At 41.0% G+C, this 144,179-nt stretch overlaps 2 protein-coding genes and 1 long non-coding RNA gene across 4 annotated transcripts; 2 read left to right on the top strand and 1 right to left on the bottom strand.

The window, feature by feature from the left end:
- Positions 1 to 43,407: 43,407 nt before the first annotated feature.
- arglu1a (arginine and glutamate rich 1a) lies at positions 43,408 to 62,256 on the top strand. 2 transcript variants are annotated; one of them, XM_034185875.1, is made up of 5 exons: positions 43,408 to 43,952; positions 47,672 to 47,905; positions 50,880 to 51,105; positions 56,847 to 56,930; positions 60,976 to 62,256. In XM_034185875.1, exons 1-5 carry the CDS (start codon positions 43,633 to 43,635, stop codon positions 61,138 to 61,140), a joined length of 1,029 nt encoding a protein of 342 aa, XP_034041766.1. In that variant the 5' UTR covers positions 43,408 to 43,632; the 3' UTR covers positions 61,141 to 62,256. The 2 variants fall into 2 exon arrangements, with proteins under 2 accessions (XP_034041766.1, XP_034041767.1); XM_034185876.1 differs by lacking the exon at positions 47,672 to 47,905 and having other exon boundaries at positions 43,413 to 43,952.
- Positions 62,257 to 65,106: 2,850 nt separating this feature from the next.
- On the top strand, positions 65,107 to 140,765 carry efnb2a (ephrin-B2a). The gene is made up of 5 exons (XM_034185877.1): positions 65,107 to 65,916; positions 95,862 to 96,145; positions 129,675 to 129,767; positions 136,107 to 136,220; positions 138,616 to 140,765. Exons 1-5 carry the CDS (start codon positions 65,804 to 65,806, stop codon positions 139,023 to 139,025), a joined length of 1,014 nt encoding a protein of 337 aa, XP_034041768.1. The 5' UTR covers positions 65,107 to 65,803; the 3' UTR covers positions 139,026 to 140,765.
- Positions 100,970 to 118,423, bottom strand: LOC117524146. The gene is made up of 3 exons (XR_004564727.1): positions 118,280 to 118,423; positions 103,531 to 103,533; positions 100,970 to 100,985 (listed from the first exon to the last, which is right to left on the bottom strand). It is a non-coding gene; the product is annotated as an uncharacterized LOC117524146 (long non-coding RNA).
- Positions 140,766 to 144,179: the final 3,414 nt, after the last annotated feature.

The raw sequence follows: 144,179 nt of genomic DNA, 5'->3' as shown, positions 1-144,179 counted from the left end.
CTGCATTGTTTAGCCAGTTGGCCAGAAGTCTGAGCACATCAGTTACAGCTGCAGTCACTGCATTCATCAGCGCCGGCTACAGTTTTGCTCCCGTTGCTGTTGGTGTGAATTAAAAATTCGTCGATACCCTCTAATTTCGCAGTGATGTGTTCAGTCATCTTAATTCACATAATGTCTCAGCACTTAATTTCACCTGATAATTGTTGCTCTGAGAGTGATATTGAGTTTTTGCTCATTTAGGTTAGAAGGACGGGGAACCTCAGGGGTGCTGAAGAAGATAAGCAGACCAGAAGTTGCAGATGAAGATGAAGACAAGTGCTTAATCAGATCAACTTCCACGCTGGGCAGTACTTCAAACCCGACCCCTGACCTCCCCATTTGGCCTGTCAAAATCACCTGTCCCCTTCTCTCTCTCCTCTCATTCAGTCCTTTCGAGAAAGATGATCCTGAGCTGACCATTGCTTGTCACATATATGTGGTGGTTACAGCCAAGTTCCCTCAGTCCTTTGTTGTAGAGGTCATCTCTGAGGCTCCTCTCTCACTTAATTACATCTCTTAAAAAAAGAGGGACATGGCTGTCACACGCAAGATGGACCCTGAGCCCTTCACTGGCTTTGACACAAACAAATCGTCTGAAGGAAGACATTAGACATATGGTGCTCGCAGTGAATGGGGAGCTGTTTTAAGGGTTAGTGACTTTGAATTGAGTGAGTCGATGAGATGGTTGTTCTTCAGTAATGGTCAGTCAGGGGATGGACATCTGGTCTGGTTCAAAATATTCAAAACTTAAAGAACAAAACAGAAGGCCAAAGAAAGATGGCATTTTGACCAGGCCTCCAAACCAGGATTTTACTTCAGCTGGTTTGTTACAAACACAATCTGTATTTTACGATTATCCTTCCTGAACCAGTTACAATCAAATGAAATACTGATTAATAATTTTCACTATTGAAGATTTGAAGATTAAAATGTTTATTGATATACATTAGATTTTACTCTATATTCTATCGTCATTGCAACAGTTAAGAAGTTATGCAAGGCATTCCAAAACTTGAGAATTCCAGCGTTCCACTTTGAAATATGAAAATCTCTTGGGTCCCAACCAAACCATTAATCACAATTTTGATTGAGACATGGGGCTAAGATGCAGTACAGAGGCCTACAAAAGTATTGGAACACTTAGTATTTTACACATTTTAATTTGTTTATGCCATTTCAAATACAAAAAAAAAAAAAAAAAAAAAATACAAAAAATAAAAATTTCTAAAATGATGTTCATTAAACTGAAGGCAAATCTCTGCAACTTGATATAAAGTAATTAAAAACATAAAAGCCAAGATGATGGATTGCATACGTAATGGAACGCTTTTGGTATAATACCTGTAAATAATCATTTTTATTGCCAGTTTTCTTCAGACAAGTCAGGTGATGGATACATGAACATTTCCAAGTCACTGAATATGTCTTGGACTTTATTTCCATCAATTATGAAGAAATAAAAACAGTATGGCACTCTATGGTAAATCTGTGTGGAGTAGACAGTTCTCAAAAACTGAGTGACTGTGCAAGAAGGAGAAGAGTGAGGAAAGACACCAAGACACCCAGATAACCCAGAAGAAGTTATAGGCTTCCGTGGCTGTGATTGGAGAAATTGTGCATAGGGCATGGTTTGCATTTTGTATCCCCAGTATACAGCTTCGTGATGAAGAGGAGGAGGCCATAGGTGTGACTGAGAGTGTCAAAGTGTGAATGTGTTTGTCTACATCTATGTAACGGTCCTGTGACCGACTGGTGGCCTGTCCAGGGTGTACTCCGCCTCTTGCGCAATGACTGTTGGAATAGCCAATGGACTGTATACATTAACACAGTCTTACAGCAGTTCATGATGGCATCACGTAATGTGATTTAATCTATTCGATTGACATGTAGCTGATTTTCATGACAGTATCATGATCTAATTTCGTGATGGTATCACAATCCACCAGATCATAAACTGCTGTGACACTGGGCTGTTTTGCAGATCCAATGAGGGGTAGACTGAAATTTGTGACCCCATCACAAAAATCTACTGCACTTCATGATGGTATCACAGCTGCATTGCTTGAGACTGCATTGTACATATACTGTGCAAAGTACTGATTCTGGCTACGTCACAATGAATGCATTAATGGATAAAGAGGTGGAGCGTGGGTGGCTCAGTGTGTGACGAAAGAAGCCTGAGCACACCCTATCTTCGAGTCCGAACCAGTTATCAAGCTAACCTTGATTTGGGTGTTTATTAAATCATATGTTTGGGGACTGCACAGTAGTTGTAGTTATGGTTTAATTTGGTGTGGACATTAAAAGTTATGAGCCTCTAATTTTGTCAGAAATGGTGCATCAAAGGGATCTAACAGATTACGCTTCCGATAGCTGCTAACATGCTAACGCCTTGTGCATACAACATACGACTCAGCATGAATATTGCAGCTGGGATGTCTTAAAAGATCCCTTAGAATGTTTCACCACACAATAAGCCGTATTATTCGAGGTGTTTGGAATAAAATACCCCAAACGACAGACAGACAGCATAGCAATCTCATGGAGCGGACAATGAGTTACGGACATAGTGAGAGTCAGGACTGACTCAGTTGGTGTCATTCAAAGTGACCACATCCCCGATTATACATAACTTTATGGCTTAAAATGTATTAAACTAAGAAGTTTTAAAAAATGTATCACCCCCATACACTTTTCAAGGAGGAGGAAACTACATATTGACACCTTTATGGTCATGGGCGCAGTTTCGTGGGGGATAGGGGGGACATGTCAACTCCACCTTTTCAAGCAGGGGGGACAGAATATGGTATGTCCCCCCCCACCTTCTGACATATATGGGTGATTCTTAGACTACGGGCACTTATTATGTCCTTTGATCATATTGTATGAAAAACAGAAAAAAGGGGAAATTTCACACTTTTATAGTTATCTTTACAATGAAAGTGTGTTAAGAAATCTGTTCTCGTAGTCTATGATGACTTTTTCACCTTTTTTCAGCATCATTATATGCAAATATTGCCGTTTTGTGCTTGTCCCACACCCAGACTTTTGATCTTCAATGATAAAAATGAATGGTAAAGAAACGTTTTTTTCTAATGTTTTAAAATATCTCTGAATAAAATATCAGTAAAATAATCAAAACATAATTGGGGTATTCAATGTCATACAACTGTTGTGATTTTTTTAAACAAAATGTAGTTGTCCCACACTATTGCCGTAATTTCCACCACAACACTGTAATGTCCCTTTAAACAGTTTGTATGAGAGATTGTTTGTGTAGTTTCTATGGAGATAAACAGTGACATCAGAGCACATGTATATAGCACCAAATCACAACAAACAGTTGCCCCAAGGCGCTTTATATTGTAAGGCAATGGTGTGGTGGAAATTACATTTACAAGGCCAATAGTGCCCGTAGTTAAAGAATCACCCATATGTGTGTACTTGAAACATGCTATGCCAGTCTTATGTGCAAACCATGTCAGTCTTATGTGCAAAACCATGTCAGAATAGTATCTTTGTTTCTGCAAGTTTATATTTTTAGCAGCATTGACTTGTTTATAACACCTGTTTCTTGTTTGTCACAGTCGGAATTTTCTGGGACTACATTTGCCCAGATTTGAAACCAAAAATAGTTGCTTCAAGGGACTAGTGTCTACACATAAGTATCAATGGACCATATGTGTTATGTGCCGACGCGGGTTGAGGAGCGGACCTGCGTCTCACTGAACCCAGCGCTAAATAACCAGAAAGCGGTTCCAAAAACAAAACAATTTTATTTTTCCCCTCTTGTGCAATAATTGTGTACAACATAAAATATGGTTTGTCTGGCGGAGTGAAGGACGGCGCGCTCTCCAGCGCCCAAAGGGATCGAAGCCCGACGCTTCTGGACTCAATTTCACTGCCAAACACCCCCCAGGTGGACACGACAAACTGACTCTGTGAAGGATAGAAGAGGTGAGGTAAGTCAACAGCTACAACTAATATCCCTCAAAGGCACACACTATCAGCAACACATTCAGGTCTGAATTTAAGCTTTCTGTAAATGAGCAGCTTCTCACAACAGGTGGAGGATCATCAGTCCGTACGCCACAGCCGTGAGAAGCGAGCTGCACAATTCTCATCAATGTTCAAATATACTGCATAACAAAATACCAAATTACTATTAACACTTATTCAGACAATCAATCACCTCTGATGTGTGCTGACAGCATGTGTCCCTCACCCGTCCTCCTTCACAGGCACGATGTGTCAAACCCAGGCGCGGTCCTCAGCGTCTCACAAACGAACGTCACAAGGTCGAGTTCCCGGCAATTCTGCTTGAACCACTCATGGCTTAAATGCAGAACGCCATCTCATTATCTGCTTCAGCTGAAAGTCTTTAAGTTTGCACGTGAGCATCATCCACAGGTGCTGCGAGTCAGTAGGCCTACACGTAAACATCCTCCACAGGTGCAGCTAATTATGCTGATGAGGGTGAAGGACTCTTCTGCCAGCACCTTCTCCACAGACAAAAAAAACAGTTTGCATACCACCTGGAGAGCAAAGAAAAGAAAACAACACCAAAATGTCCAGCCAAACCCCCCAACACACAACAATATGCTAATTTACTAAATTCTGAAAGTTAGAAAAGGAAATCAGAAAAGCTATCTGGGACCTCAGAAAGCCCATCTGCAATTATTGCTTGATCTCCAAAATCAGTCTATGCAAGCGAAATTATGTTCAGTATGTTGAGTGTTGTCATTAGTGCCACTTTGAAAATTAAATTCATGGTAAGTAATTTATCCTAGACATATGATTTGTTTTTTTCAAACTTATACAAAAACAAATCTTGAGGGAAAAAAATACAGTATGCGATAGTTAATAATTATTAAGAGCCTGTTCTTTTATATTTATGAATACATTTTACCACATTGCAGTTGTTTTTTTAATGAAAACTCAACCTATCATTCTTTTTGAGTTCTACACATGTGGCGATACCTTATTTACACCAGGATGTTAATAAAATCAATGCTGGCTATTCACAGAAAAAGTATAGTAGAGAAGCTTGAATCTTCGACTGGACTGGGTTGCTTGACGCGAGGACGTTTCGCTTCAAATCGCAGAAGCTTCCTCAGCTAAAATTCTTGCTCTGGTGGTCTGACTTCTGTCTTGACTCTTGTAGAGAAGAATAATCAAGAAGTCACAAATGCTGGAGTTTTAAACCTAACCAGACCCTTCCTACCCTCTACTATGGAAACCACCTGGACAACTGAGAGCCTACACAGAAACAACGCAGAAAAAGTACTTATATCCACAGTTTCAAATTGCATAAGTCAAATGGTGTCCACTTTATGGTCTTCTCAAAACATTAAAATTACTGTTCTGGATGCTCAGAATGCATCTGAGCTTATCTAGAAATCGTTGACTTTTGGGGGCCTAAAGCGGCCCCCAGACCCCCGGCCTATGGGCTTCGGCCCTGCAGGCCTCACACTTTGCCCCCCACAATTTCTAGTTCTAAATTGCGCCCTTGTTTATGGTGTCAAATCTCACGCGTAATCCCATTCTTGCTGGGGAGGCCGAGATTTCATTGTCAGTGTAAACAAGTGTTTGCAGCAACTTGTTTGCAACATTGCTTCATTAGGGAGGTGAGGTCAACCAAAATATGTATTTAGGTGTTTAACTAAGATAATTGTGAGTCTTTAATGTGAATTTTATTTAAAAAAAAAAAAAAGCGTGTTGCTGTTAGGATTGTGTGTCAGGAACCTGTTTTTTTCCGGTATCCTTAAGAAATGATTCGATCCATCGACATCAATAGCCTTTTTGCTTAACGATTCCCTCATCCGTCCTTCAGAGTGGCCGTTGATTTTGGGGGTGTTTGTCAGGAAAATGATAATTTCTCTACATTGATTACAGACCCTGCAGCGGGTCTGTATAATAAACCGTTTCTGCAGCGCAGCTTTGCTTTGAACCTTGAACCAATGAAGCAGTGCTTCGATCTTTGATCTGCTGCTTCGTTGGTTCTTTGTTTTATTTCACTTTAACTTAATTTTTCCCCACTAAAACCCTAAAGAGCATATGTCTGTGAGTAATATTTACCTTTTTTATGTTAAACTGACTTGTTATGGTCTTCTGAAACAGTTGATAGGTGTTTTTTTAACTTAAAAACTGGACCGATGCTAACATGTTAGCATGTCTATGGCATTTTCAATGTTAAAGGTAGCATTAAGCTGAGACATTATCAAGCCTCCCTCCCCAGCGCGCAAAGGATTCTGGGATACTCTAACACCGTGAATTGAGAACAATGTCGATTTTTGTACCAGACTGTAAAAATGTTTATTTGTAATCTAAATTTGGACATTTTAACATGGACTTGAATGTGAAGTCACTGCAGCAGACTATTCTTTGCCATAAGTGTGCCTCTACGTGTAAAAAAACAAACAAAAAAACACAGTACCCTTTGAAACCACTGAGAATGATGGCTTTAACACTGAAGTCCTGAACCCTACAAGACTCCCTCCAACTCCCCATTAGGTTAACCAAACCAACCGCCATCCCTTTTCTCTTCAGCCCCAATCTTTTCATTCCCCCATATCTCCTCCTCTGCCAGCCTCTTCCTTAGTTTCTCTCTGCTCTTCGCCTCTCCCATATCCAGCCTGAGGTGAAAGAGCCACTCTCATTCAGGGCAGTGGAAGAGGAAAGCTTGCTTTCAGGTTCCCCCTTCTCAATGGCTCTTTATACCAGGACCCCTGGGCCATCAACATGACAATGTGCCGGAGCTTTCTAAAAGAGATCCTGTGTTTAAGTGTTTTCCCCTCTGAACAGCTACCACGGCGCAGCGGCAGGGGACCTGAAAGGTGACCCTGGAAAAAGACGGACAACTTTGATCATACAATATGAAAGGGAAGACCATTTTTATTAAGTTGAGATGAAGGAAGTGGGATTTCTTTACCTTCATTTTCTTTAAGGTTTTAACCTGTAATAATTAGAAACTGCAATATGACCATGTGGCACATGTGTCTGAGCTTGTGCCTCACTATTGAGGGCCCCATCAACCGAAAAAGGCCAAAGGGTTGCCTATGGATCATCTGGCTACAGCAGATAGATAACTATTTTTTGAAGGCAGGGATGACCGGTTGCCTGCCTGGATGGTTGCAGCACACACCTTTGCAACATGTCCTCAGATCCACTGAACCATGGAGCCACCCTGGGTCTTAGATTGGCAATCATTTAGGCAGACAACTAGTCCACCCTCACCTCAAGAAAGTAACCTTCTATCTGCCATAGTCAGACGCAATATAAATGTCCCTTTGACCTTCTTGAGTCGCTGGAGTGCTCAACACTATATGCTGGATCTTGCACAGAGAAACGTGTCACATGTCCAAAATGTCAGAGCTGACATTCTCTTACAATGCAAATGATGCTTCTCATTAGAGTCTACCTAAGAAAGCCCTAATTTGGCACAAAGTAATTCCCAAAGTACCAAAAAATCCTCCATAGAGACCTCGTACCAAATACATTCACCCATAATGTCCAAATCTCACAATCATACAGTAAGACAGGAGACACATGACCCTAAAGACTTGGACCTATGATCTCCTGCAAAGATACTGGCCTCTCCAAACACTTCTATTCAGCGACTTCATGACTCCATAAGCTTTTCCTAGGCATCTCTTGATCTCAAGGACCCAAAAACGGTTCTATGAATGAAATGGATCATAGCAAAATATTCAGTGGATCCAGAAAGTATTCACAGCACTTTGCTTTTTCCACATTTTATTATGTTACAGCCTTAGTCCAAAATGGAGCAAATTCCTTTTTTATGACAAAATTCAACACACAAATCCCCATAATGGCAATGTGAAAAGGCTTTATTGAAAAAAAATAAAATAAAAAAAAAAAATAAAAACTAAGAAATCACATGTACATAAGTATCCTTTGCCATGAAGCTCAAAATTGAGCTGAGGTGCATCATGTTTTCACTGATCATCCTTGAGATGTTTCTACAGCTTAATTGTAGGGATAAATTCAGTTGACTGGACATGATGTGGAAAGTCACACACCTGTCTATACATAAGGTCCCACAGTTGACAGAACATGTCAGAGCACAAACCAAACATGAAGTCAAAGGTAGTGCCTGTAGACCACCGAGACAGGAATGTCTTAAATCACAAATCTGGAGAAGGGTACAGAAACATTTCTTTTGCTTTGAAGGTCCCAATGAGCACAGTGGCCCTGTCACGTGCCCGTGGCTCAGAGGACAGTGACAAGGAGGAGACACAAACGAGAGGATTAGAAAAATAGAAGTATTTATTTACAATAGTTTAAGTCAATAAATTAAAAGGTGCAAAAATGTGCAGCTGTGCAAAAGGCGCTCTGTTACCGGTCGGCGCAGTGAGACGTCGTAGAAAGAGAGAGGGAGAGAACCAAATTAATTAGTTGGGCCCACTTAAATAAGAGACAGGGACACCGGGTCCAGGTGCCCCTGATTATGGGCCCGCCCCGCTACAAGAACCCTCCCCCTTCAAAAGGGAAGTCCACCTAAGGACTTTCCAAACCAATTGCAAACAGCACAATTTTTTCTTTTTTGTTAGTAGTACTACATTATATTTTTTTGTTGCACCAAATATTTACAGCTTACCTATATTCAGCTATACATTTTTTTTCTTTACAAACTACTTTAAAATCTGATAGGACTAAGTTTTTTCTTCCATTTTCCATTATCAAACAAGAGAAGTTCTACCATTTGCAAGGAATCAAATTAGACTTAGCTATACAAGGCTAAAGATGACACCAATTGGTAAAGTCACAAGCTTAGCACACATGTCCTCTGCTGCACCTCCAGAGTTCCGGCGCCTGAAACTGAGGAGAGGCAGAAGAGAGACAGGCACAAAAATTAAGGCAACTTTGCTTTTTCCTTTTTTAAACTGGCGCACGTGACAAAGCATCAGCCAACAAGTTATCAGAACCTTTAATATGACGAATGTCTAAACTGAACGCCTGTAGAAACAGCGCCCATCGAATTAGACGTTGATTTGGACTTTTCAGAGTACTTAAGAACGTGAGTGGATTATGGTCTGTATAAATGATCAAAGGACCATCATCACAATTCACATAAATCTCAAAGGATATCGTGTTGCTTGGCACATCACTGTTAACAAATAGGAGGAGCCAGACTTTGAGGGAGGAAGCGGACCCACAAAATCTATGATAATGTGCTCAAACGGCTTGCTTATGGCTGGAATAGGACACAGGGGTGCAGGCTTAAGTATTTGGTTTGGCTTTGCAGTAAACTGACAAACGTGACAAGTTTTAATGTATTTTGACACATCACATTTTAACGTGGGCCAGAAAAAAATAATGCAGCACTCTATCACACTTCACACCTAAGTGACCAGAGTCATCATGGGCAACTCTGAGCACATCATCACGAAACATCTCAGGAACAACAATCTGAAAAATGGGCTCACCAACGAAGTCACCATGACATGGGACCCACTTGCGCACCAACAGACCCTCCTGCATGAAGTACCCATGAGCAGCACTCTGTACCTTGTCACCTGGAAGAACATTTTCAAACAAAATTGAAAGAGTTGGATCAGACTTTTGATGCGGACTCCATTCCTTCACAGAGACAGATGCGGGGAGCTCGGGCAACAAGACTGAGCTCTCAAGCACATCCGACTCAGACGCACGAAATTGAGCACGCGTCACGACACAAGGCGGAAACACCTCTGGACGCTGCTCTTCAAGCAGAGATGATGAGTGTGGCTCAGGGGTCACCACGGGCAAAGGAGACCTCGGCCACACCGCACTACCAACCAAATCATTGCCTAAAATCAATGAAACCCCAGGAAGCGGCAGAGCAGGGCGCACGCCTACAATCACCAGACCATTAATAAACCCACATTCTAACATAATTGTGTGCCTCGGCACGGAGACCACACCCAGCTCCATCCCATGCATAAGGACAGAGTCACCCGTTTGTGTAGCAGAGGAGAATGGAAGCACAGAAGCCACTATAAATGAGTGTTTAGCCCCTGTGTCACGCAGCATCTTAATATGAACATGCTGCTCACTCCCCACAATGAACACATACACATCATAGATGAAAGGAGCAAAAGCTTTATCGAACTTTTTCCTGGACTTATTGTGTGAAGCTAACAGAGCAGGAGCTGAAGGTACGTACATTTTACGCCTGCTTTTAGACTTGAGCACAGGACACTGAGACTTCCAGTGACCCGTTGCCTGACAGTAATTACACCTGCTAGAGTGCCCTCTGAATGAAGCAGAGCAACCCTGCGCAAAGGTCTGCGAGTAGGAGCGACTTTCACTGACTATAGGCTTGGTCCTAAATGGAAAAATTTCACCCATAGCCCCTTGTGAGTCAGGACAAAATCATCTGCCAGCTCCGCTGCCTTCAGAGCGATGCTGGGTTTCTGTTCAGTAACATAAGTAGCTACATGCTGAGGAATACAGTTCTTAAACTGCTGCAAGATCATCAACTCTGACAAACCCTCAGAAGTGTCAATATTCAAAGCAGAACACCAACGATTAAATTGACAGGTTAAATCTCTAATGAATTCCACGTGAGTTTGACGTTCATTTTTCTCAAAATTCCTGAATTTCTGGCGATAAGCTTCTGGGACTAATTCATAGGATTTCAGAACCGCAGCCTTTATTTTGGCATAATCCAGACACTCTGCAGCGCTCAACACAGAATAAGCCTCCTGGGCACCTTCCAGAAGGATAACCACCTCTGCAGCAAACCACCAATGGTAGAGTGTCCAGATGGAACCCACTCGTTAGCAAAAGGCACATGGCAGCCCACTTGATGTTTGCCAGGTACCCGAAGGACTCTGACCATGAGAAACAAAATTCTCTGAAATTAGACAAACATTGAACTCTTTGGTGTGAATGCCAGGCATCATGTTTGGAGGAAACCAGGCACCATCCCTACAGTGAAGCATGTTGGTGACAGCATCATGCTGTGGGGATGTTTTTCAGTGGCAGGAACTGGGAGACTAGTCAGGATTGAGGGAATGATGAATGCAGCAATGTACAGAGACATCAGGGATGAAAACCTGCTCCAGAGCGCTCTGGACCTCAGACTGGGGCAATGGTTCATCTTTCAGCAGGACAATGACCCTAAGCACACATCCAAGATATCAAAGGAGTGGCTTCAGAACAAGTCTATGAATGTCCTTGAGTGGCCCGGCAGGAGCCCAGACCTGAATCTGATTAAACATCTCTAGAAAGATCTGAAAATGGCTGTGCACCAACTCCATTTGGGTCCCCATCCAATCCGATGGAACTTGAGAGGTGCTGCAAAGAGGAATGGCCAAAACTACCCAAAGATAGATGCACCAAGCTTGTGGCATCATATTCAAGAAGACTTGAGGCTGTAATTGCTGCCAAAAGTGCATCAACAAAGTATTGAGCAAAGGGGGTGAATATGTGTGTACATGTGATTTCTTAGTTTTTATTTTTAATAAATTTGTAAAAATAAAAATAAAAAAACCAAACTTGTCATTATGGGGTGTTGTGAGTAGAATTTTGAGGGAAAAAATAAATTTACTCCATTTTGGAATAAGTCTGCAACATATGAAAATGTGCAAAAAGTGTGAATACTTTCTAGATATACTGTAACTCATTAATGAATCATTTAATTAATTAACATAAAATATGTTCTGAAAGTCATGGAAAATCATACCACCTGCTTTTCCTGCTTTACAATTTCCATTGCTTGAAGCAAAAGACTCTGTTTTCTGTGACTTGCTGTGCTTTATTTTAATGACGCACAAATTCATCACATGGAGAGGAGTCAGCTTGAACAAGAGAGAAAAGTGTGTTTTTTCACTCAGGTAACATGAGAGATGCTTAAATGGCCTTTTGATTAATATTTTTGGAGGCGAGAGGAAAAGAGATTCTGTGGCTGAAATATAGCTGAAAAAGTGAAATGGAGAATCCTGTGGTAAATGAATGACATGATCTACCAAGTATGGTGGCCACAACAGGTCACAACACTTCAAATCATGCAGAAATCATGGCTTCCAAACATGTAAAGCAGATTGTACCAAGTCAGGTATGTTGGGTGGTCAATCGAGGGCTCTTCACAGAAATTTAGAGCATGATGGTGCTGGAGGTCGGGCGTGGGTGTGGGTTTGTGGGTTTGTGGGAGTTGGAGAAGCTGCAGCATTGTGCCTTTTTCAAATGAAAGCCATTTCCTGCATCTTCAGCTTTAAATCTTATCTAAAATTACAAAACTAAGGCTTTGTCTACACATAAATAGATACAGCATGATCTTTTTATTTGTCTTATTCAAAAAGGGGAACAGTTTTCATCTGTTCATCAACAGGGTGCAGAGCAGATTTATCAATGCAGCTTTTGTGGAAAAGTTGCACTCCACGACCCAATTTTTCACAGGCTGCCTTCACATGCATGCGCAGCCCCTCCACTGACTGAAGACTTCACCGACCGCCAGTGCTTACAGTCCTGGAAAGCTGTGAAAATCGTAACAACATAAAAAAATATATATAATTTCCTGGGAAAACAGAAAGGGGATACCCTACATCCTTCCAGTTTAATCCCGAATAACAAATAGGTGTACGTTTGGAAGCATCATAGTAACGTCTTGATCCATCTTTGTCAATCTTTGGCAAATTTGGTATACGTAGTACTTACAGTCATCATCGGCACCAGATTTGAAATCGGGATCCAATTTTTGAACTGTTCGAAAATTTCCTCCTGATTCTTGAAATCATTGGTACAGATCGACCGATATGGTTTTTTTCAGGGCAGATACCAATACCAATTATCATCAAAGTCTGGAGGCCGAGGCCGATATTTGCCTGTAGTATAAATTGTCAAAAAAGTGTCAAAATTTATTATAACACACTCTTAATGCAAAACTTTCTTTCAAATGTTTTGCAGCATATGTTTAATTCACAGACCCTTTCAACATGACCTTCACACAAAAAGTACAAGGAGCTATGAATAACATTATTATGACGTTGAACAAATAAATAAATACAGCCGGTGTCGCAGACTGAACAGTCCCCCTAAATATCGCTCCACCCTGCCTTCACTGTGCATGCATCATTAGCCGCGGTTCACTGATTATCACATCATTTTTGTTTAAAACTGCGCTTCATTCATCATCTATCTCAGCGACAGATATCTGAAGCTTTTGTACAACAATCATTTCCACATAAATTCAGCATTATTTCATCATAAAAGGCAGCGGAAGCGATAAGAGCACTGCATGCGCAGTCCTCCCTGCCTCCACTGCACATGTGTCATTTTGGAGCTCAGCAGCTTGTCTGAGACAGAGTCTCTTCACCCAAAGTGATCAGATGGATTAATGGGATTATTAACCATCAGATAACAAGGTAAAACCTCTTAAATCATTCCAAAGTCAGCTTTAAACAGAAACAAGGCTGTTTTAAGCAGAAACGAGGCGATACTCCGTGACGCTTTGAGATGACAGACGGGGAGTGAACGCATCAGCTATCAGCTCATGTAGCTGCGGCTCTCTGATCGCTTCCTCCATCATTTTTTTATGGTGAAATGGTGAAATGCTGAATTTATGTGGAAATGATTGTTGTACAAAAGCTTCAGATATCTGTCACTGAGATAGATGATGACTGGAGTGCAGTTTGAAGCAGAAACAACGTGATAATCGGTGAACCGCGGCTAATGATGCATGCGCAGTGATGGCAGGGCGGACTGATATTTAGGGGGGGACCGATTTTTAGGAGGGGCTGTTCAGTCGGCAACACCGGCACAGCTCCAGTCTGCACACTGCTATCTTCTTCTATGTCAGTCTGTGGGACAGCAGTCTTGAAGCTGCTTGCTGCTTTTTAACAAGTGTTTAGTGCAAAGGTCTGCTGTTTACAAAGGATCATGTGATCCTTTGTAAACAAAGGATCATGTGATCCTTTGTAAACAGTAAACAGTTTGTACAGTTTGTAAACAGTTCCAATGAAAACTATTAACTTTTCATGTGGAAATGAGTGAAGACCCCCTCCTCTCTCTCTCCCTCTGTATCCCTCTCTCTCTCTCTCTCTCTCTCTCTCTCCGCTACCCTCGCTGACACCGTCTTTGCAGCTTTCTTCTTCGAGCAAACGTCGAGCTTTTTGGAAATGCAAAGCCTTTGAACTGTAAAATAAACCGTTAATTTCTGACTGTAACAACAGCTACGGACACAGGAGGAGCTCTGGATTATTTAATGAAGGATTTTGATGGTGTTTTATTTTTCTTTCAGTCAGGTGCACAAAGACACTGTTTTCAGCTGTGCTCTGCTCCACTCTGAGCTGCTGTTACACACAACTCAGTCTCACGGCAAGTCGTGATTCAGGAGTACGAAATATACATTAATCTATTGGTTCATGATATTGTCACAAAAAGCGCCTCATTTTCATCACGGCAGCACGAATTCCTTCTAATTCATTCCGTGATGGCTACACGAAATTAAAAGTGGAGCGGGGGAGGTCAGGGTTGGTTATGGTTAGGTTTGGGGGGAAGGAGTAGGGTTAGGTTATGGTTAAGATTGGGGTTGGGGGTAGAAGTAGGGTTAGTGATAGTCAGTTAAAAAAAAAACATCAAGAAAATTTGACTCATTTCGTGACGGGAGCATGAAGAAAAAAAAAATGTGACACTGGGCTGGTTACACAGCACTGTGGCCTCACAGAAAGCTCTTTTTAAAAAATGTAGGCTTGAAGCCAGAACTTTGCAACCAGTTCATATCAGCGTATCAGCCGGTATAAATGGCCGATACCGATATCCACAAACATACTGACTGTCGGCGTTGATAATCGGTCTAAACCTAAGTACACTGTAACTTCGGTGGATTCATTGTCTTAATGGCTTCAGTCATGTTCACATTTCTTTAAACGGGCTATTCATCATGACTACAGCATGAAACTTGCTCGACCGTGTTTGATTGGTGCAGTTTTCAAATTTGAACAACTCGATCATGTCTGGCCGAGGGCGCGGTCAGCGCTAATTAACAACTCGGAAAGTCTGATGCGGAAATTCTGCAAACTTTCATGGGCTTTTTTTTCCTCAAATATTTACTGCCCACTCCCCCCCCCCACCCCGAAAATCCCCCTAATGAAAATACTTTTAATAGATAATTGGGATGTGTTGGGACGTCATCAGGATCCACGCATCAGACTTACAGAGTGGTGAAATAGCGCCGACCCCAAGGGCGCAACTCTTTTCTTTCATTTTTGGCCAGGTTGCCAGGTCAGTGCGTTATAAGCCAACTAGTTGTCACGTCTGCACTTTATAAGCCAGCCTGTTAGGAGGCAAGCCAGATTCAGCCGTTTCGTCCCATTTTTGCACTTTTTGGGTCGTGGCCAATCTCCCTGTTCGGGAGAGAGCCCTGTCAACCAACTGGAAGCTACAGTCACTCACAGCAGCCACAGCTACCACCGACAAAAACAAATGTACAGAACGGCACCACTGACAGTTCTGGTTATGATCTGTGCAGACCAACGTAGCAAGATAGTGAACAGACTTTCACAAAATCCTAGATTGACTAAAAATGAATGACTCCATTATTATTGTACAAAAAATAAAATATTTGTGTTCCACAATTAATGCTCCAGACTGCACAACTTGATGTGAACAAATTTATTTTTACTAAAATTAGATGCTGAAGGCTGTGTGTAATTTTAAAAAAATAAAATAAAAAAATAGACAAGGAAAAAAGCTCTTTTGAAGTCAGAGCACTTTCATTTGTAGCTTGAGTGGCATGACCTTTTTAAAGCTGATTTACTGGTTTTTTGAATTATGTGTTTTTAAATATAGCAATGCCAGTTTATTTCAAGCACAGCACTCAGGGGAGAGTTTCATAATGGCCTCATTTTGCCAGAACTGGATGGCAATCTTTGGTGCAGGATTGTGTCATTGTCAAGATGTTTTATTTCTGCTTTTGGTGAATTATCTGATGTTCTTGTCACTATGTACGTATACCTGCTGAGATAAAAGCAATACTTTAGCCCTTGATAGCACTTGAAAACAACATTTAAAAATGGACATAGTTAGGGATGAATATAGGTTGGATGAGGACAAAAATGTGAAGCCTTGATAAAGTAAGCAGCATATTAAGTTATAAAAATGCCAACTGGTTTTAACCACCTGTTGTCTTTGTCAGGGCGAGGACAACATTCTACCCCACCAGATCTGATGTTCTTCATAATCAAAGACAGTAACATCATTCGATCATCATCTAACATCTTTGACGTGTGTGCAGAATTTTTCCAAATACAAACCCACAACAAAATATAGTATATCACAGCTAGTGACATCACAAGGGAATCGTTATTCATGGTAAGAAAATACAAAAATTGAAATTTCATGGATAAAAGCCAACTGTTGACATATACTTGTATGTGCATAACATCAAATTTTTAATTTAAGTGATCATTTATAAAGCAAGCAGCAACCTCCGGTGCTGAAAAATGAAGCCTATGCAGAAGTGCCGGCTCTTGCAGTTTTTTGAGTGGCCACTTGAGGCTGGCTTCAAAAACAAGTCATTCCAACAGATTGTATTATAGACTGGACAAAACCCTCCATGACGTCACCTACAGATTTCTGAAGAGCCATTTTGAAGTTCAAAAAGTGCTGTTCTGGATGTCGCCATGTTGGCACTGCTTACTCTGCCTAAGTCCTGCCCAACCTACAAATGGGTAAATGGAATGTGGATAAGACCCTGCGTGACCTGGGAGGGACGCATGAAGCCTGTGCACGCCTCTCTCTCAGAGTTACTGAACAAGCTAAATTCTATCACAAGTCGGCTTGATTCTACTTGGTTCATTTTGCTTTTTCATTAGTGATACTACCTCGTAGCTGGTGCTTTTTTGTATCTGCTCTAGCAAGGTTCCAAGCAAGTTCAGCCAATACAAGAACCAAACCAAAAACAAAATAGCAAACCTGCCATTTTTAAATACTGGCAACAGCTTTACAGTGATTGTTCTTTTTCAGTTCACATGAGTTAAGGGCCTTTCACACCGCAGACTCCATTAGCATCAGTTGAAGTGTACCTATGATGAAAATTACAGACCTCTCTCATCTTTCAAAGTAGGAAAACTTGCACAATCAAGGACTGACTAAATACTTTTTTACCCCACTGTACAATAAGACAGGAAATAGCGACACCCAAAAGACTTGGACCAGCGTTCACATGCAAACATTTTGGCATCACCAAACACCTTTTTCCAGTGATCTTGTGGTTTATTCCTGGTTGGTCTACTACCATTTCGTCGACTCTAAAATTCCCAGTTCGTCTATAGCTAGGTTCCCTGTTGGTCTACTCCCATTTTGTCTACTCTTAGGAAAGTACATAAATCCCATTTCATCTACTGCCATTTTGCTTTGGATTTTTATGTAAATGAAACTTAAAATTCAACTTTTAGTTGATAGTTTTTATTTTTTGCATGAAATTAAGGAAATTAACTTCTACAATATCCTAAAACCTAGCTTTCTAAATAACCCAAAAGAGTAATATTAATTACCTATTTTTGTCTTTAAATATAGCAACTGATACAAATACAAAAGAAACTCCAGGCTAACCCTAACCCAACCCTAAATAAAAACACTGAAAAAAATATTTTGAAAATTTGGGGTATTTTTGGTTTATCTACTCGTTACAACCTCTTATAATTCAAAATCTTGTAAATAATTATGAAAAAAAATCAGGAAAATATGAGAGTAGACGAAATAGCACTACTCTACATTTCTGAGAGTAGACGAAATGGGAGCAGACAAACTGGGAGTAGACCAAATGGGAAGTAGACCAAATGGGAGTAGACCAACCAGGAAGTTACGGATCGTGTGACTCCATGAGCTCTTCCCAGGCTTACCTCAATTTCAAAGGCCAAGGACCCAGAGACATAAGCGTCACTGTCGAAATAAGCAAATGTCTCTACAAGTTCAGGAAGACATCGAAAGCGAGATCATGGTCTTGATTCCTCACACAGCTTCTCAAGGACTGCAGTCAATAATTTATGTTGATTACCCAAAGATTACAGCATCATCTGCTAAGTCAGTATTCAGTGACTTAATAATAAATGTCCATGTATCCATCTCTGGAGTTGTCTTTAACCCTCTGGGGCCAACGCCGTCGTATACGATGGCTAAGACCAAGCTTTACTAAATTCTAAATAACTTTTTAATGATATGAGATAGAAACTCTTTTTTTTTTTTTGCTGAACAGTTAACTCCGCGGACTTTCGAGCCAGCCATCAGCCATCTTTGTACTCCTCATAGAAGCTGTGTGATGACGTGCGCAATGTGAGTGTCCAATCGGAATTGGTTCACCATCACATGGTTTTCCAAAATCCAATCGTAGGGCAGATTTACCTCACATGAAAAGCCAAAGATCGTTTTCATGAGTGATATGTTACTAGTTGGCCCGTTTGAATAGCCTCTTGGGTGCTCCAATGAGTACATACTATTAGTACATACTCAGTGCGCCTTGCACCATTATGCACAGCAATCAGTGAAAGCAGGAGCAGACGGAGAGTCTCTGATGACAATCTCACGTGCTCAAACAAAGAGTGTGTAACTATCAGGAATGCTCCACTAGTTTGCATATGAATGTTACTGGATACCTCTGTTGCTTTCTCTGCGTAAAGCACTGTTTACCATATCAATGGATAACAAAACGCATAGACCATTTTGTATATATATATACACGAGGGCTGTCAATAAAGTATAGGTCCTTTTTATTTTTTTCAAAAACTATATGGATTTCATTCATATGTTTTTACGTCAGACATGCTTGAACCCTCGTGCGCATGCGTGAGTTTTTCCACGCCTGTCGGTGACGTCATTCGCCTGTGAGCACGCCTTGTGGAAGGAGTGGTCCCGCCCCCTCGTCGGATTTTCATTGTCTGGGAATGGCGGAATGAAAAGGACTTTTTTCCATCAGAATTTTTTCAGAAGCTGTTAGAGACTGGCACCTGGAAACCATTCGAAAAAGTTATCTGGCTTTTGGTGAAAATTTTACGGGCTTCACAGAGAATAAGGACTTTAACTACAGCTTTAAGGACCCCTTTAAGGACAGTCGGTGCACCGCGCTCCGAGCTGCGACATTGCGGTACAAACCACTGGATCATTTCTAAGCTGATGGCTCTGTGGATACGAGACCGTCGTGTGCTATTTCTCTGGTTATCACAAGAGCTGGACATCAGCCATTTTCCGGCAGATTTCACTTTTAACAAGAGATTTTGTCATGGAAAGCCGCGCGGAGGCTTCGCACGTCACTACCGATTCGCTGATGAAGCGAGACAAAGGAACACCTCCGTTTCGGAGTGTTAGAGGACAAGTTCGGACATGCCTATCTCAGCTTTCAGTGCTTACCAGTCGAGTGAGTATAAGAGAACTTGTGGAGAGCTGGACATGTCCAAACCTGTCCTCTAACACTCCGAAACGGAGGTGTTCCTTTGTCTCGCTTCATCAGCGAATCGGTCGTGACGCGCGAAGCCTCCGCGCGGCTTTCCATGACAAAATCTCTTGTTAAAAGTGAAATCTGCCGGAAAATGGCTGATGTCCAGCTCTTGTGATAACCAGAGAAAGAGCACACGACGGTCTCGTATCCACAGAGCCATCAGCTTAGAAATGATCCAGTGGTTTGTGCAGCGACGTCGCAGCTCGGAGCACGGCGCATCGACCGTCCTTAAAGCTGTCCTTAAAGCTGTAGTTAAAGTCCTTATTCTCTGTGAAGTCCGTAAAATGTTCACCAAAAGCCAGATAACTTTTTTGAATGGTTTCCAGGTGCCAGTCTCTAACAGCTTCTGAAAAAATTCTGATGGAAAAAAAGTCCTTTTCATTCCGCCATTTCCAGACAATGAAAATCCAACGAGGGGAAGGGACCACTCCTTCCACAAGGCGTGCTCACAGGCGAATGACGTCACCGACAGGCGTGGACAAACTCACGCATGCGCACGAGGGTTCAAGCATGTCTGACGTAAAAACATATGAATGAAATCCATATAGTTTTAAAAAAAAATAAAAAGGGCCGCTACTTTATGGACACACCATATATATATATATATATATATATATATATATATATATATATATATATATATATATATATATATATATATATATATATATATATAAAAATGTGCATTTGTGTTTATTCTTTCACACAAGACCACAAATTACCTTTATAAAGTGTCAAAACAGTTGTTTATTATAGTTTGCTGTGTGTTTTGAATAAATGTGTGTGGAAAATTATTTTTCACTTTATTTTTTTCCTTGCCTATTTTTGATTGTAAACCTTTATTACACTTATAAAACACAACAAAAAATATATATATTCTGAAAGCACAGGTTGTCCTGATAAAAGAGACGTAAAACTTGATTGTGGGATGCAGGAAGAGTTGTTAACAGCAATAATAAAACATTTATGCCAGGCGAGTGAACTGTCCAAAAAATGCCCTCGGACCCCAGAGTGTTAAAAACTGGCTGTAAAAGCGAAGATTTGTATTAACAATAATACTTAAAATTTATTGTGGCCTCTGATAATGGAAAAAGCATTTTTCCATTATCTGCACTTAAGCATCTGCACTACAAACCTCTGGATTGTTTTAGTTCAGGTCCACTGTGGCAGTGCACAAAAGCAAAATTACCAAAAGGTTGCGAATGCCCAAATATTTATGGACCTGACTGTCTGTTCTCCATGACTGCTTTTTGGTAAATTTCATATTTTTTTAGTTGAATCAGAAGCAAGATGAACAATAAGGGGCTACACCTTCTCAAAACCTCACTGGAATTTCAAAAGAGTAAAATCTACACATTTTTTTGGCATGCACGGGCAAACCTCAGACGTTGCTCTGACTCACTGCCAGAGATGCTGGTGTACTTCAAAGAAACACCATCCCAGCAGTTATTGATCTGTGCTATTGAGTAGGAGGTGTACTTCTGAGGATAGTGTTAGCATGCAGTTGCATATCCAAAGAACTACAGTTCATTCAGCCATCTCACATGAAATATTTCAGTATTTATGTACAAGAAGAGCACAGCCAATGGATGGCATACAGGAGGAATGGTATATACACTCAGCAGCCACTTTATTAGGTACACCTGTTCAATTACTTTACTTTTCTTTAAACAAAGAGATAATCAGCCAGTCACATGACAGCAGTTCAATGCATTTCGGCATCCAGACGTGGTGAAGACAATTTGCTGAACTTCAAGCTGAGCATCAGAACGGGGAATAAAGGGGATTTAAGTGACTTTGACCATGAAGAAGACCTTGAAGAAGTCATTTAATCATGACTCAAAAAAAAAAATGAGGTGGGCTTCATAGATAATTGGCAAAGCTCCTGGGGAAAACCTGGTCTTGTTAGGAGAGACGGCATCCATCCCACTTTGGATGGAGCAGCTCTCATTTCTAGAAATCTGGCCAATTTTCTTAAATCCTCCAAACCGTGACTATCCAGGGTTGGGACCAGGAAGCAGAGTTATAGTCTTACACACCTCTCTGCAGCTTCTCTCCCCCTGCCATCCCCTCATTACCCCATCCCCGTAGAGACGGTGCCTGCTCCCAGACTACCAATAACCAGTAAAAATCTATTTAAGCATAAAAATTCAAAAAGAAAAAATAATATAGCACCTTCAACTGCACCACAGACTAAAACAGTTAAATGTGGTCTATTAAACATTAGGTCTCTCTCTTCTAAGTCCCTGTTGGTAAATGATATAATAATTGATCAACATATTGATTTATTCTGCCTTACAGAAACCTGGTTACAGCAGGATGAATATGTTAGTTTAAATGAGTCAACACCCCCGAGTCACACTAACTGCCAGAATGCTCGTAGCACGGGCCGAGGCGGAGGATTAGCAGCAATCTTCCATTCCAGCTTATTAATTAATCAAAAACCCAGACAGAGCTTTAATTCATTTGAAAGCTTGACTCTTAGTCTTGTCCATCCAAATTGGAAGTCCCAAAAACCAGTTTTATTTGTTATTATCTATCGTCCACCTGGTCGTTACTGTGAGTTTCTCTGTGAATTTTCAGACCTTTTGTCTGACTTAGTGCTTAGCTCAGATAAGATAATTATAGTGGGCGATTTTAACATCCACACAGATGCTGAGAATGACAGCCTCAACACTGCATTTAATCTATTATTAGACTCTATTGGCTTTGCTCAAAAATTAAATGAGTCCACCCACCACTTTAGTCATATCTTAGATCTTGTTCTGACTTATGGTATGGAAATAGAAGACTTAACAGTATTCCCTGAATACTCTATTTCTTAATAACATTTACATTTACTCTGATGGACTACCCAGCAGTGGGGAATAAGTTTCATTACACTAGAAGTCTTTCAGAAAGCGCTGTAACTAGGTTTAAGGATATGATTCCTTCTTTATGTTCTCTAATGCCATATACCAACACAGTGCAGAGTAGCTACCTAAACTCTGTAAGTGAGATAGAGTATCTCGTCAATAGTTTTACATCCTCATTGAAGACAACTTTGGATGCTGTAGCTCCTCTGAAAAAGAGAGCTTTAAATCAGAAGTGCCTGACTCCGTGGTATAACTCACAAACTCATAGCTTAAAGCAGATAACCCGTAAGTTGGAGAGGAAATGGCGTCTCACTAATTTAGAAGATCTTCACTTAGCCTGGAAAAAGAGTCTGTTGCTCTATAAAAAAGCCCTCCGTAAAGCTAGGACATCTTTCTACTCATCACTAATTGAAGAAAATAAGAACAACCCCAGGTTTCTTTTCAGCACTGTAGCCAGGCTGACAAAGAGTCAGAGCTCTATTGAGCTGAGTATTCCATTAACTTTAACTAGTAATGACTTCATGACTTTCTTTGCTAACAAAATTTTAACTATTAGAGAAAAAATTACTCATAACCATCCCAAAGACGTATCGTTATCTTTGGCTGCTTTCAGTGATGCCGGTATTTGGTTAGACTCTTTCTCTCCGATTGTTCTGTCTGAGTTATTTTCATTAGTTACTTCATCCAAACCATCAACATGTTTATTAGACCCCATTCCTACCAGGCTGCTCAAGGAAGCCCTACCATTATTTAATGCTTCGATCTTAAATATGATCAATCTATCTTTGTTAGTTGGCTATGTATCACAGGCTTTTAAGGTGGCAGTAATTAAACCATTACTTAAAAAGCCATCACTTGACCCAGCTATCTTAGCTAATTATAGGCCAATCTGCAACCTTCCTTTTCTCTCAAAAATTCTTGAAAGGGTAGTTGTAAAACAGCTAACTGATCATCTGCAGAGGAATGGTCTATTTGAAGAGTTTCAGTCAGGTTTTAGAATTCATCATAATACAGAAACAGCATTAGTGAAGGTTACAAATGATCTTCTTATGGCCTCGGACAGTGGACTCATCTCTGTGCTTGTTCTGTTAGACCTCAGTGCTGCTTTTGATACTGTTGACCATAAACTTTTATTACAGAGATTAGAGCATGCCATAGGTATTAAAGGCACTGCGCTGCGGTGGTTTCAATCATATTTGTCTAATAGATTACAATTTGTTCATGTAAATGGGGAATCTTCTTCACAGACTAAAGTTAATTATGGAGTTCCACAAGGTTCTGTGCTAGGACCAATTTTATTCACTTTATACATGCTTCCCTTAGGTAGTATTATTAGACGGTATTGCTTAAATTTTCATTGTTACGCAGATGATACCCAGCTTTATCTCACCCATATTGGCCTCTCTTCATTGGCTTCCTGTTAATTCTAGAATAGAATTTAAAATTCTTCTTCTTACTTATAAGGTTTTGAATAATCAGGTCCCATCTTATCTTAGGGACCTCGTAGTACCATATCACCCTAATAGAGCGCTTCGCTCTCAGACTGCAGGCTTACTTGTAGTTCCTAGGGTTTGTAAGAGTAGAATGGGAGGCAGAGCCTTCAGCTTTCAGGCTCCTCTCCTGTGGAACCAGCTCCCAATTCAGATCAGGGAGACAGACACCCTCTCTACTTTTAAGATTAGGCTTAAAACTTTCCTTTTTGCTAAAGCTTATAGTTAGGGCTGGATCAGGTGACCCTGAACCATCCCTTAGTTATGCTGCTATAGACGTAGACTGCTGGGGGGTTCCCATGATGCACTGTTTCTTTCTCTTTTTGCTCTGTATGCACCACTCTGCATTTAATCATTAGTGATCGATCTCTGCTCCCCTCCACAGCATGTCTTTTTCCTGGTTCTCTCCCTCAGCCCCAACCAGTCCCAGCAGAAGACTGCCCCTCCCTGAGCCTGGTTCTGCTGGAGATTTCTTCCTGTTAAAAGGGAGTTTTTCCTTCCCACTGTAGCCAAGTGCTTGCTCACAGGGGGTCGTTTTGACCATTGGGGTTTTACATAATTATTGTATGGCCTTGCCTTACAATATAAAGTGCCTTGGGGCAACTGTTTGTTGTGATTTGGCGCTATATAAAAAAATTGATTGATTGATTGATGGCATGGTTGTTGGGGCCAGATGGACTGGTTTGAGTATTTCAGAAACTGCTGATCATCTGCGATTTTCACAAACAACCATCTCTAGGGTTTACAAAGAATTGTTCAAAAAAGACAAGCTATTCAGTGAGCATCAGTTGTGTGGCTGAAAATGCCTTGTTGATGTCAGAGGTCAGAGGAGAATGGGCAGACTGGTTGAATGGGCAACTGCATGATGTTATCATGTCAGTATGGACCAACATCTCTGAGGACTGTTTCCAACACCTTGTCGAATCTATGATACAAAGAATTCAGGCAGTTCTGAAGGTAAAAGGGGGTCCAACCCAGTACTATCAAGGTGCACCTAATAAAGTGGCCGCCAGGTGAGCATGTGTGTGTATGTATGTATATATATATATATATATATATATATATATATATATATATACACTCAACAAAAATATAAACACAACACTTTTGGTTTTGCTCCCATTTTGTATGAGATGAACTCAAAGATCTAAAACTTTTTCCACACACAATATCACCATTTCCCTCAAATATTGTTCACAAACCAGTCTAAATCTGTGATAGTGAGCACTTCTCCTTTGCTGAGATAATCCATCCCACCTCACAGGTGTGCCATACCAAGATGCTGATTAGACACCATGATTAGTGCACAGGTGTGCCTTAGACTGCCCACAATAAAAGGCCACTCTGAAAGGTGCAGTTTTATCACACAGCACAATGCCATAGATGTCGCAAGATTTGAGGGAGCGTGCAATTGGCATGCTGACAGCAGGAATGTCAACCAGAGCTGTTGCTCGTGTATTGAATGTTCATTTCTCTGCCATAAGCTGTCTCCAAAGGCATTTCAGAGAATTTGGCAGTACATCCAACCAGCCTCACAACGGCAGACCACGTGTAACCACACCAGCCCAGGACCTCCACATCCAGCATGTTCACCTCCAAGATCGTCTGAGACCAGCCACTCGGACAGCTGCTGAAACAATCGGTTTGCATAACCAAAGAATTTCTGCACAAACTGTCAGAAACCATCTCAGGGAAGCTCATCTGCATGCTCGTCATCCTCATCGGGGTCTCGACCTGACTCCAGTTCGTCGTCGTAACCGACTTGAGTGGGCAAATGCTCACATTCGCTGGCGTTTGGCACATTGGAGAGGTGTTCTCTTCACGGATGAATCCCGGTTCACACTGTTCAGGGCAGATGGCAGACAGCATGTGTGGCGTCGTGTGGGTGAGCGGTTTTCTGATGTCAATGTTGTGGATCGAGTAGCCCATGGTGGCGGTGGGGTTATGGTATGGGCAGGCGTCTGTTATGGACGAAGAACACAGGTGCATTTTATTGATGGCATTTTGAATGCACAGAGATACCGTGACGAGATCCTGAGGCCCATTGTTGTGCCATACATCCAAGAACATCACCTCATGTTGCAGCAGGATAATGCACGGCCCCATGTTGCAAGGATCTGTACACAATTCTTGGAAGCTGAAAATGTCCCAGTTCTTGCATGGCCAGCATACTCCACGGACATGTCACCCATTGAGCATGTTTGGGATGCTCTGGACCAGCGTATATGACAGTGTGTACCAGTTCCTGCCAATATCCAGCAACTTCACACAGCCATTGAAGAGGAGTGGACCAACATTCCACAGGCCACAATTGACAACCTGATCAACTCTATGCGAAGGAGATGTGTTGCACTGCATGAGGCAAATGGTGGTCACACCAGATACTGACTGGTATCCCCCCCAATAAAACAAAACTGCACCTTTCAGAGTGGCCTTTTATTGTGGGCAGTCTAAGGCACACCTGTGCACTAATCATGGTGTCTAATCAGCATCTTGGTATGCCACACCTGTGAGGTGGGATGGATTATCTCAGCAAAGGAGAAGTGCTCACTATCACAGATTTAGACTGGTTTGTGAACAATATTTGAGGGAAATGGTGATATTGTGTATGTGGAAAAAGTTTTAGATCTTTGAGTTCATCTCATACAAAATGGGAGCAAAACCAAAAGTGTTGCGTTTATATTTTTGTTGAGTGTATAAATATATATATATATATATATATATATATATATATACACACACACATATACTCACTCTGTTTCCCTCTCGTCTTGGTCGGATGGTTAGCGAGGCTCGGATAATAACACGGAGCACGAGGAGGTTCTGGTTCCAAAGCCACGTACCACGACACCGCTGTGGATGCATTTTGGTTTTAAGTAGGGCTGCCACGACTAGTCAACTAGTCATGACTACATTGACGATTGAAATTATTAACAACTAATTTAGTAGTTGACGAGTTTTTCCTCTCAATTCATAGTTTTAGGCAGCCGTCTTGCTGTCATTTGGACGTTCAAATTTTGAATGAGACGGCCGATTAAAACAGTGGCCGTCTTATTCAAAGCCGTTTAAAATGGGTAGTTTACCGAAGGAGTATGTGCGTGCGCGCGCGGAGTCAGCTCGCTACAGACTGCGAAGGAGGGAGCAGGTGAGGGAGTGAGATTCCTGAACGGAGGCACAAGATGCCAGAGAGAGAGGATTTTAACCCGAGTGAACATGTTAAAAAACAAAACAAAACAAAAACAAACAAAAAAGCAAACCGTGGAGCTGCCTTTACTCTCTGTACTTTCTCTACACATGCGGTTCTGATGGCACCGACCTGTTCACACCATGTGCGTGTCGTATACTGAATTTATGAGATCACGAGATGAAATAAACGGTCAAATATCCTTAAAACATCCTTAAAAATGAGAATATATAAATGAACTGAGCAAAAATCACACACACACGGGTTTAAAAAAAACCCTGCTGTGGAGAAGCTGTGCAGAGGCACAGATCACAAAAAGCTGAACTTTAACAGCTGTTTATTTTCCAGAGGTATGTATTTGTTCAATCTTGAGCTTAATGTAGTGTTCAAGCACAAAATGTGACTGATGAGAAAAAAAGGATGACTTCATCACACTAAAATGAACTGGAGTCAGAATAAAAATACAAGCTACTGATTTCTGTTGTTTTTCAAAGTTATTAAGCTGCAGCTATATGTTTTAATTATTTCAAAGTGAGTTGCCTCTTATTGTATTCTGATTTATTTATACAAACAAAAAATATATATGGGGAGTGTAATCAGCCTGCATTGTTCTGTTAAGTTTATATCAGTTTTCCTGAACATGTCCAGGTGTTTTTCCTTTTTTATAAGAGTTTGGTGTTTGCTCCACAAAGTTTTAAAACATGATAAAATGTTCACACTGTTCTTTATAGCAGTTCTGTAATTTCAGAAATTCAACAGAAACAACCACAAATCAGAAAAAGTTGGGACTATATGTAAATTGAAGATAAAAATAAAAATGTTGCACTATTCCTAGTTTCTCCACTCACAGAAGCCAAATGTTCTTCCAGAGTTATGTAATCTTACTACGATAGTAGGATATAAAGAAGTGAAAAAAGAGAAAAAAATAGACAATATAATCATCAATCACAATTATTTGCCTGACAATTAATCGTCTCCAGAAATTCCTAATCATGACAGCCCTATATATATATATATATATATATATATATATATAGTCTTCCAGTAGCTGTGTGGAGGAACTCTGGTGTCCTCTGATGGGATCCATGAATCAAGATGTCTTTTTTCTGATTTTGTCATAATTTCCTTTGAGAAGTTGTCTAAAATTGTGAAGGCAGCCGTAAACCCATTGCCCATAAACACTGGAATTATTCCACATAATTTTAAAACTGCTGTGATGAAATATCTACTTTACAAACCTCGTCTGGATTCTGGGTTGTTGAAGAAAGACTTATTTCAAACCAGGGCAGCTTGACCCGGTTGCCCAGTAATTCCATAAAAGATGAATAGATAAAGAGAATAGATTAAAGCAAAAAAAAATTTGGTTATGTTGAACTTTTTAAAAAATGGTACCAGTTTGTTCCCCATGTCATGAGGATTCAGAATATATACAGTTTTTATGGCTACATATTATAGTTTGGGAGTTTATCCCGGACAGACAGACAGACAGAATTACCCCTTTATGTATATAGATTTTTTCCAGAAATGTAAGCAAAGGTGGCTGCTAACCAACTTCATGCAAATGTCTCCGCAAAATATATTTTTGAGCCCCGACAGCCATTTTTTAAGGCTCATCATTCCACTGAGATGGCACATACACTGCAAAAACTGATATCTAAGAAAGTAAAAAAAAAAAAAGACTTGTTTAAAGAAAATTTGACTTAATTTTTGTCTAAATAGAAAAATAATCTTGTCAAGTATTTTTACGTAAGAAAAATGTCTTTTTTGGGAAAAATGTATCTCACTTTTTCTAGTTATCTTGATATTAGTTTTTTCTAGCTAATATCAAGCTGTATTTAACCAGTAACAAGGAAAGGCAATGGATTTCAAATCATCCAACCAAAGGAACAGTATTGTTTTCCTTATTTTAAGACAGAGGCTAATCTTAAAATAAGAATTCTGTCTAGTTTTTTGTTTGTTTGTTTGTTTTTGCTTAATACAAGATAATTTGGCTACATTTCAGATTATTTGTGGACTCCATTTCGGTGTTGCCGTTGCTTGATTTGAGTGCAGCCTTTGGTACAGCTGATTACAGTGTTTTTTTTTTTTTTTTTTTTTTTGAAGAGAGCTGAGAATTATATTGGTATTTCTGGATGGGGCATTCAACGCTGAGATCACACTTGTTGGGCCGACTGCAGTGTATTTATTATAACAACAGAACAGCATTCTCAACTATGAAATAAGAATTACCTCAGGGTTCCATTCTGGGTCCACCATTGTTCTCTCTTTATGTTGCACCTCTTGATCAAATTATACAGAGCCGTGGAATTAAATTTCATGGCTAAGCTGATGATCTGCAGATGTATACGCCTGACTGTAGTTAATGTCTCAGACTGCAAAGCTGGAGGCTTGTTTGGTTGAAGTGAAAAATTGGATGCCTTCTAACTTCCTGCATTTGAACACAGATAAGACTGAGATGATTGTTGCTGGCCCTGCCAGACTGAGAGGTTTATATCATCAGTTCACATTGTCTCTCTGTGACTGTGTGATTCATCACAGTGAGAAGGTGAAGAATGTTGATGTATTTTTGATCCAACATTGTCATTTCATTTAAACATTAAGGAGGCCATTAGGACAGCTCATTTACATTTACAAAATATTGCAGTGATTAGACCTATCTTGTCTATGGTGGATGCAGAAACTTTGATTCACGCCTTTGTGTATTTCAGAATTGACGACTATAATGTGTTATTTTATGGATTGCCATGTAATACCATCAGATGTCCACAGGCTGTTCAGAATTTTGCTGCTAAGAGTCCTGACTAGAAACAGGAGATTTGATTACATGACATCTGTTTTGGCTTCTCTTCACTGACTTCCTGTTATTTTAAGAGTCGATTTTAAGGTTTTGCTGCTGACATATAGAGTAAGGTTTGAAATGCTCTTGCGCAGACCTATGTATCTTGCTAAACTTGTTAAACCTTATGTGTCTTCTCATGCCCTTAGATCACAGGATGTAAGTTTGCTCTGTGTTGCCAGGGTTACAAAAGAAAAACAAGAGCAATCAGAGATTTCTGACGTCCGCCAATCAGGATCCGGATCACCTCCAAAATTCAGTGGAGTCTTCCATGGCCTAATGTCTACCCGTGGTGCAAATTTAGTGAGAATCCATGAAGTAGGTTTGAAGCCTATATAAAGTGAAATCTCGATCCAGAATCCAGATTCAGATATGAATCACCTCCAGAATTTAATGGAGTCGTCCATGGCTTAATATGCATCCGTGGTGAAAATTTGGTGGGAATCTGCAAAGTAGTTTTGACTTAATACTTCAAAGCCTATATAAAGTGAAACAGAAAAAATGAGGAATACCACAACAAAAACCTGATCAACCTGATGGAACGGGCAGCTGAAGCAGGTATGGTGTTCAACAGCAACAAATGCACAATAAAGCACAACAGCATCTCGTTCTTCACCAACCTGTACACAGATAGTGATATAAAACCAAACCCTGCTAAAATGAGAAGGATGTACAAGGGGAGCTACGACCACTACCTTTGCACCCCCCCAGGACTAAACCAAACCAACTTTTATAGGTTCCTTAGATGACCCCAAAACACAATCAGGATGTTCCCAAAAATAAAAACTGGCCTCAAGCCAGTTATCCAAGATGGCCACCAAAATAGGGTTTTTCTCACTAAAACACCTTTAAACAACATAAACAACTTCCTACTATGTATTTTAATGTTAAGGGTCTATCGGTGGCCATTTTGGACGCCATTTTGAATCTTAAACCCATGAATGAATTTAGGCACAAATGAGTTTGCTGTGACCTGCAATGGTCTTCCCATTGGATTTCTTTGATATTTAAGTTGTTTATATGTTGTTTAAAGGTGTTTTAGTGAAAAACCCCATTTTGGCGGCCATCTTGGATGCCACCTTGGCTAACTGGCTTGAGGCCAGTTTTTATTTTTTGGGAACATCCTGATTGTGTTTTGGGGTCATCTAAGGAACCTAAAAAAGTTGGTTTGGTTTAGTCCTGGGGGGGTGGAGCGCAAAGGTAGTGGTCATAGCTCCCCTAGTAATGAGAAGCTTGGTCATCTGTGGGGAGCTCGGAGTAGAGCCGCTTCTCCTCTGTGTTGAAAGAAGCCAGCTGAGGTGGTAAGGGCATCTGGTAAGGATGCCTCCTGGGTGCCTCCCTAAGGATGTGTTCCAGGCATGTCCATCTGGGGGGGTGGGGGAGGGGGGGCCTGGGGATGACCCAGGACTAGGTGGAGAGATTATATCTCCACACTGGCCTGGGAATGGTTCGGGATCCACCAGTCAGAGGTGGTCAATGTGGCCTGGGAAAAGTCTGTGGTCCCCTGCTGGAGCTGTTGCCCCGTGACCCAATGCCAGATAAGCGGTTGAAGATGACATGACATACAGAAAATGCCAACTCTCCAAGGATGAACTTCACAAATTCATGGGAATGTTACAGAAAGTTGGCAGAAAAGGTACACACCTTGAGAGGACTGCTGAAAGATGACGCTCTATGGATATGGGGGCAGATCACCAGAAATGCTTTGAGGAATTAATATCAGTTCTCACAGATGCATGATTGAACTATTATCATGCAAGCATGCCCCTGGACTCATCACAAAAAGGCATAGCGCTGGTGCAGAATAGCAAACCCACTGCTTTTGGATCAAAGACCCTCACAGACTGCCAATCAACATTCAGCAACATAGAACATGAAATGCTTGCAGTAGTTTATGGAATGGAGCGAAATCACAGTTACCTGTACAAAACCATTGCATGCAGCACTACCATGACTCCAGCATATGCAGATGAAGACCCAGGCGTACAACTATGAAGCCAGATACTGATCTGGAACAGAAATGGTCCTGGCAGACACAGTTAGCTGGTTACCCAACCCGAAAAACAACAGTGACATTGAGCTGGGCGAATGCATAGATTGAATCAATCAATCAATCAATCAATTTTTTTATATAGCGCCAAATCACAACAAACAGTTGCCCCAAGGCGCTTTATATTGTAAGGCAAGGCCATACAATAATTATGTAAAACCCCAATGGTCAAAACGACCCCCTGTGAGCAAGCACTTGGCTACAGTGGGAAGGAAAAACTCCCTTTTAACAGGAAGAAACCTCCAGCAGAACCAGGCTCAGGGAGGGGCAGTCTTCTGCTGGGACTGGTTGGGGCTGAGGGAGAGAACCAGGAAAAAGACATGCTGTGGAGGGGAGCAGAGATCGATCACTAATGATTAAATGCAGAGTGGTGCATACAGAGCAAAAAGAGAAAGAAACAGTGCATCATGGGAACCCCCCAGCAATCTAAGTCTATAGCAGCATAACTAGGGGATGGTTCAGGGTCACCTGATCCAGCCCTAACTATAAGCTTTAGCAAAAAGGAAAGTTTTAAGCCTAATCTTAAAAGTAGAGAGGGTGTCTGTCTCCCTGATCTGAATTGGGAGCTGGTTCCACAGGAGAGGAGCCTGAAAGCTGAAGGCTCTGCCTCCCATTCTACTCTTACAAACCCTAGGAACTACAAGTAAGCCTGCAGTCTGAGAGCGAAGCGCTCTATTAGGGTGATATGGTACTACGAGGTCCCTAAGATAAGATGGGACCTGATTATTCAAAACCTTATAAGTAAGAAGAAGAATTTTAAATTCTATTCTAGAATTAACAGGAAGCCAATGAAGAGAGGTCAATATGGGTGAGATATGCTCTCTCCTTCTAGTCCCCGTCAGTACTCTAGCTGCAGCATTTTGAATTAACTGAAGGCTTTTTAGGGAACTTTTAGGACAACCTGATAATAATGAATTACAATAGTCCAGCCTAGAGGAAATAAATGCATGAATTAGTTTTTCAGCATCACTCTGAGACAAGACCTTTCTGATTTTAGAGATATTGCGTAAATGCAAAAAAGCAGTCCTACATATTTGTTTAATATGCGCTTTGAATGAGATATCCTGATCAAAAATGACTCCAAGATTTCTCACAGTATTACTAGAGGTCAGGGTAATGCCATCCAGAGTAAGGATCTGGTTAGACACCATGTTTCTAAGATCATCAATGCAGAGATTAACGCGGAATGCACCATATTCACAATGCTTCAGGTTTTCCACACTAAATTCATTTTTCCCCTCAAAATTCTTCTCAGAACACCCCATAATGACAACATGAAAAAAAAAGTATTTTTTGAAATGTTTGCAAATTTATTAAACAATGACATTAACACTGACTGCCTTGATGATTGTCCTTCTGAAAGGTTCTCCTCTATCCACAGAGGAATGCTGGAGCTGACCTGAATAAGGCTCTTCTCACCTGATCACTCAGTTTAGATGGGCGTCCAGCTCTAGGAAGAGTGCTGGTGGATCTGAACTTCTTCCATATAGGGATGGTGGAGGCCACTGTGCTCACTGGGACCGTCAAAGCAGCAGAAATCTTCCTGTACCCTTCCCCAGGTTTGTGCCTCCAGACAATCCTGTTTTGGAGGACTACAGAGAATTCCTTTGACTTCATACTTGATTTTTGCTCTGACATGCACTGTCAACTGTGAGACCTTATATGTAGACAGGTGTGTGTCTTTCCAAATCATGTCCAGTCAATGAAATTTACACCAGGTGGACTTCAATTAAGCTGTAGAAACATCTCAAGGATGATCAGTGGAAACAGAATGCAGCTGAGCTCAATTTTAAGCTTCATAGCAAAGGCTGTTGTTGTGTGGGCTGCCAGAAGAGGAGGTACTGCTGGCCCACCACCAGAAGGCGCCCTGCCTGAAGTGCGGGCTTCAGGCACGAGAGAGCGCTGCCGCCTCAGGAACAAGCCGTGGTGACAGCTGTCACCCATCATCTGTGACAGCTGTCACTAATCAACACATCTGGTATAAAAGCAGGAAGACACCTCCACCAAACTGCCGAGATATCATCTTCATCTGGAGGTAATACTCTCAGCCCCTTTTGTGAGATCGATAAATCTATTATTGTGAGTGTTTGCAGGAGAACCGGTCGTTTTTGAGGACGCTGTGCAAGACGGCGCTCCTTTTCAGCTGAGACCGCTGCAACGCGCTGAGTGAGAGGTAGAGGTGGCATTCCCACCATTGTTACTGGGTGTTCACACACCCACCCTTTGACTGTCTTTTGCTTTCTGCCAGCAGTACCAGATCCGACACGCCGGGAAGGTGGCCACCTGGGGACTCCGGGACTTGGCGGCTCCAGTATTCCTCGGGTTCAGGTGGCGGTGGAAATCGTGTGGTTCCGGTTCGTTTCCAGACGGGCGTCTCCTATCGTCGAGCCTGCCCACACGACACCTTTTATTAATTGACTGTTGCACATTCTGATTCTGCTGTGTTTGGTTGTGACATTCACACCAGTAAAGTGTTATAATTTGACTCCTTCCATTGTCCGTTCATTTACGCCCCCTGTTGTGGGTCCGTGTCACTACACTTTCCCAACAGGATATCTCGGCCAGCGTCATGGACTCCGAGGGGCGTCACCAGGTTGTTGAACAACCAATGGGAGAGCAGGGAGCGCAGGCATCTGCAGGAGGCGTGATTGGTGAGCTACAGCATATTCTCACCGCCTTTACGGCTCGAATGGATCAAATAGCCGAGCAAAACATCCTCCTGAACTGCAGGGTGGAGGCTCTCTCCGCGCAAGTGGCGGCGAGCGCTCAGGGCGCTGCTGCAGCTCCTCCTCCTGTCGATCCTGTGCTAGATATTAATGTTCCAGTGGTGGTCCAACAACCCCTCCCACCATCCCCTGAAGCATACATAAGCCCTCCTGAGCCGTACGGAGGTTGTGTGGAGACGTGCGCGGACTTTCTTATGCAGTGTTCGCTCGTCTTCGCACAACGTCCCGTCATGTACGCGTCAGACGCAAGCAAAATAGCTTATGTGATCACTCTGCTTCGGGGAGAGGCACGCGCTTGGGCTACAGCGCTTTGGGAGCAAAATTCACGGCTCCTTCACATGTACACTGGGTTTGTGAGGGACTTCAGAACTGTGTTTGATCACCCTAACAGGGGAGAGACCGCTTCAACTGTGCTGCTGTCGATGAGACAGGGACGCCGGAGCGCAGCCGCTTATGCAGTCGACTTCCGCATCGCGGCTGCGAGGTCCGGCTGGAATAACGCTGCGCTCCGCGCCGCCTTTGTAAACGGACTGTCATCAGTCCTAAAGGAGCACCTAGTGGCCAAGGATGAACCGCGGGAATTAGATGGGCTTATTGATCTCATTATACGGTTAGACAATCGGTTGGAGGAACGCCGTCGGGAACGAGACGAAGGACGTGGCCGGGCGCGCGCCGTCCCTCTTCCTTCCGGGTCCGAGAAGGGTCCGCCCTTCCCACGCTCCCTGGCCTCTACGTCCCGTGGGGCGACAGCTCCCCCTGCTGACGAACCTATGGACACGAGCAGGGCCACATTTAGACCACCTAATAGACAGAGGAGGTTTCCACGTGGGGCGTGTTTTGTTTGTGGCTCAATGGAGCATCAATTGAGCGATTGCCCCGAACGGTTAAACACCAACGCCCGCCCCTAGAGACTGGGCTTAGGGTGGGTCAAAAACTTCACGTGGGACACACACATATTGCCGCACGACTCCCAGTTACAATCCTTAGTGGGGATTTAACCCTTCAGGCCCCAGCACTGGTAGACACAGGGTCAGAAGGGAATCTGTTAGACAGCAGATGGGCCAGGGAGGTAGGGCTCCCTCTGGTGGCGCTACCTACACCATTGCAGGTGCGAGCACTAGATGGCACCCTACTCCCTTTACTCACACACAAGGCACCACCAGTAACTCTGGTAGTGTCAGGGAATCATAGGGAGGAGATTGAGTTTTTTGTGACTCCTTCTACCTCCCGTGTGATTCTGGGGTTCCCCTGGATGTTGAAACACAATCCCCGGATTGATTGGCCGTCCGGGGTGGTGGTACAGTGGAGCGAAACCTGCCATCGGAGGTGTTTGGGATCCTCGGTTCCTCCCGGTTCCCAGGCGAAGGAGCAGGTCCAAGTACCCCCCAATCTGTCGGCGGTGCCGGTTGAGTACCACGATCTTGCTGACGTTTTTAGCAAGGATCGGGCACTCACTCTTCCCCCGCACCGTCCATATGATTGTGCCATCGATTTGTTGCCAGGCGTGGAGTTCCCGTCCAGCAGGCTGTACAACCTCTCCCGACCTGAGCGCGAATCGATGGAGACCTACATCCGGGACTCCTTAGCTGCCGGGCTGATCCGTAACTCCACCTCTCCGATGGGAGCGGGTTTCTTTTTCGTGGGAAAAAAAGATGGTGGTCTTCGTCCATGCATTGATTATCGGGGGCTGAACGAGATCACGGTTCGCAACCGATACCCGTTGCCTTTGTTGGATTCAGTGTTCACCCCCCTGCATGGAGCCAAAATCTTCACAAAGTTGGATCTTAGGAACGCATACCACCTAGTTCAGATCCGGAAGGGAGACGAATGGAAGACGGCATTTAACACCCCGTTAGGTCATGTTGAGTACCTGGTCATGCCATTCGGCCTCACTAACGCCCCCGCGACATTCCAAGCTTTGGTTAATGACGTCTTGCGGGACTTCCTGCACCGATTCGTCTTCGTATATCTGGATGATATACTCATCTTTTCTCCGGACCCTGAGACCCATGTGCGGCATGTACGTCAGGTCCTGCAGCGGTTGTTGGAGAACCGGTTGTTTGTGAAGGGCGAGAAGTGTGAGTTTCACTGCACTTCTTTGTCCTTCCTGGGGTTTATCATCTCCTCCAACTCCATCGCCCCGGATCCGGCCAAGGTCGCAGCGGTGAGAGACTGGCCCCAACCGACAAGCCGTAGGAAGCTGCAACAGTTCCTCGGCTTCGCAAATTTCTACAGGAGGTTCATTAAGGGGTATAGTCAGGTTGTTAGCCCCCTGACGGCCCTGACCTCACCAAAAGTTCCCTTCACCTGGTCGGATCAGTGCGAAGCCGCGTTTAGGGAGTTGAAACGCCGGTTCTCGACTGCACCGGTCTTGGTGCAGCCCGATCCTGGTCGCCAGTTCGTGGTTGAAGTGGATGCCTCTGACTCGGGGATAGGAGCCGTGCTATCCCAGAGCGGAGAAACCGATAAGGTTCTTCACCCGTGTGCCTATTTTTCCCGCAGGTTGACCCCAGCAGAGCGGAACTATGACGTGGGCAATCGAGAGCTCCTTGCGGTGAAAGAGGCCCTTGAGGAGTGGAGACACCTGCTGGAGGGAGCGTCAGTGCCTTTCACGGTTTTCACTGACCACCGGAACCTGGAGTATATCAGGACCGCCAAGCGACTGAACCCCAGGCAAGCCCGCTGGTCACTGTTTTTTGGCCGTTTTGACTTCCGGATCACCTACCGCCCCGGGACCAAAAACCAAAGATCGGATGCCCTGTGCCGGGTGCATGAACAGGAAGTCAAGACTGAGCTGTCGGATCCACCGGAACCCATTCTCCCGGAGTCCACTATTGTGGCTGCTCTGACCTGGGACGTGGAGAAGACCGTCCGGGAGGCCCTGGCACGGAGCCCGGATCCCGGAACAGGACCGACGAACAGACTATACGTCCCACCAGAGGCCAGGGCTGCCGTCCTGGACTTCTGTCATGGGTCCAAACTCTCCTGCCACCCAGGGGTGCGTAGGACCGTGGCAGTGGTCCGGCAGTGCTTCTGGTGGGCGTCCCTGGAGACTGATGTCCGAGCTTACATCCAGGCCTGCACCACCTGCGCCAGGGGCAAGGCTGACCACCAGAAGGCACAGGGACTTCTACAGCCACTTCCTGTGCCTCACCGCCCCTGGTCCCACATCGGTCTGGATTTTGTCACGGGCCTCCTGCCGTCCCGGGGGCACACCACCATCCTCACGATAGTGGACCGTTTCTCCAAGGCGGCCCACTTCGTGGCCCTCCCGAAGCTCCCGTCGGCCCAGGAGACGGCGGATCTCCTCGTCCACCATGTTGTCCGGCTGCATGGGATACCAACAGACATCGTTTCGGATCGCGGTCCCCAGTTCTCCTCGCAGGTGTGGAGAAGTTTCTGCCGGGAACTGGGGGCCACTGTAAGCCTCTCGTCTGGGTATCACCCGCAGACTAACGGACAGGTCGAACGGGCCAACCAGGAGTTGGAGCAGGCCCTCAGGTGCACGACCTCTGCACACCCGACGGCTTGGAGTGAACATCTGGCCTGGATCGAGTACGCTCATAACAGCCAGGTGTCCTCTGCCACCGGCCTCTCCCCATTCGAGGTGTGTCTGGGGTACCAGCCCCCTTTGTTTCCTGTGGTGGAGGGAGAGGTCGGTGTGCCCTCGGTCCAGGCCCACCTGCGGAGATGCCGTCGGGTGTGGCGCACCGCCCGTTCGGCCTTGTTGAGGGCCCGGACGAGGGCTAAAGCCCATGCAGACCGACGACGGTCCCCGGGCCCCTACTTACCAGCCCGGGCAGGAGGTGTGGCTTTCCACCAAGGACATTCCTCTCCAGGTCAAGTCCCCCAAATTGAAGGACCGCTTCATTGGACCCTTCCCCATCCTCAAGGTCCTCAGTCCTACCGCAGTGAGGCTCCAACTCCCGGCCTCACTGCGGATCCATCCGGTCTTTCATGTCTCCAGGGTAAAACCGCATCACACCTCACCCCTCTGTGCACCCGGTCCGGTGCCGCCTCCTGCCCGTATTATCGACGGGGAGCCGGCTTGGACAGTTCGCCGGCTTTTGGACGTCCGTCGAATGGGCCGGGGTTTCCAGTATTTGGTGGACTGGGAGGGGTATGGACCCGAAGAACGCTCCTGGGTGAAGAGGAGCTTCATCCTGGACCCGGTCCTCCTGGCCGATTTCTATCGTCGCCACCCGGACAAGCCTGGTCGGGCGCCAGGAGGCGCCCGTTGAGGGGGGGGGTCCTGTTGTGTGGGCTGCCAGAAGAGGAGGTACTGCTGGCCCACCACCAGAAGGCGCCCTGCCTGAAGTGCGGGCTTCAGGCACGAGAGGGCGCTGCCGCCTCAGGAACAAGCCGTGGTGACAGCTGTCACCCATCATCCGTGACAGCTGTCACTAATCAACACATCTGGTACTGCCAGCAGTACCAGATCCGACACACCGGGAAGGTGGCCACCTGGGGACTCCGGGACTTGGCGGCTCCAGTATTCCTCGGGTTCAGGTGGCGGTGGAAATCGTGTGGTTCCGGTTCGTTTCCAGACGGGCGTCTCCTATCGTCGAGCCTGCCCACACGACACCTTTTATTAATTGACTGTTGCACATTCTGATTCTGCTGTGTTTGGTTGTGACATTCACACCAGTAAAGTGTTATAATTTGACTCCTTCCATTGTCCGTTCATTTACGCCCCCTGTTGTGGGTCCGTGTCACTACACTTTCCCAACAGCTGTGAATACTTATGTGCATGTGATTTCTTAGGTTATTAATTTTTTATAAATTGTAAATTTGCAAAAATCTAAAAAAAAAAAAAAAAAACTTTTTTCATTTTGTCATTAAGGGGCATTGTGTGTAGAATTTTGAGGGGGGAAAAAATCATCCAGTTTGGAATAAGGCCATAACATAAAAAAAAAAAAAAAAAAGTGGAAAAAGTGACGCTCTGTGAATACTTTCTGGATGCACTGTACATTTGCCATAATAAACTTCTCACCTGAAAAACAAGATGCCCTGTGTAATGAAACTGAACATCCAAAGCTCAGTTCACTGAAAGAACTGATTCACCAGGGATGGCCTGAAAGGATACAGGACCTGCCTGAAGACCTGTGTGCATACTGGTCCTTCAGAGATGAACTTGCAGTGGAATCAGGAGTCATATTCAAGGGCAGACAGGTTCTCATTCCAGATTCCATGACTGATGGTATCCTGAAACAGCTACACACGGTCCATCAAGAGAAAATGTCTACTGGACAAAGATGAATGATGACACTGGAAGAGTTTGCAGATCATGCAGCATGAAGCTGCAAGTCCAAAAGAACCTTCAAACTACATGAAATACAGTCAAAACCTTGGCAGTCCATAGCTTCTGATCTATTTGAGGTTAATGGCCACCACTGCCTGTTGACTGTGGACAGATACTCAAAATATCCATGTGTGGATGAAATGCCTACTCCAGCATCCAGCCATGCAGTCACACAAAAAAATGCAGATGCACATGTTCCTACTGGGACATTAGATGAAATCCTGACTGATAATGGACCACAACACACAGCAGAAGCTTTCAAAAGATTTGTGAAAGATCAAAGAATAAGACACAAAACCAGTTCACCCCACTATCCCAAAAGCAATGGATTTATACTAGGGGAGCTGCGACCACTACCTTTGCACCCCCCCAAGGATTTAACCAAACCAACTTTTTTGGGTTCCTTAGATGACCCCAAAACACAATCAGGATGTTCCCAAAAATAGGAACTGGCCTAAAGCCAGTTATCCAAGATGGTGTCCAAGATGGCCACCAAAGTAGGGTTTTTCACTAAAACACCTTTAAACAACATATAAACAACTTAAATATCAAAGAAATCCAATGGGAAGACCATTGCAGGTCACAGCAAACTCATTTGTGCCTAAATTCATTCATGGGTTTAAGATTCAAAATGGCGTCCAAAATGGCCACCAATAGACTTTTATCATTGAATCTCAGAAATATTTAAGTTGTTTATAGGTGTTTTAGTGAAAACCCTATTTTAGCCACCATCCTGGATAACTGGCTTGAGGCCAGTTTTTATTTTTGGAAACATCCTGATTGTGTTTTGGAGTCATCTAAGGAACCTAAAAAAGTTGGTTTGGTTTAGTGCGGGGGGGGGGGGGGGGTACAAAGGTAGTGGTCGTAGCTCCCCTAATGTTATTGAAAGACGTGTGACACACCAAATCCATCATGAAGAAAACACGGCAAAACAAACGTGACCTCACAGCCCAGTCTCACATTTTTTTTTTGTGCTCCCGTCACGAAATGAGTCAAATTTTCGTGACGGGTTTTTTTTTTAAATCTCACTATTAATAACCCTACTCCTACCCCCAACCCTAACCATAACCACCCCAACCCCCCGCTTCACTTTTAATTTTGTGCAGCCATCACGGAATGAATTAGAATGAATTTGTGCTGCTGTGACAAAAATGGGGCACTTATTGTCACAATATCACGAACCAACAGATTAATGTATATTTCGTGCTGCTGAATCACGACTTGCCGCGAGGCTGGGTTGGACCTCCACATGGCTTTACTGCAAGTCAGAGCAACTCCTATTAGATTAGATAGCGCTTTATTGATCCCTTGGGAAGACTCCCTCAGGGTAATTGGGGTTCCAGCAGCATTGTATAGCAGCACACAGGGTAAGAAGCACACAGAGCATCAAAAGTGAAAGTAAAAAAGAAAAACAGTTTGCAAATATAAATACCAGACATACTGATCAATACTGGTTTACTGGTTACTACTGTTCCTCTCCTTCCCGTCCTCTGTCTTCCTGTTACTCCTCCTTCCCTCGAGTGAGGAATCTGATGGTCTGAGGGACAAAGGTGTTTTTCACTCTGTTGGTCCTGCACTTGGGAAGGAGCAGTCTGTGGCTGAAGAGGCTCCTCTGGTTGCTGATGACGGTGTGCAGAGGGTGACTGGCATCATCCAGAATGTCCAGCAGTTTGTCCAGTGTTCTCTTCTCTGCCACCCTCACCAGAGAACTCAGCTTCATGCCAACCACAGAGCCAGCCGTGGTTGGCATATTGACAGCAAACTGCCTTCACCTGCAGAACTGGTCTGTGATCAGCCCGTCACCTCCCTCCACTCCACCCTGTACAGCACATGACAAGAGAGAGGGACATGGCACCCAGCAGTCACCCTGTAACAGTGCAACGAGCCACACTGTTCAACCACCACATGGAGACAACATCAGGCGTTGCAAGAGTCACCTCCGCGGACCGTACAAGCTACAAATGCAACAGACTGTGAAGAGAATCCGGTTTGCAGAGCCACAACCACCGGGGAAGGTCAGGAGGGTCACAGTGACGAAACAGACTGCACCATCCTGTGGAAGTGACAGTAACACAGCAGATACCAAAAGATTTGGAAGGACTGCAGTTAAACCAGGTTGACAGAGAGAGAGCGAGAGAGACAGGTCAAAGGACAAAATGCACAGTTACTTTGCCCATCTGCTACACTATTAAAGCAAAATTTAAAAAAACTTAATTTCTTCAGTTTATAATTTGTTTCATTGTTGTCTGAATTATATTTGCTGTTTTAAATCTTATTTCTAATTAACATCTTATATTAACTGTTTTTATCCTGTTGTACTGTGTAAAGCACTTTTTTTCTGCTTCAAGCACAATACAAGTAAATGTATTATTATTATTAAATTAAATAAATTTACAGTTTATTCTATCAGTTGTTATTCATATTGAATGAATTTTAAGTTTATTCTGCCAGTTTTATTATTATAATGAAATACATTTTGAGTTTATTCTACCAGTTTACACCTGTAATATTATACTTGTGATTAAATACTCAATAAATAAATAAAAAATAAATTACACACACACTGACTTGAGCAGTGATTTTCTCCCATGTCATTTCTCATTTTTTGAGTCTGCAACTGTGTTGCTTGTTTTTACCTCAAAAAATAGGCTCACACTCGCCATACAATCGCACGAGGATTTCCAATTCCAGAGGTGTGAAATATTTTCCTTGAACTTGACCTTTAAGCAAACAAGTCCAAAATTAAATCAGATCTTGATGTCAATTCAAGTAATATCCCCACATTTACTCCATCAAGGCTTCTTGCTTATTAAGATATACAAAAAAGGTGTTTTACATACCATGTTTTCCTTAACTTTGACCAAACTACTTTAACCAAATTACTCCAAAATTGAATCACTTCTACATGTTAACAGAAGTAATATTCCCACCAATTTTGATCCATATAGGCTTCTTGGCTGTTAAGATATGGAGAGAAAAAGGGGGGTGGGTGTTTTTCAGATCAGTTTTACTTGAGCTTGACTACTCCAAAATTAAATCATACCTTGATATTGATTTGAGTAATATTCCCACCAAGTTTGATCTACCTTAAGCTTCTCGCTTGTTGAGTTATACTAAATAAATAAATAAATAAAAATCAGACCATGTTTTTCTTGACGAAATTCCTCCAAAATCTAATCACCTCTAGATGTCTACCCAAGTAATATTCTCATGACGTTTAAAGGAAAACTGTCCAGCCATTTTTTTTATATATCTTTCCATAAACACCCCTAACACTTGTTAAGAATAAATACATTAAATAAGAAACCGGTTTATGCAGAGAGCTGCCCTTGCCATGGACAAAAACAGCCCATCAAACCATACATTTCCTTTTATCTAGAGATTTTGCATATTTTTGCATCATCCAAAATGTTTTGAAGTCCATCAAATGCAGGAAATGCTTCAAACGTCAGTCACGTGGTCTTTCAAGAATGAGACAAGCTTCGGTTCATTGCCCGCCATCTTTCTTTACAGCAAGTTAGCCGGACAAAATAATAACTGGTGTCGCATGGAAATTTCTGTAAACTTCGACCATTTTAGTCGTCCAGTTTAACCAAGCAGTGTGAATAACGACTTTAACACCGTACAGCAGGAACCGAATTGCAGGTACACCGCGCCTATCGGCCATTAAACGCACAAATTTGTGAGGAGCGCTCGGGTTGAGTTGGTCAACATGGGCCGCTCTCGGAGCCGCAGCTCGTCCCGGTCAAAACACTCAAAAAGCAGTAAGCACAGCAAGAAACGCAGCCGGTCATGTTCCAGAGACAGGGAGAGATCCAAGAAGCGGTCCAAGTCCAGAGAGTCGAAAAGGAGCCGGCGCAGAGAGTCTCGGTCCCGGTCGCGGTCCACTACAGGCCGCAGAGAGCGACCTGCTTCCCCGCCGGAGCGAATCGACATTTTCGGCAGGACACTGAGCAAAAGGAACGCCCTGGACGAGAAGCAGAGGAAAGAGGAGGAGGAACGGAAAGCAGAGATGGAAAGACAACGGAAGATGTGAGTGTAGTTTGACCGATGCTCTACTACAATAATATTATAGAAGGATTCACCTCCAGGTGCTAACGTGCTAAAGCTAACATGCTTGGCTATGTGGCTGCTATCAAACTAATGCTAACAAAAGCATGCTAACGTCAACAGGCTGTGGGGCCCTGTGGGAACTCAGTACACGTAGTGCATGTACGACTGTGACTAGATGCTCCTGGACCAGATCTAGACTCCAAACGAGTTTGGGATAGTTATATAAAATTGGAAACCGAGATCATGAACTTATATAAAAGCAGCCTTTCACTTAAGTAATAATAACATTGAGCAACTGTAAGCATTCACTTGTCAACCAAATTAGGTCAAAAATGCAATTTAAAAATTGGTGCATTTCGGTTTAGTCTTGAAATCACCCAGGTTCGAAATGGTGATCTATTCAGTCAGGTTGTGACTTATTTTATAGATTGGCCTAACTAATTTCAACTAATTCTGTTTTTAATTTAGTTATTCTCTTAAGTTGGCACACCTTTTAAAAAACAACAAAATCAAAGCAGCGCAAAATAATCATTGAAAATCTTAACATTTACCATCATGTCTTTCGGTTGCCCCCGTTTTATACAAGGTCGCTACAGAGGATCCGTGTCGGGATTTTGCACAAGTTTTATGCCGGTTGCCCTTATACCTGGAGAAACACACACACAGGCCTTGGACTTCATCTTGCAACTAATGAGGACCTACTCTGGTTAGCTTCTGAGTTCTGATGGGACTGTGAACATACCGAGCAGACCAACTGCACAACACTGACGATCATTCATTAATTTTCGATGCCCGCGTACGCCAATCAAGTGTCACGAGGGGGGCTGGAGCCTATCCCAGCACTCATAGGGTGAGAGGTGGGGTACACCATGGACATGATTCATTCACATGTATACCTATGGTCAGTTTTAAAGTTTTCAATTCACTTAACTTGCATGTCTTTGGAAGTTGGTGGAAGCTGGAGCACCCGGAGGGAAGCCATGCGAATACACTGAAAGGACTGGAAGGGAAGCAAACCCAGGCGGTTCTTGCTGTGAGACAACAGGGCTAACCATGAAGCCACCGTTCCACCTGCATTGACTGCCATGAAATTAAAAAACAAAATATGGCATTAATGTATAGTACTGTGATGCTTATATTCATGGTTAATTAATGTTCGGTTAAATTTCAGTCAGAGTTCAGTTCTGATTCATTTCAGGTTCTATTCCAGTTTTATTCCAATTCAGCTGGAAAACAAAGGGGGGATAGAAAAAATGTGTGTGTCGAGTAATCCAGGAGGTGTTTCCGCGATGCGCATTTCAAGGCTTTTATAATTTCAGACTAGTGCCACCATAAATGGCGTTGCAAATTCTTGTGGCCTGGCTGTACCACGTGACTGGTTTGGGGACTGGTTCCGATCTTGGTGCCAGGTTTTGACAGCAACATAAACCCCATAGATTCCATTCAAAATGTGTGGTTATGATCAAGGAGAGTTTTGGCTAGTTGAAAGTAAGACAGTTTACAGAGTAGGACGACAGGATTGCCAAAACCCAAACATGCATCACAAATAACATGGTTGAGATACACTTTGGCCATCAAGTGGTATTGCATGCACATGAAGCCTTGAGAAATTAACTCTTTTGTGAATCAATTTGCTGTAAAGCTTCAACACTTTGTGAATCTTCATCTCGCCATCGCTAACTGTTCTTACCCCTCTTGCGGCAAGTCTACCACAGTTCACCAGTACATAGCTGGTCCTCTCATTGCAAAAGTACAGTGAATGGAATTCATGGGGTTGGCTGGTTATGTTGGATCTAGGGTCTGCGTGTGTCTGCCATAGACTGTATATACACTGGACAAACTCTGCTTGACACAACCCTAAATTATTTATAGAAGAAGAGGAAGAGACCTTTTAAAGCCAAGATATTGCTGCTTTGGGTGTTGTTCGCATTTACTCTACCTGCATGATGACCAAACCAAATTTGGATATAGGGGTGGAGCGTATACAACACCATGCATGTCCTGGGCCTGAACACTACCTCGTCTTAAGAATTTCAGAGAAGCTAAACAGGCTTACCTCAGTTGGGGTGTTTATTAAATCATATTTTTGGGAACTAAACGGTTTGCTTTGGTGTGGGCATTAGAAATTATGACTGGATTATTTCCTCAATATTTGTGGATAGATTGGGCCTACATAATCAGGCTACCGATAGGTGCTGGAAATGCTAACACCATTAGCATTAAAAGTTAAATCACATGATTTCCCTCAAGGGGAATACATTAGCACAGGCGTCTTAGGTGATCCCTGAAGACAATCATACAACAAGCCATATTATTACAGATATTTGTAATAAAATTATTAAAAAAGACACAAGGTACTCTGTCGCAGCCAGCATTCTCTGACTGCAGCAGAGCTTTCACCTCAGCAAAAACACACAAGCTGTCACTCAAAGTGGCCATGTCCCTAATTATGCATAACTGTATTGCATAAAAAATGTCTTAAGAAGTTACAGTAAAGAAAGTACCTCCTGCCCCTTTCTGTACAGTTCTAATGGGGGACATAAGGCCTATAGAGACAAAAACCATTTTCTGTACCAGGCTCTAAACATGTTAAGTTTTACTCTAAAGTTGGACCTTTTAATTTGGGCTTCAGTGGAAACTTGCACCTTTCTGGAGCAAGTGGCCAGTCAAGAAACCACAATCTTTTCTGGATTAGGATGTGCCTCATCTGGAACCATCAGAACCTACTTGCTTCGTACACATCCATACATGAACAATTGTCTTCTCATCTTCCACAGTCTCAAAAAACAGCAACGACAACAAAAAAAACCTTGACCAAAACCGTGCAATAATTTCTCTGTATAATATTCCACTCAGAGACATTTTGTTGGTGTGGGAACCACATTTGCATTACCAATGCGACTGTCCAAAGGAAAGGGGGAAAAGCAAACAAGAAAAAAACAGTCAAAATAACATAAGTATGTCAATGTGAATTTATTTTGTAATGAAGACTTTATTATGGTCTGACCAAACTTTGGCCAATTCTATTTCTGGAAAAGTAAAGCTTCATAGTCCTCATAAAGAATATTTTTTGGAAAAATAACTGATCTCAGGTCAGCATTTTTCATTTATGATGGACACATATGATTGAGTTTTTTTTTTTTTAAACACCTTTTCATTTAAGCTGCTTGCATCCATGGTGAATCAACTATAAAGAATGGAGTTCCACTTTTACTGCGAGCATCTGAGCCTGTATATTCCTTGCTTAACCATTATGATCAGATTAGTGCCAAATGAGGGCGACAAGCAATTGCCGTTTGTTGCTTGAGGGGCATTTCCGGGAACTAGCCAGCTTGTGGTTACTTGGTGTTACTATGCACAATGTTTTATGATAGATTATAAAAGACAAGGAAACCTGACAGTGCCAATATTAGCTTTTCCTGTGCACTTCAGTACTTAATGAAACCAAAGTTTGATTTCAGTGCAATTTCTTTCACAGTGACATTCCTGTATCGCTAGTTAGTATGCTAACATTGCTTTAAGAAGTTTTGTAAATAACCTCAGGTATTATCTGAGTACAAATCAGCATTTTTAGATTTAGAAGTGTTTATCTCTTTCTGTATTGCAGAAAAATGCCAAGCGTATTAGATTTATACAGAAATATAGCTGTTTCAGAACATATTACACCATCGTGACCGTCAACATCACATCTCTGGCAGAGAGCTGAAGGAAGCCCAGCCGCAACTACGGTCTGGTTTTAGAGCTGCTGCCTGTCAGCGAGAACCCAGAGGACCTTCTTCCTTTCAACCCCGGGAACTCCTTCCCGTTGGACCTGGTCTTAACCTTGCCAGTGGTGGAAGCTTCGCTGGTGGTCGTGTCACTGAACCCCAGCCAGTGTTGGTCCAGGTGCAGGAGGAGCGTGATCCACGTCCCTGTGATCCCCACCCACGTGTGTAAGGCCCGCCGCCTCTACATTGAGCAGCACTAATATAGCATGAACAGTGAGGTATTAGGTAGCACTGAAGTGACAAAGATCAAAGGGTATTTTTAACCTTTATATAACCAGGTTAGTCCCATTGAGATCAAGATTTCTTTTTTAAGGGAGACGTCGATAATTACAAAGTTTCCAATTCACCTAACCTGCATGTCTTTAAATGTGGGAGGAAACTGGAGCACCCGGAGGGAACCCACGCAAACACGAGGAGAACATGCAAACTCCACACAGAAAGGCCACAGGTGGGAATCAATCCCATGACCTTGCTGTGAGGTAACAGTGCTAACCACTAATCCACTTTGCTGCCCGATTTACACAAAATTATTTAAAACCATCAAGGCAGTGAACAGGAGGAGTAAAAGAAGCCAACAGAATACTTGGGCTTATAAAGCGGAACACCGAGAACAAATCAGTGAATGTAATGTGTCGGTTGTACAACCAGCTTGTGCCCTCCTCTTGAGTTTGCTATTTAGGCATGGCCACCTTGGATGCGGAAAGACGTTGACCTGATTTGAAAGGGTTCAGAGAAGGTTAACCAAGAAGATTCATGGAATTTATCAACTTCCATATGAAGTGCAACTAAAAAGGACTGGATTAGCACTTTGCAAGCAAGAAAGTGATGAGGTGATCAAATAGAGCCCTTTAAGATTTTAAAAAGGATAGTACAGGTAGATCCAGAACACTTCTTTAAGTTGTCAGACATTAACTGAGACAAGAGGCCACTTTATGAAACCCAATAAGGACAGATCCCACTTGGACACAACGAAGCACTTCTTTCACAGAGAGTACTTAATTTGTGTAAATGGCGTTCTAGCCCATGCAGTATGTGCAGAAACAATGGTACAATTCAAGGAGGATGATATAAACACTGTGTTCGACAGAGGGCCTGATACAGACTCTTAAGGTTTCTTGCCTCATCACTGTGAGACCTACTTTCACAGTTCAAGTGAATCTTGGATTTTGTGCGAGTGAGCAACCGACGTACATCACTCTGACATCATGCTGCCTTCGCTTGTATTGGCAGTTGATGTGACGTGTTGCTCAGCATTTCCATAAAGTAGACTTTCATCGATGTTGGCCCAGCTGAGCTGGAGTTCTAGCATCCACCTGGTGCTGTAAAATGCCCACGCTGAGTGAAAATAAATGGCAGCTCGTCGCTTTGCCTCTGTCACTTGAAGCTAATGCCACCAAGGGGGACCAAGTATCTTTTAGCATCCCATTCTCCAAAGGCCTCGACTCTGACCTGGCTCTTGTCATTCCCCTTTGTGAAGGACTTGACTGGGGGTCAACTGATAACCACTGACAGACACTGTTATCAATGACCAAACTAAAGACAGTTGCTATTGGATGTTTATGATATTGCCGGTGATGGACGTGAACATTTAGGTTTTCCTTTACTTCATACATCATCAAAGACGATTGCAATCATATGCAGTGCTTAAACAGCATATTTATTGAACAAAACTGTTTACTTAATTACACCATATCCTATATGAACACTAGAAAGAATAATTTAGGAAACATTAGTTGAGGTGTGTATAATGTAGCTCTGTCCTGGATAGGCTGGAGTGAAATACACCATTAGAGAGTAGTAATTGACATATTTCATTTTCATGACATCAAAAAACTAATGTGGCTTGTCCAAGTGATGTACCGCGCCTTGCTGTCCAAGATGGTAGACCAGCTAACACATGCTGTGGCATAGATCTGGTACAAATTAAATTGGGCAGCGACAAGGACTAAAGTGGAATGCAAACTCGTCATGAGGAGGGGGGCATGTTGCAGTAATACCAGCAACGTGAATGCACATCCAGAGCTAAATATGTAGTTAGCTAAAAACCTTTAGCATCAGCAAACTGAGATGCTGGATGGAACAGTTAATAAATCATTTGGGGTCGTTCAGAGAAAGCAAAATGCATAAGGAAAAAAAAATTCCACAAAGAATTTTTTTCCCCATGTAGTTTTGTGGAAAACTGCAATAAGGCTTCAGGTGACTGTTGGGTTTAACAACATCCCACAGTGAGTACCACCTCATAGCTTTGATTTTCATTCTTCTCCCTACCCTCCCCTTTCCCCCCAGGAATGAGAATTCCATGTGCCAGTTAATATAGGGTTTGCGGTGCTGAATAAGGTTCATTTTTAATGGTTGACGTAATTACGTTTCAACCATTGGGCAAAACTGTAACAGTCTACCACAGCGTCTTCTCATTGACCCTCATTACAGCAGGACACCAGTCATACAAGTTGTGGTATATGCCGATCAGAGCAGAAGTGTCACAACTGTACTTTAGTTCCACAACTATGTGATGTTGATCTTCAACAGAGTAGTGCAACAATTCATCAGAATCAACACTGGTGTCCTTTGTGGCCTTCTGACCCAGGGCTCTATGCTCATCTTCAGAGGTCACTTGCTGTGCTGGGCAGTTTATGATCAAATCTACTTGCCACATGGCAAGTAAAGTAATTTAACCAAATAGTCTATGTATGACATGTTACTTATGTATTTATCTTACACGTTTGCTTGCAAGTGGGTACTTTGAGGAATCTTAATATACTCTGCAGTGATGGAAAAGCTAACAACTTTGTTTATCCCAAGGTTCTGCAAATTTAACCAGTAAAATATGTCCACTTATTAATTATTGGCTTATTTATTCTTCATACAGGTGAAGCAGGGTACCTTTGCTAGTTGGTTTATGTGTTTACACAAACAAAAGGAAAATTATTAAGAATGTTCATAGATTGTGCAAATACAACAAATCTGACTTAAATACCCCACACCTAAAGTTGCTTTGTGGGGAAATGACAAAAACATGCTATACCAGCCAGTGATTTATTAAAGAAGAAAATGATTTTACTTGTTTATCTAATCAGTTCCATCCCTTACATCCAGTAACCCCCCCCCTCATTCTTTTCGCCATCTTTTCTCTGTCCAGCCGCCAGCAGGAGATTGAAGAGAAGCTGATCGAAGAGGAAACGGCACGGCGCGTGGAAGAGCTGGTGGCCAAACGAGTGGAGGAGGAACTGGAGAAACGCAAGGACGAGATAGAACGGGAGGTGTTGCGGCGTGTGGAGGAGGCAAAGCGCATCATGGAGCGGCAGCTGCTGGAGGAGCTGGAGAGGCAGCGGCAGGCTGAGTTGGCTGCACAGAAGGCCAGAGAGGTAACGCTCGGTCGTTTGGAATGCAGCCCCTCTTTTTGCTCCAAATCCCCCCCTTGCCCCGCCCCCACCCACTTGCCCTGTAGCCACCAGTTCAGAGTGGCATTCTTCTTTGGGTCATGGTGATAGTGGAGGGGCTAACCCCCACCCCTTATCACAGAAAATAACCCAACTATGATAGAAGTTTCACTGCAGGCAGCTTTGAGCCTAGAAATTCCTGTCCTGCTTGCAAGTAATTCAGCAGGACCAAATTAATATTATAATTTGTATGAGACAAAGTGTGTTCTGTATTATAATGCATTCATATCTTGCAAGTTTGTGTTTTGCTCTTGGAGAGCATATTATGTGTTCTTGGTAGTTCTAATATCAAATGTGTTTTTGCTCTGAGAAATAATCAACATGTCAGTCAACATCAAATCAACATTACAAAATGTGACATCATCATATACCTATAAATGATACGCCGATATGATTGGATAAAACACTAAAGAATAAATAGCAATACACCCTTGTGATATTTTTCGCGGACCGGTAATATTTTTCATACCACCCGAGTAAGTGAATGTCGCTTTGGTAATCAGCCAATCCATACATATGTTGTGACGTCACAGCACGTGCGATCCTAGATATTGTCAATGTGTAATTTAATACAGTGGTCCCTTCCTATATCGCGGTTCACCTTTCGTGGCCTCGCAGTTTCGCAGATTTTTTTAACGCAATTTTGCATGCTTTTTTTTATTTATTTATTTATTTTATTTTTTTACAGCGCATTGTGTTCTGCGTCCTTATCAGGCATCACCGCGATTGCTCTCACTGCCTCCGATGCGCTTACCGAGTCTGCGGGCTCGGTCAGCGCCGCAGCGGGCCACTCACACTGCACCCCTGTCTGCTGTGCTGGGCTGCATCCAACTCCAGCAACAGGTCCAGAGACTACGCTCGCTGTTTTGATGTGCAGCGCCCGCTGCATGGTCTCGGTAACCGCAGCCGCAGAGCTCCGTGGCCATGACTTGGATTCTTTGCGTGTCCCGCATCCGTACCCCCCAGAGGCAGTGAGCGAAGGGAGAGTATGCGCATTGTGTTCTGCTTGCATTTATCATTTATAGGTATATGATAAAATCGTTATCAAGTTGTTCACCAAATTAATATGGCTTTATACACCCTGAAGAAAACCATACACCCTGGGGCCTCAGGGTGTATGGTTTTCTTCAGGGTGTAAAAAGCCATATTCATTGGTGAACAACTGGATAAGTGATAATATCAGACTATTTTCAGACTTGCAGAGGAGTAAAATTCTCAAACTTCAGCTAAAGCTGAATGAATTGCTTATTTTGAGGACTCTAGAAATGTCATTAATGGAAAATTTTACTTTTTTCTGTGCGTAGGTTGTTTATAGTCAATCATACTACTGAATAATTTCAAATTTACTGCCACCCACATCCAGGTTTGGCATGAACCATGCTGGAAATAAAACTGTATTTTATGTTCAAAAGGTTTTATGGTTTAATAAATCTAAATTTTATTTTAGCATCTGGGTAATTAGGCTTTTGACTGTGATGGAGTTAGATTTTTTTTTTAATCATTCTTCCTGATTTAGTTTTATATTTGTAAACATTTTTACATGTATTAAATGGCAAATAGTTCTTCCAGTAAATGGCTAGTTTGAAATTCCTTACTCAGCTAGCTTAAAGGCCCCACACTCTATTGTTAAAGACTTTTGTATAGAGTTCTTTCCCTCTTTTTCTGTCACACAAGGCTGGACAGGGTAGTTTGGTGATCACATTTTCTGTCATTGCAGCTGTTATATGAAGCTAATCATTGCATAGATGTTTTAACTTCACAACTGCAACATCAAATTATTTAGGACAATCCCCAATAAACACACAGTATCAGAACAGACTTATTTGCATCACAAGCAGTATGGAGACAATTTTATGTTAATGAGCCAAGTTGTCTGGCAAGGCACACCATTGCAGTGGCCAGCCTAAGCTAGGTGGTACACCAGTGTCATGGTCTTCACCTGTGTGATAGTGCAGCATGATATGGATTGTGCAACACCGTGAGGAATCAATTTTCCCCCTACAGTAGTGCAGAACCGCTGTCACGAACATAAACTAATGCTGAAAAAATACCAAATATCCATTAATTTGGAAAGCTGTTATCATTTGGTTACAGCTCTGATCAGCACTGCAGCGCTGAAGCTCTGATCAAAGTCAGAGACGGAGATGGTCTGGGTGACAGTTAAGCTGTCTCTCTCATGGTCACAGGCTACATTTTTGGATTTTCTCATTAGTGCAACAGCTTTAGAATGGAGAGACCTAAAGTCATCAGACGTACAGGAAAATGTATCAGGGCAAGACCTCAAGGTCGTTTGAAAATGGATGACCTTGACTTTGAGGTGCGAACACCACAGGAAATCTGTCACCCAGGGATTTCACTTCCATGAAGGCTGAGGGGTAGCACTGACAGCTGCCAATATTTTCTCATAGATGTAACTGGTTATAAAGTCATTTTCGCATGAAGGTACAATTTAATGGTTAGACTGTGATTCTGTTGTATGAAGCACCGGACCTTTGTGCTGAATGCTCACTTGTTTAGGCCTTAACATTCAACACAGCCACAGACTTGTTAAATGTAAAACTGTAAAAATCTTTGATTCATGATGTTTTTCATCCAGAATTTCTCTTGATAAAATAATTCTCAGAGATTGTACAGTGCAAAACCAGTATTACAGACGTATAATACTGTCGCCATCCAAAATGTGACACATACTGTAATATTAATTTTTGGTGATATCGTCATCCCCTAGGTTAAGCTTGGGCTGAAAGATGAATCATCTCAGAATCAAAATCTTGACTTTTAAATAATGTACTTTTGAAATCCCCAGCGGTACAGTATTAATTAGTCCCTAAATAGTATTAGTTCACTGTCTTTTGAGGCAATGCTCTGCATCTCTGTTTCTCTCTTCAAAAATTGTTTGAGAACTAGTAGTGCCGCTCTTCCAGAATAGTTTTTAGTGACTGTAAAGGAGGAGATCTGTATTCTCTTTTTAAATGAGCAGCAGAATGATCACTCTTCTCCATAAACAATATTCATGGATCTCTACGTCTGCAACTTGCTGAATGACTGACAGCTGCACAGATTACAGCCTCACGTCTGCCGAGTCTTGCAGATAGCAAAGTTTTAAGATTACTTTGCTAAAATTCTGAAACATAATCGCAGCAGTTGGTGCTGTAATGCAGCTGAAGTACAGGGCGACTGTCCAGGTTCGTGCTCCCGGAAAGAATTACATTCTAAGATAAAACGTCACAGTAATTTGTCTTAAGTACCATGCAAACATATTAATAATGAAAATGTAGTCTTTGAAAGTCATATCTGAGAAGTTGAGTACAACCAGGTGCTTACTGGTCAATTAGTGTGAAAAATTCCATAATTCTGACATTTTTGCTGGATTATTTTATTTGTTTCCACATGAAAGGAGGTTTATGATTATGAAATTAAACTAGCACATCAATATAGCCTGTATTTATTTTTAATCACAAGCTTTCTTACAAAAGTTTACGGTTTACTGCCAGATCAGAGAAATGAAACGAGTCAAGTAAATCAGAAAGTATTCACATTTAAGAAGCTGAAATCAGAATTTAATGACTCAGAATGTCTAAACTATTGGCTAAATAGTTATTCATGCAGCAAAATGCTTGTTGCGGCTCTAGTGGCAAAATGGATTAAAATGTTCTCCTAAATTTGTTCATACTGTGTTACAGTGACTAGTCTCTTAGCTGATCTTTAAATTAAGCAGCAGGATTCAGTAATTGTCCTGTTAATGGGATTTTAAAAGGAACATTCTCACTTTCCCTTAGGAACTAGTCACCCATTTGTTACTTACAGAGTAGATTAGACAGATATCTGCGTATAATAATAAAAAGTGTGATTTGTTTCCATCACAGTAGTAATTTGTAGTGAGTGAGGGGTGTCACTAAAGCCTAGTGACCCTGTTTTCTGTTGGAAGCAGTGGCTCAGTACTAACGAGATGACGCATACCGCCGCCACATTTTACCGAGCAGGGCGCGTTCAGACGTCAACCTTTCTGCTTCACGCTCTGTCACTACAAATCTGCACTTTTCAAACTCGGCCCCTCTGTCCAAGTCATTGTTTACAAATGGAACTGGAAGGATTAGTGAGGCTGATCATTTCGCCCACAGGTCACAGGACGTCAGCCTTTAAGTGTTTTAAGCTTCAGTTGGATTCCGCGGAATCACCGATGCATAATTCAGTCCTCACTCTAATAGCTCCTGAAACCCCAAGGAGCAACATCTCATCTCTTGTTCTGACATTTTGAGTTAACTTTTAAAAATCTGTGTCTAATCACACTTGTGTTAATTCAGACGGTTTGTCCTGCACAGGTTTTCTTTCCATCCCCATCCCTTCTGTCCTTAACAATCCTTGTTTTGACAACCTTCTATTAGACGGAATCTGCTCCGGGATACATAACGGCGGACTGCTACATTTCCTGTCATCAAGGTTAACAATTTCTGGTCTAACCTTCATATCTTTTAGCACTGATTTTTACTTCTATATCGATATATTTTTGCAATTAAAACCACTTTTTTCCCCCACAAAGAAAACAAATGTACTGTTATTTACTCATGACTTGCTTCTCCTATAGGGCTGCTGCTATTTAATTTCTTATTATTATTATTGTTACTGTAAATACATTTGTGTTGTTTTTATTTTGGACACACAACTCATCACCTTCCTAACTAGCACTTGACCTGAGCTGGCCTGCAGCCTTTCAGCTCAGCCGCGACTTGTCCAGTACTGTAAGTGTCCCGTGGTCCGGTCCTCCTCGAACACACCGACACCACATTGTACTGTACTCTCCTTCACTCTGCTCTCATCCCAGCGGTAAAGTACAGAGAGGAGGGAAAAATGAAAGCAAGCTGGGCGCTGCAGGTGCAGGCTAAGCATTACAGAGCTCAGACTTATAAAGAGGAGTGACGCAGGCACGGTATGGCAGAGTGCCCCATACCTGCCCATCTACCCCAGGAGCGCTTCTCTGTCTCAGCAGGGGCCGCACAGTCCGGACGTGACAGTAAATACGCAACCGTTTAATGCCGAATGCATTCACCAGTTGTGTAGGTACACAGGCAAGGAAAAAGCGTAGGTATACATGAATTGGTGAGCCAAAACTATTCCCTCTTATTTGTATCTTTTTTTTTTTCTCCCTCTTGCTTAAAGTGATGTTAAGACAAGCAGTTGTCTTTTCTTCTGGAATGTTTTGTCTGTCACTTCTATTTTTGAGTGTGATGAGTGGATTCCCTCTTTATGAAGTTCTGCCTAAATTTTAACGTCTTCCATAACAATGCAGTGTTTGCCCTAGGTGTGGCTTAGCCCTTAATTCTTAGGAGGGTTTTTAACACCAGTAGAGGAAGGAAAATAAAAAAAATAAACATTAGTGGGTTCATGCTCCCCATCCCCCCCCCTCCCCACCCTGGCATTTTTCTTGATTGGTGGCCCCATTATGCATTAAACAAAAAATATATATTCAGGCTGACTGCAGAGAATGCCAAAGTGTGGTCATGTGTGAGAGAGGCTAAACAAACTTATCTGTGGTGTAATCAGTTTAGTGTGCGTGTGCTGGTGTGCCAGTGGTGACTGTGCGACAATTAGAGGGTAAGTGTGTGCATCTAAAATGCTGTGGCAGTAGCCTGTTCGTGCGCTAACATGTCACCGTGTCGCCCATTTAGGAGGAAGAAAAATCTAAACGGGAGGAGCTGGAGAAAATCCTGGAGGAGAATAACCGCAAGATCGCCGAAGCCCAGGCCAAACTGGTACGCCCTGCTCTGCACCCTCAGACGCACAGCCAAAAAAAAAAAAAAAAAGTGAAGCTGCTGCTGCAGACGTCAGTGATGGCATTTTGTTTGCTTCTATTTAGGTGCGTTTATTTTATTTGCGGTCATTATCATACCCTCAGTCATAGCAGGACTGCAGATCGCCACGGTCACAAGCGCACACAGTAATGAGCACTTTTTGTCTTTGTTCATCCAACGCTGACATTCTGCCCAAAGCTCTGCGTGTTTGCGTAACCTGAATCCACAAGTATTGGGTGGCATTTTTAATGTACCATGTTTGTAGTCTACAAAATAACTTTGGTGGTGGAGTCATGCTGTGCCTCCGTCGCATGTAGTAATGCGTCACACCGCTCGTAACTACACAAATGAAGCTCGACTCATCCGACGCTGAAATGCAGGCAAGTACAGCTGAAATGATTCCTCAAGGAACTCGAGCAATAAATATGCCGAAGGCAAGTATTCCGCCTTGTGGAATCGTTTGATCAAGGAACTGTAATGAAGCACTGCACTTAAAATACAGGCTGCCGTACCAGGAGATGTGTGTTAGTTCAGTCGTGGTCGTGCTGCCAAATGGAAGGCAGCGGTTTGAAGAAGACGTCTTATTGGTCATGTAGCATAATGTGTCAATAAGCTGTCATTGACATGTTAAAACACAGTTTGATAATAACTGCATTTGTGCCATTAGCAGCTGCTGTTAGCCGCCTACTAACGAGCCATAGTGCGTGTTTTATTCATTCTTTTGCAAAAAATGTTTGAACGTGAACAGTCTTAGTTTCCTATGACAGGAGATTGGACTTGAGATAAGAGTATGCACGTTCAGCGATAACCTTGGGGTGTTTACATGTAAATTTGGGAAACATTTTGGAATGAAAGCACTTTTTGAATGTACCCCCACTTTTGAAGCGCTAACAATGTTTGGAGAAGGTAATATTCAGGGGGTGAAGTGCTGCTCATTTGGACTCAGTGCAGGAGGTTGACTTTGCTGTTGCAGAACATTTTTTGCCCTAAATTCTTGAACTGCTGTTGCAGTGTTCTGTGGGTCATTGTCCACCTGCATTCTGAAGCACAGTCACGTCAGCAGTATTGCAGTTGGCATCCACACAATTTCACACTGTAGTACAAGCTCCACCTTGAGTCCCAGATGAAATATTATTGCTTCAGAAAACGGTCTGTTTCCTTTTCTGTTTTCGCAGTCGTTCTCAATCAGAGGATGTTCCTGAAACCTACAGGCTTTCTGGCAGGGGTGTACATCTTTACCTCATAACACAACGCGCATCTCCATACACAGGCTCTGATATCATTCAGAAACAACTAAAAACTACTTGATGCAATATGATAGAAGTCTTTGTTTTATGTCGACATGTTTCATAATAAACTAGAAACACTCAGAGTGCAAACCTCCGCCAAGGCCATGGGGTCACTGATGCCATAACATCTACACGCCGTGGAATCATTGAACCTAAAAAAGTCTAACAGTGATGTTTGCTCAGTAGTAAAAAAAAAAAAAGTTTCATCTGCTGTGACTGCATAGCATGTATCCTTAGCGCTTGGCATCACAGTTTATTGCAACTTGCACCTTTCCCAGAAGCTACTGTCATCTGAGCACTGATACTGATATTGCATGTGCTTATAGACAATTAAATTTATTATTCAACTAAACTGCAAATATATGAATTTTTTAACATTTATGAAACACTTCTCTAAACAAGGCCATAGGGTCACTGACCCTAAAGAGATTCCCTCCTTGGCACAGTGATCTATTCAACAATTCATTGTTACAACCAAAACTATGATACATACACTTTTCTTTCCTTTATATTTGACGTCCTTGACCATGAAAACATACCACTAGACCTTGGAATCACTTATGTCTTTATTAGTTCAAAAGTTATTGTATAAAAACAATTTTTCGGTAATGGCGGTTTTCTTCTGGATCTAGCTCATTTGAAGCTACATCAAATCTGATGACACCTTACTGAATCAGTACAGATTGAGCTACAATTTGGTGTTAGTTGTGCATCTCTAGCTTCATTTGTCACCTCACACTGACACATTTTCTATTTTCCCTATATTTTTGCGTATTCTGGATCACCAGATCCGGAATCCGGATCCGATCATCGCCAAACTTTGTTGTTTGATAGAACATTTGACTATGTTACAGCCTAATTTTTTTCAAGCCTTTCTGCCTTGTTTTTGTGGAGTTAGAAACTAGAATGTCAAAATTCCCCCTATCCCGCAATGGTGAAGAATCCTTTAAAAAAATTCCTGGACTGGATCACCACTAAAATTTAATCACTTGTTCCTCTTGTCATTTCCAACCACTCCACAAAATTTCATCAAATCCGTTGAAAGCTTTTTGAGTTATCCTGCTGACAGACAGACAAACAAACAAACGCGACCGATAACATAACCTCCTTGGCGGAGGTAATTAGAATGAGTCCAATGTGGCACTGCTTAAATTCAAATACATACAAGACCTTCAGCTTTAATCTAGTGTGCTGCAGCTGGTTGTTGCGGCCTCTGCTTGCCTTTTGTTCACAGTGGGGGCAGCACCACAGAAACCCAGAAGAAGCAGCAGCTGTCATTAGCAAAGCTGAACTTTCCTGTTCTGAACCATTATGATGGTATTAAATTATGAACACAACATAAAGAAACTGAAATGTGTACATTTACCTGTTATACCACCTTCTGCTATCGGACATGTTTTTGTTTTGTTTTTTGTTTTTTAACTCACAAAGTTAATAATCCTGTGACCAGTCTTGCAAGAGCCTCACAATGACGTTTTACCATTTATGAGTTTGAAGATGTGGAATTTTCAGCAAATTCTGCCAATTTATAATGTTAAAATCTAGCCTTCAACTGGTTCATAGTACATTTACAGGGATTCAGGTGTCTGTGCATGGATTAGGTATTGTAGTAGTAGTAATAATAATGACTGATTAATAGAGGGCTTTCCTAGGAATCAAGTCACTAAATAAAATAAACCCAATAAGAGTAAATGCTAATAATAAAGTATTCTGCAGAAATGCACAAAAATCTCACATTAAAGAGGTGAGAATTCAGACAAAATGTGTGATTTGTAGTCCAGTGTACTTGCATTTTTTCTTTAGAGGTTTTTTAACTATGGTGTGTATCTTTTCCTAACAATATGACTCTAGATACACATGGGCTATGATACAATTGAGGAATGGACAGAAATACAGTATGACAGGTTATTTTTTTTTTATTATTTTTTTTTTTTTATGCTTACATTTCTCTTGATCTGGCAAACTGTTTAGAATTTTTTGCCTCCCCTAAACTGGGTGAAGGAATTGTCTTCTAATGGTGCTGAGGAAATGACACACCTGGTCATGAAACAACTCAGGACCCAGATGTCCAATTACTTGTGGTCCCTTGAGAAAGCAGCAGCACATACAGAGAGAACCACACTTCCTTCACTGCCGATCTAATTTAGTCGTCACTCATTATGCTGGAATTTCAACTAAAAATATGCTTTCAAATCTATTATTCTGTGAATGACATAAAAAAATAGCAGCATATAAATATTTTTATGCATGTGATGAGGAGACATTGTCTACTCTTATAAAAGCAGTTGCAGCGTTGGAGGCAGCTAGTATGCAGAGTTTGTTTTGTGACGCCACGAGCAGCTCTTCAGTCACCTATCCCGCTCTGATTGGGTACCGAGGCTTCGCCTGAACACGTCACGGCCGACCTGAAGTGCTGTGGCTCAGAAACCTGTTTTCATTGGATGGTTATCAGCAGTTTGCCAGCGATAACAATCGCTGAGGTTTATTATTCCTCTTGGCTGCACAGGCTTAAATACGACTGAATTAATTTGTACATCAGTGTTTATTTGATTCAGGCTTCATTTGGCCATCTCGAGTTGAGTAAACAACTCTCCATAATAATAATAATAATTCAGTATGTTAGGGAACAAACTGCCATCAACTTATACTTGGCTGAAGGTAGATTGTCTTTTGTTCCCAACTGACCTCCCTCCCGTGCTTTCCTGTCCCCCCGACAGGCCGAGGAACAGTTGCGTATAGTGGAGGAGCAGAGAAAGATTCATGAGGAGCGCATGAAGCTGGAGCAGGACCGTCAGAGGCAGCAGAAGGAGGAGCAGAAAATCATCCTGGGCAAGGGCAAGTCCAGGCCCAAGCTCTCGTTCTCCCTCAAGGCGTCCGAGTGACACGCTGCTCCCCCTCATCCACGTGTCTTGCCCAGTCTTCTTCCCCGAACCAGCTCTCCTCCATCGTACACCCCCTCTCCTCCTCCTCCTCCTCCTCTCCAGCACGCTCGCTTCGTTTTGGAAGTGCTGATGACAGGCCACATAAAGGGTGCGCCCCAGTGCGTCGCCGTCCCGGCTCCCACGCAGACCCTTAGCGGCTGCCCTGGCCTCGGAGAGGAGGCAGCTCTGCCCGCTGCCCACCTCCTCTTCCTCCTCCTCCACCACCGCACAGAGGACTGTAGTTTGTGCCGTCTCCCCAGTTTTATTTCTGTTTTTAGGGAAGGTGAACTTTTCATGTTGAGTGCTATTTACTTGTCCCACTAGTCTTAACTAACGGTGAGCCGTGCGTCTGTGCTCCGACTTCAGCGCCACTTCTTCATGTCGAGGCTTCTGTGACTGTCCACTTCAGTGTAAAACCTCATGTGCAGCTTGGGAGTTGGCCTGTGGTTTTCCTGTTTCTTTTCTTTTTTTTTTTTTTTTGAGTGGGCCTCAGTAAATTCACTGACAGTGGTAACAAATCACAGCACACACACACACACACACACACACACTCTAAAAGCACAGCAGCATCACAGCCGTCTGACAGTGTCCTGTAACGTCACTTCACCTCACACACGTGGACTGTTTTTTTTTTTTTTTTTTTTTTTTTTTCTCTGTCTTCCACTATTGGATCTGAAGAAAATAAAGATTTGAAGTGCAGGTGAGCCTCAGACACGACTCCCATGCTGCCCGTGACTCGACCACAAACCTACAACAGGATATGTCTTTGTCCCCCCATAACGGGGCCTGTGGGTAACGGGAGGGGGTGTTTCCTGTATGATGTAATGTTATTAACCTTGCTGTGATGTGCTAACCACCCCCTCCCCCCCAGGCAAGATTGTTATGAATTTAGTTTGCAGTTTGGGGGGGGGCATTGTTTTATCAGACTCTGGCGAAGCGGGTGACGTGTACATAAAGCCGACCGTGCGGTCCGTGTGCTACCCCTCAGTTTTGTTGTAGTAGATTAAGTTGGAAAGGCGTCTCACTTGGTAAGTGTTGATTCGTAGAGGATGGACAAGTCCAGGTAAGGTGAGCAGGTGTGAGGTCAGCACAGAGGTGCGTGTGTGCGTGCGTGCGTGCATGCATGTATGTATGTATGTATGTGTGTGTTTGTGTGTGAGGCTGATGGTTGTGACTGGCTGGCTGACCTCACCAGGGTATAAATTGAGACTTTTTTTTTCCCCAATATATTTTCTTGGCCTGATTTCCCCCAACTGTTAAAGGACTGAACAATAAATCCACTGAATGCCTCCTCTGAACAGTGTGTGTGTCTTCACTGCTCTCCTGTCATCACCTGTACACCAACAGCTTTCTTGGAATGACCACATTTATTGTTTTGGATTGTACCATTCATGCCAAAATACTATAACTATTGTACTGTTATGCAGAAAACTAAGGAAGTCTCTCACACACATATGTAATAAAAGTATTTGATGCCCCTCTTATTTATTTTTATTTTGGTATGTCTACATGAAATCAGTTCCAAAAAAAAGTGAATATGTGAGCTACTATAAGTGTTCTGGCCAGTAGAATTCCACACAAACACAGCTGCAAATGATCATGTGACACTAAAATGATTATAAAACAATTACTCATACTTTAAGTTGCATTGTTAAAATAGTTTTGAGGTCTTGCGACTTATACTCTGATGTGACTTGTATACTGAAAAATCACACATAAATGGAACCCATTTTTCACATTGATTATCGATGTTGAAATTCTTCCAAATATATGAATATTTATTAGGTTTTCATACTTTTAATGCTTTGGTGTATTAAATGCACCTAAAGTTTTGGCGTCAGTCTCTTATTTATTTAACACGTGAGGCTTCGCTGTTTAATTCATTTTGTAATTTTCACTCAAAATTGATCAATATTGATGTTATTTTATTGGTCAAAATTGATGTTAAATGAGCAAAATCCTTCGAAATGCGCGTGTGATATTCCCACAAATTTATTTCCAGCACTTTTCCCGAGAAGGTAACTGCACTGATCAGTTGTGCAGTTTTTAGTCTTTTGATCATCTGTTAAATTAGACAAAATTCCACACGTGTTTAAAAGTGAATGTAAACACGCGTGAAGGGGTGAATCCGCGTGGAAGTGTCCTCATCGAACGCGAACGTGACTTTATGGAGGAAGTGACTGAGTTCACATGAAGATGTTGGATGTCCGCGTGACCGGGAGCCTTCGCGCGCATCCACGGACCCGGGCCTTGTCGCGCAGCCGCGTGCGTCCTGCGCGCGCCGCCGGCTACGGCAGAGCTCGTGACACCAGTAAATTATTCTTACGTTTTCCACCGCTTTTAAAGTTATATTAGTAATTTCAATCAAAATTCTCCCTAAAAAATAAGATTTATAAAGTCAATTTGTAGGAAGAGACATTTCTTAATAAGTGTACAGTAAAACTAACAAGTTATTTAAAAAATTAAAAGCGCATGTTTTTTTCAAGACAACCATTGTGGTTTAACTTTGCAACCTAAGTGACATTATCCCGCTTTGCTATTTTAAAGTGTAATTATTTTGTAAAACATTAAAACAACCAAAATGATATGTATAAAATGTAGTGAAGATCTGCTGTAACGCGCAACTATAACTGCAAAAATGCGTCTTTAATTTTTTTTTTCTTATTTGTATTTACTTTTGACAGTATTATTACTTTGTGTAAGACAAAAGCCACTATAAAAACTTTAAACAGATTGTCATCGCTGTTGTAAAAGCTTTAAATGTTGAGACAGACTCGTTTGCGCAGAGACCCGCGTCAGTTTCGTTAATCTCACATTTGTTGGCTCGAATGAGCAAATTAAATTAAGTGCAATTAACATGCAGTCTGTCCGTCTGTTTATTCCAGGGCGAGAAAAGAGAAAAGTGGATTTTTTTAATTATCTATCCGCCGTTAAATCACCTTATCAGATCTAAAACACACACACACACACACACACACGTGTTGAGTGAAAGTGTGAAAAGTTAACGCGGTTTTTTTTTTTTTTTTTTTTTTTTTGACAAAACAGGCACGAAGGCTTGTTAAATTAGAGACTGTAAAAAGTCACAGTTCTCTGTTACTTGTCTCTATTTAATGAGACTTTAAAACAACTTTTATCCGTAGGTGTGACATTGAAATAATTAATTACAACAAATAAAAACAATTCAGAATTAGCAGAAACAATAAAAAAAAACAGTCTGGCATCCTGATAAATGAAACAACCAGCATGCGCATGTGACTTTTCAGACATGGAGAGAAAAATAATAAAAAATTCAATTAATTTTTACAATATTTTCAAAACGATTTCTCTTAAACCATTACGTGTTTGTAAGTTTTACATGCTTAGAAAATTAAAACTCTTCCATTGTGCCACACTTTCCACAGCTGCGCCCTTCATAAAGCTTTTATTTTCCGCTAGTGGGCGCTGTTGCCTTTCAGAAAAACTGCGCGGAATGCAGCCTGCTGCTGTGGACGAGCCTTATGGGAAAAGTGTTTTCATTACGGGGCCGTCCATATAAATTAAACATGCCTTATTTGTTGATGGCAGAAAAAAAATTAAGCTTTTCACGGCTCACCTTTAAAAGGATCGATCTCTTATCACTGATCATTTTTAGATTCCCCCCCCCCACTTGTCCCGACACTTTTTGCATTGTTGTAAAGTTAAAATCGTGCTTCGCGTACAAACGTGACATTTCCACGCGTAAACGATCTAATTGATCTCCTTTCCTTGTTTAAAAAAACGAATTTGCGCACTTTATAAGCGGCTTCAACAGTTGCCTGTTTTCTTTTTTTTTTTTTTTTTTTGACTGACAGCTGTACCGCGCGCCATGGGACCAATCAGGAGCGGCGGAGGGCGGGGTCAGGCGAAAAGCAGCTCCACCAAATATCGCCAGTCGAGGGTGCTGGGGGTTACTTTCCATCCAGGCTCGGAGCAGCGCAGAAGCATCTTTCCCCGTGCCGCGTGTGTGAGTGTGTGTGCGCGCGCGCGCCTGGGACGCAGGATCGAGCCGTGCCACGAGTATGAGAACTTCCATCCCAGCTCGTTTGATTTCTCTCATCCTCATATCCGATCATTCGATTCATTTTGACCATCCGACCTCATTGTTTTGTCATTTTTCTACAACTGTTACCCACAGTTTGTTGCTCACCACCACCAGCGGCAGCTGAGAAATTTGGAATATCTCACCATCCCACCGCCGCCTCTGCCCTCTCTGCTGGATTTTTGGGGTTTTTTTGTGCGTGTGTGTGGCTGGACTATAACGCAGGGGGATTTATGTTTGCTCTGCAGTGGACACCGCCACCTTTTTCCTCTGGGGGATGTATATTTGAAATCTGCGCTCTGAAAAACGGGGAGAGTATTTTACGCACTGCGCGCTGAATGAACTGCAGCCGTGCGCGCTTGGTTTTTGAGGCAGGAGATGCTCCAGCACACCTGATCGGGGATTGTGATTCGCACGCGCCTTCGCCGGATCAGGATTTTAGGGTGAAAAAAAAAAATTGGCCGAGGTCGACCCTTCCTGGAGCGCCTCTCTTCTGGTTATAATTCTTCTTTTTTGGACACACACCGTGATCTTGAAACGGGATTGTTGCACCCACCACTCGGAGGCATGGGGGACTCGATGTGGAGATATTATCTTGGAGTTTTGTTTATTGCCTGTAAGGTGGACCTGTCCCGGGCGCTCATCCTAGAGTCCATCTACTGGAACACGACGAACACCAAGTAAGTGGTGCGCCGGCGGCTTGCGCGTTTTCTTGCGCCAGACTCCGTAGACAAACTGTGAGGTTTAACGTTTTCTCGCTTCTTAGCCGGAGGGCGTGTGCGTAAATCGACGCCAGTCGACACGGCGAAGCTTTTCGCACAGAAATCTTAAATTCCGCGTGCAGGCAGAAGAATTTTAAAAAGTCGTTTCTTAGCCGCAGTTGTAAAACACGTCTTCCACCGCACCCACGGGTGGATTGGAATCTAGAAAGTAAGTCTTGACAAAACAATTTTTGCTACTTTGATTCCTCACCTCCCGTGAGTTCTCCAAGAATTATGCGCGCGCGCACACACAGACACACAAAAGCATTTTTATACGAGCATGCGCCTCGACTTGAACACTTTTGTTGGATTATGCTTTGTGGAATCGGACACTGAATGCTGATGAAAACGTCATAATCAATGAAAACACTTGTTCAGAGTATAACTATTTAGCTATTTTTCTGCCAACTGTTTGGGAGGGGGGTATCTTGCGCATGACGCACAGCGAGGGCCCGCTTGGCCGTGCGTAAAAGTGTGCTAAAGCGCCTGTCAAGCAAATGGCCCAGTTTGTATCAGTAATATATTATTTATAGACCCACCATTTCGTGGACTGGCTTTTGCATTTGAGCGATTTTCCCCTCTACGTACTGATATTAGGCGTAATTGGAATTTTGAAGTTCATTTTACGCTTCAATTCCTCGGTCAATAACTTCGCTTAATTATAATTAATATTTCAGTAGAATAGGACCGGATCAATTAAAATAAAAAGTGTCAGAACTTTGAAGTGGCAGTGAGAGGACTCGGTCTGTTTCGGCGGCGGGTGTTATTTTTATCCTCCGTAACGGAGATAATATTAATGAGAACGCGTTTCCATGACGAGGCGGCGGTGCATCACTGGGCCTCTGATGCGCCTGTGCGGCTTCCGACGGATGGAAGAGAGAAATAAATAAATAAAGCGAGTAAAAAAATCTAACAAAAACGAAATGTTAACGCGACTTATGTTAGTAATCTGGTCAGCGGGTTGAAAAGTTGGAGTAAACCATCGTGCGCTCTTCCCCGTCGGGAAAAGTGATTTTAACACCAAACATAAAGTGGTGGAGTTTGAAAAACACAATCCACTCCTTTATTGCTCCCCCTCCCTTAAATGTCTCCGCAATCAATAAAGAAGGTTAAACTATTCTGCATCTTAAAAAAAAAAAAAAAGGGTTTCGCACGCGCTCCAGCCTTGGTCTTGACCCGCGGGGGGCGCTTCTCTTTGTGCGCGCTTCGTCACGGCAAAGTCTCTCGGTGAATTCAGCAACTGGCTCCAAGTGCAAGCAGAACCTTCTCCTTTTTTTCTAACTAGAGACAACACAATGGTCTAACAGGTGTCTGCGTCCTTCATTCGTCAGTTTGTGCGTGCGTAACGGTGGGCATTGGGAGCCCGCTCGTCTGATCCATTTTTTTCAACAGATACGGAGACAGGATCCAGGCCCGGAGAACTGTTCTTGAAAGAGTCAGGTTCGGTTTACGCGCACTCCCCCTCCCCAAACACACTTTTATTTATTCATTTTGCCTCCTTAAAATGCCACAAACGTCTGTGCCGTCATGGGTCCACGAAGACACTGAGTGATTATTCCCCCTCAGTTGTGTCACGACCTGAGAGACAAAGAACAAAGTGTTTAAAGGTTAACACAGGTGACGTGTTACAGTGAATTTTACTGGAGGAGCCACCAAATGGCATTTAAAAGACAAACAATCCTGCATTTATATGGCGCATATATATATATATATATATATATATATATATATAAACTAGTTCTAAAGTGCCTTCCAACCAAATCTGGTAAATATTATGTGTAAAATAGCATTAAAATATATAAAAATAATTCAGCATGTGGTTAGAGCGCTTGGTTTCAGTGTGGAAGGTTCCCCGTTCAACTCCCACCCCTACCACATTTCTCCATGTAATGTGGAGTTACATCAGGAAGGGCATCCAGCGTAAAACCTGTGCCAATTCAACATGCAGATCCACTTGGATTTGCTGTGGCGACCCCAAGTGCAAACGAGGGAGCAGCCTTTACTAATTCAGCATGTTAAAAAAGTACAAGATCAACAAGTCAAAATCAGAAGCAGAAAACTGTATGGAAACTGTGAGGTCACAGGCACCATGTAAAATCACAAATGATCCAGAGGGGGGGAAAAAAGTTTGAAGACTCTTTGGTTTCTCTCAGACTTTGTGGGAGGTTGTGATAAAAGTCGAAGAGCAACAACAGCAAAAACATCAAACAGCAAAACACTCTGGCAACAGATCTCCCCCCTTAATGGACTCGACATAAAACATCTGGGCGAGTTTGATGAGCAGACGTGAAGGTAAAGCAGAAAGACGTAGATGGTGCCACGTACCGCTTTGTGCAGATTCAGGGTGAGCAAGTTTATTGTTGTTTTATGTCAGCAGCGAAAGTGGCTCAGAATCTTCAAAATACGCTGAAGTCTGTCGATTCCAAAGTTAAACACAAAAAAGGACACCATGTGGCAAATTTAGGTTGCGTCTGGGCAATGAGTTCAGAGGTCAAAGGCCTCTCATGGTGACCTCGCCGGGCGTCCACACGACTCTTTTTTGTAATCAGAACACTTAATTTCTCAAACACAAACTAAACCCACAGCAATTATTTTCCCAAATGTTGATGAAACATTTCAAAGTGACACTCGAGATGGACATTATCGATTTGTTTTAAAAGGTCGTGTTAACGAAGAAAAGCAATGTTTTTTTTCTACAAGTTGTGCCAAAGACTTTTCTCAGTAATGAGGACACACATTTGGAGGTGTGTGTTTTTTAAAGCTTCACTGTATACAGTTGTGTATGGTGTGGCGTGTTTACGACAAACAGGTTGTTGGTGTGTCACAAAGAATGTCTTCATTCAGCGTTTCAGCAACATGTCCGGCAGACTGAGTGGTGCCCGCGTCCCTCTTTGAGTCCGTCCTCTTTTGACTATTCAGGCTGGATGAATGTCAGAAATGTGAATGCTCCGGGGCCAGGCTGATGCCTTTGTGTGTCTGCCGCTGTGGGAGCGGGTAAAGGGACGGGGCCGTGTGTGTGCACGCACGTCCGTTTGTAGCTATCACAAACTGGTACAAGAATAATATCAAATAACGCGTCCGCGGGGATGATTTAAACCTCATTGCTGGTTCCTGCTTTTCCATCCTCATGCATGAACCTACAACAAAATAATTAAAAACCTTAACCCCCCCCACTCGCACCTCGCCTTCTCCCTGATCTCCACACACGCATCCTCCTCCTCCTCCTTTTTCTTCTTCTGTTAATCCATTTTGTAGTTTGCAGGGAGAAACAAAAGCGAGACTGCTCTACATGCCGTATGTAAAAGGAGCGCTGCCTCTCCTCCGCGCCAGTTCATTAAGAGATTACACAGGAGCCCAGAGGGCCCTTTGTGACCAGGCGGAGATGGGGGCAACTCCGCGGGTCCTTATGTGCACATGAGAGCGAGGCTTGCATGGCAATGCGTGTCCATCATGAATGACTGACATCCGTTGGTCCATCTCTCCCTCCAGCGTGGCTTCACCGTTCCATCTCCTCGCTTTGTGCTTTCCTCTCAGAACTGGCCGAGAATGAGAGAGAAGATACATAGTTTTAATTTAGCTACATCAGTCCGGCTGCGAATGGCAACGATTTGCCACTAAAAAATGGAAGGAAGAAGAAGAAGAGGAATGTAAACTTTTGACAAAAGGATTCAGAGGCTTTTTTATTTTTGTATTACCGCTGAGAAAATGTCGATGATTAAGATTGCATTAGAAAAAAAAGGCAAGAAGAATAGGGAGTGAAAAGTGAGAGAAATGAAACAGAGGGAGAGAAGAAAGCAGAGGGGGCCCCTTGGGGAGAGGAGGGTAATTACGTCTAGGCCCGCTCTGATCCCACAGGCCTGGATTACTGGTTGAAAGGTAGACTTGAAGGCACGGAGCAGCGAGAGAGAAAGACAGAGAGGGAGACGGGATAAAGACCTCTGTCCTTTCGGCCGACAGAGGGCGAAAGCCGGGACGCTGCAAAGAATTGTGGTTGGATTAACCCTCACTATCCTGGCGTCTTAACGAATCCTCGCAATGCAGCTGGGAATGAGAGTCAAACAGTTGTTCCAAACCTTCCCCTCCCCTCATTTCATTTTGTTGTCTCAGAACGCACAACAGCTTGTTCGGACGGGGATTACTGCCAGGCTGCCACTGTGGCCACCCGCCTCACAAATCCACAATCCAGGGGTTTAAGTAGAAACTCTGAACAGAGGCGGCAGCAGCCGGGTGTTTGTTGGGGGCTGTAGCCCCACCAATCAAAATGATTCTCTGCCTGATCTGTTCTTATAGCGCCCCCTGTGTGTCCATAACATTCATGTGGTATTACTGCCTGTTTACTGCACAGGGATGAACTGAGTCACAGTGAGAGTTAATCATTTTTATTTAGATTGTTATTGTGTTAACTTTGGTATGCTAGCATAACACTATGTAACACAATTTTTATTCCTGGCTTCTAAGTGTTATATTTCAACTGCTTATGTCCAAAGTCTATGGAAAAATGACTACATTCAGTACAAACTTTGATTTTTTTTTTTTTAAAAGTTCTAGAAAGTTCTAAAAGTTTCTTGAAATTTCTAGATAATTCTGGACAGTTCTAGCAGTTCAAGAATATTCTAGAAGACTACTCAGTAGTAGTGAAGGCGAATCGAGAATATTCTTGAAAACAGACAAATTTCAAAATATCATTGTCCTGATCACAGAAGCAAAGTTTCTGTGGAATAACAGCTATTTTCTATTTATTTAAGGCATAACAGGTTAGGAGAACACACTGTGTACCCAGGAACAAAACAAAAATAAAAATTTGTTACATAGTGTAATATTCAATGTAATAAATATACATTGAATATTAAAAAAAAAAACAGTTTGTTTCCTTGTCAAATCATCTCATCCGGGAGCTTGAGACGAATAAAAATAAGAAAGGAGAGCAAATGAGGGAGAGTAGCACCACCTAAAGAAATTGTGTCACTTAGATCATAATTTACCTATTAGTGTGTAAGAAAAATATAGAAAAGTGATGGTGTCACAAAAAGTGATTTAATCTATTAGATCATGATGCCGTCACAAATGTATTACATTTTTGTGACGGTATCACAAAATTATTTCATTTTGTGATCAATGTGTGAAAATAGTGACTGAAACTTGACATTGTCACAAAAATGTGACATATTTTGTGACAGTATTGTAAAAAACAAAAACGTGAGACTGGGCTGCACATCGTACAGCAGATAACAACAGAGTGATCTGGTGGTTTTGTAATAAGCATGATAACAAATTTCCAAAGTATCAGTCTTTGATAGATGTGTAATATTTCTGTCATTCTTTTTGTAAGTTTTATTATGGTTTCAAAGTCAAAGTCATTACTTTTGTTCTATATGTGTGTGTGTGCTTGATATTTACCTTAAAATTTGAATGAATGAATGAATGAATAAATTTATTTATTTGACACTCAGATCAATAATAACAAAAACTCATAAAATATCAACTTAATAGCGTACTTGTGTGACCGAAAGGGTGCAGGCAAAAGCAATGCTTATAAACACCCTTATACTATAAAAAAAATAATATATTGTGTGTGTGTATATATATATATATATAATGAGTTGAGCCCCAATAGAAATAAAGGAACACATATACATATACATATACATATATATTATATATATATATATATATATATATATATATATATATATATATATATATATATATATATATATATATATTATATATATATATATATGTATGTATATGTATATATATATATATATATACATATATATTATATATATATATATATATCAACAAATACCAAATGTGTACTCATTGGCTTTGAAAAAACCCAGTCTAGGGAATGAGTTGATCCCCAATAGAAATAAAAGAACACACACACACATATACACACATATATATATATAAATAAAGTATGCGCATATGATATACCAATGACAATAAAGGCGCTTCTTGTGCCGTAAAGGCGTGTGCTGCCCAGACATGTCTGGGCTTGTTTCAGGATCACATGCATGAAGGAAATTAAGAGCAGGTGTGGTTGAAGTGAGATAAAGCTTGAAATAAGCTTGTTTGACCATTTTCTATTAATTTCCCAAGGTCTAGGTGCTTGTTTGCAAAGTTACTAATTGCTAATTTCGAATAACGCCTCCACAAGAAAACAAACAAACAAACAGGCGCTGCCGCTGAACAGGTTTATATCGTTTAGAGATGGCAGGATGACAAAAAGGTTAAGAAACTAATTATTTTCTTTTTTACCGGTGACAGCTGCAGTGGTCGTAACCTCAGGAGGAGGAGGCCCGACAGTCCTCCTCCTCCTCATTTTCCCTCTTTGCTCCTTTTGCCTTGTGTGTATTCTCCTCCCTCTTAGATCTCACTCCACCACGGCACTCGCACTAAAAAAAGACACCAAATGTGAAAGTGAGGAAAGGCGGTCAGACAGATCTCATCTCACGATGACTTACCGCGATGATCACCCACCCACCTGTGCACCAGTTGACTCTGCGGGGTTGAGATGAGCGCTGGGGGGCTTGAGGGGTGTGAGATTTGCTCCAAATGACAATTGAAGTTGTTGTTTTGGTCTTTTGTGGGGGGAAAAAAAAAAGTTTTTCCAACATAAAATTGCTTCTGGGCTTGTATGTTCTCACATTGGGCCCCTTTGGGTACTGCAACACCTTACTGTATCTGTCTCCCAAAATATAAAGGAATAAACCTGTTCATTACTGAAAACTCAGTGTCATATTCTCATTAAAACCTTCAAACTAGATTTTTTTTTTTTTTTTGTAGAATTATCTACAGAATATAGTATCACATAAAATATGTGGTCTCAAAATGTTTGATTCTAAAAAAAAATGCTCTGTTACATCAACCAAACACTGTTCAAAAGAAATTGTTGTTCTTCCATCCGTCCATATGGCGAAACCTTCCACATCTTAAAACTCAAGAACTGTAAAATTCCCAAAATCTACATTTTTATACATTAAAAATAAGAGGTCAAAGCTCTGCCTGCCAAAAACAAACCAAAAAACCAAACCCAAAATCATGCATTCCTGACTTTTAAATGCCTAGAATTTTGGGTTTCATGTAGGAAATGTAACAGAAGTCCTGAAATGCTCACGTCGCCTGCTAGTTGGTGACAAAAACTGTTTAATCATTTGAGAAGTTAACGTGTGGTGAAAATACATCTTATTTTCACCACACGTTAACTTCTCAAATGACTACCAAAAATCAACTTACAGTTGTGTCCCTGACCTTGTAATAACATACACTAATATAATAAATATCAGTGGACACTTGTTTTTCATGTTGAAATTATGATGCTTAATTTTTTTGTTCAACTTTTAAATATATAAATTATTATTTAGAATATTTTGCAATCAACCCTTTCTTAATATTATAAGAATTACTACATTAGTGACCATTATTACAATAATGGCTCCTCTTTGGGGTCACTAGTGTAATAATGGTCACTAGTGTAATAATATCTAAAATACAGAATGCAGGTTTTGGTGGTAGAGGGGCAGATTTTAAATGGTTCTCTGAGAATGAGCTTTGTTCTAAGGTTTTGTAAGACACAATCAAAATTTTAAGCGATCCCCTGCAATATTACGAAAAACAGTTATAAAAATGTATTACATTTGCTACCACTATTGTAACATTTATTACACTTGTGACCATTTTTATAATAGTGGATAGAGTTATTGGGTCTGATCGGAGTTGACAAAATTTTTGTAGACATGAACCTTACTACTTTTTTCTTTTTCTTAAACATACTTTATGACATCATAAATGTTTGACAATGAAACAGAATTGTGAATGTCTGTCTGTTGTGTGACTTTGTAGTTTAATTATAAGAACATTACTGTTGTAAGTAAACTCACCCCGTGGCGGCTGTGAGGACAGTGTGCCGAGGTCCACATCATCACTGTTACTGTCTTCCCAGTGACGGGTGCTGTTCGGGTCGACAGTTTTGTTAGAGGCGTCGGTGTGTCGTTACAGGAGTGGGGACGGGGTGGAGGTAAAAAACACTGCTGTTTTTTTTTTTTTATTTTCCCTTCATGTGATGATCAGCACAGGTACAATATTTGCGTGGTGCCGGCTGTCAGTGCTGAGAAGGACAAATAAGGTGTGACACATATAACACAGTAACACTGCAGCTGAGACATCAAAAAACAGGTTTTAGAGTAAAAAAAATTAAACCTGCACAAAAATCGCTTCAGGTGTTCCTCCTGCAGGTGCTCCTGCAAGAGAATTCCATTCAAACGCCAGAAGTTTCTCTTCCACAAAATATCGGCATTAAAAAGACAAAATAAAATTAAAAGGATTTCACAAAAGGAAACAGCGATCCACAAGAAGCAGATATTCTCATCTTCAGTTATTTTATTGCTAACATCCCACAAATATGTTCAATTAAAAGGTCATAAAGTTGTTCATGGAAACCTGTCATTATTTCAGAATAAATGAGGCTGTTGGGTATATGACCAAACTCTTTCGGCACTTCTGGTTGTGCATGCACAGTGGTGTCCCGAATGGTCTCCATCTCTGTCATGAGCCAACTGTTCTTCTGGTTTTGCATGTGCCGTGGGTTCAACAAGTGTCTGTATTTGTACTATATGTGCCAAATATTCTTCTAGCAATTTTGTTTTTGCATGCAAAGTCGAATCAAGATATGGATCTGAAATATGGCAGTTATTCTTCTGGCACTTTCAGTTGTAGATTCGCAGTTGGTCCAACAATGGTCTGGATCACTGTCATTTTCTAGGGGCACATTTGGTTGTGCATGCACACATGATCCAGCAACAGTCTTTAGCTCTTCCACATGCTAGCTATTCTACCAACAGTTACAGTTGTGCATGCAGAATAGGTTCCATAACAGTCTGGACCTTTACCACATGCCCGCTATTCTTCCAGCACATCTGGTTGTGCACACATAATGGGTTCAATAATGGTCGGCACCTCTGCCATGTGCCTTCTACTCTTCAGGCACTCCCTGTTGCGCTATGGATTACATATTGATATTCCTGCTGTGAGGTATTGACAGAACTGCCAATAAGCTGAAATCAGCTGCTGATACAAGAATTGTTACTTTTACCATAACCACAACTTAAATCTGCACCAGAAGTGAGAGACGCAAATTAACAGCTGCGGATGCTGTGACAGAAGAATTACATCTTTTGTAGTTTTTATTCTTCATCACATTTTTCCTATTGACATGTTTAGATTTTATTTGTCTCACCCCAGAAGTCACAATTCTCCATATTTTCACCATGAACCAACATGGGGGGGCATGATTATTATAGCCTTATTTTGCCAAGATTTGTGGTCAGCCATACTTCCATCTAGTTGTGTTGTAACCTGTGCCTGTGCTGTGGTCGAAAAGTGAGCATTAAAAATGCATCAAACCAGGGTAAACCAGATTCTCAGAGCCTTCATGGCCACAGTTTTTTAATATAATGCAACGCTAAAATACCCTCGGTCATATGAGCATTGTGTTCTTTAATTTGCAGTTGTTTCATTAATTATTAAGATCCTATTGTCTTACGTACAATTTGTACATGAAAATTCAGTAAGGTACGTCTTCTAGAATATATTCCATTTCTAAGGTAGAACTCTACGAGTGTATACTAAGGTAAGGTAAGGCCCTTCGGCTGCTCCCTTGTTTGCACTACTAAGGTATATCTAAATATCTAAAACTAAAAAAGGAAGAGTATAATAGAGTAAAGTAGAGCCACTTAGGTGCCTGGTCTTGAGCACCAGGGATGGTAGGTTGAAAAGCTTTTTTATCCCATGGGAACTCTCCCTACCCACCAAAGCGGCTCAAGAATATGGACATATCATAATAATATATCATAAGACATAATAAGAAAATATAATTCATGTATACGAGGGCTGTCCGTAAAGTATAGGTCCTTTTTATTTTTTTCAAAAACTATATGGATTTCATTCATATGTTTTTACGTCAGACATGCTTGCACCCTCGTGCGCATGCGTGAGTTTTTCCATGCCTGTCGGTGACGTCATTCGCCTGTGAGCACTCCTTGTGGGAGGAGTCGTCCAGCCCCTCGTCGGAATTCCTTTGTCTGAGAAGTTGCTGAGAGACTGGCGCTTTGTTTGATCAAAATTTTTTCTAAACCTGTGAGACACATCGAAGTGGACATGGTTCGAAAAATTAAGCTGGTTTTCAGTGAAAATTTTAACAGCTGATGAGAGATTTTGAGGTGATTCTGTCGCTTTAAGGACTTTTCACGGTGCGAGACGTCGCGCTGCACTCTCAGGCAGCGTCATCAGCCTGTTTCAAGCTTAAAACCTCCACATTTCAGGCTCTATTGATCCAGGACGTTGTGAGAGAACAGAGAAGTTTCAGAAGAAGTCGGTTTCAGCATTTTATCCGGATATTCCACTGTTAAAGGAGATTTTTTTAATGAAAGACGTGCGGACGGGTCCGCGCGTCGGGACGCAGCCGACGCGGCGCGGCGGCACAGGAAAAACACCTCCGTGTTGATAACCATTTGTAAAATCCAGTTGGCTTTTGATGGCTTTCAGTGGAGTGAGTATATGAGAAATTGTTTATCAGCTGGAGATGTTCCAACGTGTCCTCAAGGCTTCCAACAGAGGTGTTTTTCCTGTGGCGGAGCGTCGCGACGGCTGCGAGCCGACGCTGCAATCCGCCCGCACGTCTTTCATTAAAAAAATCTCCTTTAACAGTGGAATATCCGGATAAAATGCTGAAACCGACTTCTTCTGAAACTTCTCTGTTCTCTCACGACGTCCTGGATCAATAGAGCCTGAAATGTGGAGGTTTTAAGCTTGAAACAGGCTGATGACGCTGCCTGAGAGCGCAGCGCGACGTCTCGCACCGTGAAAAGTCCTTAAAGCGACAGTATCACCTCAAAATCTCTCATCAGCTGTTAAAATTTTCACTGAAGACCAGCTTAATTTTTCGAACCATGTCCACTTCGATGTGTCTCACAGGTTTAGAAAAAATTTTGATCAAACAAAGCGCCAGTCTCTCAGCAACTTCTCAGACAAAGGAATTCCGACGAGGGGCTGGACGACTCCTCCCACAAGGAGTGCTCACAGGCGAATGACGTCACCGACAGGCGTGGAAAAACTCACGCATGCGCACGAGGGTTCAAGCATGTCTGACGTAAAAACATATGAATGAAATCCATATAATTTTTGAAAAAAATAAAAAGGACCTATACTTTACGGACAGACCTCGTATAAGTGATATTTACATAATAAGGGTAATAAACAACAAGAAATATGGTTATTATATAATATTATAGGAGTAAGCTTCTAAAACCTAAATATTAATACAGGAGAAGATTGTAGTATACGTATACTTAGTCTGTAGACTAGTAGTAAAATTGTTCAATAACATGTTCAATGAAGCCAACCAAAAACAATATTTATGTTTTAACGGCATCTCCAGGAGGCTTTGCGTGTGTGTTTACATGAGCTTTTGACAACAGCAGAAGTTGTGCAAACCAAGGAATATTTGTAGATCACCCTCTGTGCATTTGGAGGTATTAATGAGACAAATTTAACTCCATCGGAAGTTAGCTTCGAGTTAGCAGATGTTAGCACACACTAGCATCTGCTAAATGTCCAGAGGTGTTACTAGGTTTCAAAAATAGCATTTTCAGTTTTAGAAGTGTTTATTTCTTGCTAGCTTTTACAGAATATATGACAAAGAGGTAATATTTACACACAAACGAAACAGAGTTTGGAGCTAGCTACCAGCCTGTGATGTCACCACGCTAACATCTGCTATATGTTTTATAAATCCTTCTAGAGGTGTTATCAGGTTACAACAACAGTGTTTTCAGTTTTAGAAGTGTTTGTTTCTCACTAGCTTTTACATAATATATGAGAAAGGTGTCATTTTTAGCCAAAAACGAAGCAAAGTTAGCAGCTAGCAACACCAGGAAGTGACATCACCACACTAACACCCGCAAGATCATCACGCTAACTTCCATGATATCATACCATAAAAAATAGGGGCAGAATGTGACATTTTAACCTCTTAAATATCTCTTCAAATAGGTCCAGGTTAGTCATCTTTGAACTTGTCCAAGGTCTGTATCCCAAGAATGTTCCCTGTGAATTTGAAGACTCTGGCAGTAATGGGACTGGATTTATGCTGAGCACAGACAGATGGACGGATGGATGAAAAGTCTTGGCAATACCCGATAGCCATATTTGATGGCCTTGGGTAAAAATCGGAAAAAGTTATATAGAAATACATATATAGAATTAAAACATAATTACCAGGTTCTGCAGAGCCAAACTGCTCACTGCATAAAAGTGACTGGAAATTCGGCTACCTGCCAAAAAAAAACTCGGATCTTGAAAACGCAATGCATTCTGGATTGATTTTTGCCAATATGCAATATGGAGAATTGCTTTCATTAATCCCAGTCAGTCCAACAGGACATTTGCGTGTCTATCGAGCAGATCTTGTACTGTCCATTCACACATTTTGTGTTTATTTATATCAGCACACTAAACCCTTAGCTCCTCACATTCCTCCACATTAATGCATCTCATGATTTTTCTGTGAAGGCTCTCATCTCATGATGCTTTTCACGTGGGTTCAGTACTGTTTGGAATTTAACAATCAATTCTGTAAAATTAGTCTCTGTTACATGAATATAATGAATATAATCCATATTAGTAACTTTAAACATGACATTGAGTATGTCTTTTATATCATTCTGCAGCATTTACCTTCAGATTTCACAGACCTTGATGCTTTTAATGATTGTTTGTGCAAGATGCCTCTTTGCAAGTATAAACTGTGCCACATTCTCGGCTTGTTTACAGACTTTGTGGCTCTGGTAATATTTATTAAGGGGGAGCATCACAAAGGTGCTGGAGGATGCGCTGAGGAGGAGGACGGGGAAATAAGATACAGCTCTGTGGGTGAAAGGCCAAGTGTGCCTTCAACAGGGTGGGGGCAGCAGAGAGTCACATGCATTACAATAGTGAAATGGTGGGGCGAGCTTTTGTGTGTTTGCATCCCTCACTTCCTGCCATCATTTGTCCTTTTTTACATGTTGATTAGGGTTTCAGCCAACCACTAGTGCTGATATTGATTATGATTTTTAAATTATGTAAGTTAATTAATGTTGGCATTTATGAAATTATGAGTTTTTCCAAAGCCAGACACACACACACACACACACACACACACACACACACACACACACACACACACACACACACACACACACACACACACACACACACACACACACACACACACACACACACACACACACATATATATAGAAAACCTACAAATAAACAAAACACAAAGATTTTCATTACACAGACTACACAAATACACCAAAACCTCAATTTTGACAAGCTGGATCTGTGAATTTGACACCTTGTCTTCACAAAAATGTAATATTTTGTCTACAAAATTATTGTTGAGTGTTGTTCTATGGATTTATTTACTACTAGTTCAGGACTCATATTGGCAGTAAATAATAATAATAATAATAATAATAGAAACAGATTGGACAATCTCCACTTCATTGACATTTCATGCATGCAAACTTTATGCTTCTCAAGCACCTTTGAAAGGCTCCTTCTGTGCTCAGCACGTGTTATCTAGAAATATTATAAAGAATCTGTGGTGTAAATTTGGCGAGAGACACCAGTTTTGACGTAATATTTCAAAGCCTATATAAAGTGAAATCTTGATCCAGATCACCTCCAAAATTCGGCTATACTAAAATACGAAATGGACGTAATGGAGTGAAATGGAGCCTAATAATCATGAAATGGGGGTAAAAAGTAATGAAATGGAGCAGACTGACCCAGACTGACTCCAAATATGATTAAACATGATTCACTTAATTACTTTTATTTAATTATTTTTAAGCAAAATGGGGACTGATAATAACGACAGGGGGTAAAACATAACGAAATGGAGCAGACTGACCCAGACTGACTCCAAATATGATTAAATATTATTAAATTAATTACTTTTATGTAATTATTTTTAAGCGAAATGGAGTGAAATGGGGACTGATAATTATGAAATGGGGGTTAAACGTAGCGAAATAGAGCAGACAGACTCCAAATATGATTCAATTAAGTACTTTTCTTAATTTTTTTTTTTTAGCAAAATGGGATGAAATGGGGACTGATAATGAAATAGGGGTAAAACGTAACAAAATAGAGCAGACTGACCCAATGACTGAAGATTCATCTCTTGAATGCCAGATGGCACACCTGGCCTTACTACATGTACTGAGTGCATCTCACAAAAACAAAAGCTAAACAGTAAAATAAAAGTAATTATTTGGAGTCAGTCTGGTTCATTCTGCTCCATTTTGTTACATTTGACCCCATTTCGTGTTTATCAGTCCCCATTTCGCTCCATTTCATCCATTTCGTATTTTAGTATGGCCCCCAAAATTCAGCGGAGTCTTCCATGCCCTAATATCTATCTGTGGTGAAACTTTGGCGAGAATCCGTGAAGTAGTTTTGAAGAAATCCTTCAAAGCCTATATAAAGTGAAACTTGATCCAGAATCTGGATCCAGATCACCTCCAAAATTTAATGGAGTCTTCCATGGCCTAAAATGTATCTGTGGCAAAAATTCCGTCAAAATCCGTGCAGTAGTTTTGACGTAATCCTGTTAAAAGTCAGACTGATAGATAAATAAACGTCACGGATATTATTATGGCAGCACGGTGGCTTAGTGGTTAGCACTGTTGCCTCACAGCGAGAAGGTCATGGGTTCAATTCCCGTGGCCTTTCTGTGTGGAGTTTGCATGTTCTCCCCGTGTTTGTGTGGGTTTCCTCTGGGTGCTCCGGTTTCCTCCCACATCCAAAGACATGTGGGTTGGGTGGATTGGAATCTTTAAAATTGTCCTTAGGTGTGCGTGTGGGTGTGTCTGTGTTTGTTTGTCTATTTGTGGCCCTGCGACAGACTGGCGTCCTGTCCTGGGTGTACCCCGCCTCACGCCCTATGACTGCTGGGATAGGTTCCAGCCCCCCGCGACCCTTAATTGGACTAAGCGGTAGAAGATGGATGGATGGATGGATGGATATTATTGATAGTATCCACCAGGTTGCAGATTTGGGCTGAAGCACCTCTTCCTGACAGCGGCATACCTCATGGTCTTGTTCACCATCTCATGCTCATTAAGGTTGATACTTATTTAGAATGGTGTGCGTACAGATTGTTCAGAATGATTACAGGATTTGTGTGACATACACCAAATATGTTTTGACTTTAAAAGCATAAAAGACACTGAAGGGTGGTTGTTATGATGAGAGAGAGAGAGAGAGGTACTGAGTGAGAAAGAGCATATCAGTCTTCAGCCTCAAAACATGAATGAGTGTCCAACGTGACAACGCCTCTTTGTTTATCCCTCCTCACTTTTTCCTCACTGCTTTTGTGTTTTATCACGAGACAAGAGAGAACAGCTCCATTCATTCAAACCAGTTTTCTTGTGTGCGCTTTTTGCCAACATTTAATACTTTTATTACACAACAAAAATCATGTGTGTAAAGGAGAGGATGGCGTTTGACTCTGTTCGCTTCTGGCCAAGGCAGATCTGGATTTGAAATTGTAAAGATGGTAACAGAACAGGATACATCTTGCCAGGTGCCATCTTGACACCTTATGTGACCATATTCTGACAAACAAACAGTCACACCCGAGTGCACACGTGTCGGCATATATTTTAGACACGTGACTGAAAACAGCATGCTTGACCTGCAGGGAATTAGTCAGGAGAGTTAAGTTTTCCTGCTTTGTGTATTTTGTGGCTTTGGTTATGCTAGCTGTTCACTTCCTGTACAGATAGCATTCAAGCTAACAGTACTGAGCTCTGAGGATTAGTTCCTATCGCTGATACAAATGTTTTCAGTGATTCACTACGCATGTATACACAGGTGTGAGCACACATGTGTTATCCACGGGCCAAGCAGGTTTTTGTGATCACATGAGGTACCTAGACAACACTTTGATTCCAGGATAGCAGCCCACAAAGAAGGTCTGTGAGTTTGGATCAATTCTATATCATGCAGTGTTTCAAATTTGAAAATGGTCCAATCATATTGAAAAGTATACCATATTATTATGGAGTTAAAGGGTAAAACCAGCAAAATGGTGGTAAAGACGAATGTCTACACTCACAGGTCACTTCATATTTATTTATTTATTTATTTATTTATTTGAAATGGGACAATGTATATTAATGAACACAGTTCCATGCAAATATGCCAGATTATAGCAAAATGCTAATTTCCATCCATAGTCCCAGTAACAGAAACAGACTAAGACCACACAACATGCCAAAATAAATTAATCATGACAGAAAACAATTAAAACAGAATACACATACAAATATTTACAATTCAAAGTAACAATAATTGAAGGATAATATGTAGCCGACAGGTGGAGGAACCAAAACAGTTTCATGATGGGTGTTGAAGTGCAAAAGTACTTTATTAAAGTGACAAGTGCTACGTGCAAAGTGCTTCAGTGCCTGATTGAATTGTGTATTACAGTACTAGGTTGTATTGCACATTGCCCAATACACTCATTTGCACATGCACAAGTGTAAATATTGCACAGGGTGTCATACACAAGTTTATTGTGTAAAGACTACTAAACCATTTAATAAATTAAAATACACAAGGGTAGTGTGTACATATAACTGAAAAAGAAACTTGAATGGTGCCTCCACAGTTGAATTGTGTTTGAGGCTACAGATGGTTGCATGTTTGATTTGCCAGTAACCAAGCTTTCAGTTGTCCTTTGAAAGTACTGAAAGTGGTGCTCTCCCTAATTGTGACTGGGAGGTTGTTCCAAGCTTGCCCACCTTTTATGGATAACATGTTCTGACCAAAGGTGGTCCTTCTATGAGTAATCTACCAGTCACCTCACTTTATTAGATACACCTTGCTAGTACACGCTTGGGCCCCCTTTTTCCTTCAGAAGTGCCTTAATTAGATTCAGCAAGGTGTTGGAAACATTCCTCAGAGATGGTGGTTCATATTGACAAGATAGGACCATGCAGTCACCAATTCAGCCGGTTTTCCTATTCGCCTCTGATATTTGACATCAACAAGACATTTTCGTCCACACAACTGCCACTCACTGGACATCTTTTTTGTCGGGCCATTCTCTGTAAACCCTAGAGATGGTTGTGTGTGAAAATCCAAGCAGATCAAGCAGTTTTTGAACTACTCACACCAGCCCATCTGGCACCAACAACCATGCCACGTTTGAAGCCACTTAAATCCCCTTTCTTCCCCATTCTTATCCTCTGTTTGAACTTCAGCAAGTCATCTTCACCATGTCGAGATGCCTAAATCCACTGAGTTGCTGCCATGTGACTGGTTGATTAGCCATTTGTGTTAACAAGCAATTGAACAGGTGTACCTAATAAAGTGACTGATGAGGGTATTTATACAGGGGTCAAAAATGACAGTTGTTTCAATTTTGATAATGCAAATTAATGCTTGAGCTGTTAGGATGTAAAAAGAGGAATAGGCTGCATCTTCTGCCATGCTTTGTTATATTATGTGGTTATTCATGCAGTATATTATGGAATCCAATGGACGTCTTATTTGCCCATTATTGTGGAGATGGAGCATTCAGAAAAGGCAAAACGACTCTTCTTTAAAATTTTATACATTATGAGCTCAGCAAATACTTTAGATCACTATTTACTACTTTTTACTTACACAATTGCATGCAAATTTACCACATTGTGTCATATTCTCCTTTTTTTTAACATATTCATATAACTGAACTCAAACTGATGTGTAACACTTCATTTCAACTTTAAACCTTTTGAAGGGTTTAAAGGTCAAAGTCTACACTACTAGCACATCTTGATTCCTTCATTGCAACTCTGTTGTGGTGGTATAAAGATGCAAAATTACAAAAAAAAACCTAAAACAAAACAAAAAAAAAAAACCTATCCAAATATTTATGGACCTGACTGTATTCTCCACTGTGGAGTGGAAAAAGGAGGATTATGTTCATCTGTCCTTGTTTGTTCGTTCCTTCCTGTGACTGTCTGTGTCTCTGTCCAGATTATACAGGACAAGTGACAATGTAAACTACTGAATAGAATTATGTGAAATTTGCCAAGTTTCTGCATTGTGTACGAGTCTCAAATTAACTCAAAGTAAATGTCTGTGTGCACATTTTGGACATAGTTTATGGCCAGTGTTTCCCCTTCAGTCGGTGTCCGACCGCACTGCTAAATCCTGCTGATAACTCATATTCTCCTGAATGTGCTTCACCATAAAATCATGCCAACACTTCATTTAGCGGGAAGACATTCAGGAGTATTGAATGCATTCTGTCACAAGTAGGTGAAGTAGCAATTCACTAGTACCTATCAAAAATCAATTTCAAAGAGATAGATACAACTACATCGATACATGAACCCCTAAATCAATCATAAATGTACTAATTGTACTATTATAAATTAATCTTATTATGGGTGGCGCAGTGGCTTAGTGGTTGGCACTGTTGCCTCACAGCAAGAAGGTCTTGAGCTCACTTCCCATGTGGGGCCTTTCTGTGTGAAGTTTGCATGTTCTCCCTGTGTTCGCATGGGTTCCGTCCAGGTGCGCCGGCTTCCTCCAACATCCGAACAACATGCATGTTAGGTGACTTGGTCACTCTAAATTGACCGTAGGTGTGTGTGAGGTGTGAATGTTTGTCTGTCCACATGTTGCCCTGCGACAGACTCGCGTCCTGTCTGGAGTGTACCCTACTGACACCCGATGACTTGTGGCATCGGCTCCAGTCCCACCGTCACTCTTAATCGGAGTAAACGGGTATAGAAAATGGATGGATAATTTTGTTATGCTGCTATGTCTCTGTCTTCAAACTCACATAGAACCTAAAAGGTCAGTCAGGCTGTCTTCTTCTGGGCTTTTTCTATTCTGCACTTTCTGAAGGAGGTCCCTGGAAAATGAATGTCTACAGCAAAAAGTATTGTATCAGATTGCATCATATTGCACCAAATCTAAGTGCATGGATTAGAATTGTTCCATAATAAAAAAAAAAATACCATCCCTGAATCACACATGTGCATGTAGCTAGACTTATAGTATAACGGCTGAGTGGATCCTTGTCATTTGATTGGTGCTTTGTATGTTACAGGACATGGATTATTTGTCCCATTTGTGTTGCGTTGCATTTAGTGTGCAAATATGGTTCCATTTACCATGTATATTTGGTTCCATACGTTTTGTACCATTGCACTCTGCGAACCACACCGTGCTAGTGGGGGCAGCATTTAACTAAACATGGCAGAGTTTGTTTTGCTGACAGACGACAATTCGAACAAGATAATTGACGGTGCTAATTCTTCTAACTTACACACACAAAAAACACTACGCCGTAAGCCATCTGGAGGCACGAAGGGCTGTTAGGATGAAGTTAGTATGAAAACCTGTACAAATTTCTGACACGATTGTTAGACTGAGGAAATACACAAAGTCTTTTTTTTTGGAAGTATCACGGACACCATCTGTTTTTCCAAGTTGTCTGAGAACAATTTTGGACTCCTATTTAAAGGTCGTATTAGACTGTTGATGTCAAAGCACCAGTGATGAACACCAAAATGTAAGCCCCTTTTCTGTTGTTTAGAAATTAATATAATATCAAATGATGAGGATATAATTTAGCCATTATATAAAACAAATAATGTTTTTACATTCTTTCAATTTTTCACCTCGTTGAATGGAACATTCCAGCTTTCTTGAAATTAAATATTTGTACCATTGAACTCATCTTTATTTGTATACAGTGGTCCCTCGTTTATGGCGGGAGTTACGTTCTAAAAATAACCCGCAACAGGCGAAATCCGCGACGTAGTCAGCATTATTTTTTACAATTATTATAGACGTTTTAAGGCTGTAAAACCCCTCACTCCACACTTTATACACTTTTCGAAAACAGGCATTAACATTTTCTCACTTTTCTCTCGTGCGTAAACACTCTCAAAGTTCAAACCTTAGTAGAAAAATAAGACCAACCTGTTTTCAGGCCCAAACATTTTTTTGAGAAATAAAAATAGAACGTTTTCCTATAAAAAATTCCGATGGCTTTTAGAACTAACGAATTTAATTTTAATGATCAACCTATGAGGTTGGACACATAAAAAATTATTAATAGTGACTGACCAGCATTTCACAGTTCCTCTGATCGCGCCTCTTCGTCCTGGCGCCACTCCACTGTCGCGTCTTTTTCCATTGAGTGACACCTGTGCAGGTGTCTTTTTCTGAGTGAAGAACACAGTTATGGGTAGTTGTTGGTGCTCTTTTTATTCTGGGCGAGAAGATTCTTATAAACAGACACGCAGAATGGTGCCGCAACCGGCCTGAATGATGAGGACGCACAACACAATGCCCTGTAAAAAAAAAAAAAAAAAGCATGCAAAATTGGACTAAAAAATTTGCGAGGCTGCGAAATGTGAACCGAGTTTGACTGAGTGGACCCTTGTCATTTGATTGGTGCTTTGTGTGTCACATAACATGGATTATTTGTCCCATTTGTGTTGCATTGCATTTAGAGTGCAATTTGGTTCCATTCGGGTGCAAATTTGGTACCATTGCACTCTGCGCGCGCACACACAAAACTAATCCATTGCGCTGTAAGCCGTCTGGAGGCAGAGCTGTTAGGAGGAAGTTAGAATGAAAAACTGGACTAATTTCTGACGTGATTTTTTTCGCTGCACTGAGGAAGTACACAGTCTTTTTTTTTTTTGGAAGTACATGAAGTTGGTGCACGGTGTCGCGGCCAACATTGTCAAGTTCATATCATATTAGATTGTTGATGTCAGACGTGATTTTCTGCTGGAGTGAGGATCGTACACAAACTCTTTTTTCTTTTTTTTTCTGGAAGTACACAAAGTCAGTGCAGTGATGCACTAAAATGTAAGTCCCTTTTTTGTTGTTTACAATTAATATATTATCAAATGACAAGGATCTGTTTTAGCTGTTATATAAAACAAATAATGAATGTTTTTACATTCTTTCAATGGAACGAATATTTCATTTGCCTCCTTGAATGGTATGTTCCAGCTTTCACCTCATGAAATATTTGTACCATTGAACTCATAAACATTCATTATTTGTATAATATTTTATATTGTTTGATGACGGAGAGATGCTCACCCCTTGTCTTAAGCCATTTAGTCCATTCATAGTTGCAGCAAATAGCACCAATAAGACAAGCTATAAAACTAATGAATGAAATAAATTTAATTGTACAACAGCATTGAAACATATAAAACTTACATATAACCAATGGTGGGGGTGTTGGCTGTAATATTGCTTTATTTGATTTAAACTTTAATAAGCTGGGATACATAGCTAAAATAACAAAATGTCAAATGTGTCCAGTTATGTGTATATGGGCCAAGCTGTCAATGAACCTGAACTTCCTTCCCCCCAAATTCACTCATCCACCAGATTTATGGCCCATTATTAGCATGGCTGTAATTGATTTATTTAAATGTTTCCACTTTTCTGCTTGCTATAAGGATTAGTGCTGATACGTGGGATGCTGCCTCATATTCAGGGAACACAGCGTCATCTATATAATCTTTGAATTTCATATCTTTTTACAATGATGATTATTAGGATACACCTCATTTATTTTGGATTATTTTCACTGCACTCTTATTTATTCTCTTGATGTTTAGCACAGTCTCCTAGTATTTTACTTTACAGTATTAGGTTTCATCCAAAGCAAAAGGAAGCAGAAGAAGGGAAACGGTTGCAGAGTGACTGATTACCTGTCACAGCCCCCAAGGCCTCTTTGGAATTTGTATTTGTACCTTAAAGTTGTGATTTTACTGATAAATTATCTCAAAACGTTCTGAAGTAATTGATCTCAGTAAAATCCAGATTCACACAATGCATGAAATAATCCATCACAAACCTCTTCTACTTCCACTTCTTAGATATTAAACTCAAATTCAAACACATTAAAGTTTTTTTTTTTTTTACAAACCAAATGAGCATGACCCTGTAATGAACCTCAGGGTGTTTATGTGTATTATATCTGTGTTATATGATATTAATCCCAAACTACCACTTTCAGGAAGCCAGAGTTTGATTTTCAGGATGACTCACTCCAAAATACTGACACACACACACACACACACACACACGTATATTTGGGGCGTGCAATGCCATTTAATTTTATATATATATATATATGTTATGCAGTGATGCCGGTAACGCGTTACTCTAATCTAACCACTTTTTTTGTAACGAGTAATCTAACGCATTCATCTTTACAAATCAGTAATCAGATTAAAGTTACTTCTCCAAGTCACTGTGCGTTACTATTATTTTTGCATTGTGGGTCGACAGCAGCATTAAACTTGGTCCGTGGGCAGGAGGTCGGGCTTCGACTGAACTGCCCACTTTAAGTGAGCTGTGAGCTTTTCATCCGCGGTTTTTTGCAGCTGCTCGACTCGTCCTCACCTCTTAAAGCACGGTGATCAGCACACCTGCACTGAGCTTTACAAAGACATTTTTATGCTTTATTTTTCTCCTTTATTTAGAATTCTGAGCTGAGCCGCTCTGTATCATCTCGTTAAAAACAGCTGATCCTCCGCGACGCGTCAACAACTAACACTATTTTCCACTCAAATGCACCTAAACTCTCTTTCTGAGGACCACATGATGTGAAAACACAATAAAACTTTCTTACCTGTAAATCTGGTCATGTTTTCTGCATAAATAAATGTTATCCATTCTTTGTGCTCAAACGCCAAAGCAGGGGCGAATCCAGGTGGAATGGGGGCGTGGGGGAGGGATGTGCCCCCCCACAACACCCCTAGATTAAAGGTCCAGTTTTGAAGCCTTTTTTTACTACAACTACTAATACTACTTAAAATAATATTAATTTCGACAAGTAAAATATTTAGAGAGAATTTAAATGTTACAAAAATGCTAGAATGAATTTAATAGTTACATTTATAAACAATGTAGGTTCGAAATTGCAAGTTTTACTGTTACAGTGCTGTCAACAGTTAAATATGAGGTCAAGAAAGAGGTCTTTAGTTTACTTTTTATAAAACAAGTATTTATTTTCATTGAAGTCAAGAAAGGGTGACTATAAAGTAAGTTTTGGCAAACAGGTATCATTGTCATGTTGAGGTGGCACAGGGTTGTTGTCAGCAGCTGGGAAAGTAACTAAAAAGTAACTAGTAATCTAACTTAGTTACTTTTATAATTGAGTAATCAGTAAAGTAACTAAGTTACTGTTTCAAGGAGTAATCAGTAATTGGATTACTTTTTCAAAGTAACTGTGGCAACACTGATGTTATGTGTGTGTGTCTTTATGTAACTGTACAAAACGTTTAGGCATCCTAGAGAAACTAGTGCTTATATAATATAAGCTTATAATTATAAGTACCCTTTGTCCAGTACTGTCCAGTATAATACAACACAAACACCGTTGCAAATTATGTAGTATTAAAATGATTGTATAACACAATGACTCATATTTAAGTCATATTGAGGTCCTATATACTGAAAAATCACAAGTAAATAGAACCCAGTTTCATATTGTCATTGTCAAAGTTCAAATTCGACACAAATTTATTTATGAATATTTATCAGGTTTTCATAATTTTTAACGCTCTTGTGATACATGAAATGTACCTACTATACATACATATATATATATATATATATATATATATGTGTAATACATACATATATATATATATATATATATATATATATATATATATATATATATATATATATATATATATATATATGTGTAATATATATATATATATATATATATATATATGTGTGTATGTATGTGTGTGTATGCATAATGTATATTTTTAGCAGGGTCGTGGTCAAACCCTGTTCCTGTGTCCACCGTCATTGGACATACTGTATCACCACAGAGTGTGCCCACCTCAGGGGAAAGAAAAACTACTCGCTTGGCCTACTTAGCTTCTGACTGTGCCCATTTTTGTGTATTTGTGTGATTTCTTTGCATGAGTGCATGCTTGTGCTCAGTTGTGCAGATGCTCATGCCGGAAGCAAAGAAGACGATGCGTGCATTTGGGAAAAGGAAGGCAAGCTAATGCATGAGACTGTGTCTGTATGTTGGAGAGATAGAATGTGACAGGGCTGGAAAGGAACGTTTGGAAACGTGTCTCTGTCTTTTTGCTGTGGCGCTCAGCTATATATATGTGTTTGGATCATGATGTCACATTTGATTGGTTAAGAAAATTGAAAAGTCAGACCGATTCTGTACTTCATCATCATCTAATCAGTTATCAAGCGAAAAAAAACAGATTATTGTTGATGTGCAGCCTTGTTTATGTCAACAGTGATGATTATTTAGTAAAAAAAGAACGAGGTTTGTAGAAAGAAGCCCAAAATATGACGTGATTTGTTTAGAAATTGTAGGAAACTACCTGATATGAATGTTATAGCTTCTATAATTTATGAAAACTGAAAAGTAATGACATAAACACATTTTATTTCTTATCCCACACTGGCCGAAGGCCCGAAGGGGGATTATGTCGTGGCGATTTCCATCTATCTGTCCCAACAAGTTATAATGGTTCTGAAATCAACTCTTCTCACACGTTTTGGAGGAATTTCATGAAACTTGGTACAAGTCCTTGTTGATAATACGTATATTATAATTTTGTTTGAGTTGGGCTCATTTTACCAGAGTTACGGCCCTTGATTAACAAATCTAAACTACTTTTCATGAGTGCATGCCTGCATTGTGAAATCAACTCCTCCCACTTCCATCTATCCGTCCCAACAAGGTATAAGGGTTCTGAAATCAATTCCTCTCACATTTTTGGAGGAATTTCGTGAAACTTGGTACAAGTCCTTGTTGATAATACCTATATTATAATTTTGTTCGAGTTGGGCTCATTTTACCAGAGTTACGGCCCTTGATTAACAAATCTAGACTACGTTTCATGAGTGCGTGCTTGCATTGTGAAATCAATTCCTCTCACTTCCATCTATCCATCCCGACAAGGTATAAGGGTCTGAAATCAACTACTCTCACATTTTAGGAGGAATTTCATGAAACTTGGTACAAATCCTTGTTATAGGTTGGTAAAACACATATTATTGTATGTTTTGAGTTGGGCTCATTTTACCAGATTTATGGATTTTGATTAACAAAACTTGACTCCATCAGTTTCATACTTTGGTGCCTGCACTCTCAATTCAACACCTCTCGCAATTGTAGATGGAGTTTCATGTAATTTGGTACAAATACTTGTTATAGGTTGATAATATACATATTGTAATATTGGACAAGATACACGCATTTTGGCAGAGTAATTTCCCTTGATTAACAAACCTAGACACTGCCAGTTTTATGAGTTGGTGCCTGCCTTCTGAAATCAATTCCTCTCACATTTTTAGGAGGAATTTCATGAAACGTGATACAAGTCCTTGTTATAGGTTGGTAAAACACATATTATTGTATGTTTTGAGTTGGGCTCATTTTACCAGAGTTATGGATTTTGATTTACAAGCTTGACTCCATCAGTTTCATGCTTGGGTGCCTGCATTCTCAAATCAACATCTCTCACACTTTTAGATGGAATTTCATGTAATTTGGTACAAATACTTATTATAGGTTGATAATATGCATATTGCAATATTGTACAAGACTCACACATTTTGGCAGAGTTATGGCCCTTGATTAACAAATCTAGACACTACCAGTTTTATGAGTTGGTGCCTGCCTTCTGAAATCAACTGCTTACAAATTTAGGATGAATTTTGTGAAATTTGGTACAACTCTCAGAGCACTCTTGTTTAAATGTATAAATATTGTGCAGAACATGCCTTAAATTTTATCGATATTTAACTTACCACTCTCTGTTAATTATGATATTGGCCCTGTGTGAAGGTTCCCTGCCACCCAGGAGTGACATTCTTTGTACTAAGGGGAAAAAAGGCCTTAAGGGTTCCCATTTGGAAAAAGAAAGAAGAAGTTGAAAGTCAAAAAGACATCTTCCATAAATACAGTTCTTTCAGTACCTTTTTCTATTGAGCTCTAGTGGAACTTTGTTTATTTTTGGTCACTCCCCATCTGTAATTGGTTGTACCTATACATTGATCACATTATGTGTCAATGGTGGTAATTTTAGAAGTGCAGCATGGTAATTTGGGAGGGCCTTGAGTTTTTTGTGTTCTTGTAGCTATTGTGCTAATTAAAGGCTAATATAGAACAGTTGCACACTTAATTTATTCATCAAAACCACTAATTGTGTAATCAGTATATAGTTACCCAGTGAACACATTATTTGCGCACACAAGCTCAAACGTGTTCATTTTCAAGCCATTGCATAAATAACTAGCCAAGCAAGCAAATAGAGCCAATGTAGGGACTGGGTTAGTCTTGCTTGGTAGAACTGCTGCCTAACACAAAATAAGTTAACAATTAAATAAAGGAGATGTGGTTGTGTTATGTATTAGTGTAATAAATGTGTTAATCTAAATATCAATTTGTTTGTTTTTGGAACACCTTTACTTCACTTGCTCAGAATTTCCTACAATTTTTTTGCAGGACTTTCTTATATAATATGACAACTGGTGCAAATTTGGACATTGTTTAGTTTTGCTGTCCTCTGAAATGTCTGCAGTAGCAGTTTAGTTGTCCGTGCATTGCTCTGCCTGTGCCACGTTGTTATAAAAAGCCGTAAAAAGCCATAAAATGATGGTAGACGAACATAGACATTATAAAGAGAAGTCAACGCCAAATTGGTTGCTGAGGTGCCAGAAATGCGGCCGCCATCTTGGAACAGTTATCGTAGTGATTCTATCACAAGAGCGACGGTATACGAACATAGACATTAAAACAGGAGTAGATGCCGCATTGGTTGCTGAGGCACAAGAAATGCGCCTGCCATTTTGGACTGGTCACCATAGTGATTCTATCACAAGGCATAGTGAAGATTTGATTTTATAATCTTATTTTCTTTTTTAATCTTTCTAACATAATATGTATGAAATTCCAAGTGTTCCAATACTTTTGGAGGGCACAGTATCCTAACCTTATGATGAGTGCAAAATAAGTGTGGTATTATTACTGTTTTGTTTAAGAATGTTTAATTTTCATTGTTGCTTCACTTTGTGTGAAATCATAGTCATATCTTATATCATATTGATATGAAAATATTGCAGTATGATAATTTGGCCATATTGCAGGAAAAAAAAAGAAAAATGCTTAAAAAGGTGGGGGGTCTGGAGGAGCCCCCCCCAAGAAGCTGAAAGTAAAAAAAAAATAAAAAATCAAAAGGTGGGGGGTAGAGCTCATGCTCATACTCCACCGAAGCATTTACTCAAAAAAGTCTGAAGGACCTAAATGACATGGTGAGATGCTGAAGAGCTTCACTCATCACGTCCGCGACATATGCATATTACTGTCACCTCTGCATGGTGGCACAAGTAGTTAGTGCACTTGCATCTAAAACATGAGTTATCTTGTTCAAAGTCACCTGTGCTGGATCACACCCAGAGAATCATGTCACATGATCAAGATGTCGTAGCTGAAATTTCCCTCGTAATGCTGTGAAATAGTGATACTTCTCAGCTGAACATCTCTAAATAAATATTAAATGGAGTGTATTTATATAGCAGTTTTCCATCTGAATCAGAAGTTCAAAGTGCTTTACATTGACACCTCATGTTCTCCCATTCACACACTCACCCACACACCAGTGTCAGGGTGCTGCCATCCAAGGTGCTCAACTGCACACTGATAACTACAGGGGGATTAAAGACCTTGCCCAAGGGCACTTTTTGATTTTCCAGTGTAGTGTGGATTTGAATTGAGGATCCTCTGGTCTCAAGCCCACCGCTTTACCAAGTATTTACTCATTGAACAATGTCATTCCAGTGGTCCCCACTTATCCTCGAATCATTGGGTACCTTAAGTCCTATATAGGCCCCTGAGGTTGATTGGTACTGGTGCTTATCCCCGGATTCTTATTCCTGAAGTGTATGCCAGGGTGATGCAGGTTACTTCCCCAGCCAAGGTTGGTCATCACTGACAGGAAGATGGACTGGAGCAGTGTAGATGAAGCTACCTGGGTGTGTCACCCAGGTAGCATGACTAGGAATCCAACCCAGGTCTATAGATCGGTAGCCCACCTCCTTATCATAGAGTTAAAAAAAATGTAGTTGAAAAATAACAATAAAATCCATTGACTTGGTCCAGAAAATAAAAATGCACCATGTCTATCCCCCCTTATAGGATAACTATCTCCACCTATCACCACAACACCTCCTAAAAACTCAGTGGTCTCACTCTGTGTTTTGCCTACATTAGTCAGTATTTGCAATGCATTCTTATCCCGTTACTTGTTCCAGCCTTCATAGCATGACGAGTCTCCTGGGTGACCACAGTTAACATTTCAAATTGTTTTCATGCATGGGGCAAATTCATTTAGCAGCTAAATACAAGGTTTCACCTCAAGCTGGAGCTCCAGCTGTGAATTGTGTGAGTGTGCAATCACAAGAAGGCTGCAGGGGCTCTGTGCTCGGAGACTAAATGGCAACATTATTTTACTTTTGGGAAGAAAATGGGGGGAAATTCAGCATTCCACTCCCAGACAGAACCCTGCAGGCTCTTTTTCTGCATATCTTTTTATTGTTGTCCCCGTTGTGATTTTGACACGCTGCAGCACTCTGGAATTTTATTGTTTTTAATTTTCTGTTTTGTATGCCAAAGCTATGGTGCCATTTCCTCCGCATCCTGCGTTCTCCTTATTTATCCAGTTAATTATTTGCTCTTTCTGTCGCCGCCGTCGCAATACCAAAGTGAAGCTCTGTGAAGCTGTCTTCTGATAGGGTGTCAATCCCCACGCACACATTCAAATACACACAGCATCCTATTATCATTTCGCATCTGAATTTAATGGATGCAATCAGTAATTACCACATTAGAACTTAAATCAACTTCTCTTGCTTTTATTTCAAGCAACATATGAAGAGGATCATCCTGGTCCTACTACACTCAAAAAACTGACTCATTGGATTGGATTTCCATCTAATAAATATATGTAGTCCCAACTAAATGAAATTAAATTATATTATCTTGCATAGATGTGCTTTTTTTTTAGTTGAGCTACATATATTTTTTAGATGGAAATCCTGCACATAATTGAATTGAATTCATCCAATTAGTCTTTTTTTGAGTGTGCACTCAAACAACTGACTCATTGGATTGGATTTCCATCTAATAAATACTTGTATATGTAGTCCCAACTACATTAAATTAAATTGCATGTATGTGCTTTTTTGAGTTGGGGCTACATATATTTTTTTAGATGGAAATCCTGCACACAATTAAACTGAGTTCATCCAATTAGTCATTTTTTGAGTACATGCACCCAAAAAACTGACTCATTGGATTGGATTTCCACCTAATAAATATATGTAGTCCCAACTAAATTAAATTAAATTATATTATCTTGCATAGATGTGCTTTTTTTTTAGTTGAGCTACATATATTTTTAGTTGGAAATCCTGTACATAATTGAATTGAGTTCATCCAATTAGTCATTTTTCCACTCAAACAACTGACTCATTGGATTGGATTTCCATCTAATAAATATATGTAGTCCCAACTACATTGAATTAAATTATCTTGCATGGATATGCTTTTTTTTGAGTTGGGGCTACATATACTTTTTAGATGGAAATCCTGCACATATCTGAATCGAGTTCATCCAAAGGGTCATTATTTTTAGTGTACACAATAAATTGTCAGCAATTTTTTTCTGCAATTGGCTAATATTCTTTTTCTCCTTTGCTTCTCTTTTCAGATTTGTGCCTGGTCAAGGTGTGGTTTTATACCCCCAGATTGGGGATAAATTGGACATTGTATGCCCCCGCGTGGAAGGTGGGGTGGGCGATGGCGTGGAGTATTACAAGGTCTACATGGTGGCCAGGGAACAGATGGAGAGCTGCACTGTGACCAAAACCGACACGCCGCTTCTCCATTGTGTCAAGCCCGACCAGGATGTCAAATTCACCGTAAAGTTTCAAGAGTTCAGCCCGAATCTATGGGGCCTGGAGTTTTTCAGGGGAAAAGACTACTACATCATCTGTAAGTGCAAATCTCTTCTCTCCCTGAAGGCATCATAAATTAGCCGTAACATAATTTAAAAGGGGAGGATTCGCTGAAAGGTTTCAGCACTATAGAAGAAACAGCTGTTCGTGACATACTTTGTATTTGTCTGTAGTCTGTTGGTTTAGTAAAATCACAGTTGGTGAAATGGAAATACTACACCGAGTTACGACTTTGACACTGCTTAGATGGTTCACATCAAGATATTGAATTTGAGATTTATGGTTCATATTATGTTACATTAAAGCTGCGCTGCCTTTCAAATTACACAAAAGTAAAAAAAAAGAAAAAAAAGAAAAAATTGTTTCAACTGAAATCCAAGCATCATAATGTCGGTTTATTTTGCAATGTGTTGCAAAATTACAGCTGTTTTTAATGAAGAGAACATATTTACCTTGCGGGGAATTCCATAATGGATATTTTATTTTCCTTATAATGCCGTCTGCGGGAGGAAGTGCATGTGCATATGCATGAGATTTTGAAATGACTGAAAGTTACCTATGAGCAACATCAGAATCAGTATCGTCAAGTATCTTCAAAGAATACAAGGAATTTGACTCCGGTTTGAACTATGCTCTCTCTGTACAGGCATGTATAAACATACACTAAACACTAAATAGTTCACAATTAAAAAATGTGCAAATAAAATGTGCAATAAAAATGTGTGCAAAGGAGAAACAGACTGAAGTTCTACAAGAGATACCCTGTAAAAAAATGAACCAGTGTATCAGTGAGGAAAAGTGATGTAACAATTTGCATCTATTGTTTTTTTAAAAAGTTATTTCAACTGTCAACTGCTTTAATGCCACAAAACGTCCCTAGTTAAGTTGAAATAACTTTAGTTAATTTGAATTAACTTTAAAATTTACAAAATGTTTTCTCATTGAGACAGTAGTTCATTTTTTAGAGTGTATATGAATTAGTGAGATTTATGGCAGGTTAAATAGTTCATCAGTGTGATGGCCTCTGGATTATTTCGGTCAGTAGCGCTGCCAGCTGACATCACCGTGCTACTCTGCTCTGACTGGCTGTCTCCATGTACTTCCCAGCATCCTTTGCACAAGTCAGGGGAAGGCCCCACATATGGTCTGTGATGTTGCTATGGTCGCTATCATAGAATGTATGGGTTGCAAACATAAGTAGTTCAAGGCCATCTATTTTTTGTTTTTAATTATTATTTTTCCTTTCAGGGTAAGTATTTGTGAAATTTATGCCATATTATAAATTGCTGTTTAAAAGTTAATAAACAATATCATAGTGGTGCAAAGAAAATTCTATTTTTTTTTTTACTTAAACCTTAAAAAAGCCAAAGGCTGTGCACTTAAATGAGCTTCAGTTCACAGCCACATATTTGTTAATCATGTGCAGAAAACTATGATTCAGGACGTTTTTCATCCACGTATTAACAATCAAGAAGCTGACTTGAAAAGGAAATCAGTCCAGGTTCAAATGTTATTTAAATAAAACAATTATTAATGTGGTCATATTGTTAAAATTCAGTTTTTATTGACCTTTTTATCTTTGTATATGTTTAATATATCAAAAGTCCCATAAGTCTTTGAGTTTTCAGATATTTTCCCACAATAACTATTTTTGGACAGACATAGTTTGTTTTAGACCTCTGTGACATATCTAACAGAAATCCCCCCAACTGCTTTAATTTGATCCAACCCTTTGATGGCAGACCACCTGGGAACATTTGTATGTAAATTTGATCCAAATCGGACGATAGCTGTAGGAGGCACAGTGATTTTTTTTTAAATTTTGGATGATGGACATACATACAAGAGATGCCGTGCCAGGGCACAAACTCATCTGACATTCAGGCAAATTGCCACAAAATAATTCTATTGTTCCTTCTGGCAGTTTTCTGGCAGTTGTGCTGTTGACAAAATAGCACCTGTCAGTATGCAGTTGCTTGCATTTTCTCTTCTTCATTGCCTTGAAATTAGGTCATCTTGGAGTCAGTGTCAAATGTCATTCATGCATAAGTACATTATTCCCTCAGTACAGTGGTACCATACATTAGGCTGTATTGTTGTTCCTTACGGTAGTTAATAGTGTTAATAAAACTGTCAAAGTGTGACAGACAGATGATTGCACAGAAGAACAGAAATAGCCAAAGCAACAGGCAGATTTGTTACATGTTACCCGCCCAAAACATCAAAAGAGCCTTTCCCTTGTTTAAAACCTGTGTAAAGCACCACTTAATACCATTTTACCTCATATTATCTGAAATAACACAAAAAATAACATATTTAAGACATTTTGCTTTCTTGTCACAGTAGGGTTGGCATATTTACACTATTGTCAAAATAGTTTTGGCTCATTTTCTGTGTGAGGAAATTGCTTTGTTTTAATGACATAATGAGTGTCATGAGCTGGGTAGGCGTGGCACAAAAGGAGGCTGAACACAAATGCAGACTCACAATACTGAGGTATAAGTTCAAGACTTTATCTCAGAAATCAGGCAGGGGTTTTGGTACACAGGAAGGCAGTCTGAGAAGCGGCGGTACAGACAAGGGTCAGGCAGAGGTGTAGTCAACAACAAACACAGTTCCAAAATACCAGGAGACACAATACATGGGCTGAGGCAGGAGCAAGGTAAAAAAAATGAAGCATGGTCAAAAAGGGCAAGGCAAATACAGAGCAAAAAACAAAGGCTGGAACGTGGACAAGAAATCACAGCAAACTGGCAGGGAGTGGAGAAAGTCGGAGCTTAAATAACAGGTGCATTAATTAGGGAAACAAGGCACAGGTGTCAGGGAAGGTTCTGGAAGGGGCGTCGTCAGAAGAGACAGGTGAGACAGGAGTCAAGAGACTGCAGGAAGACAGAGCAGACAGAATTACAATGAAGGTGAGAGAAGCTGGTGCAAGATAGTGCAGTAAGACAAATGCAAAGTGAACAGGACCTGACAAGATGGTGAACCTAACCACAGTGATCAAAATAAAACACCAACACAAAAGATGAACAAAACCCAAGTCCCAATAAACAAGAAATAAAATAAAGAAAACCCGACATGAAGGAACAAAGAATTAAACCATGAAACAAATGTAAGAACTGAAAAGAGCTAAACAAGAAAATAAAGACTAAGGGCAAACCAGAATGGAACTATGTGTAACAATAAACAGATAATTCAATATAAGACAAAAGAAATGCAAACAGGAAATAAAACTAATGAATATACAAAGGTAGGGCTGTAACTAGACACATGACTAAAGTAAGATAAACAGGAAATAACTGAAACAAAAAATAAAACCACTGACAAAAGTATTACACACAGAAGCAAGATAATCAGAACCAAAGTATGACGAGACTAGATTAATAATGAAAATATAACGACCAGATAAAAACAATAGGTGACAAAACATGACTGGGCCAGACTGGGGCCAAAACCTGACAGAGTATGTGGATAGTATTTATCACATCATAAGACATTTTGACTTGTGGCCAATGCTAACAGATGTAAAATCAACTCAGGACATCTTTAGAAACTTTATAGATCACTCATGCAATAATCATATGATTTTCTATCCATCCAAATCCTTTGAGTGCCTGCTTTTGGGAGCTATTGTAAACATGTAGGGAGCTAGCACAGTTAGCATCCGAGTATATTTGGATAAATACAGTTTTTAAACAGCAGAGATTTAGATTATGTTGGAGATTTGGTCTAAGAGGTTTACATAAACATGAAAGCAACATTTGAAGGTGACCACTGTTAGATTCACTCGGTTCTTTTTATCAGTCCCAACGAAGGTCTGGAAACAAACTATTTCTCAGATTAAATTTATTCAAAGTCACGGTGAGGTTACAGGTCTGGTTTCTCACCGACAAAGTGAGAACCACGAACAGAAGAAGTAAACAGTTTTTATAAAAGGCACCAGTACGTGTTTACAATGGGTGGACTTTATTCTCGTAAGACCTATCCTTATTGGCTTTCCAAAGCCAGAGGGGGAAGTCCACCCCATATCTTGAAGCCCACGCGTGTATGGCTTGTGTGCTTGGCTTTAAACTAGCTACAACCAGTTTATGTGCATGTTTAAACAGACAACAGTAACTCATAAGAAGTAGGTATGATCATTTAAGAAGAGTAAATACTTGATACCTAAACAGAATTCACTCTATTGACGTTTCAAATCCTGCAAAACTTTGGAGAGGTCACCGCGCTGCAAGATCTCAGTAACATTGAGAACTGCATTGAGACATGCTGATTGGGCTGCACTTTAACCGCCGCACATGGACAACAGCATTAACATCGCAACATAAAACTATTTTTATATTGTGCGTAAAACTCTCATGAATATATTCTCTGGGTTTATAGACGTTGTTATTGAGTTTGTTTTAAACATGCGAGAATCACAGGCTGTCCGTTATTTTCGATGGGAGCTGCTGTGAGCTACGCTCGCTTTCTGATCATGTCGTTCTGGGGGAAGTGAAGTTTGCTCTTTGACTAATATATATAATATGTCTGAAATTTGGTTTGCGTTTATTAAATTCCATACAGATTAAACGTAGCAGACACAGATTGTTATAATTGTTTTAGCACGTTTTCAGGGTATCATGCAGCAGTCTCTTATTAACGTGACGAAAAGCATAAAAAATTACATTTTTGTAGTATAATATTCATTTACAACTGTCATCATGTGGATTCTCTATGTTGTTTTGACTGCAGCGGCTCTCGCGTGTGCAAGGGATTATGGGATACGTCAATAGGGCAAATAGAAAAATAGGAAATAAACCCAAAGACATATCTAACACCACAATAATTTTTCTTTTAGCTTGTAGATATGGCCCAAATAAACATAAATAATCTAATGTCTCATTCAAGCCATTCCAAAACACATAACCAGTGTATTTGTTTGAGAAAATCCATTAAGTGCTGCAAAAATGATTAATTAAAGTAAAGTAGAATTTTTGCAGATACATCAATTACTAGGCTGATGATCAATATAGTCAATTATCAACTTTATGATTTGACCTCAAAATGCAGCTAATGAGAAAAAATTAAATGACTTTGTAAAATACTTTGCTTTATGCATTTCCAATGTTTTTGAGCAAACCAAACGTCTTTGTTTACTTTCTTGTCGGTGGGGTTTTAAGAACAAATTTGCAAGATGGAAATGGACACACTTAGAAATGGACACACGTAGAAGAGTGACTGGAGTGAGGGTGAGAAAAAGGAGGGATGATTCTTCTTCTTGTTCTAAGTGACTTTCAGAACAACTTTGTCCCAGAGTGCCACCAAAAGCACAGGCATGGAACAGCAGTCTTAATGCCCAGTCGTCATGAAGGAGCATGAGAGCTGTGGATGTTCAAATACATGGACAATCCATCTCAGAAGCAGTGCCTTGTGTCAGAGACATAAAAACCTGGCCAACCAGGTTCACACAAAACAGTGTGATGTCTCAGCACCCCCCCCCCCCCCCCCGTCCACCCCCATACCTGTCATTTCTAACCTTTTACCACGAGGTTAGAAACGACGCATCTTCTTTGTGGTGGTCTGTGATGCACTCATGCCTTCCTGGGAGGACGTTGTGATGGGGTTTGGTGAAGAAGACCCCCTGGTTTGAAACACGGGAGGTGGACTGAACCATCTGTGTGGCGCTGATGGGGGCACTGCAGTAAGACCATCTGTGAGGCTCTGCCACAGCCATCTGTGAGCTGTCACAAGAGGGGAAGACCATGTTTCTGACTGAGTAGAAGCAAGGGAGAGACGGAAGATGGCGAGGCCAGAAGAGGAGCTGGAAATAATACATTTTAGCCAAATAAATGTCATGAATTTTGCACAACAAATCCAGTGGCAATAACGGTAGTAGCTGCCGTTGAACGTTGGACGTTTCTTCTGTTCTCCACAGAGCAGAGATCTGGCAAGCAGCTGTTGGAGAAAAACAGGTTCATGCACACAATATGTTTACGTCTAATGATTAGCAACAAGAAACTGGCTGCTTTGTCACTTTTGTCATAGCTGTAGGATATTTGCATGACAGGGCACGTCTTCCTCTGTGAAGTCGAACAGGTCCTATCCTGGTGGTGCAGACAAATATGTTGAAGTAAAGAAAGCACCTTAAATCCCTGGTGTCTGGCTCATAGGCAGAGCCGCACACAGGTCTACATGTCTTTTACAGTTTTATCCCACAAAAAATAGTTTGTCAAAGTCGTGAGAGCAAATTTGCATTCGCATTTAATAATTGTTGATTCAAAATACTATTGTGTTGTAATTTTCCTCATACATATCTATCTATCTATCTACTACAATGAAAAAAGACAGCAGTTAAACCAACTTAACTGAATTGTTTCAGTTGGTAACAGAGTTGATCTAACTTACAAACTCGATGTCAAAGAAATTAATTAATTCAGGTGTTCCCAATTAAAAACAAATTAAGTTGGTTCTTTTTTAATTGCACTGTGCAAAACCTTTAGGCATCCCGGAGTTACAATAAAAATAGCATTTGGTGCCCCTCCTCACCCCCTTTTTATTGGCTTGCCCACACAAAATCATTTTCAACAAAAGTGAAAAATATGTGATCTATATTTTTTATTCAATAGTAAGTCCCTTTGGCTGCTCCCTTGTTTGCAGTCAGGGCCGCCGTGAGGTGGGTCTGCATGTCGATTGCACACGGTTTACGTTGGATGCCCTTCCTGATGCAACTCCACATTACATGGAGAAATGTGGCAAGGGTGGGGTTTGAACCGCGAACCTTCCGCACTGAAAACAAACTGAAACTAACCGCTTGTCACCACCCCTGCCATATTTTAGTTTATTCAATAACAATAGTGATAATAATAATTTCTTCATATTATTGTGGTATTCTGCTGGCCAGTAGAATACCACACAAGCACAATTGCAAATGATAACATGATGGCAAAATAATTATGAAATACAATTACCCATCTCATACTTTAAGTTGCGTTGTCCTTAAAATAGTTTTTGAGGTCTTGCGACTTAACAGAATAGCTGGTGAAAACAAACTTACTAAAGTTAGGGTGACCATATTTTGATTACCGAAAGCCAGGACACTCGGCCCAACAAAGACATACTCAAATGATACTCGAAGTTTACTCAGTTTAATAGCTCAATGAAAAACAACAAAAACCAGGACATTTTCATTATTTTATTTTAAAAAAAACCCCTAGAGCGGCCAGGACAGGATGTGGAACCAGGACATTTCCTGGGAAAACAGGACGTTTGGTCACCCTACTAAAGTACCAGTCTGGGATACTAGCTAGCAAGTATTGTCAATTGTTGTTGTTTCGAGCCAGTTTCCTTGATCATACTGCATCCAAAACAAACTTCAAACTAAACATGTTGGACAGCTAATCCTAACCATGACAGTGTCACCCCGTGACAGCACGGCGGTGCTACTACCTTCATGCTAAAAAGCTTTGTAGTTATAATCTGCAGCGTCACATGCCTCTGGTTTGAGTCACTGTTTACTGGATCACTGGGTTTCGGTTTGAAACCTCAGCTGAGGTGCACCTTCTCAGCTGCACTTATTGTTCGTTTGTCGGTATTTTAAGTATGTTGGCACACTTGACACATACACCGGTTGAATTCCTCATGTGCACGTAATGTACCTGCAAGTCATCCACGCCCACGTAAGCCGAACAAACTATTAGATGTGGTTTGTGTGTCAAACGACTACAAAGGCTTCTGATTGAAGAGCTGAAGAAACAACTCACCCTGTATCGCCTTCCACCCATCCCCACCCCATCTCTCTTTCCTCACCGCAGTTAATTATTGATGACTTGGTGCTGGTGTTTACTTATACCTCCGGTTCTCCCGGTGCTCTGCCCAGGCTCTTGTCATTTAATGTGATCACACTGTTGAGGATCACAGCCGGGAAAATGGGGTTAAATCAGGTTAATGAGCAACTTGGGTGTAGAAAAAGCGCAGAGCACACCGCCACAGGTAGATGTAAGGGTGCAGGTTTCTGCACACACCCGCTTACAACAATAGTAGGCAAACACTGTGTGGTTCTATCGCTGCACCCTGCTTATCTGCAACTCCGCGGCTCTCCATCACAGATTGTCTGAGTTTGGAGGCCAAACAGGCGAGCTCATTCAATTTCCCCTAGCCTCACATACACAATAAATAAATAGATAATGCCCTTCTTCATCATCCTGCAGAGTCGACAAGTTGGAACAGAAAGACCAGCAGGAACCTTTAATTTGTAACTTTCAAAGAAGGGGTGGAGAATCCATTTTTGCAGTTCTTGCAAATTCCCCTCCGCCCTCCCGCCGCAGCTGCCATGCCACCGCAGCCGCCATCCTGCATCCCTTCACAGCTACCCAAAATGCTAATGCGTAGCCTAAAGAAGAGAGAGAAGCACGAGTCTATTTCCCAGCTGGAGTGTGTCATGTTTTGTTGTTAATTAACCTCTTCTTGGCTAGCTTTAGCCTCAGCTCTGCAGCTTTAACGGCCCACTGCAGCGCTTTGTGGCGCTGCGTGCTTAATGTTGTTCTTCTTTGAAATCGGTGGGCTGGAGGAGCTCCAGCTTTGCATGGGTAAACATGAGGACTGATGCACAAACAAAGAAAAGAGAGAATAAGAGGAATGCACAGAGGTGTGCATTGGTTGAGGAAGAGTTGTGTGTTGCGCTTGCTGTTACCTTGCAGCCAGTATGTGTAGTTTTGCTCGTGGGTACAACTGGCGCTGGCGATATTTACTGAGGTCCTGATGTGCCCCACGCACAGTGATGTGGAAGCATCCTCATTTTGTTTGTTTGTGTAAGTTCGAGTGCCCCCGACGTCCTTCAAGCAGCCCTGTCCAAAAACCATCAGAGTGTGACAGCACCTCACAAAGTTCACGGCAAGGATTTCATTAGTCTCTTGGAGTGAGTGCTCGATATGTAATTAATTAACTGCCGTTTAATCCTTCATTTCTTCTCACAATTGCCAAGACCTCCCATCGATGCTACGGATCTGATTCTCAACCAGTTGGATTAGCACTGCCATGTGTTAAGCATTGTGCTGATGCTAGACAGTCAGCGGCTTTGAAGGCTCACCCGCGCCACCCAACAACTACACCACCCCTAAACCCAGCTTTGAGACTTTACCTTTTATTTTGCCATTTTACCATGTAGTGACGCTGTGATCGGAGACTTCCAAATAGCAAAGGATATTTAGTGACAAACTGGGGTCCTATTCAAGGCGTATCTCACCTCATGCCCTATGACTGCTGGGATAGGCTCCACCCCCACCCGCAACCCTTAATTGGAATAAGTGGGTACCGAAAGTGGATGAATGGATTATCAGTCTGGCCAATATCCAACATTTTTCTTGTTAGTGGTATCGCCATTTTTAAAACTGTTTTGCTGATGTGACAACTTCATTTTAAATTGTGCTACTTTGGCTCTGATAAAGCGGCAGTAGCTACTTTCCAGTGATTCATATTTTAACCTGGCTTGGGTATGTGCCACATTTATTTTTTAATGAATCTTGCCAATCCAAATTTGTGAACTGCTGTACTCGTGTTCATTCCGCCTGTGTGATCTGTGCATGTGAGTTTACGGCCACAGTGCGACGATCTAATTACAAAAGTTGGAATTTTATATGAATTAGTAAGATTCATATGAAATGATCAGGGATGGGATGTTTGCAGAATAGTGACACTGCCTACGATGATTTTAAATCAGTACAGAGTAATGTTTTATGAGCTGCTGTCATTTGCACAAAATCAAACACACTTAAAATTGACAAGATATTGATTGTGGTTTGGTGTAACATCCAAAGTGCATTCAGAGGCCGTTGAAGGGCATTAAAAACACTTAATTGGCTGCAGGCACAGTAACTTCATCCAATGCAAATGACGAGATGTCATCCAATTCAAAGACGTTTAATGATAAAAGAAAGTTGACACAGCTCTCTGCCTCATTAGATTAAAATTTAGAAGACGGGAGAAAATGCCATGTCCATCCAGTATTAATGTGGTTTTAGCCTTTTAAATATTATTTCTAAAAGGGGCTAATGACATGAAAATTTCACCAGATGTTGGTAGTAATCCAAGTAATCCACACTTAAAGAAATGAAACCATAGATGTCCATAAATTAAGTAATGTATAATAATGTGAAATGACACAGGAAAAAAGTATTGAACAGCTGCAGAAAGGGAGATGCAAAAACACATGGAAAGCAAAGACACCAGCTGAAATCTATCAGTAATTAGAAAGTAGTCCTGCCCCTTGTCAGTGCAAATTAATATCAGCTGGTTCAGTCCCAACTGATTACCTATAAAAAGGTGTCTCCTCTCCTAGGTGTCACACAAGAAACATCTCATGATGGGTAAAAAGAAAGAGCTCTCTCAAGATATTCACAACCTTATTTTAGCAAAACATACTGATGGCATTGGTTACAAAAGGATTTCTAAACTTCTGAATGCTCCAGTGAGCACTGTTGTGGCCATAATGTGAAAGTGAGAAGAATATAATTTCATCATAAACTGGCCACAACCAGATACACCTTGCAAGATTGCTGACAGAGGAGCGAAAGGGATTATCAGAAGACTCATCTAACAGCCAAGGACCACTTGTGGAGAGCTTTAGAAAGACCTGCATAAGCAGGTACAACTGTTTCAAAGAAAACAATAGGTAATGCACTCAACCACCATGGCTTGTGTGCACTCTCACCATGCAAACTCCAGCGCTGAAGAAAAAGCATGTTGAAACTTGTTTAAAGTTTGTTGCACAACATTTAGACAAGCCTGTGAATATAGTCTCGTCAGAGGAGACCAAAACTGAACTCTTTGGAGGCCATCATACACACCATAAATGGCACTGCACATCAGTCCAAAAACACAATACCAACAGTGAAGTTTGGAGGTGGAAACATGGTGTGGGGCTGTTTTTCAGCAACAACACTGGCAAACTTCATATAATTGAAGGAATGATGAATGGAAAGATGTACTGAGACATTCTTGATAAAAAATCTACCAGGATGATGAAGATGAAATGAGGGTGGACATTACAGCAAGACAATGATCCCAAACACACAGCCAAGGAAACTCAACTGGTTTCAGAGAATGAAAATAAAGATGCTGTAGTGGCCCATCCAGTCACCCAACTTGAATCTAACAGAAAATCTATGGAAAGAACTAAAGATCAAAGTTCATAGAAGAGGTCCAGAGAACCTTCAAGATTTCAAGACTGTTTGTGTGGAAGAATGGACCAAAATCATATATGAGCAATGCATGTGACTAGTTTCTCCATACAAGAGGCATCTTGAAGCTGTCGTTACCAACAAAGGCTTTTGTACAAAGTATTAAATACATTTCTATATAAGCATGTTCAATAGTTTTTATACTTACTTGTTTTGGTTTCCTTGCATGTGTGGATTACTTGGGTTGTTACAGACATCTGATGAAAATTTCATGTCAGTAACACCTTTAGAAATATATTTACTGAGGAAAATGGTGATGTGTTCAATACTTATTTTACCCGCTGTATCTTGAACTGTTTGTGTTATTCTGCTTCCCATAGGCCCATTCATGTCTGGATAGAGCCCACCATATAGAGAAAATGGCCCTTTACAGCAGGCACTGAGGTGTCATTAGCCCATACCAAACTTCTGTAGTATGAATTACTGCTTTCTGGTCTTTAGCAATGCCCCGTCCACAGCATGAGCTGATTTGTTAGACATTGCGATTTGAAGGATTCCATCCCACAGAGTGGCACAGATGAAGGTAGCAAAGTGCAGACTAGAGCTGTGTTGGCTCTATTTATTTCTTTATTTATTTGTTCTGTGCCATAATCCCTGCACATTTTGTGTGAAGGTCATGTTGAAAGGTTCTGTAAATTTAACATATGCTGTAAGACATTTCAAGAAAGGACAAATATTTTTGGAAAAATTAGCAATTTTAGCTAAACAATGTTGTGCTGCAATGCACCATGGGAGTTTGCGGTTTGGGGGTTTTGAATGTTGTTATTGTGGTTCGTGTTAGTTTAACAGTGTTGTTAGTGTTATTGATTTATTGTGATTTATAGTTTGTAAGTTTAGTCACTTTAGTTATGTTGCCGTTACCATTAGTGAGTTCAGTCTCATGTTGCTGACACCATGAGTGAAACATGGATTGTGTTTGATCTCCACCCTGTTTGTGTCTAAAATTAGAAGCACCTACATTCGGTAAAGACAAACAGCTGTGTGTATGTGCAACTTCGATCAGGGACAAACAGAGCACAGCTGACATTTGTTGTTTGGTATGCTTATGTGTTTTGGGTCAGGGATGAATGCTGCCAAAACGGACCACTGATAGGGCTAATAGTTTTGGAGAAGCTAAGAATATCATCTAACATTGCTAATTACATTTTAAGACTCATACACATTTCCAGTAGGGGGCAGTAAATCATCTTTATATTAAAAGCGCGAGTTTAAGTGCATATAATTGTAAATATGTTAAAATACATGGATGCCACAAGAAAGTGTGTCCATTACACTATGTAACAAATTTTTATTTTTGTTTTGTTCCTGGGTACACAGTGTGTTTTCCTAACCTGTTATGCCTTAAATAAATAGAAAATAGCTGTTATTCCACAGAAACTTTGCTTCTGTGATCAGGACAATGATATTTTGAAATTTGTCTGTTTTCAAGAATATTCTCGATTCGCCTTCACTACTACTGAGTAGTCTTCTAGAATATTCTTTAACTGCTAGAACTGTCCAGAATTTTCTAGAAGTTTCCAGAATTATCTAGAAATTTCAAGAAACTTTTAGAACTTTGTAGAACGTAAAAAAAAAAATCAAAGTTTGTGCTGAATGTAGTCATTTTTCCATAGACTTTTAGACACAAGCAGTTGAAATATAACACTTAGAAGCCAGGAACAAAAATTGTGTTACATAGTGTTATTTCCATTGTGGTCCATTTAAAAATCGAAATCAAAATAATAATAACAATAAAATAATAATAGTGTGTATATGATAACAACAACCTAAACAATTTATGAATACATTAAGAGAGCAAACATTAACAGGAAATAAAAGGGTTGAGTTCCTCTTCTAAAAAAATTGTTGAGGCCTAAGGTTTTAAAAACATTCTGGACTCATACGCGATTCCAACTCATTGCTTAATTTATTACCTTCCTTGAAAAATGTCAGCTGCCTATTTTATAAATACTACCCAATCTAGAGCCTGTGGATCCCCACAGGCAACACGCTAGTCTTGTTTTAAAGGCGGCCAGGTTATACTACAGTCCCTGTAAAATAGTGTACTTTTTTGGGTTCAGACTCCATTGTTGCACCCGTTGCTAGTAATGACGATTCAAAAAAAAAATTGGTCACGTGACTCTTGACGTCATCTTGGGTTCAAAATGGCGTTTGCCGTTAATCTATCTGCATGTAAATCCAGCTATTTTATGTATTTATTTGCTGAAATTGCCAGGTTGTTGTGCATTTGGATGCATAAATAGACACACCAAGGGCTTCAAGATGTACAGATTCCTTTCAGATCTGAACAGAAGAAAAATTTGTGAAAATAAAGTCAGCTGTGTGGGATGGAAGCCGACTTCATCATCAAAGTTTTGAGAGGTAAATTTATTGTTCAGTCCCATGTACAGTAAAACTCACCTAAACCGTCATTGTATAAACCAGATATTTGCAGTCACTGGACAAAAAAAAAGGTTTTGTATTGTTTTCCATGTGTAATAAACACTGTATATAATGGATTTTGTACAACAGATTTTCACTCACATTGGATATGGAAATGTCCCGTCCGATCACAATGTATTTCCATTAAACCCCTCGCATGTGGGATCTGAGTCATTTCCGTGATTAAAAGTCTGACTATTTATTTTTTTCACACCGTGCTCAGACTCGGAGGCTGCAGGCTGCGCAGTGAAAGGAGCAAAGTGTCAAATCACAGCCGGCTGTGATTTGACACTTTTCTGCCATCATATTATAATAGTTTTTTGCAGTGCGTGTGCTGATTAAAAATGGAATAGAAAAGTGAATAGAATTGAAGAGGAAAATGTACAGCTTACCTTTGATTTGGAGGCGATGATTGTAGAAAGAAACGCTTGCTGAGGGTCGAATTAGTCCAGAATAAAGCAGACGGAGAACTTTGAAACTGTCACGCACGTCAATGTGTGACATGGAGTTACAGAGCTGCAGCTGCATAAATCAGGCTTTAAATTAATTAAATAAATCATCATAAATTGTAAATTTATGTAAATTTGATAGCTTAACTATTGTTATATTTATTTTGATAGCACCTGTACCTGGATGTGTTACTGTATGTGGTTAAATGAGTTTAAAAAATGTTGAAAACATAAAAAGTTCATTCAGTAGTTCAGTGCAGTTTGACCCAAAATGGCGCCATGTTCTGAGTTGACGCCACTCTATCTAGGCATGCTACCCGTTACTAGCCTGGGGTAGCCATGTGCTCACTGAGTGCTCTTCTAATTGAATAAGCGAAGTGCGCATCTCGGGCCGTGCAGCGCATTATGGGTACGCTAAATTTTTTGGCTACCAATCCACATTCAAAGATGGCGGAAAGCAGTGAGGAGTGCGCTGATTTGGACCATTTCAACCGCTGGAAAGTTGACGATTTAAAGCGTTTTTGTAAGCTCCGCGGATTGCCTGTTACAACCAAGATTGGGTACGGCTGTAGAGAGAAACGGAAAGAAGAGCTGACTGCCCTTGCCTATGCTGCATCGGTACAGAAACTACCGTTGGTACCGACAAAGGAGGAAGAGAGAGCTGCTGTCGAAAATGATTACTGGTCCTTAATGATAGTTGGAAACAAACAAATTTCTGACCCCTTGAAGGCAACTGACAGATGGTTAGACGAAGTCCAGAGTCTGAAACTGTGGATATTGCAGAATATTTGCTAAGCAGGGATGAGAAATCGCTACTCCGCCGGCTTTGTAAAAACTACAATGAAGGTGGGCCTCACATATAACCTCTTTGGTGTCACGTTTGTTTTGATAAGTTGACAGACATATGATATGTGCATGCATGCAGTTTGTTTATACAACCCCTGGCAAAAATTATGGAATCACCGGCCTCAGAGGATGTTCATTCAGTTGTTTAATTTTGTAGAAAAAAAGCAGATCACAGACATGACACAAAACTAAAGTCATTTCAAATGGCAACTTTCTGGCTTTAAGAAACACTATAAGAAATCAAGAAAAAAAAGATTGTGACAGTCAGTAACGGTTACTTTTTTAGACCAAGCAGAGGAAAAAAATATGGAATCACTCAATTCTGAGGAAAAAATTATGGAATCACCCTGTAAATTTTCATCCCCCAAATTAACACCTGCATCAAATCAGATCTGCTCATTGACATTGACCCTATGCCATGACATTGACCCTATGTGTCTTTTTGCAAGGAATATTTTTGCAGTTTTTGCTCTATGGCAAGATGCATTATCATCTTGAAAAATGATTTCATCATCCCCAAACATCCTTTCAATTGTCCAAAATATGAACGTAGACTTGTGCATTTATTGATGATGTAATGACAGCCATCTCCCCAGTGCCTTTACCTGACATGCAGCCCCATATCATCAATGACTGTGGAAATTTACATGTTCTCTTCAGGCAGTCATCTTTATAAATCTCATTGGAAAGGCACCAAACAAAAGTTCCAGCATCATCACCTTGCCCAATGCAGATTCGAGATTCATCACTGAATATGACTTTCATCCAGTCATCCACAGTCCACAATTGCTTTTCCTTAGCCCATTGTAACCTTGTTTTTTTCTGTTTAGGTGTTAATGACGCCTTTCGTTTAGCTTTTCTGTATGTAAATCCCATTTCCTTTAGGCGGTTTCTTACAGTTCGGTCACAGATGTTGACTCCAGTTTCCTCCCATTTGTTCCTCATTTGTTTTGTTGTACATTTTTCGATTTTTGAGACATATTGCTTTAAGTTTTCTGTCTTGACGCTTTGTCTTCCTTGGTCTACCAGTATGTTTGCCTTTAACAACCTTCCCATGTTGTTTGTATTTGGTCCAGAGATTAGACACAGCTGACTGTGAACAACCAACATCTTTTGCAACATTGCGTGATGATTTACTCTGTTTTAAGAGTTTGATAATCCTCTCCTTTGTTTCAATTGACATCTCTCGTGTTGGAGCCATGATTCATGTCAGTCCACTTGGTGCAACAGCTCTCCAAGGTGTGTTCACTCCTTTTTAGATGCAGACTAACGAGCAGATCTGATATGATGCAGGTGTTAGTTTTGGGGATGAAAATTTACAGGGTGATTCCATAATTTTTTCCTCAGAATTGAGTGATTCCATATTTTTTTCCTCTGCTTGGTCTAAAAAAGTAACCGTTACTGACTGCCACAATCTTTTTTTCTTGATTTCTTATAGTGTTTCTTAAAGCCAGAAAGTTGCCATTTGAAATGACTTTAGTTTTGTGTCATGTCTGTGATCTGCTTTTTTTCTACAAAATTAAACAACTGAATGAACATCCTCTGAGGCTGGTGATTCCATAATTTTTGCCAGGGGTTGTAGAACATGTCAATATTACAATATTACGTGCCACGTCATTCATGGCGTGACATTACAGTCATAAGCCGATGCACGAAAACGGCGCCATCAACCACATCATAATTCTGCACGGTTTCAGGATATTGACAAAATAAATGTGTGCAAGAAACTTACAATTTTCGTCCGTCTTTTATGTCCGTCTGGATCTTTCTTTTCTGTGGGGAAATTGTGTAGAATGAACGGAGGTTTACAACCACATTTCTTCTTCTTTCCATTTTTGGGTGGACTCAGCGGAGCTTTGCAATCTCGTGTTTTCAGCCAACTTTCAAGCCTATAAATTCCGTTCGAGCATTTGAAAACAGCACAGTGCGCGCCTGTCATTGTATGCGTTGCTTAAGGCTTAAAGCCTTTGAAACTATCCCTGTAAGTATTAACTTTCACAGTCCACTAATGGTACCGTATACGAAATTCAATGGTAGCAGTGTGGGTTTGGTAGCTGGAATTTTTGACCCGTTTGACCCACGCATGCGCAGATGCATTGCGCACTTCGCTTATTGTCAGTGAAGTGTTTTAGTACATGTTGTGGCATGTTCACTGTTTTGAAAAAGCAAACTGTGTTTGTAACTCATGCTCACAGGTGAAAAGACCCATTGTTGCTGTATGTCTGTGCACTTCCCTGTGCGTGTGCATGCGCACGCGACTGCTTATGTGTTAGTGCAGGCACATGCTTCCATGCACAACTGTGTCTCTTCAAAGTGGCGGCGCACAAAGCTGCTGTGGTGCAGAGCAGATGAGTTTGATGTGATTGTTTGAGGCAGCGTGGCCTGCAGGCCGAGAGGCGAGCGAGTGACGCGATTACATGAAAAAAGGAGAAGAGAGAGAGAGAGAGAGCTGAAAGGGAAGGAGAGCAAAAAGGGTGAAAGAGAGCTAATGAGGAAGCGGGGAAGAAGAGAGGGAAGGGGTAAGAGAGCTAAAGCGATAGAGGGAGAGGGAGGCAAGGAAGCGAGAGAGAAGCTAAAGAGGGCAGAAGAAGGACAAGACTGAATTTACAATCCGAGCAGACATGCGTGGGGAAATTTCATTAAGATTTTTAATCACCTTTTTCTTTGTGTCACAACAGAAAACAGTGGTGCGACCGCACAGTGTCTTGTGACTGCTGTGAACTCAGAGGGGAAATTCCTCTCATTAAAGCCAACATGAATTTAAAAAGCATTGCCAGGTTTTTGTCGGCTTCAGGGTGCATACTCGCACTTGTCAGCGAGTCAAAGACTCATTTGTTTATTTCGTCAACTGCAGACAGATTCACTGTCGGCGGGGTTATTATCACATTATAAATTATTCAACACCAGCTGATGCTAATATGCTGAGATATGTAAGAGGCAGAAAGATAAAAAGTACATGTATTTCTGTTAAACCTCAAACTGTGAGGTAACTTTCTTTTTTTTTTTTGCACTCCTCAAAATGAAAGTTCTGTATTTTAAGGAGTATAAATTGCACCTGTCAAAACTTCTTTTATTAGTGGAGTTTATTGTGTTTAGTGACTACTACTACTACTACTACTACTACTAATAATAATAATAATAATGACTAAAACACAATTTTCAATTTTTAAGGCACAGGACCTCCCAAACTAGTAAACGGACATATGACATATACTCTGGAAAATATGTTTAAATATAGACAGGTAATAAAGTTAAAACCTGGTTGAATTAGTAGAGATCCAAAACAGATGCACCCATGTGTACAGCACCGGGGAGTCCATCAGTGAATGTTTTAATGAGTATGAAAAGGGCATCATTTCTATGCTATGGCCTTCACAGTCACACCTTAACCCAAATGAACATCTACACTAATGGTTAGCGCTCCCCACTGTTATCACTGAAACACCAAATGGGGGAATGTTTTCAAAGTACGGCATTCAATCACTCCAGTACAGTTTTGCACATTTGTTCAGTTAATGCCAAGGTGCATTCAATTTCAATTTCAATTTATTTTCATTTATATAGCGCCAAATCGCAACAGAGTTGCCTCAAGGCGCTTCACACAAGCAAGGTCTAACCTTACTAACCCCCAGAGCAGCAGTGATAAGGAAAAACTCCCTCTGAGGAAGAAACCTCAAGCAGACCAGACTCATAGGGGTGACCCTCTGCTTGGGCCATGCTGCTGACACAAATTACAAAACAATTCACAGAATGAATATACAGGAAATGCTATTGGTGCACAGGACAGGAGGGTCTCCAGCAAAAATACCACACCCATCTCTGGATGGAGCTACACATTAAACAGAGAGAGAGAAAAAAAAACAGAATCAGGCATCATAAAGACAAGAAATGCAGTATAATTTGTCAGCATTAAACAAGAAAAACAGGAAATACTAAGGTGATCGCTGGCCACTAGCCCTAAGCTTCACTAAAAGACCCAGAATTTAGGTAAAGTTGAGGCCACGGCATGCTCCGTTTCCTAATAAAAATGAATTAAAAGAGTAAAAAGCGTACAACTATACTATGCCAGTATGCTAGCCATACGAAAGGGAAAATAAGTGTGTCTTAAGTCTGGACTTGAAAGTCTCTGCAGAATCTGACTGTTTTATTGACGCAGGAATATCATTCCAGAGAACAGGGGCACGATAAGAGAAAGCTCTATGACCCACAGACTTCTTATTCACCCTAGGGACACAAAGTAGTCCTGCACCCTGAGAACGCAAAGCCCGGGCCGGTACGTAAGGTTTAATTAGGTCAGCTAGGTAGGGAGGTGCCAGTCCGTGAACAATTTTATAGACTAGTAGCAGAACCTTAAAATCTAATCTCACTGGGACAGGAAGCCATTAAAGGTGTTCTGCTGACAAACACCTTACAAAGGCAGTGAGCAAACCAATGCACAGTGCAACGCAAGTGCCATTCCCAGCACGCCAGTGATGCAGGTGTTATTTTCACACCCAACATGCAGATTGCACCATTTGGAGTGCCCATGGGTGTGTTGTTCTTAAAATGAGGTGTACTCGGGTGCAGTGCTGCTGGAACACTATCACGAAGAGGCAGAAAGCGATGGCGGCATAGATGTCCTAATACCTGGTCTGAAGTCGAGGGCAGAGTTGTTGAGGTATTTACTCGACACAGCATTAGATATGGCTTACATCTGCAAGCTCACAACACACATACAGTCTGCTGGTAGGAGTAAAGTAATTAAAGTTTTTCTGTGAGTTTACTTTTTGTTTTCCATTCAGGTTGGTTGTGTGTGCCAGCAGACTATATGTATGTTTTGAACTTTCAGATGTAAGCCATGTCTAATATTGTGAATAGATAACAAAAATGAAATGAAATAAAAGTAAACTCACAGAAAAACTTCAGTTTCTTTATTCCTATCTGCCAGTAAACAGAGTATCTCTGGACTGCGAACCAAACAACCCATTTGAAACCATCATCTTGGGCTTTGGAAAGCATTGATCGACATTTGGCATTTTGTGGACAAACCAACTAATCAATGGGTTGATTATTCTCTTGATTATTCAATTATGAAACTAATAATTTGTTTCAGCCCTAAAAAACACCCATGATTGATTAAATCTATGGCTCTCGGTCTTAATCCTCAGGGACTCTGAACCTGCACATTTTCTAACGCTACCTGCTGCACCCACAGCTGATTGGCTCTGTTTGTTAGCTCTTGATTGGCTGCCGACGCCTCACTGTTTTAATCAGCTTTTGGCGGGGAGAGCTGGAAACCATGCATGTTCCAGGATCCTTGAGAATCGGAATTGGAAACCACCCAATTAAAAGATTGCAACCCCTTTGCACCATTTTTGTGGTGATCAGATTACACATTGTGCCAAGAGCAAAAATTTTAGGTTTCCATCACATATTTGTGTCAAAGTTATGTGATATTTTCTGAATGTCGACACAAAAATGATAGCGTGACTGACTGAATGGCACTGCTTGGTTTTGTCATCTCACGATGACTGTCATTCTGGCGAGGCTCTCGAGACAACAGTAATCCCACTACTCATGGTGATGGATTGGTCATTTCCACTAAATATTCCCATTTCAGTGTTTTAATTTTTTTTTAATTCATTACTGTCATAACATCATCTCTTATAATGTTTAACAAGCTGCTCATGTTCACACATACTGTCATTTATTTTAGACATAAGTGAAACAAAATTAAATAAGTTCGTTTTACATCCGTTTGTATGTTCAGTAACGTCTCCTAAAGTGGGTTTTCGTAGCAATTTGAATCTGTTTTTGTGTGCTCGTGTGGTGGAGTGATGGCTAATGACAATCACTGGACGGCTTTAGTATTTGGGACGACCCAGCTTTGACATGACCTGTTTTTGGGGGTCACTTTGCTTGGTAACTGCACCCCGTCATGAGCAATTAAAGTGCATGACTTTGACAGGGACAGTCCCAGCGCTGCAAAGATGGCTTTGTGGGAAAACAGACACATTTAGATCATAGCTGCTTCTGTCTCCTTTGAAGAGGACACATGCTGATTCTGTCCATCCCTTCAGTCTCTCTGTCCATGTGTGCTGCAGTCTCACTCTGTTTTCTTTCATTGTTGTTGCAGTGCTGTCCAATTTATGAGCGTCTCACTCACTTTTGTCTTTCGGCACCACACCGTGTATTAATTATGCCGACATAATTTGCTAATCTCAAAGGAGCTGCTTTTAAATGATATTTTAACCAGTTTTAAATAGGAAGAGCTGCACCTGGTATCTCTTTGAATCTGTTACTTCAAGGCACAATCCTCGATGCAGACACAAAAATAAGATGGACATGGACACTTGCAGAGTGCATACTTCGTTTCTATGAAATTCTGTATAATCCTGAAATTATCTGGTTTCCAAATTTGGTCAACATTGTTGCATTTTAGTTGTCATATTTGTTCCTCTCTCTTTGAATCTGCATTTCACAGTAATACATCTGGATAAGTACACATTTGCACATGTTGACTGTCTGTCACAGAGAACGTATATAACACTGGTCTACAGTTGAAATGCTTCTGAAATAAATGTAGTCAAACTAATTTTGGACCACTGAGAATGAAAATAATGTTTGAAAAGGTTGATTGGCTCCAGTTTTAAGACATGTTACTACTATGCTACTAAGGGTTACCTTTTAATGATTTTTAAAGTGTTACAAAAAAAAAAAAACAGGTGAAATATTATGATATGAACAGTCAGAGAAACATGAAAAGACCTATGTGTACGATTTATCATGAAAACTCTACTGTCAACACAATATAATTATGTACGAGCTCTGTCAATAAAGTAACGGTCCTTTTTATTTTTTTCAAAAACTATATGGATTTCATTCATGTTTTTACGTCAGACATGCTTGAACCCTCGTGCGCATGCGTGAGTTTTTCCACGCCTGTCGGTTACGTCATTCGCCTGTGAGCACGCCTTGGGAAGGAGTGGTCCCGCCCCCTCGTCGGATTTTCATTGTCTGGAAATGGCGGAATGAAGAGGACTTTTTTTTCCATCAGAATTTTTTCAGAAGCTGTTAGAGACTGGCACCTGGAAACCATTCGAAAAAGTTATCTGGCTTTCGGTGAAAATTTTACAGGCTTCACAGAGAATAAGGACTGTTACTACAGCTTTAAGGACCCCTTTAAGGACGCTCGGCGTGCCGCGCTCCGAGCTGCGACGACGAATAAAAAGGACCGTTACTTTATTGAAAGACCTCGTAGACTTAAAATGTAAATACTTAAATATGTTAGAAACAGTAACCACCCAGTCATTTTTATTGTCATATTTGAATTCAGTATGCCAAAATCCATCATAAATAGCACATTATATTTTTGAAGCAGACAACTTCTTAAAATTTGTAGACCAGTGTAATATAATGCAATGCTAAAACACCCTTTATAATTTGCAGTTGTTTAATTGGTATCCCAGTGCAATATATATATATATATATATATATATATATATATATATATATATATATATATAAAACCCCTGGCAAAAATTATGGAATCACCGGCCTCGGAGGATGTTCATTCAGTTGTTTAATTTTGTAGAAAAAAAGCAGATCACAGACATGACACAAAACTAAAGTAATTTCAAATGGCAACTTTCTGGCTTTAAGAAACACTATAAGAAATCAAGAAAAAACTTTTGGCAGTCAGTAACAGTTACTTTTTAGACCAAGCAGAGGAAAAAAATATGGACTCACTCAGTTCTGAGGAATCAATTATGGAATCACCCTGTAAATTTTCATCCCCAAAACTAACACCTGCATCAAATCAGATATGCTCGTTGACATTGACCCTATGTGTCTTTTTGCAAGGAATGTTTTCACAGTTTTTGCTGTATGGCAAGATGCATTATCATCTTGAAAAATGATTTCATCATCCCCAAACATCCTTTCAATTGATGGGATAAGAAAAGTGTCCAAAATATCAACGTAAACTTGTGCATTTATTGATGATGTAATGACAGTCATCTCCCCAGTGCCTTTACCTGACATGCAGCCCCATATCGTCAGTGACTGTGGAAATTTACATGTTCTCTTCAGGCAGTCATCTTTATAAATCTCATTGGAACAGCACCAAACAAAAGTTCCAGCATCATCACCTTGCCCAATGCAGATTTGAGGTTCATCACTGAATATGACTTTCATCCAGTCATCCACAGTCCATGATTTCTTTTCCTTAGCCCACTGTAACCTTGTTTTTTTTCTGTTTAGGTGTTAATGATGGCTTTCGTTTAGCTTTTCTGTATGTAAATCCCATTTCCTTTAGGCGGTTTCTTACAGTTCGGTCACAGACGTTGACTCCAGTTTCCTCCCATTCGTTCCTCATTTGTTGTGCATTTTTGATTTTTGAGACATATTGCTTTAAGTTTTCTGTCTTGACGCTTTGATGTCTTCCTTGGTCTACCAGTATGTTTGCCTTTAACAACCTTCCCATGTTGTTTGTATTTGGTCCAGAGTTTAGACACAGCTGACTGTGAACAACCAACATCTTTTGCAACACTGCGTGATGATTTACCCTCTTTTAAGAGTTTGATAATCCTCTCCTTTGTTTCAATTGACATCTCTCGTGTTGGAGCCATGATTCATGTCAGTCCACTTGGTGCAACAGCTCTCCAAGGTGTGATCACTCCTTTTTAGATGCAGACTAATGAGCAGATCTGATTTGATGCAGGTGTTAGTTTTGGGGATGAAAATTTACAGGGTGATTCCGTAATTGATTCCTCAGAATTGAGTGAGTCCATATTTTTTTTCCTCTGTTTGGTCTAAAAAAGTAACCGTTACTGACTGCCACAATTTTTTTTCTTGATTTCTTATAGTGTTTCTTAAAGCCAGAAAGTTGCCATTTGAAATGACTTTAGTTTTGTGTCATGTCTGTGATCTGCTTTTTTTCTACAAAATTAAACAACTGAATGAACATCCTCCGAGGCCGGTGATTCCATAATTATTGCCAGGGGTTGTGTATATATATATATATATATATATATATATATATATATATATATATATATATATAGATAGATAGATAGATAGATAGATAGATAGATAGATATACAAATATATATATATATGTGTATATATATTTGTTATTTACATTAATTATTAATATCTTATTGTCTTATGTACAATTTGCACATGTTCCATCAAGCCCGTCTATTTTGTCACATGATGATTTTACAAGGACCACAATGGAAATAAGTGTTTACGCTTTATTCTGTTATCAGTCTATCATTGACATATTCACCTCTGTATGTTTATATTGATTTTGCAGAATAAACTCAATCAATCAATCAGTCATAAACAATATTTTATTTACATTTTTAATGGAGTCTGCAGGAGGGCATGTGTGTGCGCACATACAGTAGCTTTTAATCAGAGTGGAAATTAGCTTTGAGTTAACGGAAGTTAGCGTACACTGCACATTCTGGAGTCATTCCAGAATTTTGTAAATCGAATATCTCACAATGTTAAGGAAAGAGATGTAATGAAACATTTAGTAGATTTCTGTCTAAAACAAGCAGCTGTGGCATCGATGTTAGCTTTACTAAGAAAATGACAAGCTCCTTTTAACCTATATGTAACGTCCATTACACATGCTCCTAATTTCCATCATACGTGTGATGATAAGAAAATTTGTCCAACAACTGTCAGTCAGCTATCTGTTATATTAGAGTACTGTATGCAAAATAAACTAGCTTTATGGATTGAGCTTGTGCATCAAAGTTGGTTTGTCATCATTATATGCCCTTTTAGACTGGTGAGCTACAAGATTATACTTTCGTTTTGGATGCTATATCAAACTGGAGGGGATTGACTCATTCATTCACTCACTGCATTTTACAGGGTACATGCCTAGGCTATTCTAGAGCAAGATGGTCATCCCACAGCATAAAGGTTTGGAACCCGTTAATATACCGGATGCCCTTCCTGAAGCAACTCCAGGTGGACAAGATGACTGGGGCACAGCTAGGCTTTGAACTGGGCCCCTTCTGGATGGGAAGCAAGAGCACTATGCACAACACAGCCATTTAAATTTACACATTTTCTGAAGGTTCAGTAAAAATAACTGCACTAAAATTTTAGTTAGGATCAGTAGACTCACAAAAAATAATGTTTTTATTTTTTTATGCCTTTATTTATTTTTTATTAGTAAAACAAACACAGCTTTGGTTGAAAATTTAATATGTTCAATTTCAAACTCAGAAATGTGTGGCAACAAAAAAAATAATGAATCAAAAACTGCAATCTGAATTAGCATAATTTGAAATTGTTAAATGTTGAAGCATACAGTTACACACAGGCGTGGAGTTTGACTTGTTTCTTGGAAATGGAATGAGGACACGGTGGTATTTACTTCGAGCAGAGCTCACAGTTGAGTGTCTCGTTAAACAGTAGGTGATTTTCCACTCTCTTGACTTGATAAATAGGACAAAATTAAATTAAAGAGGGGAAATTCAGTTTGGGAGGGTGAGAACTGGTGACTCTGACTGTGGCATGTTTACGACCTAATGATGTGTTCGTGGTTGGAGACAGTGTAAGTGTACATGTTGTACATTATCACTACTTTACAGAAGACACAGACACACACATTCTGTGACACACACCATTTATTTTCAGTTTCATATCAGTAGTTGTGTCTATGTGGTTTGACAGACCCACTAAGTTTGTTGTGTGTGCCTGTTAGACCTTATCTAACTGCTGTACTGCGGTACAGGGACATGCAAACACACAGTAAGTAAGTAAGTAAGTAAATTTTATTTATATAGCACCTTTCACAGACAAGAGCCACAAGGTGCTTCACAACATAAAAGCACAGTACACCACACAATACATCAGACAATGGCTGAGACATTTAAAAACATAACATAGGATAAAGCAGCCCAAAAGCTAAGCAAAAGCTTGTGTAAAAAAGAAGGTCTTAAGTTGGCTTTTAAAAGTGTCGACAGAGTCCAGTGAGCGCAGAGAGAGCGGGAGACCATTCCAAAGCCTGGGAGCAACAGCCTGGAAGGATCGCTCTCCTCTGGTTGCAAAATGGGTGCTAGGAACCATCAACAAATTTTGGTCCACAGACCTCAACGCCCTGGCAGGGGCATAAGGCTGGATGAGGTCACAGATATAGGGAGGCGCCTGGCCATGTAGAGCTCTAAAGGTTAAAACCAAAATTTTAAAATTGATCCCGAAGGACACTGGCAGCCAATGAAGCTCCTTTAAAATTGGGGAAATATGAGTCCTCCTGTTACCTTGTGTCAGAATTCTCGCTGCAGAGTTCTGTACTAACTGCAGTCGATGCAACTCCTTCTTGTTTAGACATGAAAACAAACTGTTACAATAGTCTAAATGTGTTGACACAAAAGCATGAATAATAAGCTCTAAATCATTTCGAGACACCATTTTCCTGAGCTTAGAGATGTTTCTTAATTGAAAGAAGCAATTCCTTGTCAGCTGTTTACAATGCTGTACCAAAGACATGTCTTTGGTAAAGATGACACCCATGTTTCGAAGATATGATTTAGCAGACTGGCCCAGGTCTCCCAAGTACTGCTGAATACCTGGAATATGGGCATCAGGGGCAATAACCAATGTCTCTGTTTTGTCTGCGTTGAGCTGAAGAAAGTTATTCATTAGCCATTGTTTTATTTCCGCCAAACAATGGAGGAAGGAATCAAGCCTCTTAATCTCAGATGGCTTAAAGGAGCAGTAAAGCTGGATGTCATCCGCAAATAACAGGTAAGAGACATCAGCAAATCTTTGAATGATCCTACCTAAAGGGATCAAGTACAATAAAAACAAAATGGGGCCCAATACAGAACCCTGAGGGACTCCGCATAACAGGTCCACAGACTCTGACCTTATCTGGTTAGCAAAAACGCTAAAGCTATGCCCGGACAGATATGAGAAAAACCATCGAAGAACTGACCCCGACAGACCAACATTATCCCTCAATCTATTCAGCAGGACCTGGTGGTCAACAGTATCAAAGGCAGAGGACAAATCCAAAAGAACCAACACGGTGGATTTCCCAGCATCAGCAGACATCATAATGTTGCTGGACACTTTCAAAAGAGCCGTTTCCATAGAGTGTTGTCTACGAAAACCGGACTGAAACCTGTCATGAATGTTATTCTAATCCAGGAAGAGTGTCAGTTGGTCTGAAACCACCCTCTCGAGGATTTTAGACAGGAATGGAAGCTTAGAAATAGGTCTAAAACTACTTAGCTCCATTTGATTTAAACCTGGTTTTTTCAGAGGCAACACTATGGCATGCTTGAAAGCACTGGGAAACACACCGGTGGACAAAGAAAGATTTACCATTCTAGTAACATACGGACCAATTACCTCAAATACTAATAAAGAGCCTGTAGGGAAGGATGTCCAATGAGCAAGAGGAAGGTTTCATCTTGCTCACCAATGCCGAAATATCAGCAAGTGTCACAGCACTAAATGAAGACCAAATGCTGGGAACAGGCTCAATAACAGTAGAAGTACCACACAGGGAGGGTGGAATTTTATCCTTAATCAACTTGATTTTGTCAATGAAAAAACTCAAAAAAGCATTGCTGTCAGCTTCAGAAAACACAGGAGTAACTGAAGCAGCAGGACATACAAGAGAGTTGTTTGTATCAAACAACACTCTGGGATTCTTCTTATTCACAGACACCAGCTGATGTATGTAGACAGAGCGGGCACTCTCAGCCATTTTGTTATATGATAAAACCAGCTCCCTGAGATGAAGCCTGTGAACCTCAAGTTTAGAGGATTTCCACAGGCGTTCAGTCCTACGACACAGTCTCTTAAAACTTAAGAGCTCTTCATTTATCCAAGGGCACTCATTTTTCTGTAAAGACACGTTGTATTTAACAGGAGCCAACTGATCAAGAATAGTATCACAGTGTTGGTTAAAACACTGGATAAAATTGTCCACATCAAGGAAATCAGTGAACAAACAAGGATTAAACATAGAAGAAAATCTTTCTGCAGTATCAGCAGTGATGATACACCTCCGAGACTTAGCTTCTAAGGGCTTCTGATCAAAGCTGAAATGCAGGTCAAACGAAACAAGACTATGGTCGCTCAAGTGGACATCTTTTATAGACATATTTAAAATGTCTAGGCCAAATGTAAAAACTAAATCTAAAATGTGACCCTTTTGGTGAGTGGGCTCAGAAACATGTTGAACAAAATTAAAAGCTTCAGTCAATGATAAAAGCTCCATAGCAGAGCAAGATAACTTGTCATCAACATGAAGTTTAAAATCTCCAAGAATTAAAACAGATTCCAACATTATAATAGAGGATAAAAAGTCACTAAAATCCTTAAGAAAGGCAGTAGCAGGGCCTGGGGGGTGATAAACCAACACACAGAAAAATGGATTTGAGAAACCCACCTTGACCAACTGTGATTCAAAGGAGGGAAAATCCTGTGACTGTACCCCTTTACAAACATAATCCTCTTTATAAACGATGGCAAGGCCCCCACCATGGCGACAGGGGCGGGGCTTCCCAAGGACACAGAACCCAGCAGGGCAGAGCTCATTTAAATGAAGAAATTCCTCTTCTCTCTGCCAAGTCTCCGAAAAGCACATTAAGTCCAACATTTCCGTTGATATAAGATCATTCAGGGAAAATGATTTATTGGCGATTGAACGCACATTCAATAAACCAAGGCGCAAGGTGGAAGACGTCACGTAGGCGCTGTCTGAGGCTCGAAATGGATAGGACGAAGACAGCGGTCACGTGGACTCCGGCTGATCCGTGCAGGTGGAGGCGTAAACACGGAAGTGCACAGTAGCGATGGAACTACACCACCAGGATACCAGCACTGCGAAGAGTCTAAAAACCTGTATCTAACTGAACAGGTGTCGATGCAGATGTGCCATCACACACATCAAAGAGAGGAATGTGGTAGAGGAAGCGAGCCCGTCCTCGGCCGCCGGCGCTGGCACCCGCGCCCAAACGCGCCACTGTACGCCTTCTCTTCACCTGGACACCAGCCCGCGAGCCTCTTCTCCTCTTATCCAAAAAGTCTTTTTTCCTCAGTCTCCTGCGGATCTTACACGGCGCCCGCAACAGCTGTATTAGTATATGGGGCGAGCTAAAAACTTCACAATAAAATGCTTCTTGTCACGAAAGAATAGACTGAAAAATGAAACAAATGTAAAATAATAATAAAAATAATATTATTATAGTGGCAGCACGGTGGTTTACTGGTTATCACTGTTGGCACACAGCAAGAAGGTCATGGGATCGATTCCCACCTGTGGCCTTTCTGTGTGGAGTTTCTCCCCGTGTTTGCGTGGCTTCCTCCAACATACAGACATGCAGGTTAGGTGGATTGGAAACTTTAAATTATGTGTAGGTGTGTGTTGGGGTGTGAATGTGTTTGTCTGTACGTGGCCCATGACAGACTGGCCTCCTGTCCAGGGTGTACCCCGCCTCATACCCTATGACTGCTGGGATGCACTCAGGCACCCCGTGACCCTTAAATGGAGCAAGCAGGTATAGATAATGGATGGATAATAATAATAATAATGATCATGACTGATTAGGAAGACAGTTGCTGTAGCAGTCCTCTGGCACAGCAACGCAACTCTCTACTAAGTCAATGCAAGTACGTTGTTGATGAGCGGCGTGTTCTTGTTGTTTACCAGTGAAGCAGCGAACTATTGAACTATTTTCAAAGTCATGGTGGAATATTTAGATAATTTTGAAAGTGCACATGAGCCTTTTGGATTTGAGGACTCTCCATATTTCTTTGAACTGACTGCCGGAGCAGATTATCAACTTCCAGCAACAAGGAGGCTTTACTGAATGGCGACTGTATTTTGTGGTTTATAAAACGCACAGTCTGCCTCTCATTTTCTGAAACATAAATATTAAGGTGCTCATTATCTTCAAGAATGAAAAGCAACCACAGTAGAAAGGAAATGCAATTATTAATATAAACAAGAGATACATTTTCTCATTATTTCATTGCCCCATAATTAGTGTCCACACTCCACTGTGTATTTTGCATATATATATATATATATATATATATATATATATATATATATATATCTTTGTCAGCAATATGGACAAGACAAAAAAATAATCATTTAACTGGATCTAGTTTCTTAAATGTGTTGTTTCTTAAACAAACTGTTTTTAAACTGATTTACTTTAGTGCAATCATGTTTGAACATTTTTTAAATTTTTTTTAATTATCTGATTACTGTTTTTTTTTTGTTTTTTAACCAACAGCAGCAAAGCAGCAACAATAAACTATCCATCTGGCAATATTAGTTCTAGTGTTCCAAATGGTTTGCAAGTCTTCTGCACCAAAGACTGACTTTTTAAAAGTGTTTTAAATCACTTCAAATTGGTTTTAAACCAGGGAGCTTCAAACCAACAGTGAACTAGTTTATAACCATGTTTTAATGTGCTAAATTTGTACTTAACTGGGTTCGACTGATTATTTAAACAGTAACTGAATATCTTTGAATTATGGGCAATTTGACAATCCTTTTAAGTTCTGGGAAATAGTGATGAGCATTTTCTCCTGTTTGATGTTTGAAAATGGAATGATTGATTAAGTGAGGAAGACATTAGACATTAGCCGTGAGGTACCACATTGGTTACATAACAGCTAAACTCTGCCTTAAGCATGTGACTCTATTAAACATTGAGAACATGAACTTCAGACTTTATAGACACAGATTTGAAATTTAAAAAAAGAACAGCTCTGTGGTTTCTTTCTCTGGGTATCTACATTTGAAGCTGTTGATCTTTCCGTATCCCTCAATCCCTCCGGGAGTGAAGGTTAATCCCACTTGCCATTTTTTTTCCCTCGCTGTCCACCATTTTTCACTTACACTTGTGCCACTTTTTCCCTTCCGCGGCTGTGAGTCTTATCTGGCTGCTGTAATGCCAACGGTATTCGGAGACTAAATCCATTTGTGAGGGTATTGTATGAAGCAAGTATAGCCTCCTTCCACCGTGTATTAACTCTGTCCTGGAGCCTGTCAGGCACTCCGGCCACGTCAGGCCAAGTCATTCAGGCAGCCTTAGCCTATTCAACAATCACATTCTGTTTAAATCCAAGTCAGACTCGCCTGGACTGCAGCTTTGGCATCGTGAATGCATGTTTTACTCAGTACTTAAAGGGGACGAGGAAACCAAAGTTTAAAATACCTTCAGGCATAACACTGTATTCTTTTTTACATTTTCCTTCAGGACAGTGCGGAACAATCATGCCCTTGTTGTTACTGCAAGTTTTAACGTTGAGATGGTTTGAGGCTTGATTTAAAAAAAACACTACGGACGGGTATTCGTGTGTTAAACGGTTTAATAGGGCAAAGGGAAGGAGGGAGGAAATGGGGAGTGATGGAAGACACATTGAATGGAGGTGATGGAGTAACGATATGTGTTTGGAAAGGACACTGTTTGTGCAGATTCACTAGGTGGCCCATATATATTTGGGCATTGACGCCGCCGCAGCATTCAGAAGTCGCGTGCACAGACTCTATAATCCAGAGGACAATCGCCCAATTAGGTTTTGTTCCTAATAACACTGTTGTAATTCCATCACTGTTCACCAAATTTAGGTGGAATTAGCCTCAAATTAATGCTGACAGGTTGCACTGCGAGCTCGTAGACATTATTTGCTTTAATTTAAAGTAAAGCCCGAGTCGTCACCATAAATACAGAAGTAAGCAGCGCTACGGCGGATAAAGGCAGCCTCTGGTTTGAAGTCGAGTCTGTTGTCCTCGCAGGTTTGTGAAATGAACACGTACACACACACACAGGCAGAGAAGCCTTTAAGGAGCTTTGTCTGTAATGTGCTTTTCGGTCTCTGCTCGAAAGCCATAGGACAGTGAGGGACGGGGGGGGGGGGGGGGGTTGTGACGGCAGAAGAGAAAGAGACCTCGTTAACATGCTCTTTGTGTCCGCTGCCATCACCATCTTATTGAAGCAAGTCGATTTAGATCAAAATGATTGGTCACCCGGGTGGTGGTGATGGTGGTGGGGGGTGTTTGGGGAACGGAGAGGTTGGGGGGGTGTCCAGGAGGGGGAGAAAGTGGAGAAACACTGTTTGTACAGTTTCATTTTTCAAAGATACTTGAAGCAGATGTTTGCCAAAGCACCTGTCTTTCAGTTCTGTCTTTGCTTTTGGTGCTGCAAGAGGCGGAAATGTGGGGTAGCAGGACTGGGGGGGGGGGGGGGGGGGGCAACCAAAGTGGGTAGAAGGAGAGACTGTGACGTGACACGAGGTGGAAGGTGCACAGCCTCTGTGAGGTTTGTTTGTAGGCTGAGGGCGTCAGAAAGGAGGAAAATTCGGTTGGTGAGACTGAGGCCTGACTCAGAGGACAGCCTGAGGGGCAGTGGGTGGGGTGGTGGGGTGGGTCACCCCTTGGCGGAGGAGCACTCATAGTGAATCATAGGCCACTGCACGCTGGCGGGATTCCAATCCGCTAAGCCAGGGCAGCTCGTTAGCCTCTGTGTTACTGACCTGATAGACCACAAGCCCCGCTGCACCCCCCCTTGCCCCACTCCTGCCACCCTCTCATACACTCCATCCCTACTTCTCCATTCTCACTCTTGTCCTTTCTGCCATTTCTTTATCGAACGTGGGTGTAATTCCACCCTGCGGCCTCTGGGGGCAGTGCCGTCACAGGCAGACAAAACAACAACATCAAAAAAATAACTGGGTGACATCACTGCAGTAGCAGCTTCACGGTTATGGAAACATCCAGGCGTTTGGCAGAGAAATACTTTGTGACTGTGTGTGTAAATCTGAACTCAGATTAATTTTATTGGAAAAGTCTTGTTTTTTTTTAAACATGTCTCAGTCCCTTCTCCTCACAGCTGCTGCCGCCCTGTAAACACAGTATTTAGTGGCGCTTCTCCTGTCTTTAAACTATATTTATATGCTTCACACACTTTCCATCCTTTTGAGACATTTGTCACCTCACTATGTTCACTCAGTTTCACCGCCGTCTTTGCTGCCACTGGAAAAGAAGAAAAGTATTTTTCATTCCTGTTATTTATTTATTTATTTTGCCTGTTGTCAGCACATCTCTCCTCTTTCCTCGTGCCTGGCGGCGGACGCTTAACTTTTTCAGAACTGAGCATCTGACTACTTTAAAAATCCAACTGTGTCTTCTTTAATAACTGGCGTCCACTCCCTGGAGTGTCGTTAACGCTAATGTACGGTAAGAAGCCACCAATTTTTTTTTCCCGCGGCTTGCCAAGATGGCCGCTGCCACCACCTGCGCCCATTGTTTCACTTTGTCCTCGTCTGTCTTTACTGCTTTTTTTCACGAGACCCATTAGCGCAGTTGAAGATATTACCGTCCCAATTACTCAAGTTAATTGACTTTGGGGATGTGAAATATTCCGTCGATGCAGAGCAGCCGAGGTGATGAAAGGGCAAATTGTGATTTTATTAAAGGCGGCATGACTCACATCCTTCCTCAGTGGAAAGCTTTCAGTGTCTCTGTTGTCTTTGGTAACGGGCTGTTTAATTCTGATGCGTATTCTGAACAGCAGCACATTTTCCAACATGCCTTTTTTCCGTTTTTGCACATGCATGCTAACCGTTATGTTGCTCTGTCTGTCTCTTTGTAACACAGCAACGTCTAACGGCACCATGGAGGGCATCGACAACCAGGAGGGAGGAGTGTGCAAGACCAAGTCCATGAAGATAATCATGAAAGTGGGACAAAGTGAGTGTCGTATTGTTGCGTGGTGAGCAATAAAGAATGCTAACATCCAAATAAGGTCATCGTAGGCTGTCTCATCGTCTCCATGACACCTGGGGCTGTGTGGGGGTTCAGATGTAATCAAGCAGAAGCCTGCTTCACTGCAAACACGACACACATGCGCATTTGTGCGCACATGCATGGGCAGCATCTGGTGTTGTTTGACTTAAAGGCACGCGGCACGAGCAAACACGCGCCAGTCACGAGCCACAGGAGAGACACATGACTGTTTCCCATAATGCCCCAGACAGCACGCACATGCATACAAGTAACTCACAGACAAAACAGCAAAAAAATTGCCAGTGCTGTTTTATAACAAAGAAGCCCACAGTTCAAATAGTGGAGCAGATAATAGAAAAATCATGCATTTGGTGTTACAAGCACCAAGTCTGGGATGGTGATTCTCATGATATTATACTCTAAGAAATGAAACACAGGGGTTGTAAATGTAATAAATACTATTATTTTTCAATATGCTTGGAATTGTTCATTTTATAGATTTAAGTAATAATGTTACATTTGATTTAATTAATTTCAACTACAATATTGTTTTGCACTTAATTGGCAATGTTATGTGGAAAAAGTTACCGTAACTTTATTAATTAAATTCAACATTTTATTTCTTAGAGTGACTCAGCATATCTGCGTGATTGGCCACTTGAAAATTCAAGATGGTGCACATTTCCCAAGATGGCCACCAAAATGACCTATGGAAAATCAATTTTTGCATATAAATGCTCCTATCACAATGGATCTCTTTTATAGCATCACTAAAATCCTAATTTCACAACGGCCACCAAACTGACCACAAAATCATTTTTGTCCTCACAAATATGTCATTACTTGTTTGATTTGTGTGACCTTGTTGTCAAATTGTAGGTTTTCAGACATGCCGGATTTAATTTTTCATGTTCCAACATCAATATGACACTCAGTGGCATAAATTGCTATTTGATTGATTAAAATGACATTGATGTCAAATTCCTTTTATTTTTTTTTTATTTGCTATTTGTGACATTTATTCTGTTTTATTTTGCTTATGTGCCAAATTAGAGTAAAGTTTATTATATTTAGTATTAATGGGTTCCACTCAGCATGTTTTGAAAGTGTTCATCTCTTGAAACTACCACATGTAGGCTTACAACCCCTGGCAAAAATTATGGAATCACCGGCCTCGGAGGATGTTCATTCAGTTGTTTAATTTTGTAGAAAAAAAAGCAGATCACAGACATGACACAAAACTAAAGTCATTTCAAATGGCAACTTTCTGGCTTTAAGAAACACTATAAGAAATCAAGAAAAAAAGATTGTGGCAGTCAGTAACGGTTACTTTTTTAGACCAAGCAGAGGAAAAAAATATGGACTCACTCAATTCTGAGGAATAAATTATGGAATCACCCTGTAAATTTTCATCCCCAAAACTAACACCTGCATCAAATCACATCTGCTTGTTAGTCTGCATCTAAAAAGGAGTGATCACACCTTGGAGAGCTGTTGCACCAAGTGGACTGACATGAATCATGGCTCCAACACGAGAGATGTCAGTTGAAACAAAGGAGAGGATTATCAAACTCTTAAAAGAGAGTAAATCATCACGCAATGTTGCAAAAGATGTTGGTTGTTCACAGTCAGCTGTGTCTAAACTCTGGACCAAATACAAACAACATGGGAAGGTTGTTAAAGGCAAACATACTGGTAGACCAAGGAAGACATCAAAGCGTCAAGATAGAAAACTTAAAGCAATATGTCTCAAAAATCAACAATGCACAACAAAACAAATGAGGAACGAATGGGAGGAAACTGGAGTCAACGTCTGTGACCGAACTGTAAGAAACCGCCTAAAGGAAATGGGATTTACATACAGAAAAGCTAAACGAAAGCCATCATTAACACCTAAACAGAAAAAAACAAGGTTACAATGGGCTAAAGAAAAGCAATCGTGGACTGTGGATGACTGGATGAAAGTCATATTCAATGATGAATCTCGAATCTGCATTGGGCAAGGTGATGATGCTGGAACTTTTGTTTGGTGCCGTTCTAATGAGATTTATAAAGATGACTGTCTGAAGACAACATGTAAATTTCCACAGTCATTGATGATATGGGGCTGCATGTCAGGTAAAGGCACTGGGGAGATGACTATCATTACATCATCAATAAATGCACAAGTTTACGTTGATATTTTGGACACTTTTCTGATGTTTAAGAATGATGAAATCATTTTTCAAGATGATAATGCATCTTGCCATAGAGCAAAAACTGTGAAAACATTCCTTGCAAAAAGACACATAGGGTCAATGTCATGACATAGGGTTAATGTCAACGAGCAGATGTGATTTGATGCAGGTGTTAGTTTTGGGGGATGGAAATTTACAGGGTGATTCCATAATTTATTCCTCAGAATTGAGTGAGTCCATATTTTTTCCTCTGCTTGGTCTAAAAAAGTAACCGTTACTGACTGCCACAATCTTTTTTTCTTGATTTCTTATAGTGTTTCTTAAAGCCAGAAAGTTGCCATTTGAAATGACTTTAGTTTTGTGTCATGTCTGTGATCTGCTTTTTTTCTACAAAATTAAACAAAAGAATGAACATCCTCTGAGGCCAGTGATTCCATAATTTTTGCCAGGGGTTGTATTAAAAGGTATTAAGTGTTGAATATAATGTGTTGCCATATTTAATATCTGCAGGGAACATGAACAAATGGTAATTTATGCCACTGAGTGTCATATTATTGTTGGAACATGAAAAATGAAATCCAGCATGTCTGAAAATCTGAAAATCTTCAATTTGACAGCAAGGTCACACAAATTAAACAAGTAATGACATTTTTGTAATGACAAAAATTATTTTGGGGTGAATTTGGTGGCCATTGTTAAATTAGGTGCCATCTTGGATTTCAGTGATGCTGTAAAACAGATCCATTGTGATAGCAGCATTTCAATGCAAAAGTCATTTTTTGGTAGGTAATTTTGGTGGCTATCTTGGAAAATGGCTGTCACCTTTGATTTTCAAGTGGCCAGTTGACCACATTTGTTAAGAACTATCTTGAGAATCGTCATATTATCTTCCCCACTAAAAAGTATGGGTTGTTCGGGATGGGGGTTTGTCCAAAAAACAGAATGCGTAGGCTGTGTGGGGGTTCAGATGTAATCAAGCAGAAGTCTGCTTCTGCTTAATATTTATGATCAGTCAAATAATGTGGTATAGTCTTCAATATGATTGGAGCATCTATTGATTTTAACCCTTGTGTGATTCTTCAAATGACTCCTACCTGGCTGACTACAGAAAATTCAAGTGGCCAATCGTGTTTTCAAAAGATTAATTCTAAGGAGTATTTGTGCCAAATTTGGTGTTTCTATTACCATTTACAAGATTGTTTCATTTACTTGCTGCACTAAGAGAACAAATTAAAAATGAATTAATAACATAACTTTACATACTCCTTGGCTAAAAACTTTGAAACCGAATTTTCTCCAACTGCTCATATTCCATTTTATATGTGTGAATTCAGGTGAAATCAGTTGAAATGTCTACGTTATTTGCATATCAAATTATTTTAAAACACAACAGTTACAAAATATAATGTTTTAAAACAAGGTTTCAAGCACAATTTTGCATCGTCACACACTGGGTCCTCTTGAGGAGCCATCTCTAAAAAATTTGTGGTAACACTATAAGCAACTATAAGTCCATTAAAAATATAGCAACTATGGGACCATACAGACGTTATATGAATGAGGAAAAAAACCCAAGTTAACACTCAGAAATGAACAAATGTTTGTCCCAAAGGTCCCAACAAAACATCAGCATCATCCCTCAGGAGCCGAGGGCCCGGTCACACAGCACATAGCGATAGCTGAACGAAGGAAAAAGTCACGAATTGTCACAAATCGTGGAGAAAAACTGGACGAATGAGCCTGCACTTCTCCCATCACCGAAAAGCCTGCAAGTCCAGAGCGCAAACAAAACTGAAACTAACACAAGAAAAACGAAGCAAACGCCGACTTTGATGCTTCTGAACAAAATCAAAAGGAAACAATTCATGATGACATGACTTGACAACGGGTATGAGACAGAGTGCCAGCCTGTGATCATTTCTGCAGCCACCCTTTGCCCTCCACAGAACCTGCAGACCTGGAATCCAGGTGTCTTGACAACAGATTTGTCTTGGCTGGGACGTGCATGTGCGCATGCACATGCACGTCCCAGCCGCACACATGTCCCAGTCACAGATGGAACATGTGTAAATAGTTAAAGTAGTTGATAAAACATTTTTGCCACTATTGTTCCTGTACGAAAACGTTGCTTTTCGTTCCACACATGGACGAGTCACATTCAGCTCAGCTGAGCTTTAGCTATTGATCCATTCAGATATCATTAATATTCGGCAAGGCATCAGACTTTGGGGGTTGGGCGAAGTTGGACGCCAACTAGTGTTAATTTCATCAGATGAAATGAGATGAAATATGTTGTCAACGTCATTTGTTCATCATTAATGTGCCTTTTTTTGGGGCAGCCAATGACGCGGATCTCTGCTGTGGACTGGAACATTAATATCTCCCACTTCCCTGGTTCGTAAGCTAAAGTTAGTAACCCTCATGAAAATAATAATAATAATAATGATAATATCATCCGCTCCGTGTCTGTGTGTGTTGTGGGATTTGCTGTGGCTCTTTGCCGAGTAAAGGTGCAAAGATGGATCATTCCGCAATCAATAACTTCAAAGCAAATCACCGTTTTAAATCAAATGGCGCCTCTTTCCAAACTTTGTAAAACATACAGACATACTACAACCGACTAAAGCTGTTTTTCCCCAAAATGAGACGTCCTCCGATCCATCGGGGAGAACTCATCCCGGCGTCACAGTCTGAACACAGCCACGCTGCAGGGCTCCATGCGCAAGTATTGTCGGTGAGATTGTGGCCAAAGTAACATTTTACATTTATATCTCTCTGACTATGCTTGTCTGTAAGAGTCATATTACCTATCACCAGTTTTTATTTTATTTTATTTTATTGGTGCTTCTGATAAATATAAACTTTTAGCAGAGTTGCATTGAACATTCAGTCATTCAATTCAGTTCATTCAAAATAATTGTTATTCCAGACATTTAATCAGTATTTCAGCTGTGGAACACAAGTCAACTGGAATGAATAAACAAAAATGATCTCTGAAATAAATAGAAAAAGACTAAAATGTTTTGACGAAAACTCAACTAAAATACCTGGAGTTCTCGTTTGACTAAAACTAAACTAAAATGTTGAGACTTTTAGTCTAAAACATGACTAACAAAAATGATATGTGAATGAGTAAATGTGACTAAGACTAAGAATGAACTTGACACAATGACACAAGACTAAGACTAAATTGAAAAAGGAGTGACAAAATTAACACTAAAGCCAACCAAATGGAATGCTGACGGTACGGGGTCCATGCAAAGGATGAGGAACCGTCAGGACAGAAAGCAAAACGGAATATGTATTACTTGAAGTTGTTGTCGGGATTCGTTCACATTTTTCAACAGCTTGAAAATTCTGATGAAGCGCCAGCTACGGGAACGAAGCTGGACGACTGTTAAACGATGTCGCCGAAAGTCAGCGTGAGTCCAGATTTCTTGTTTCGTTTTGGCTTCGGTGTCCTTCTTTTGTGCCATGTGACCGGGGCTTGAAAGAGCCATCAGAAATGTGACATTGTTCACATTTGCTGTGTAAACACTCCATCGTCATGATGTGGCAACTTGATGAAAACACAAGAAGAACCCCTTCATCAAAAACTTACATGAAGCAAGGGCAGTTATCAGTCTCACTTTTTTTTTTTGTCAGTTTTGGATTAATGGTTCTCCATCAGTTCCTTGGTTGTAATTATGAGATGCTGGTAAATGTTTGGGATATATGTTTGTTAATTCCTGAGTGTTAATTCATGTGTCCTTCCTCACTGATGTAATGTTCCAGTCTTCTTATATTTTTGTATAATAGGTACAGAGTACATTTTGCAGAGTAAAATATACTCTGTCGGGATAACATTTGGTCCACTTGTTCATTTAGCTGCTCCCGGTTTTTTGTTCGGGGTTGCCACAGCAGATACAGCCAGATACGCATTGGTAATTGGCACAAGTTTTACACCAGATGCCCTTCCTGACACAACTCCAGTTTTACCTGGAGAAACACACAGCGCTGATGTTCCAAAGAGGTCTTCCATCCAAGTACTAACCAGATCCTACTCTACAGTACAAAAAACTGCAACTTGGCAGTAATACCAACTTTAATTCTTACTTTTTTTGTCTTTCTTTGTTTTGTTTTCCAGATCCCTCTGACCCTACTTCACCCAAAGACAACCCCACCAGATTACCCTACCCACCCAAGCACCCAGAGGGCAAGGACCCGTACAGACCAAATAACGAAGTGCTGGAGAAACCAGGTGAGAACAGCCACTGTGACTTAAACCCTGGGAACGTGGTAATTTAGCGGGGGATTTATCAAAACAATTTGGCATTTGGGACCGTGATTGTAAGAGCAGATAGCACTAAATATGTGTGTGTTAAGTGCGCGTGCGTGTTTGTGCGACTGTGTGGAAGTGCAGGAAAAAAAAAGGTCAGCTATTCATCAGCCAGTAATTGAATGTTGGCCATAAAACTGATAGGCATCTTCGGCCTCTCAAGGACTTACACGGTATCGCCGCCTCGGCCCCATTCCAGCCTTAAGCCAGCGCTTAAGTGACATTTGCAGGAAAATGATCCGATCGTTGTATGGCATCTTTAACCACCGGTTTCTGTGCCACATGCTTTTTCCTGTGCCAAATTACATTTCGCACAGATTTAAACTTCTTATCTCTGATTATTATTTTGCAGTTACAAATTTCTGAGGAAAAGCAGACCGGCAATTTCCGCGGTTAGCTGTGCTCAAGGGAAACAGGAAAAGCCCAAGAACAAAACAAGCTGACCTATATAAACACTCCTCCATCTGTGCTCTGGGTCAGAGCAGGCGTGGCCTCATGAGGCAACATGTTTGTGTGTTTTCACTCCCAAATCTGGCCCAGCAAAAGATCCGCTATCCCTCTCATCAAAGTGAGACTGGCACCGGCCTCTGCAAACATCAGCAGGTTGCTCCCTCATTTTTTATGTCTCATCTGTCCATCCTGGCCTCCAGCAGGAGCATATGGGCGTCAGAGAAAAAGTGCTACAGGCAGAGTGTCTGAAGCAGCATAATCCGCTTGTAAAACAGCGAAAGGGCCCTTGCTTTGGGCTGCCTGCCATCGTGTATCCACTCCCCCTACCGCAGGAAAAGCACTCTAAGACCCCTGGGAGAACAACGGCAAGACAGGGAGGTGCAGTAATCCGCCTGCCCAGGGAACATGCTCCTATCCTGCATGGAACAGAACACACCCACCCTTGAGTGCTGGATGGAAATCAAAGTGTCCATTGCTGGGAGTGAGACACAACTTGGCTTTTATAATTCATGTCTCATGATGACATCAAATATTTCTGTCTTATTTTCTTTTGTCTGTCACTCTTCATTGAAAAATGAAGTTACTTTTCATGTCTTTCAAAATGCAATTTGTCTAAGTGCCATTTGCCCACATTCACCCGATCCACTGTTGTTTCAGACTGTGCTCGCCACAGAGTCAAGGTTACAGCCTGCACCAGCTGAATTTGAATGGCCGTCAATCGAATGTGACCTTTCTACGAAAGGCTTCAATAGGCACATTTCTCTCTCAGCCACTTGTGCTGCTGGCTGCTTTCTTTTACACCTTTACTGTGGCACCATTAGAAGATTGTTGCGAGGGAAAAGAAAAGGAATGAGAAGCCCGGAAAGAGGAACACTGTGACAATGACAATGAATGGAGTATTCTCTGCTTCCTCCTATTATTATCATACACAGCTAGAAGGGCACTGGTTCAAGTGTATACCTCGACTAAGGCCTGAAATGCCTCATCTTGCAATGTTGAACAAAAGTATTTTAAAAATGCCCTGGACATGATGCTTTCTGAAGGACAGATCAGTCCTAGGAGCTTGTGGTGGTGCTCACAAAACCAGTAGTTCAGATTGAATCACATTATTTTAGTCATGGATCTGATCATTTTTGGCTCAGGAAAAAGGGAGGTAGAGACAAATGTCCATAAGAAAAACTTGAAGTTTAAATATATATATAAAAAAATACTTAAGTGTTGTAATCGTGAATAAAAACAGTCTTGATCAAAATCATAAAAAAAATAAAATGAAGCAGGTTTAAAACTTCTAATTCTTCTTCAAAAAGATGTGGATGTCTACATTGTCTGGTTAGAGGGTAATAATAACAATAACTGCACTTATATAGCACTTTCAGGATGTATACGTACGTTGGGTTTCCAAGCAGGCGCACCACTTGGCAGAAGTTGGGAGAAGTCTTGTTTTTTATTCTTTTCTGGAGCTTTGTGGACTCAGGATGACATGAAATAAAGTGGAAAAGCACACACATTCTGTCCTCTACTCCTGATATTTTGGAGTGATTCTGTCTGTGCTTGCATGTTGATATCAGCTCGTATGTGTTGACTCCAAGTGAAAAGGAGAAACCGAAAGAATTACGTGCTCTTTCCATGCTTGGATCCTATAGCGTGCTGAAGCTGCACCAGGATTACAACAAGGCTGCCTTGAGCCTTTCTGGGGGGAGTTCAGCCTTTCTTAGGTAGAACTTTTGGGGGGGGGGGGGGGGGGGCGGCTCAGAAGAAAAAAAGGTTGGGAACCACTGTTCTTAATGGTGAACCATAATGTAATCAAACTGCTTATTTCAATCTTTCCTCATTTTACTCACTCTCCCCACCATCTATCTGTTTTCAGGTGTAGCACCGAGAGAAAGCAGCGATAGCAATGACACAGGCGGAAAATCCTCCAGCGCCATCGGCTCCGAGGTGGCCATCTTCGTCGGCATTGCCTCTGGCAGCGTCATCTTCATCATCATCATCATCATGCTAGTCTTGTTGCTGCTCAAGTACAGGCGGCGGCACCGCAAGCACTCGCCACAACACGCCACCACGCTCTCACTCAGCACCCTGGCCACACCCAAAAGGAGCGGAGGGGGTGGGAACAATAATGGGTCAGAACCTAGCGACATCATCATCCCACTCAGGACTGCTGACAGCGTCTTTTGTCCGCACTATGAGAAGGTCAGCGGCGACTATGGCCACCCGGTCTACATTGTTCAGGAGATGCCCCCGCAGAGTCCCGCCAACATCTATTACAAAGTTTGAGGTGGAACTGGAAGGAAAGAGACAATTTTGAACAGTCCCCTGGCAGAGCGAGAGGTTGGTTTCGGATGACGCAGAAGCCCACACCTGCGAACGAACGCTCTTGCTCTTTCTCTTCACTTGATCTGATGACCCCACCTCTCCTCTGACATTGTGTCACAATTCTTTCTTGATCAAAAGTTTTTCTGATGTGCTCTGGTTTGTTCATAGTACACGGTTGCTGCAGACGGGTTGGGTGGAGGGCAGGAAAGAAGTTTGCTGCTGCTGTTGCCATTGCTGCTCTTTGGAGTTTTCAAGAAGAAGAGAAGAAGACTCTTCCCACGTGGCTCCATATTTTGAGTGCACTGCGGCCGGCGTTTTGTGGAAACTGAGAGCGATGTGCTCTTACTGTGGGATCAGAAAGTGAGTGAGACAGATGTGTACTGGAGGTTTTTGTTTCGTGGATGGACAGATGGATGTGTGGACTTGAAAGTTTCCTGAGAGTGGAGCAAGAGGAGAGAAAGGAGTTTTTTTCTTAGCTTCACCTTAATGGGGAAGAGAGAAAACTGAACAAGGCAGAGGGTGGACCAGGAACTTGTCTCAGAACGGTTGCCCATCCTTGTTTGGTAGCTGAGGAGACTCTGTGGATTTACCAGCCGGAAGAGGAAAACGACATCCTCATGGTTCCTGTCTGGGACTTTCCTGTCAGACTCACAGAGATCACCCTTTCACCCTGTCACCCATGTGCTCACCGTACACACGGACACCCGCACATACACGGACGCACTGCCTCACCAGTCAACGCGAACTGTTTGGTTTTAAGTGTGGATTTCTACATTTCTCTCCTCTTTCCCAGATTACATTCATTCTTTCAGATGTTACTTGAAGGTTTTGAGATAAAAAAAAACAAAACGTTTTTGTGCTGTCAGCGTTCACCGATCATGTCTCCGATCTTATCTGATTTTCATATGCTGGTGTCGTTCAAGTTTTATTTTCCTTTAGTGATATCTTATCATTGCAACTCATATTGCGTGTGATGCTCAAACATGTGGAGCAGCGAGCAGAACTGGTGAGAGTGCAGGAGGAAGGAAGGAATGAGCAATTTCGTCTCACCAGGGGATTGATAGGGTGCACATCAGGTCTACTCGTGGCGTCTGGGAAGAGTGGAGGACTTTCATATACATAGAGCAGCACTTTTAACCCTTTTTTGTCACCTCCACTCGGCAACGGCCACCCACAGAGAGACGATGATAGCTGGAGATGGGAGAGCAGCCGTGTCCCACCAGGAACAGTGAGAGGTAGTCTTCAGTAGTGATAGACAGAGTGCCTCTCCAGAACTTGGGCTTTTCAAATGGGAACACATTTGGTAAATAAGAAATTTGCCTTACTGCTGTTAAGTGGCCCAAAAATCATCTAGTGCAGGTTTGCACAGCTGCAGGTACTGTAATATTTACCTTTAGGGGCCAGATGGTGATTCCAGCTGGGTTTTTACTTCACCATGGACAGGGCTCTGTGATGGCCGGTCCACCTGCATGGGCATCCATCTTGCTCCCATTCTGTCATGACAACTGTGCACCAAGATTGCACTTCATTGCCCAAAACGTTAGTGGTGTTGTCATGCTAAGCCATTCTGAAAGCCAACGAGAAGAAGAAAATGAAACCTCTGTGCTTTTTTGTCATCTTAATTCAGGCACTCAGCGAAGGGCTCATCATTTGCACCATTAGATGTTTTCCTGTCTGTCACCCAACCCATCACCAATGGAAAAAAAAACAAACTTTATTGCTATGAAAATAAGACAACCCTGTAGAGCCCAACTGATACATCAGCTGGCTGATAATATCAGCTGATTGAGCCTTTCACCAGTGTATTGGTATTGGTCTTATTTTTACTGATATGAAAAGTTTTGCTTTACCAAATAAACAATGCAGAAAAAAGTACTATGGAAATGGTGTCATTACTAGTTTGTCCAGCAGAGGGCACAGTGACAACATCATTTACAATGCTGTCAAGAATGGCTGGGACCCCCATCAACCCTTGGTCACATTAGCTGTAAGAGAGTGGCAATGCAACCAGCTGCCATTTATTTTCAATCAGAGCAAAGATTTTACAGTGACAAGAGATAAGTGGTCACTATGCCACTAACTAGGTGGGGCCAAAATAGATGAGAAATCTATTTTATGCAAATGCTGAGCGATGTGACACGACGACTGTCTATCCAAGTGAAGACGTATGTTGGTTGGCTGTTGGTTATAATAAAGTCCATCTTTAACCTGTGAAACATCAGTTACATTTCTTTGACAATGAAATGTTAGGAGTCATCGGCATTTTTATGTATATCTAAGCAAGTATATCTGTATTGTAAATCATTTCCTCCCCAATATTTGTATCATTTCGGCCCTCCAAAAATCAATATCAGTTGGGCTCTACAACCATGATTATAAGATGAACCTCTTTTCTAAGTCTTTATGAAGACCAAAGTTTTTTTTAATGAAGAAAATGCTTTTGTTTGAAAATAATGCTAATTAAAGCACATTTTATAGACAGACCTTCATTTTGTTCAACTGCATACTGACAGACTGCTGCTTGTAGAACCCAAGTAATCTTTTAAGCATTTTTAAGACCACTTTGTGGGCTTACAGTCTTCTGACTTTGCATGTTAGATCATATTTCATGGATGCTTCAGAGTTGTTTGATTATTTTGCTGCATTGACCACCATGAGTTTCAAGGTTACATCAAAATTTCTCAGTTGCTGGTCAACTTACCCACTTGTGATCCCCTAGTTTTTTCTGGACGTTCACTATGTCTGAGTCATGCAGCACTGTAAGCTACTTGGAGGGGTGGGTGCTGTCAATCTAGGAGGGCATACTGATTTTACAGGTACTTTTCACCGCATACTGTTGCAGATGCATATGACATGTAAAAGACCAGACCATTCATTTCTGGGCTGGTGGGGGTGTCTGCATTTTTCAGAAAAATACAGTAAACAGTGAGAATGTTTTTGTGACCTATGTGAAGGACATTTCAACAAATTTTCTTCTTCACTTGGCTTGTTGATCAAGGTACATTTGTGTCAAACATCTGTTTTTTCAGAAATTCCCTGGACCTGCCCAAATCAGCTTCATTCCTATTTGCATTAGCTGCAAATCTCCCATGTGCACCGGGTTGTCTGTCTCTATGTGAAGTAAAAACTAGTCCTAAGTGTTCCCTTGATGGCTCAAACCTGTGACCAGTGCTCTCCTATTCAAAAAGCACAGGGGCATTAACTTACATTGGCACCATTGCCCATTCACCATTAGCAGTTCCACCTTGTAAGTTTTTCATTTACTTTTTTAAACAACATAGCTGTACATAAAAAACAAAAAAACAAAACAAAAAAAACAAAACAAAACAAAACAAAAAAACAACTGGACATTACAAGATGAAAATTTAAAAAGCAGAATTTATTTATGATAGACATATAGAGCACAGGTGTTATCAGGCGGTATGGAGAAGTAACGTTAATATATTATGGTATAAGTGCACATTATGCAATCTAAGTTTTTGATTATTTGATATCATGACCCACAGAGTTCCACATTTTCACAGACTTTCGCCCGTGACTCAGTCCTGAGAAGTTGACTGCAGGGAGGGCAGCCTGGGCCCTGGTCTGTGGGGAGTAGAGATATGTGACCCAAAATAGCTCACATTGGTGTATACAAGGGCAGAGTATTTGTGCCTCCCACACTCACCCAGTGTAGCATCTCCCAAAGGATAATTCCCATGAACACCCATTGCCCCCGCCGCTCCTATTACATCTACCCTCCATGTTGATTGTGCGTGCGAACGTGATGGTACAAGTGTGTACCTCCTTCTGAGAATCTCATTTTTCAAACATATATCAGCCCACTGATCATCATCATGTGTTCATACAGAACATCAGAGTTCACCGAAAAGCCAAGCCTTGTATGGTCTGAGGTTTGTGCCTCTAAGAGGCTACAAAATCTGCAAATATGCAATTCTTATTTATTTTTTTAATCAATCCTGAGGAAAAAAAAAATACACCTATGGAAAAGTGTTCTTAACCACTGAGAGATGTAACAACAAATAAAACGACAAACAACTAGCAAAATCCGTCACACAAGCCTGCTGTTAGCCTTTATTTCCATCATTTGTAGTCTTCTTTTAACCTTTCTGTTATTGACTATGTGCCGTAGTACAAAAGGTAAACTGTGAACATAAAACCATAAAAAAGACATGTCACACCTGAACTGTTATATAAAAAAGAAAAGTTGAGTAAAAGAAACAAAAAAACATACATACCACAGACAAAACGCTGTTTAGTTACTGTCTGTCTGCGGCAGAATATGACAATCTTCTTAGTTTCTTTGACTCTGACGTCCTTTTCTTAGCCGTCACTTGACTAGCGCTCTCCGAACATCGGCCAGGTTTGACTCGTTCGGCCTCTAATGAAACGTCGTAGCTGTGAGAGTCTAAGCACGCGGGCTACGAGAAGCACCTCAGGCTAATGTAAAATGCCTTGCTTGTATGGTCAGCCCTTGGTCACTTGACTCAGTAATTTTGCACCGTACTTCTGTAGGTAAGAAACTGTAAATACATTAATGTTTGTATTGTATATGGATCCTGGGTTGTTACAATAGCCTTATTGACCTTTTTAGGAAAATAAACGGGGAAAACAGTGCAGAAAAAAAAAATAAGAAATACACTTAAGTAAAACAGAGCATACTACTTTTTTGGTAAATAGCTTATGTAAATATTGACCAGAATCCAATAAAACATTTTTATAAACTCTTAAAGTAAGATGTTTTGTATAAAATATGAATTTTTTGCTATGTATTTTAGCTAGCGCTTGTTGGAAATTCCATGTCCCCCCACTCCCTTCCCTTTTGCACTGTTTCCATGGTAATTTGGTTTAAAAATGATAGAAAAGTTGCCAAACCGACTGCTGCATATTTGTGCCATAAGTGTGTACCATAAATATTTATTGAATTAGTTTTTTGTTCTGTTTTTGATTTGATTTCAGTCCAGTTTGTAAGTAACACAGTATTATATTTGCATTGTCTGTCTGTTCTGGTTTTCTTTAGTCTGTCATAGTTAGCGGGTAGCTGTAGCCTCTTCTCCCCCCAACCCCCCCAACCCCCCATTGCAGTATGAGATGGCCAGGCAGTGAAAAATGGTT

The sequence above is a fragment of the Thalassophryne amazonica genome, chromosome 14, assembly GCF_902500255.1.
Source record: "Thalassophryne amazonica chromosome 14, fThaAma1.1, whole genome shotgun sequence".
Classification (NCBI taxonomy): Eukaryota; Metazoa; Chordata; class Actinopteri; order Batrachoidiformes; family Batrachoididae; genus Thalassophryne; species Thalassophryne amazonica.
The sequence above is the reverse complement of the archived record's forward strand: the minus strand, read 5'-3'. Positions and strand labels throughout refer to the sequence as shown.

What these genes read in the sequence shown, in the direction of transcription:
- arglu1a (XM_034185875.1), top strand. Translation starts at nt 43,633, where the DNA reads ATGGGCCGCTCTCGGAGCCGCAGCTCGTCCCGGTCAAAACACTCAAAA. An exon ending in CTGCACAGAAGGCCAGAGAG is followed by an intron (nt 51,106 to 56,846) that starts GTAACGCTCGGT and finishes TCGCCCATTTAG; the next exon opens with GAGGAAGAAAAATCTAAACG. An exon ending in CCGAAGCCCAGGCCAAACTG is followed by an intron (nt 56,931 to 60,975) that starts GTACGCCCTGCT and finishes TCCCCCCGACAG; the next exon opens with GCCGAGGAACAGTTGCGTAT.
- efnb2a (XM_034185877.1), top strand. Translation starts at nt 65,804, where the DNA reads ATGGGGGACTCGATGTGGAGATATTATCTTGGAGTTTTGTTTATTGCC. An exon ending in TGGAACACGACGAACACCAA is followed by an intron (nt 65,917 to 95,861) that starts GTAAGTGGTGCG and finishes TTCTCTTTTCAG; the next exon opens with ATTTGTGCCTGGTCAAGGTG. An exon ending in AAAAGACTACTACATCATCT is followed by an intron (nt 96,146 to 129,674) that starts GTAAGTGCAAAT and finishes TTTGTAACACAG; the next exon opens with CAACGTCTAACGGCACCATG.